The sequence below is a fragment of the Lotus japonicus genome, chromosome 1 (assembly GCF_012489685.1).
Source record: "Lotus japonicus ecotype B-129 chromosome 1, LjGifu_v1.2".
NCBI classification, from domain to species: Eukaryota; Viridiplantae; Streptophyta; class Magnoliopsida; order Fabales; family Fabaceae; genus Lotus; species Lotus japonicus.
The window spans coordinates 91,504,565-91,646,647 of record NC_080041.1 but is presented as its reverse complement, the minus strand read 5'-3'; the positions used below and the strand labels follow the sequence as shown (position 1 = coordinate 91,646,647).

Sequence of the window (142,083 nt, the reverse complement as noted above, 5' to 3'; positions counted from 1 at the left end):
AACACCATCTGCAACCCCCACCCCAACACCACCTTCTTATTCTTCTTCTAAAGACAGTGATTGTTTGTGAGAGAAAAAGGAAAAAGAGGAAGGAAATGGCGATGCCCTTCAAATCCTTGCGTCGCCGCCGCAAGTCAACTTCTGCCGCCCTCGCGCCGCCGTGTCACCGCTCCTCTCCTCAGCCGCGTCGCACACGCTCCAGGTGCAGATCCAGCCACACCAACGCCCCACAGCCGAGCCGCGTCGCACATGCTCCGCGTTTCCAGATCCGGGTTGCCAAACAACCCAGATCCGACCCGCGACCTAGGTGGGGGTTGAAGCCAATATGTTTGCAGATTTGGAGTGGTGCTTGAGGCGGAGGTGTGGTAGCTTTTGGAGTTTCGGTTGCAGGTTCAGGTTGCAGGTTGGGTTGGGTTGGGGATGGGGGTTTCGGTTGGGAGAAGGAGAAGGAGAAGGAGAAGATGATGTTGCTGTTTTGTTGTGTTTCTTCTTGTCTGTGTTGCAACTACTACTTATGTTCTGCTACCTCCATTTTTGTCTGTATTGCAAATACCAAACGTTGCAGGCAGTGGGGAAAATAAGAGGAAAAGAAAGAAGATATGTGCTACAGTGAGGAGGAGGAACAAAACCACCACCATTTCTGGGTTTCTTGGCCACCATCAGCACTTATGGGTTTCTTTTTCTTGTTCTGTTTATGTTTGGGGCGGTTATGGTGGGGATGAGGTTTTGTTTTCTGGATTTTGATTATTTCTGGACTTAGTTATGATGATGAAGACCCTGGGAAATTAGATTTGGTGTTTTTGGGATTTTATTGTTTATTGTTGGGGTTATAATTTTTTGAAGAAGATGATGAAGAAAATGAAGATGAGTAATTTATTTTGTTAATTGATTATATTTTTTAATTTAATTTATTTTTCTGATGTGTAATTTATTTTTTATTTTTTATTTATTTTTAAAATCCACGTAAGTATTATTATCCCAGTCAGCATGCCTATTCATCACTCGCCGGAGCTCCGGGCTCCGGCGAGGACCTGCTCCAGACATATTGCAAACGAGGGGACCCAGATTTACAAATTTTCCGGGGAGGGACTAATTTCATACGGCGAGACAAAGACAGGAACCTATTAGATGATTAACCCTTTTTAATTCTATAATTTTATAAAATGAACTAATTAATTTACAATACCAGTAGTAATTTGTAATCTACGCAATTATCTAAAGTGAACAAACTTTATTATTAACTTTGCCAACAGATAAGTAACAATAAACTGATTATTAACTTTAGTGTAGATTAAAAAACTTTATTATTAACTTTGTCACGATGACGTAGCACCCCCCACATGGTTCCTTATTTTCTCCTCCTGTGTGATTCTGATGCTCATCATCGTCATTGTGTGCTCCAACTTTTGGCGTCACCAACAACAACACCCCACGAGAGTCACACCTGGTCCACAACCCACACCGGCTGTCACCGCTGATGTTCTGTAGATATTCAGTTAGTGTTTGCTTATAAATATATAAGCAAACATACACACACACACACATATGTATATATAGCTTTTGTAACAGTGTATATAAGAAGAGAAAAGAGAAAAAATTCGATGATATGTAGTGTGATAAGAAATACAAAGAGAAATAGTTTTGTGGCTTTCTTCCCATTAGCTATTTACTTGCCAGAAACATCTTCTCTAATTTGTTGCCATTTCGAGCGTTAAGCAATCAACCGAACCAATGGTGAACGGTTTGGATCGGTTCGGTTCATCGGTTTCACAACTTTTTTTGTCAATGTCAATTCCACAACTTTAAATATATAACAATCATATATGATTCACAACTTTACAATGCATAAAAATGGCAACTTTTTTTTTTAAAAACGAAAAATGGCAAATTAATAACTCAATCATAGCTTAACCATAAATTCATAATCAATAATCAACAACATAAGTACTTAACAATGTAGAAATGATACTTAAGCGTTTAATATTGTATCATTACAAATTAATAATAGAAAACAAAAACATAATATGTCTAACAAATATAAACATGAAAAGTCTAACATAAACAACATTTCTTCAAAACATTTCTTTAATAAATACATATATACATATATATATATATATATATATAGTTTTTTTTAAATATTTATAGATAAATATGTATCGGTTTTTATATTTTTGAAAATGTGAATCGAACCAATTTTCATTGGTCTTTATCGGTTTGGATCGGTTTTGAACCAAATAACAAAAAAACCGATCTAGTTGCTTTGGTTTGGTTCGGTTCGTCGGTTTCGTCGGATTGATCCGATTCGATGAACACCCTTAGTTTCAGGATATGTCAATTAATTTTTTTCATGTTTTGAAAAAATAAGGTTTATTTTTTTATACATTTTCTACTGAGATGAAAACATGGATTTGTTTAAAAATATAACTTTTTCTTCTAATTTTTAACTTAATGAACCTTCAGTCACAATTGATTTTAAGAGAACATAAATTTGTGAATGTAAGGTTGTTTTCTTAATTGGTGTCCATTTACATTCGATTTTTTTTTTGTGAGAATGAAGAAGATAATTGTTGCATGATGACTTTGATTTAGACAATTTCAAATGTCTAATTGCGCATTTAATGACGATCGCTATAATTTTTTCACTCTTATGAGAAGAATTGTTAATCTTAAAATTCATATATGTAAACAATTTAAAATTAACAATAATTCAAATTCAAAATAATCAAATTAAGAAACAATGTTTACATGATTGTTTTAAATGTGATGTCATTTTTTTTTAATTTATATGTGGACTTTAATAAAACAATGTTTACACAACGTATGGAAAATAATTAGAACCGCAATTGAAATCAAATTTAATGTTAAAACTCCAAAAAAAAAATTAAAGATTAATATTAATAATGATTAATACATTCTATAAATCCAAACTAATTAATCATGTCCTATGAAATTTCATAACTCATATATTAACTAAATATTAATAAATACATTAAAAATAATTTTAGTTGAGTTGACAAATAGAGAATCAAGCTCATCCCCATAGAAGACACATAGACAATAAGAAAATCAAATCAATCAACCACACTATTTAATGTTAAAACTCCAACATTAATTTTAAAAATTAATATTAATAATGATAATATGTTCTTCAAATCCGAACTAATTAATCATGTCCTATGAAATTTCATAACTCATATTAACTAAATACTAATAAATACATTAAAATAATTATAGTTGAGTTGACAAATAGAGAATCAAACCGGTCCGTGTAGAAGATAAATAGACAACTAAGTAAAATGCACACCTTCACATTTAAAACAAAGGGTGTTGTTTTTACATCACAATTTTTAATTGTAGTACAAAATCAAAGATGAATGTCCACGATTTTAAAAAGCTTACCGAAAAAAGCACATGTGCTCCCTTTTCTTAAAACTATTGCAAAATCCTCTTGATCAGTAGCATAACAATTATCATCACCACCAAAATTTGAATATGGGCTGCTTAAACTTAGACATTCCATGATTATTCTCTTATATTTGTACTACATGGAAAATCAAGATCTTCAAGCTGAAGATATGCTAACTCACCTTTGCTCAAATCTATATGAGATCTACTAAATACTAATAGATCCCCTTGTTGAACCCAAATGGTTACCAATTTTCTTGCTATTATGGTCAACTGCTCTGAAGACTGAAGTCATCTGAACATTAATCTAGTCGAACACCATTCCACGTTCATTTTGCATTGGCGGTGAATCTCCACCAAGCCCAAGGCTATGCTTACTCCCTATAGAGTCACCAAAAAATCAGGCAAATCCTGGCATTATAACAACACACTGTCTTGGCCAACAACTTAACACCTTATCAAAAGTCTAGTTCCAAATTGAAATCTCCTTTAGATGCCTAACATCTTGCTTTTGCCACATAGATTCTGCTCAAACACCTTTCTACATGGTGTTGGTTATGCTGAAACTTCTCACTACTTGCCCTAATTGATTCAAGACCCATTGAAGACCAAAAGTTTATACATGATAGCTAGTTAAATATGGAATGACAAAGAAGTTACCTTATATTTATGTTCAGAAACAAAGGAGCGTTGTTGTCCTGGAAAGACAAACCAACACCACATAAGTGAATGAAGAGATAGAGTTAGATCAAAAGCATTATTCAAGGGGAGAGTAAGGGAGAAAACATAAAGTTGTTGATAAAAAAAATTACAGAAAAAAGAAGAAGAATAGGGGAATAAAAAAGAAGAAAGAAAGAGCGGAATAGATTCTCTGAAGCAACCGTCATCAATAAGACATTAAAAAATACCATTAAAAAATGTATGAATTACCTTACATTAAAAATATGATAAGATATCTTGTTACATTCTAAAAGATGAAGAAGGGACTCAAAAATTCAGAACAGAGAGAAAATAAAGACATAATAATTACCTGAGTACCCCTTTTAATCCGTATGCTACATAGCCCATCCATGTTAGTAAAATCATTGAGAATTTCTAGTAGATGCAGTGTTTCACGATATATTAATATCAACCCCTGACTTCTAGTAGATGCAGTGGCACATAAATTTTAAACTCTATTTGTAAAATATAAAACATGAGTTCAAAGTGAGGGAAGAACAGAGACAAAATAATACGAAAATCAAACAAAGGAAAATCATCGAACCTGTGAAAAAGAAAAGGAACTTGTCCATTAAGTATGTGCTGCAAATTCAAAGGAAAATGAAGATAATAAAATCATGAAAATAACCTGCAGAGGGGGAAATCCAGAAGTTTACACCTCAATCCAGCAGGATTGCACTTTGATTCGAAGACGGCTGATTTAGAGCGATATGCATTTCCAGAAATTTGAGAACAAAAGGTTCAAAATCCAAACAGAATAAAAGCATATAATAATGGAAAAAAGAAAATTCGTAGAGAAGCACATACAAATCAATAAAGCAACAAACCTATGAAATCATATAACAAAACCGGAAAAAAAAAAGAATGGAGCAAATGGGTATTTATACCCATAGTTTAAGCTTTGAAGAAGATTGAAAGTTTAAAAAATGGAAGAATATTGAAGGTCTCTTCAAAGGTTCTTAGGACCCTATAAATGAATGCATCGATTTTTACAATAAAGTTTAGTTAATGCATTTGGGAATGCAAAAGGACAATGATATTGTTATGAAACAGATGACTGTGATTGAATCTAGGAGAATAATGTGTATTTTTACCAAAATAACCATAGTCAAATTTGCAATGTAGTGTAATAAATTATTAAATTACTATTTTACCCTCAAGGTTGCAAAAACTTCTCTTTTGTATAGATTATAGATAGATAGATAGATTATAGAATATAAATAGATAGATAGATAGACTTGATCCTATTGATTTTTTTTGAAAGATCCTATTGATTTGATGTTTATATTTTAAATTTATGAGTATTAAGTTTGTAATTATGAAAATCACATTAATAACTAATCCAATAGAAGCATCTTAATAGCTCTAAAAACTTTAACCCTTATAGTGAGTTTCATCTCACGATCTATTACTCTGTTTATGTTTGATTTTCAGTTTTAAAATCACATTTAGGCAGTGTTTGACCCAGCTTCTTTTTAACTTTTAAGTTACTTTTAAGCTCAAGTTAGGCCAAACATAATTTTTAAAAAGATCTTAAATAATAAGTAACTTATTTTTTTACAAAGAAATACAAAAAATTAACTTTTAAGGAAAAAGTTAAATGAGAGAACTTTTTTCTAATAAGCTGTTGAGAGTGCTGTTACAAATTGAAGAGGGGGAGCGTGAGTTTTGGATATTCCAGCATTTTGGAATCGTGGGAATCGATAATTGATTGTTAGCTTTAAATTGATGATTATTTGTTTGTGAGATTTTTAGATTGGGGCGCTGCCGTAGGCGAAGCTTTATCGTAGAGTTGCTTCTTTCTTTTTCTTTTTTCTTTGAAACATCTTACATGGTCCCCTTTTTTTTTGACGGAACATCCTACATGGTCCCTGATAAACAAAGTAGAAACCATTGACATGGATTTTTTTTATGGATTTGTAACCTGTACAATAATTTATTGGAGATTTTATATGGAACCCATATTTTTTACAAAATATTTTGGCCAAATATTTTATCTTGATGTGATTGTAATTTTTTTGTACAGGATTAAGTTGCATTTGAATTTTTATTTAACTTAGATTATATATATTTTTCAGTTTATAAGTTTAAAATAAAATTAATACTTTCAAAACTAGTTTTGCCAAACAATTTTAACTTAAAAGTAGCTTTTAAGTTATAAAAAATGAAAACTGACAAACAGCTTCAGCACTTTTTTTAAAGATCTTTTTTTGAGCTTAAACTTAAAAGTAACTTAAAAGCTGCAAAAAAGCTGGGCCAAACGCTATCTTAGTATTTCATAAATTGAGATCAAGATTTCTAATATATATTCATTCAACATAATGCAGTTATTGTGTTGAGTAAATGTACTGACATTTTCTCACCGAAATCTAAACAAAGGTTCAATTGATAAGGTCGGGACTCATAGACAACCATGACATATGATTACAAAGACCCTCATCATTATATAAATGTATTGTGACAATGTCTATTTTGTAAATGTAATTGTGTTAATATTGTTTCGGCAGACTATCCGATCGATCTTCCTAATCCATTACTCGATCGCTCAAAACCTTTTCCCAACGATGACTCTTGGGATCCTAGACAAATGTTAGTTATTAGTAATGTTAGTAAATTAGTCCTCCTCAAAGTTCGAACCCTAGACCCTTCACCCTTTATCCCACCCCACCCTTATGTCTCTAGCTCTTACCACTTGAGCTATCTGACTGTTATACATTACCTCCTAATCGCACCCACATCTGATTGTGTTAGTCTCACCCCTTTGTTGGCAAACAACATCCTCGTCGCTACATAAGCTCACATCGAAGCTAGTGATAGAGGGGGTTTGTGTAACCTCATTGCATCTCATCAAAGTGTTTCACACTAGCCTCAGGTATAGACGTGGGCCACACTGGATCCAAAAATTAGTTTAGAAGTCGTACTCGACATTCATTACTTCATCAGTATCTTCAATCCATGCGTTCATATAAAAGGAAATCCCTAAAAGGTAGGTTCATATTCACTTCAGCCATAACCTAAGATGCCTTCTTCCTCCCCAGCCTCCAACTTATGCAACATAGTATCTTCGTAGGGGCCCCTCTCGGACATAGAAGATGACGATACCATCCTCAAACCACCTAAAAGTTCATCATTCCACCTAAATCAACACTCTTGCAATAATTTGACCAAATTAGTCCGACAAAAACATAAAATAAAAGCTACCATAACTATATATCAAACAATAATCGAACAAACTTGCAATCATATATTACCGGTTAAGTGCGTATTTAGTTAATTAAAAGAAATAGATCTCAGACTTATATGTGTTTATTTAGTTTTCAGTTTGAAAGTGTTTTCACTCAACAGAGGTCCAAAACCTCTTTTACATTTGAGGCGTTGAAGTGTGTAATCTCAAATTCCAATACCCAAAATGAACTTCCAAACTGAAAACCAAACCCGCCTACATATGATCAAAGATCAAATTCCTTTTACTAACGTTTGATTGAAGCAAATGTGGTGCTAACTTTAGAACACCACATAGTGGTCCCTTAGTCAAATAAGTCAATATTGTTAGGTGAAACCCCATGGCTAATTATTTATTACTTGAATAACAAAAAAAAAAAAGGTAAAACGACACGAGTCATTCGACAACGTTGCCAAATTCTGCAGCATCTGCGTGGCAAAACGACACTGCGTTTGTTGCGGGAGTTGGGTTTGGCACCCCACCTATGGGGCTTGGCACCCCACTTTATCAAATACGGAATTTAAAGTTCCGTATTCTCCATATTGAATACGGAACTTAAAATTCCGTACTGTATTTAAGCATGCGTGTCACATTTTCAACCACTCATTATATACTAAAACAGATACGGAATTTTATTTTCCGTATTGATACGGAAATTTAAATTCCGTATCTGTTTTAGTGGGTGCAAAGCCTAAGGGGTGGGGCTCCAAACCCAACTCCCGTTTGTTGCGAAGCGTTTTCCACAGACACAACACAAACCAAAACCAGTGAAGTGAAGAGGGAAGAAGACGATGAGTTGAGTTGAGTTGAAGCAGAAGCAGAACCAAACATGATGATTTCTCAGTTCTTCGTGCTTTCTCAGAGAGGCGACAACATCGTCTTCCGCGACTGTAAGTTTAGCATCATTTTCCATAATCCATCAAATCCATTTTCACATTTCCAACTTCAATTCATTCAAATTCAAACCCTAACATCACTGATTGAATGCAGATCGCGGTGAAGTGCAAAAAGGAAGTGCTGAGACATTCTTCCGAAAAGTCAAGTTCTGGAAAGAGGATGCTGAAGGAGATGCTCCTCCTGTTTTTGTAGGTATTTCTATTTCAGTCATCATCATATACTGCATGCTAAATCTGGATAACTTTTTTGTATTTTTAATTTTCAGAATAATTTATATAAGATTCATGATATTTTTCATTGTTTTGATCTTGATTGTTTTTTTGTTTATGTGTGCTCTCCATGTTTTTATTAGAATGTAGATGGTGTGAACTACTTCCATGTGAAGGCTGCTGGGTTGTTATTTGTTGCTACAACTAGAGTCAATGTCTCCCCTTCTCTTGTTTTGGGGCTTTTGCAACGAATCGCGCGTGTTATCAAGGATTACCTTGGTGTTCTTAATGAGGATTCTTTTAGGAAGAACTTTGTGCTTGTGTATGAATTGCTGGATGAAATGATCGTAAGTATTTGCTATTCTTCCTAGCTTGGTTGAACTTATTTATAAATGAGAAAGTTTAACAATAACAACCAAAGTTCTTTTTCACTAGATGAGGTTGGCTTGGCTGCATAGATCAAATAGTGCTATAATGTCCTTTCATTAATCAAATTCAATGGTAGACCATTTCAATCTAAATCTTTGTAGTTTATATTTTATATAAATGCTCCATATTTTTAATCTAAACATGGTATGTGGGTTATGCTTTAAAATAAAGGGAAAGTTGAGCCTGATTTGGTTACTTGGTTTAAATATCTATTGATAGTTGTAAAAAACTGAATTCTGTTTATTTCCTTCGATACCATTTTATGACTTTTTCACTTTGTTGTATTTTCCCAGATTGCAGTATATTCTGTTTACATATCTAGTTGTAATAAAGTGGATTTGTTCCAGGATTTTGGTTATGTGCAAACAACATCTACTGAACTTTTGAAGTCATATGTTTTCAATGAGCCAATTATGATTGATGCTGCGCGGCTTCCTCCCATGGGTCCTGCTTCCATTTTTATGGTAACTATTTGTAGAGTGAAATGGTCAATTACTTTGTCAAGGCATATTTTCGTTGTCAAACATGGTTATATTTACTTGTTAAACTCATATTTGCAGCAAGGGACCAAACGAATGCCAGGTACAGCTATTACAAAATCTGTTTTTGCTAATGAATCTGGTGGTAAGAAGAGGGAAGAGATCTTTGTTGATGTAATTGAGAAAATAAGTGTTACATTCAACTCTAGTGTGAGTAGCTTGTTCTCTTTTTTTCTTATATGTTAACTTTGTGTTATCTGTTATGAATGATGTCTTTCTTCCCTTTATACTGCTGCTTAATTTTGAAGCATTTTTATATGAATTCGTTGTTGGAAACAGGGATTTATACTTACTAGTGAGATAGATGGCACCATTCAAATGAAGAGTTATCTTACTGGTAACCCAGAGATTCGACTTGCTCTCAATGAGGACCTGAGTATAGGAACAAGTGGTAGGTCAATCTATGTTATATTTTGTTCAATATGGGAACATTTGGTAGGTCAATTTAGGAACAAGTGGTAGGAGGAACAAGTTGAATTGTTAAAAAATATATGTATTGTTTTGTTACCATGTCCATTTTTCGGGTTGTTTGACATATATTTTCGGCTATCAAGCACTATGTAGTTTACTTCTTTGTTATAATTCTCTTGCTCTATCATATATGTAAGTTATTGGCATATTGATTTTTTTTATATTGTTTAGTGTCTGGAGGGGAATATTTTTAGTTGGGTTTAGTTGTTTAAGTGTTGATTAATTCATTGATGGATGGATAATTTTCTTGAAGAAACTTGTGTTATTGACTAGTTGATTTTTGTATCCCTATGGACCTCATCAGTTTTTTCTATATATTTACCTGATCTCATTCTATCATCTTTAACAGATTATAGAGGTTCAGGTGCCGTGATTTTAGATGATTGCAACTTCCATGAGTCTGTACACCTTGATAGTTTTGATGTTGACCGAACTTTATCATTGGTGAGTGCGTAGTACATTAGCTCAACTATGTAGAGTAAAAAAATAGTATGCTATACTCGAATCCCTTGACTAATTAATTATTCTGCCATTTTTTAACAGGTACCACCAGATGGGGAATTTCCTGTCATGAATTATCGTATGACTCAACCATTTAAGCCACCCTTTCGTATTAATGCATTGATTGAAGAAACAGGACCCCTCAAGGTGGTTTCGACTCCCCCCTTCAATTTTCTATGTCTTCTTGTTGCTTATTACGTTCTGACAATTTGTTATATTTTCGTAGGCTGAAGTGACCATTAAAATACGTGCTGAATTCAACTCAAGCATCAATGCTAATACAGTTCTTGTACAGATGCCACTACCAACATCTACGGCTCGGTACTTAAATTTTCTTCCTGATTATTGTACTTACGAATTTAGTCATAGTTGATAAAATTATAGAAATGATTTAGTGTATAACTGTCAATGCTGAGCTTGCTAACAAGCCAGTTGGTCTATTTGATAAATGGTAAGGATTTAAGCTCCTAGACCCCATATATAGGTGGGTCAAAAAACATAACCTTCATTAGTTCAACCCACCTTCAAAGATAGAAAGAAAATTTCATCATATTTTCCTTTTTTTTTTTAAATTAAAGTAATGGCAGATGACATATCTAATAATTTTGTATAGCATTAGCAATTATTATTTTAATAAATAAGGATTTTAGAAAATTTGGTTTAACCTCTGAATGAGCAGCAAAAGTTTGTTCCATTCTTGCAACCTGAACCACATCAAGCAGAAAGTAGATTTCAGTAATTGGACAAAATCGGAAAATCACTGGCTGACAAGTTTCCCTTCATGTTATGCTTGCTTTCTTGCCATCAGTGGAATGGATGGACATAAACTGCAAAAGAAGAGATTGTGAAAAAAATAAGATATTTAAACAAAACAGTAACAGCAGTCAATTTCACCATATTCTAACACATAAGCCTTTTCAAGCCTTTTTGCTTTTCCAGCACCCAGTATTCCCTCAACTCCGCGTTCAGGATAGAAATTTAATTCCTAATAATGAATTTCTTCAATCATAAACCAGAACTTGAAACATTCAACGTGCAAAATGGAAATAGAAAAGAAACAAGAGTGCTTTCTAGCATTTGTGCTGACTGCAGTATGCTGATCACTGCCTCACAAGTCACATGTGACTGGTTGTGTGGAAGAAAAAGAACTAAATAACGAAAGGAACTAGGAATGGTATGCATCAGAGGCTGATTTGTTCTTCTTGATACAAATGTAGTGTGCGGATTCTGGAACTAAATGTTCTGCCTTGTTTTAATTTTACATGTGTTTGTTTGGTTTGACAGACCAGGCCAAAAGGCCCATTCATTAAGCATTGTTAAAGTATCATCCTTCTTATATGCTTACTTGCTATCTTGTTGGTATATTAATTTTCAATTTTTCAGTGTTAATTTTGAGTTAGAACCTGGAGCAGTTGGTCACACAACTGATTTTAAGGAAACAAATAAAAGACTGGAATGGGGCATAAAAAAGGTAATATTGATCTTTTGTTTTTCCATCAACTATCAATATATTTTAAAACACCAATTTATTTTATGTTCATAAAGGATTCTTCTGTTAGGTATTTGAGGCCAGTATGAGTATTACTAATATGGATGAAAATAATGTCTGGTCGGTCATCTTACAGGTTGTTGGTGGTTCTGAACATACTTTACGAGCAAAACTGACACTTTCACATGAGTTTCATGGTACAATGCCGATAGTTCTGTTTTGGCTGAATGTCTAACGGTATTATTCTTTGAAATGAAATGTTGAATTAACGTGTTTGTAATAAACACAGGAAACATCATGAAAGAAGCAGGGCCTCTTAGCATGACTTTCACTATACCTATGTACAATGCTTCAAGGCTTCAGGTAAAGTACTGAGGATTTTTTTGAAGCTACATTTTCTTTTACATTTGTTAAATTAAGTTTATAGCCTGTTTTCACATTTTGTGTTTCTTAATTGTAAAATGTGCCAGATCTTACCTTTGTTTTCTTAAAGATTGAGTTAATGGTACTAAAATTGATAGTTTTTTCACATTATCAGTGGAGATTATAGATTCAACTTTCATCTCTGTGATTGCAAATTGTTTTTCTTTTGTACCATCTATTTTTACATAGTTCTAAGATGCAATTTGTTGGTGCAGGTGAAGTACTTGCAAATAGCAAAGAAGTCAAAAGCACATAATCCATACCGATGGGTTAGATATGTAACCCAAGCAAACTCGTATGTTGCTCGGTTGTAATTTCAACATCTGCAAGTGCAGATTCTGAAGTTACTTGTTTTCCTACTCATTAATTTTCATGTATGCTGAATTATTCCAGGATAACTACATGTAGTGTTTTTAGTCAGTTAAAATTGACTGTTTAACTTGCAACTTGTAATTAAATTTGGTTTTTGGTTGCACGCACTCAGGTGAAAAAAATTGGCATCCCTTGTGCCTCTAAAAAGGAAGATAATGATAAATTCACATGGCACTGTAGGAAAAGAGATTTCAATTTCTTACCCTTGGCCTCCAATTTGCCACACCATAAGATGAACTGAACTCTTTTTTCCATTAGAAAATCACATGAGCACAGATCAATCAATCTTTGTATCAGGTTTTAGGCCGAATAAATCACCGTCTCTGATCACGGGTTCTAGAGTCCAAAATATGATTTAAGAAGATATTGTTTCCATTAGTTAATTATTATTTTTAATTAACACAATCCCAATACTTAATTTGACATTATATATTAATCCATAATCTTGATGAATTAAAGCCACGACGCGAGACCTTTCATTTATCTATTTTTCTTTTTCTTTTGTGTGTGCATAGGTTACCTTTTCATAAGAAAACTACCATGCAGTTTAATTAACTACAACGAGACAACCCTCTCCTCACCACTCACCTTCATATTTACATATTCATCTGCTTTTATGTGGAGGATTTCAAATTCCTTTCATAGAGCTTGAAGATAGGCAATAATTGACTCGTGTTGTACCTAGATATTTTTCCTTTTGCTTCCTTGTTCAGAATTATCTCAAGAACTGAACGATCCTTGTTCAAATTCCTTTTATTGTTTGCTTGCATAGTTTTGGGGGGATTATACGCAAAATGTCACGTACAAAGTTTTTCTTTGGGGGTCAAATTACAAGTGCGTACTTTTTATATCAGCATAATTCTTAGATCACACAAAATTAAAGTTTAGATGCTGCAGAGTGCAGAGCCTGTTTAGGAGTTTTTCACATTTTTCTACTTGGCAAAATTTGTCATATCATCAACTTGATGGGAATGGCGGTTTTCTAACAATATATACAATTGCACTTCTTGACTTTATACCAAAAGTTCTCAGAAGGCGTAAATGTGAAAAATTACAGCAAAATTTTGAGCCTAAAATAGAACTTTGGCCCAGAAATGAATATAATGAGGAAAGAAAAAGTAAGAGTAAAGTACACTCACCCTTCTCAAGGTTTGTTAGAATTACACTCCACCCCATTCTTGTCTAAAATCTACACCCCACCCCATTTTATATAGATGCAAATTTAGTGACGAAAAATATTCTTCATTAATAATTAGTTATTATTTAAATTGTTAATCAATAATTTCAAAAAATATTTTCAATATAATCCAACAAATTTAAAAATGAAAACATCACAGTCCTCCTCATTCTCTCAATCGCGGTCTTCCTCCATAAATTCACAATGCAAATTCTGCAATAGCACACCCGACCGGTTTACAAACCATATCTCGAACATAGGGAAACATGCTTGTGTTTTCATATTTGGTAATAATTCAATTTTAATCAAAATAATCTATTTATACCTCAAATTTTGAAAATTGGATTGTATACCCAAAAAGCAAGACAAATGGGTGAAGAAAATAGAGAAACAAAATTAAGAAATATGAAGTGGATCGGAGGTTATTAGAACCCAACGATGCGGTGGAGCACCGCTTTTAACAAAATCCAACGACATCTTAAACCAACAGAGCGTTCGCTCGCAACTTAAAGGGGGTGAAGTTCACAAGAAGTAGTTGAACAGGTAGCTTTGGGAATGTGCGATTCACGTTCTGTGGTTCAGGTCGCAACAAAACTTTGATGCATGGTGGTGCCATGGGGTTTCACATTCTGGGACAGTGACCGTCGTGTTAAAGGGAGCAAAGGCTTGGTGGTGACCGTTTGTGGTGAGAAATATGATTTGGAGACAGATGGGACGTGGACTTAACAGACAGAGTGGATTGTTTTTTTAAATTTAATTCAGTAAAATTATTTTCATAAATTAATGTATGATAGTGTATATGCATTAAACTTATTTAAATTTTAACTAATTAGTAATTATTTTTTATTAGTGACGAATTTGTTTTCGTCACTAAATTTTGCCTTTATAAAAAATGGAGTGGAGTATAGATTTAAAAAAAGAATGGGGTGGAGTGTCATTCTTACAAACCTTGAGGGGGGTGAGTGTATTTTACTCAAAAAGTAATTACAGTCTCTCAAATTAATAACCAAAGTCATTATCCTCAAATTCCTCTTCGTCACTACTTACAGACTCAAGTTCTTGAGTATCATCATCATCCTCATCACCTTCTCCCACAATGTCTAATAAGCCTGTTTCTCCGTCAAAGTCTACATCGTCTGAAATGAAATCTGCATCTTCATCATCTATGTCACTTGCACTATCATCGTCATCGTCATCATCATTGCTCATGTCATCACCATCACTGTCGCTTTCTCTGCCAAAACCAGGGCCTAAAAGAGGATCTCCATCATCATCATCTTCTTCACTTTCAGCATCATCAGGATCAGAATCATCATCAGTTGGCCTCCGACGACCGATTTCATATACTCTGGCTGATGCATACATCTCATCTTGATCATCCATGGTTATCAGCCCAACAAATGAATCTGTTGGCTCAGTTGCAAAATCAAGAACACAGCGATCAACAGGGGCAGTAGCAATGTCCGAATAATTAATTGCATCCACTGTGCGGAAAGCTGCAAAAAGTGGGTGCTTGACACGGCGTGTGTCGAATGCCGACATCACAACCTCAAGATTTCTCCTTAAGATCGCATACATTACATCAACCCGTGCATTGAATGTTATTGTTGTTTTATCTAATGAAGGAACAATGCGTAGAAGTCTGAACTTGCGCAGATCCCAAACTTCAGAGTTTATAATAACCTGGTTTAAAAACAAATTTTTTTGCAAACAAAAACGAAGGTCAGAAATACCACCTTGTAGACAGAAGAGATATGTACAATTTATAACTCAATAATATGCTCGTTATAATGATGTCGTGGAGCTCAACTCAGCAATCCTAGAATTTGGGGCATAAATCACAAAATCCTTCTTCCAGAATTTCCAAGTCAGCCACTTCATGGATGAACAATAAATTTTAAACTTTGTTTAATCCACTTCGATGGAGGCTCATTAGCATTTATAATGTATTTTATATGCAGTACTAGTATCTATCACTTTCTCATTTGCAGCCAATTAAAGGTAATCTCCCCACAACTCTAAAAGTCTATTGTTTACAGATGCAAGATTCCACATACCTCATTGCCAGCAGGCTCAGAGACCCGGCGATCCCATAACACGCCATTCCAAAGCAGCATTGAATCGGAAGGGCTGAAGTGGATTAAGGAATAATCATGATGATGTCCCAACAGCATCAATCTGCAGACTGCTTTTACGAACAACACTTGAACAAACAGGAGAGCGAAGTCCTTGATCCCCAACATTAAGTTGCTTTCCAGATGATGAAAACATTGGTATATCCTTCAAATCAGATAACTTACGTTTTGATGGCAAGATAATTGGAGTCTTATACTGAGATCCAGCATCAATGTTATGTTTCACCGAAGATTCAGATGGAGTCCCTATTATACTAGTTTCTGAAGACTCTTTCCCAGTACTTGACCATTTTCTGACTGATGGCTGCTGAGAGTCATCAGGTTGGTGTTTTGAATGTGAACCAAAAGATGATGAGAAAGTCACTGATCTTCTCTTTGAAGAGATAGCATCACTTTTCAAGCTGGAATCCTCATCCTTCGCTTTAAACTTTAATTTGCTAGTGAGAAATCCAGAAGGAGTACGAGTGAGAAATCCAGAAGGAGTACGACCAGAGGGCCACTGAATTGGTGTTGAAGAAGCTTCCTGTGCGAGGGGTTGTTGTGCAAGAGAAGATGGGGCAATCAATGATGGCAAACGAGTCAACTGAGCCTGTTTAAGCAGTGCAGAAGCAATTTGTTCAAATCCAGATGCCTGTAGGTATTCATGAATCAGGAGCAAGAGTTCCCTGAATAAGAAAAACAACACACAAAATGCCATCAGCAATCAGGAGGTGTGCCTCTGTGAAGACAGGGTAGTAATTTTTTTTTCAAGAAGACTGGATACCTTGGATGGTATGTAATAGGAGTAGCAGCAGCTATAGCTTCTCCTTCTATGCGCCTCAACGTAGGAATAGCTGCATCTGTAGCAGCTAATGTACTTGCACCCCCTAAATTAGTCACAATCTACAAATACAATCTCAGCATAAGTATCAACAACAGACTTCATAAAGCACAGATATTATGTGTATTTTAGTTTTAACAAGAATACTGGATTATCAGACATTAAACATGATTGATATTTAACATGATTGGCACCTAAAAATCTTGATTTTCAGAAAGTAACTTACTTATGGCTTGAGAAAAAGTTTCATGTTTCTATTTTTTGTTTCACTTTAAATTAAAAATATGTAAAACATTATTTTCAATTCATTTCCTATTATCAAAATTTTGTAAAGGAAAAAATTGAGAACTTAATCATAAAAAGTTGGTTTTAGCTATATATCTTCTGGGAAAAAAAGGTCTAAAGTCTAAACAATTTTTGCATAATAAAATTACCTTTTAAAGCCTAAACAAACAGGCTCTAGAGTGAACTAAATTACTATACAATACATATTGATAATACGTTAACCAAACTTACAACACAATGCAATCGAAACGAAAACAAGAAAATATAAAAAGCACCTCATGAGTCATGATATGATATTATTCTAGCTAACTTATAGCCAGATACAAAATTGTGCATGGTAATTGGCAACCAAAACCATTAGTCACGTTCAATTCCATCCAAGGTTTTGTTCCATGTCCTAATATAGTAGCAAATAGCATTAAGCCTTATTTTACAGCCTTCTTTTTAACATGAGAAGTGAAGACTTGGACAAGTATTCTACTCTTTACCAGATCATTTAAGGCACAAATCCAAAATTTTAAAAACTGAGATTCTAATTAGTAGCACGGTTGGATTTATTAGACATTAGACTCATCTGTAAGAAACTGATATTCACAGCCCTACAATTTCGTTGCCAGCAGTCAAGACACAGTGGAATATAAAGTATGTATCTAAGCAACTGCACCATAAAGAGAAGAGAAAAATATTGAAATCAGAGTAAATTAAATAAATGCACATGACAAATAGTGAAGCGAACAGCACAATTCAAGGACAAGTTTACTCAAACAAAAACATGATATGCTGGATTATAAAATTCAGCTTCACTAAATAGTGGAGATGCATACCCCAATTAGCTCAATTGCAGCCTGGGAAAGTTCAGCTTGCCACCTACCCTGCTCGGTTCCAAGTGTCGAGCTACCTGAATCTTGAATCAGTTCTGACAGCTTTTTCCCAACCTAGAACACACACAACATCAAGAAATTAAATTTCAAAAATAGTTTACTATCTGTACTTGAAATTTTCAGTATGACTGGGATTGACGAAGTGATGATTTCACACCTGAAGCTTAGTCAATATGTGGGCAATAGTATCATCTCTGGCTAAGCCAAGCAAGACTCGACACGCTAGAGCGCGAAGGCAGTCCAGAGAAGCAAGAGATGAATCTATATGTGGTTGGAGGAGGTGCAGAAGAACCATTATACCTTCATTAGAGCGGACAGCCTCTCTTGCTTGATGATATCCTTGTTCTAGTGGCGCAGCAAGGCCAGCAGAATCCGCTCCCGCACCCAGAGATATTCTTCGATCACCAACCAAACCTGAGCTTGCAGCAGGAACAGGCGTTTGTGGAGTATTATTAACAGATTGTGCACTAAGTACTACAGCACTGCCAGCACTGGAGTCCCCATTCCTCTCCCTAGGATCAATCTGGCTGGTGACATGAACAACTCGATCAATTGTATTACGTTCAGCATTTCTATCTCTAGTCTCTGAGGGTGGACCATTTGAGGTTTGGGAAGACACAAACAGCTGACCTTGCGTAACTCCAGATGGTCTATTGCTGATTGAAGGAGGCGGGCAAACAAGGTAGACTAAAACATTTAACGCCAGTTGAATTATCTGAAATGAAGAAGTATTTGGTAATAAAAGTAAGGGAACATATATTGGCATAATCAGTATGTAAAAATCTAGGTCCTTTACTCCCAGTGGAAATTAGGGCAATGATCACTGCAATTGATACCACAAGACACTTACCTCAGGGTCCACGCGATTACGAATATTTGCTGCATCCAAAATTACAGCTATCCCAGCACGGTTATTGCTTAGTGTTGTATTTACAATCATCTTACGACTGCTAGGTACCAATGTAACAATGTGCAGAATACCCAATGCATACTGATGCAAATCATCCACAGGTGGGGCCTACAAACAACAAAGTGAGTGAAATAAATAAATTCGAAGATACAGGGGATGCACAAACTAGATATTTCATACCTGACACAATTCCAACATAGTAGTATGTCCATTATATGACACAAACTTCTCAACTGCTGGCCAACGTGTTTTCACAAATGCAGGGCCTAGCTTCCGATCTTTCTGTAATTGTTGGAATACTGCATTGATTGCCTCGTTACTAATGTCGAGTGGTTTGTACACTGCCCTTATACTTGGAACATTTGTAGCAGCACTACGATTGCTTTTGTTGGGACGAATGGAATCCAATAATAAGAGGAGATGTGCTCTGAAATATTGCCGCAAAGCGTCACAAGTGTAGGCTACCTGCTCCTCAGATGATGCCAGCGCTTCTGCAGATGCAGCATTATTTAGAAGGCCCAGCAATTTCTGTAAGCCATCCTGAGAATCAAAAGCATCAATAACTGCTCTGAAAACAAATGCAGCAGCAAAGAAGTGTGTGGCATTCTTCCGGGCTTGATCTTGATTGCACTCGAGGAGTTGGAGAGTCAACTCAACCACATGATAAACAACATCAGATGGAAGCGCACAAACCTTTTCCATTAACCCCTGAAATAATCATCTAGATTCAGAAAAAATGTAATGACATTGTACAAATATTAATAAAAAGGAAGGTGTAGACAGAGGTTGGTAGAAACACTATTCTTCATATCACACCATACTTTTGACTATTAAATAACATGAATACCTGAAGAGAACCAATAGTAAATAGACAAGAAGAAAGGCCAACAAAAGTTTGAGTCATTCTAGGGACAGCTAGCAACTTTTCATTCCCCCACATTTCACATATAACTCAGCAAATTTCCTATGTACTGCCAAAGCACAGATTAGCTTCATGATATCAGGCAACAGTAAAGCAACTTTGGATGCTTCCTCATTCTTAGAATTCTGCTGCAGAAGTGCAAGGCACACATCAACCGGATTCTCATGCAACACAGGGCCAAGAATTTCTACATATTTCTGATAGGAACCTTATCTCTAGTAAGAGCAAGGATTACTCTAAGGTTTACAAGCGTAGGGGTAAAGTGGGGATAAACATTAGTCCCACTACCTTAGGAGAGTAGGGTAACTAATTGTGAGCTGGCAGATTCCCTTTGCAGAGAATCAGGCCAGGTGGTGTGTATAAACACCAAAGGAAGAGAGAGAGAGAGGGTAGGCTAGAATTGGATTAATCTTGGACTAGGAGAGAATTGAAGCACTCTCGAATTTGCTTCTGCTATCACTGTTATTTCCTTTCTTTCTGTACTGTTTCTACACTGATTCTTGGTGATTTCACCAGAATCCTAGTAAATAATACAAGTTTCCTTCTGTTCATTCTTCATCTTTCTCTGAATACCTATCATTGGTATCAGAGCTCCCGATCCAAAGGGAGCTTTGTATGACCTTCACCCGCGCACAAATGGAGAACCGTATGGAGAGCGTTGAGAAGAACGTCTCTGAGATGATGACTGTTGTCGACGAGCTCCGACAGCTGATGCTCCAACAGACGCGACACCGGAGCAGGGGCAGATCTAGAACGCCCCGTCGCCGTCACCGCTCGGGAAGTCAGCACTCGTCGAACTCCGGCGATGACTCTCGTAGCTCCCGATCTGTTTCGCTGCGACACGAGGATGCTTCCCCGAGGAGGCATATTCGCACTGGAAGGAAGATCGATCTCCCTGTGTTCAATGGGGATGATGCTTACGGGTGGATTGTTCGGGTCGAGCGATTCTTCCGACTCAACGAAGTCGACGATACTGAGAAAGTGCGACTCCTGGTGGTAGCCATGGAGGAACGTGCTCTGAACTGGTTCCAATGGTGGGAAGAACAGACCCCGGAACGCACTTGGGAAGCATTCAAGGAGGCTCTGGTTCGAAGGTTCCAACCCGGGTTAGTGCAGAACCCGTTTGGACCATTATTGAGCATCAAACAATCCGGAAGCGTGATGGAGTACCGTGAACGATTCGAGATGGTCGCAGCACCGCTGCGTCACACTGACCGAGATATCATCAAGGGAATCTTCCTTAATGGCCTCAAGGAAGAAATCAGGGCCGAGCTGAAGTTGTACAGATCTGGAAAACTGGAGGAGATCATGGACCGCGCGCTGTTATTGGAAGAGAAAAATCTGGCTATGCGCAACAGCAAGGGCGGAGATGAGGACAAGCGAGGATGGAAGGAAAAAGGAGTATCCTCGAGCAAAGCACATCAGACTTGGATAGATGGAAACAAGTGGAAGAGCCAAATTGCAGGATCTACAACTGCAGAGAAAGCAAGTGCAGATAAAAGCTCTACTGAAGCTAAAACAGGGGAGAATAAGGGACAAGAGAAGAAGTGGACGGGGGGCCAGAGGTTGTCTCAATCCGAGCTCCAGGATCGTAGCAGGAAGGGCCTATGCTTCAAGTGTGGAGAAAAATGGAACAGGGAGCATGTATGCAAAATGAAGCACTACCAATTCGTGTTGATGGAGACGGTAGATGAAGAGGAAGAAGAAGAAGATGGACAATTCTTTGAAGCAGAATCTGAACTTGCTGTAGAACACAAAACCTTACTCTTATCCCTCAAGAGCAAGGAAGGCATCATCACCAGTAGATCCTTCAAGCTACGAGGTCAACTGGGTCAGAGGGAAAAAGCAAGGTCAATCCTCATACTCATAGACTGTGGTGCCACAAGTAATTTCATATCACAGGGACTGGTCAAAGAGATGATGTTACCCATCACCGAGACTGTGACCTATGAAGTGGAGATTGGTAATGGAGATAAGATTCAGAATCAGGGGGTTTGCAAGGACCTACAATTGCTAGTGCAAGGGTTGAGTTTGACCCAACAATTCTATGTCCTGGAATTGGGTGGAACAGATTTAGTATTGGGCATGGAATGGTTATCCAGTCTAGGGGATATAAAGGCAAATTTCAGAGAATTAACCTTGCAATGGCAGGTTGAAGGACAGAAAATGATGCTAAGAGGGGACCCCTCTTTAAGCTGTACTCAAACTTCACTGAAGGCTTTATGCAAAGCCTTGCAAAACAAGGGAGAAGGGTTCTATGTGACATGTGAAAATCCACTAATGGATACAGAAGATGAGCAGGGAATCTCAGATGACATGGCTGCCATTCTAGCAGAATTCCCAGAGGTTTTTCAGGGGTCTCAAGGACTGCCACCAAGAAGGGATTGTGACCATGCTATAACCTTAAAAGAAGGGGCTACCATCCCTAATATCAGGCCTTACAGATGCCCTTATTATCAAAAGAATGAGATAGAGAAATTGGTAAAAGACATGCTGAATTCTGGAGTCATCAGAACTAGCAATAGTCCCTATAGCAGCCCTGTAATTTTGGTGAAGAAAAAGGATGGGGGCTGGAGGTTCTGTGTAGATTATAGGGCTCTGAACAAAATGACAATCCCAAACAAATTCCCAATCCCTGTTATTGAGGAGCTACTTGATGAGTTGGGAACAGCTCAAGTATTCTCCAAGCTGGACCTTAAGTCTGGATATCACCAAGTAAGGATGCAAGACCAAGACATTCCTAAAACTGCATTCAGGACACACGAGGGCCATTATGAGTATGTGGTCCCTTCGGGCTAACCAATGCACCATCCACCTTCCAAGCTTTAATGAATCAGGTGCTCAAGCCATACTTAAGGAGGTTTGCCCTTGTCTTCTTCGATGACATTCTCATCTATAGCCAAGATAAAGAAGCACATAAAGAGCATTTGAGACAAGTCTTGCAACTGCTCAAGGAAAACCAGCTAGTAGTAAATCAGAAGAAATGCTCCTTTGGGAAGAAACAATTAGGATATCTAGGCCACATAATTTCTGGTCAAGGAGTAGCTGCAGATCCAAGCAAAATCAAAGACATGATTGATTGGCCCACACCTAAGGATTTGAAAAGTCTTAGGGGATTTCTTGGACTGACAGGTTATTACAGAAAATTTGTCAGGGGATACAGCAAGATAGCACTACCTCTTACTCAACTCTTGAAAAAGGATAACTTCAAGTGGGACCAAGCAGCCACTGAAGCATTTGAGAAGCTGAAGGTGGCCATGACTACCTTACCTGTACTGGCAGCTCCAAATTTTGACAAACAATTTGTGATAGAGGCTGATGCATCAGGCAAGGGCATTGGGGCTGTACTGATGCAAGAAGGAAGGCCAGTAGCTTACATGAGTAAGGTTCTCTCTGATAGGAATCAGAACAAGTCTGTATATGAAAGGGAACTAATGGCCATTGTGATAGCTGTACAGAAGTGGAGACCCTATCTATTAGGTAGGAGCTTTGTGATACACACAGACCAAAAGAGCCTCAAATACTTGACTGAACAGAGGATAATGGGTGAGGATCAACAGAAGTGGATCACCAAGTTGATGGGATACAATTTCACAATTAAATATAAACCTGGGATAGAGAACAAGGTTGCTGATGCTCTATCCAGGAAATTTAACTTTTCTGCTCTATCTACTGCACAGTGCCAAGAGTGGGAAGGGTTAGAGGAAGAATTACTCCAAGATGCCAAGTACAGCACTATTATCCAAACTCTACTCACTAATCCAGAGTCACGAGGAGACTTTGAGTATAGAAAGGGACTCTTATACTTTAAGGGCAGAATGGTGATTCCCAAAACATCCTCAAGGATACCTAAGATATTAGAAGAATTTCACAATTCTGCAGTGGGAGGGCATGCTGGCAATTTCAGAACCATGAAGAGAATTTCTTCTCTATTTTACTGGGAAAATATGAGGTCAGAAATTCAGCATTATGTCCAGAGTTGTGAGGTATGCCAGAGGAACAAGTACCAAGCTCTAAGTCCTGCAGGCCTACTTCAACCCTTGCCTATTCCTTCACAAATCTGGGCAGATATTAGCATGGATTTTATAGGTGGCCTACCTAGGTCCATGGGAAAGGATACCATACTAGTGGTGGTTGACAGACTCACCAAGTTTGCCCACTTCATAGCCCTGTCACACCCTTATTCTGCCAAAACTGTGGCAGAAAGTTTCACTCAAGAGGTGGTCAGGTTACACGGCTTTCCTAAAACTATTGTGTCAGATAGGGATAGTGTGTTCCTAAGCTCATTCTGGTCAGAACTCTTCAAGCTAGCAGGAACCAAATTAAAATATAGCACAGCCTACCATCCACAAACAGATGGTCAGACTGAAGTGGTCAACAGGTGTGTGGAAACTTATTTGAGGTGTCTCACAGGGAGTAAACCGAAGCTGTGGTCTAAGTGGTTAGGATGGGCTGAGTATTGGTACAATACCAATTACCACTCTTCACTCAAATCTACTCCTTACAAGGCTCTTTATGGCCAGGACCCTCCTGCTATAGTTAGAGGTGATGTGACCTCCACAGCAGTAGCAGAGGTTACCAGATTAACTGCTGAAAGGAACAACATGCTAAAGGAGCTGAAAGCAAACTTGGCACAAGCTCAGAATCTAATGAAGCAACAAGCCAATAAGCATAGAAGGAATGTCCAGTTTGAATTAGGGGATCAAGTCTATCTGAAGATACAGCCCTACAAACTCCAGACCCTAGCTAAAAGAACCAATCAAAAACTCAGTCCTAGGTATTATGGCCCATTTGAAGTGGTTGGCAAGATCAGCCCTGTGGCCTACAAATTGCAGCTACCAGAAGGGTGTTTGATTCATCCAGTCTTCCACATATCTCTATTGAAGAAATCCTTGGCTCCTACAGTTCAGGTGCAACCTTTACCCCATTGTTTATCTGAAGAGTGGGAGCTACAAGTCGAGCCAGCAGCTGTTCTGGACTCCAGACTTAACCCCTTTGGGGAAACTGAACTCTTAGTCAGTTGGAAGAACCTCCCTGATTTTGAGAATTCCTGGGAGTCACTGCAGCAGTTCCAGAACCAGTTCCCAACATTCCACCTTGAGGACAAGGTGTTTTTCCCAGGGGGGAGTGATGATAGGAACCTTATCTCTAGTAAGAGCAAGGATTACTCTAAGGTTTACAAGCGTAGGGGTAAAGTGGGGATAAACATTAGTCCCACTACCTTAGGAGAGTAGGGTAACTAATTGTGAGCTGGCAGATTCCCTTTGCAGAGAATCAGGCCAGGTGGTGTGTATAAACACCAAAGGAAGAGAGAGAGAGAGGGTAGGCTAGAATTGGATTAATCTTGGACTAGGAGAGAATTGAAGCACTCTCGAATTTGCTTCTGCTATCACTGTTATTTCCTTTCTTTCTGTACTGTTTCTACACTGATTCTTGGTGATTTCACCAGAATCCTAGTAAATAATACAAGTTTCCTTCTGTTCATTCTTCATCTTTCTCTGAATACCTATCAATTTCCCAAGTAACCCAAGGCACTGAATGCAATATTTTTCCCTCAATTTTGCAAGTGATTGAATGTCTGGGATGAAGTAATCTTCAACATCCTCACTAGATTCTGTTTCTCGGCCACTTCCATTCTCTGCCTCACTATTGATGCTGACAGAGTTCCTGTCACCAACCCAAGAAAAGCATTAGTACCAGGGCTAAAGGAACTACAATGCAAGTGTCCATGTAAGACTCAAGCCTCAGACGAAGCTCGTAATGACATACCTAGAAACTTCCACTGCAGATGAAGCATCAATAACAGTTGATGCAGCTCTCGAAGCAGCCAAAACAGCTGCTTCTTCATCATTAGTGGTTTATATTCCTGAATTTACACATGAGATAGCTTACTTTAGCATATCAGTACTGAGTATAAAATATGAAGTAATGATACACACATTGACAAAGTATAACTAGTGGTCTTGGAACATAAATGAAAGAGCCCCCCCCCCCCCCTCCCCAGCATACCTCTGAAGCTGCAGTTTTAACTAGGTCAGCAGCAGCATCAGAAGCTGCTTTGACAGCTCCTTCAGGTGCATTGGCTGATCTGGCTTCAGCTTCAGCAGCTTGGACTGCTTTCCATACAAGATCAGAAATATCTTTGCTTCCAATATGGCATGCTTGGAAACACTCATCATTATCGTTTCTTTCGAAAACTGAATCCTCAGAAGTGTTCCTGGCAAGAGTCTTCTTAGAATCAGGAACCCTCCGAACATCAGCATTCCTTACTATGCTCCTATCTCTAACACTGTGCCCCTGTCCTAATCGACTACCAGAACCAGGAGGTGACAAAACTAGTTCACTTTCTACCGTCCCATCATTGACCGTTCCTTTCCCTCTGAATCTTCCCCATCCACGGTCTGCACGCCGCCTTGAAGATTCATCTCTAGCATCGTCTTCCTGTTCACCATATTTTATCCTTCCATCACATATATCTCTACAGTGCCATCTTTCTTCCCCATCAGAATCTACCTCGCAGATATCAGCCCCTTCATTGAGCCAATAAGGTGGTTCACCATCTATCCATGAAATTTCTTGACAAGTTTGTCCACTAATGCTTCTATCCTGACCCCTATCAAGTGTTAGGTCATCTAAAGACCTCTCATCAATCACCCTTGCATCATCATCCAAGTGACTCGATTCCAGGAGCTGCTGGCGAAACCTACTGCGACCATCATCTTTACCTCTTACTGAAATATCCCCAGATGAATGTCTACTTTTTGTTAAATGACTAGTATCTATCTGGCTGCCACTCGTCTCACCCAGCACACGTAAGCGAAGATAGCGCATAAGCTTAGCTGACAAGCCAGATGTCAAAACATCTCCCACTACTTGTACTTGACCTCCTCTGAGATTGTTCCGAAATTAATAAAAATAGAAATGAGAGCTAAAATTTAAATCAGAAAAACACAATTAAGCCAAAATTTGGATAAGAAGCCTAAAAAGCAGCCTATCGATTTAACAGCATAGCATACCCAGTCAAACACACAGCAAGGAGTGCAGTGGAATAGGTTTTCAGCATTTCAGAATCTGATGCCTCGTCTTATCTGATTTTGCTCTTCACCAGAAAATCTAAGATTGTCATCCATCAGCCAATTTATCATGCTTCCGACAGCGGCCGATTCTTCAAAAACATCAGGATACTGCCCATTTACACTTTGATCAGATTGATAGGACATAACATAGTGGATGGTGTAAAAAACAAACAAAAATCAATAAAAGCAAGTTGGTGTAGATGATGGAAATAAAATCTTACAATCAAAGTGAGGCAACAGTTAAGTCTGGCAGCTGCAGCTTTAACTGAAGTGGAGTATCTAGTTTCAGTGAGAAACTTTGAAGATATTAACTCAAAGAAATCATCATTTTCCTAAGCACAAGCAAGTTACCATGTCAACACCAATAAATTAGCTTATAAATTAGCTTAAGGAAAAGCTAAACCCTAAAAACAACAAGAATCATTAAAATACCTACCCTGATTAAAGCTGCAATGGTATGGCCAGCACGGGCATTGTAACCGGAGGAAGATTGAGCAGTCTCGTCCAGATACGGAGAATGGAGAATGGCGTGGAGAACGGTGGGTTTAGGGTTGAGAGGGTTGGTTGTCGATGAGTTTGTTAACCTTGTCGATCAACAATTCGTACTTAGAATCGTCGTCGTCTTCGCCGTCGTCACGTGGCGGTTGCGGTGGGGGTTGATCGTCCATGATCGTCGGAGAAAACGCAACAGCAGCGGCGAACCACCGTATAACAATATGGTTTGAATTTGAAAATCTATATCTTATTCTAATTTTAGAGACAGTGAGTGAGAAAAGGTACGCGCGCTAATGGACCAGAATATCCGACCCGCTTGCTTAACCCTAACGGTCGGTTTCACGAAAATGAAAAAGCCCAATAACATGAGAACCCTCACAGCAGATCATGTATTTGGAGCTTTGCTTTGGAACCGCCGTCATTCCCCTTACCGCCCCGTTCCTGAGGCTGGCTAGGATTTGGAGACCCGAAGACTTAGGTCTGGCTGACCCACTTTCTTATGGGCTTAGTGTTATGGGCCTAATTTCTTTGGGTGTGTCTTGCAAGTAGTTTGATTTTAATCTCCCTTAGTTCTAACTCTGTTTAGATGTTCTAATGAGTCGTGACCTTAAGTGTTATTGAACTGTCTTGTAAGTTGGTTTGGGTTACGACCTAATTTTCTTTCATTCGATGTATGAAGAATCTGTTGTAAGTGTTGTTAGGCAACTCGTTGAATGAATCATGAATCATTGACAAAAAAAAAGTCTACACATATTTGCTCTAAAAAAATATTTATAAAAATTTATTTATGCTCTTTTATTCTTGTGATTACATTTTTTCCACACTATTTGGAGGACTGTGGACTTAGCTCTAGTGTCTTTTTAAAGGTTTTTGTGCCTTTTGTAAAGAGAGAATGTAATAAAAAGTATGTTGACTTCATGTCTAGAGTGACTTATTCTCATTCTCACAATGTCTGCATTTTTTTTAAAGTGGGTTTCATTCAATCAAGAAGAAGCCTCAAAGGCAAGTACACCATGTTGGATTTGAGAGGAAACCTCTAAAGGAGCCTCTTCAATCCAAACCATATATCCCAAACGGAAAGCTAATTTCGCCAAAGCGTCTGCAACAGAGTTGTCAGTTCTATGAACAAACTTAAATTCAAAAATATCAAAATTACAAAGTAATAAACGACAGTCACCAACAACTGTCTCTAAATGAGAAAACCCCCGTTCTCGATGACCCCAATAGTTATAGAGCACCAAGTAGTCTATCTCAAGCCAAATGCGTCGGAACCCCAACTCCTTGGCTAGACCCAAAGCCCATCGCATGGCTAAAGCTTCTGCTAGAACCGAAGAAAGAATAGGATCCATTGTTGATGTTGCAGAAGCTAAAATCTCCCCATCCTTATTCCTAGCGACAAACCCGAAACCAGCTTCATGTGAGCTCAACAGAGAAGCGTCGAAGTTTAACTTGAAGATGCCAGTTGGCGGTCTGCTCCAAGAGGAAGGTTGCTCCCGCTGGGGCCGGGTTGGAGGTTGCTGCACAGCCAAACGTTGGACGAAGCCATAGAGCCCGATGCAAGACCAGCTCCAAAGATGAAAGTTTCCCCGAGAAAAGAAGTTCATTGCGGGTCTGCCATATTGCATAGAGGACAGTAAAACAAACCCCAATAGCCTCTGTGTCAGCTGCAGCAAGGAAACCTGTAAAGAAATTCTGTACAGTGACATCCTCATCAAAACGAAGTCCCAACGGAGACACAAACCAGATGGGTCGAACTTGCGGACACCAAAAGAGTGCATGATGGGCAGTTTCCTCCTCCTCCAAGCACCGTGGGCATAAGGGATCAGTCACCACTCCTCGCCTGAAGAGAGTCGAGCGGAACGGAAGGAGATCCAAACACGCGAGCCAAGCGGTTTCACAACACCTAGGAGCAGCTACCGCTTTCCACAGCTTATTCCACAACGTTGGCGGTAACGATAGGGCAGTCGAGCTTGACGTATCTCCAGCTAAGAGCTGATTCCTAATGAAATGATAACCTGTTTTCGTTGAATAACACCCATCCATGGTGTCTAGCCAGAAGAAACAATCATCCCTGCTATTCATAGGCACTGAAAAAGCCAACATCGCAGCAGCGGTGGGAGGCCAACACAAATGTCACGGTCCCACCCTCGACCACCCAACAACAGGAGATCAGAAACATGTACAATTCCCATCCCAGCAGCTAAATCCTCTCTATAAACTAAGGGCCCTGAATTCGGAACCCACCGATCCTTCCAAGTCTTGATAGTTTTTCCATCACCCACCCGCCACAACCCACCTTGTTCAAAAATCCAAGCTGACCCCAACAAGCTTGACCAGGTGTAACTTGGTCTGTAGCCTCTTTTCGCACCAACAAGTCCCTGCCTGGGAAAGTAAGTAGCCTTGTATTAGCAAGCATGGAATTTGGCTTGGTCATAATGCACCACCCATTTTTCCCAACTAACGATGTATTGAAAGCCTTGAAGTCCCTAAATCCCAACCCTCCACAAGCTTTAGGGCGACACGAAGAGCTCCACTTTTGCCAATGTATACTGCGCTTGTCAACATTGCCTCCCCAATAGAACCGGTTTATCATGGCCTCCATTTGAGAACATAAACCATCCGGTATCTAAAGCACAATGTCTGCATTGAAGAGAGTCCCATTGGGCTTGAGGATTTATTGATTTGAGATCTTTGTAATCCTTTCCTTTCTTTCATTAATGATATTATTACCTAACGTGAAAAAATAGCACTACTTTATTTTAGACTAATATATTTATTTGTTGGAGTTTTGATAGATATATATATATTTTTTGAAAGTGAGTTTTGATAGATTAATTAAGCTAGGAGTTGTAAAATAAGAAAACTAGTGATTAGTGAATGAATAAAAAAGTCTTACAAAAAAGTGATACACATTAAATTCACAATGCATTTTTTTTACTTTTCCAATGCACCAAAAAAAAATTCACAATGCATTTTTTTTTGTTTTAAAATTTTCTAAACTGAGTAAGTTAAAAAAAAAAAATTATTATCAAGTGCAGCTTTTTAATAAGAGTCAATTTTCATATAGTTTATTTAAATTAAAAAAATTATTAAATTGAATAAAAAGATGATACATTATATAAGACAATGAGAGCATATCAATAGGATTAATCCTACTCTTCTATATCTTCACTTGGGCTATCTCAACCATTTTTCTTATGTTTATCACAGAGTAGACATACATTTCATTCAATCCGTTCAAAGTGAAGAGTGTAGCTTCTCCATCATTTGACTAGTGCTTCAGAGGTTAACTAAGAATTAATACCTTTCTTGGTCTCCACTACGTCATTGCCTTTGCCTTTTGACTCTACCATGGTGTCATTTCCCCAAACGAACTTTCACTTTAACAAAGTTATCAATGTTTTTGAAAATGCTCTCATCCTTGGCCATATGATTGCTGTAACCGCTATCTAAGTACCAGTTTCAATTCATCTATTTTCTCTGGTTGAGTATTGGGTGAAATAGAGAAGATACTCATGGTCAACTTTCCTCTTTGTTATTGCAAATTATTTTTATCTTAAATAGTTGTAAGATATGAATTTTTTGTTTTTATCTCAAATTGTTTTTTCTGGTGTAGTGAGAGGTGAAACACTTGCAAATAGCAAAAAAGTCATAAGCACATAATCCATACTAATGGGTTAGATATGTAACCCAAGCAAACTCGTATGTTGCTCGGTTGTAATTCCACATCTGCAAGTGCAGATTCTCAATTAAGTTACTTGTTTCTCATGTATGCTGAATTATTGCAGGATAATTACATGTAGTGATTTTAGTAAGTTGAAGTTGACTGTTTAATTTGCAATTAAATTTGGTGTTTGGCAGCACTAAGGTGAAAAAAGATGGCAGGCTTTCTCCCTCTTAAAATGAAGATAAATTGATAAATTCATTTGAGACTAGAGGGAAAGAGATTTCAATTCCTTCCAATTTGCCACACCATGAGATGAATTGAACTCTCTTTTCCATTAGAAAATCACACGATCACTGATCAACCAATTTTGTAGCATGATTTTAGTCCAAATAAATCACTCTGATCATTGGTTTTAGAGTCCAAAATATCAACTAAGAAGATATTGTTTCCACCAAAATTCATATATACGAAAACTACCATGCAGTTTAATTAACTAGCTACAACCAGCCCCATGGCCCATGCCTTCCTGTAGTAGAAAAATGGAAAGTTTCCAGCAGCTTTTATCCGCGCAATTACATATTTTAATTGTAAACATCATGCTGCCCTGTATTTTATTTTTGTTTTTACTTAATCGCTGAAAAGGTACCAATTGAAGATTAAAATACCTTCATGCACATGTTAATACAATATTGAACTCACTATATTATTGTACCTTCTGGTGACTTGGGAAAAGGCTTCAAGCTCGGGATATGTGATGAAGGAGGTATATACATGGAGCAAGAATGTTTTTTTTGGTACTTGGGGGATAGATTAATTCAAAATTTGTGAGGAAAAATAGTTGTTCTTATTCTCTTTAGAATATAAGTCATAATATTGTATCATAAATAAAGACACCTATAATTGTTGGTGATTTTAGTATCATCAATGGATTTTAGTAGTAATGTGATTTATTGTAGGCCGATGCGATTATTCGTTAAGCTCGGAAACGAGTTGGGTAGTGCGGAGTGCACGCTTGTTGAGCCAACGCATAATTGACCGCGATTAGATTGCGGGATTCCAAGGGGCGAAGCCCCTGGCTGGGGTCCCGCTGAAACAAACTCCTTTATAAGGAGTCATTGGCCTCAGTTTTTACATACAGAAAACAAAAACCGAGATTTCTCTCTACATTCCTAGTCTGTTCTCATGTGCCTGAAGCAGATTGCTCTTGAAGAATTATCCCAACAAGGATTTCGTGAACCCAGGCAAGAATAGGGTCGAAATACTTTGTTCGGAAAGTGTACGAACACGATTCTTTCAAGTTTTCCAGGATTATCATACCCAATCTCTAACAAACGAACAAAGTATTCTGATAATCATGGTTGGAGGAAGCACTGGAGGAAGCACCGTCAAGGAGATGACTACTAATTTCAGAAAATTGGACAAGTTTCAAGGACAAGACTTCAGGCGTTGGCAGAAGAAGATGCATTTCATGTTGACAGCGTTGAAGGTGGTGTATGTCCTGTCTACACCAATTCCAGAACTTCTGGAGGATGACACGGTTGAGAATATAAGGCGCATATCAAAGTGGGAGAACGACGACTACATATGCAGATGACACATTCTTAACGGTATGTCTGATCCCTTATTTGATGTTTATCAAAACGTGGAATCTGCAAAGGAATTGTGGGATTGTCTCGAATTCAAGTACATGGCAGAGGACTCATCTAGTAAAAAGTTTCTTGTAACCGATTTCAACAGTTACAAGATGGTTGAATCAAGGTCTGTCATGGAACAATTCAATGAACTCCTCCGAATCCTTGGACAATTCACACAACACGGATTGAAGATGGATGAAACAATATCTGTCTCAAGTATCATAGACAAGTTGCCTCCTTCGTGGAAGGATTTCAAACACAATTTGAAGCATGGAAAAGACGACTTGTCTTTGATTCAACTTGGAAGTCACTTGCACATAGAAGAATCTCTAAGGGCGCAGGAATGTGACAAGGGAAAAGGAAAAGAAGTTGCTGGACCCTCGGTTAATATGATCGAAGAGGGTGATAAGAACGATAACAATAGAAACAAAGGAAAGAAGCGTGCTTTCAAGAAGAACAAAGGCAGTTTCGGTTCTAACAAGAAACCGAAACTAGAATGTTGGAAGTGTGGAAAAACAGGCCACTTCAAGAGGGATTGTCGTTCAGGCAAAAAGCACGACAACACGAATGCAAGTGGTTCGGGAAAAGGGTCTAAGGACCAATCCCAAAATCAAGGTCAGAAATCAATTTGTGATTTGAATAGTCTTATTAAACATTCGGTTTCACTAATTTCTGAAGCATTTTATGTGCAGGATGATGCTATCGCGTGGTGGATTGATTCTGGCGCCACAACACATGTTTGCAAGGATCATTTCTGGTTCAAGACTTTTGTTCCAGTGGAAGATGGATCTGTCCCCTACATGGGAGATCATCACTTTAATCCTGTTGAAGGCAAAGGAAGCGTGGTGTTAGAATTCAGTTCTGGAAAGATTATTACTTTGTTTAATGTTTTATATGTTCCTAAACTACGTAAGAACTTAATTTCTGGTCCTGTATTGAATAAGCTTGGATACAAGCAAGTGTATGAATCCGATAAATATGTTTTATCGAAGTCTGGTGTGTTTGTAGGATTTGGATATTATAATAATGGTATGTTCATGATGAATTTGAATGGAGTTCCTAATGATTCTGGTTCTGTATTTATGTCCAATTCGAATGTTATTAAATCATCTTTATGGCATGCTCGTCTAGGACATGTACATTATAAAAGAATGCTTGAAATGTCTAAAGATGATTTAATTCCTGTTTTTGATGGAAATGTAGAAAAGTGTAAAACTTGCATGTTAACAAAGATCACTAGGCAACCTTTTAAAAGTATAACAAGGAAATCTGTCATACTTGAATTGATACATAGTGATTTATGTGATTTGCATGCTACTCCATCATTAGGGCATAAAAAGTATCTTGTCACTTTCATAGATGATGCATCCAGATTCTGCTATGTTTATTTGTTGCATGCTAAGGACGAAGCCTTAGATAAATTCAGAATCTATAAAACTGAAGTTGAATTGCAACAGAATGTGTTGATTAAAACATTACGTATGGATAGAGGTGGTGAATATTATGATCTTGTATTTTTCCAATCCGTAGGAATCATTCATGAGACTACGACACCTTATACACCTCAACAAAATGGTGTGGCTGAAAGGAAAAATAGAGTTCTTAAAGAAATGGTGAATGCCATGTTATCTTACTCTGGTTTGAGTGAAGGGTTTTGGGGAGAAGCCATGTTAACGGCTTGTTATTTGTTAAAAAGGGTTCCTAATAAAAGGAACAAGACTACCCCATATGAACTTTGGCATAAGAAACGACCCAATTTAACATTTCTACGTGTTTGGGGTTGCAGGGCCGTGGTTAGACTCCCGGACCCTAAAAAGAAAACTTTAGCTTACATCTTTGTTGGATATGCTGAGCATTCCAAGGCTTATAGGTTTTATGTTATAGAACCTAATGACTCGATTTCTATTAACACGATTATAGAATCGAGAGATGCCATATTTGATGAGAATTGTTTCTCTTCTATACCTAGACCAAAGCACTTTATACCAAATTCGGATGAATATCTAAAGGATGATCATTCGAATGATGTACCAAGTGAGACATTCGAACCTCGTAAAAGCAAAAGAGCTAGAAAACCTAAATCTTATGGGTCTGATTTTCAATTATATCTAGTTGAAGGATCAAAGGATCAGATTGATAATCAATATTATTATTGCTATAGTATAGAAGAGGATCCAAGAACGTATGATGAAGCTGTGAAATCTCGAGATTCTGCTTTTTGGAAAGAAGCAATTGATGAAGAGATTGGTTCTATCATGGAAAATAATACTTGGGTATTATCTGATTTACCACCAGGTTGCAAACCATTGGGTTGCAAATGGATCTTCAAAAGGAAGATGAAAGTCGATGGTACAATTGATAAGTTTAAAGCTAGATTGGTTATCCAAGGCTTTAGACAAAAGGAAGGAATTGATTACTTTGATACCTATGCTCCAGTTGCTCGTATCACCACTATTAGATTGTTGATTGCTTTAGCGGCTATTCACAATCTAGTGATTCATCAAATGAATGTCAAAACTGAAGTGTATATGAAGCAACCTGAAGGATTTGTAATGCCTGGTAATGAGCATAAGGTGTGTAAGCTAGTTAAGTCGTTGTATGGGCTGAAACAAGCTCCGAAGCAGTGGCATCAAAAGTTTGATGAGGTTGTTTTGTCTAGTGGTTTCATTCTGAACCAAGCTGACAAATGTGTATATAACAAATTTGATACATCTGGTAAATGAGTTATCATTTGTCTATATGTTGATGACATGTTGATCTTTGGCACCGACCAAAATCAAGTTGATAAGACGAAGAATTTTTTGTCATCAAAGTTCTCCATGAAGGATATGGGAGAAGCGGACGTTATTCTTGGTATTAAGATTAAACGGGAAAATAAGGGGATTGTAATTACGCAATCTCATTACATTGAGAAAATACTCAAGAAGTTTAATCATGAAAGTTGTTATCCGGTTAGTACTCTCATGGATCCAAGTGAAAAACTTATGCCAAATACAGGTAAACCTGTGGATCAGCTCGAATATTCAAGAGCTATAGGCTCTTTGATGTATGCTATGATTAGCACTAGACCGGATATTGCTTATGCGGTTGGAAAGTTGAGCAGATTTACTAGTAATCCTAGTAGACATCATTGGCATGCGATAACTAGGGTATTCAAGTACTTGAAGGGTACTATGAATTATGGATTATCATATGTGGGATTTCCTTCGGTGTTAGAGGGTTATTCGGATGCTAGTTGGATAAATAATGTTGAAGATTCATCCTCTACAAGTGGATGGGTGTTTTTGCTTGGGGGAGGTGCATCTCATGGGCTTCCAAAAAGCAAACATGTATAACTAGTTCTACAATGGAATCTGAATTTGTAGCATTATCTGCTGCTGGTAAAGAAGCGGAATGGCTAAGAAACTTGGTATATGAGATTCCAATATGGCCTAAACCGATATCACCAATTTCTATCCGTTGTGATAGTGCTGCTACATTGGCTAAAGCTTATAGTCAAATATACAATGGAAAGTCTAGACACTTGGGTGTTAAACATAGTATGATTAGGGATTTAATCATGAATGGGGTGATATCCATTGAGTTTGTTCGGTCGCAACAAAACTTAGCTGATCACTTGATGAAGGGGTTAACTAGAGACTTAGTGAAGAAGTCGGTAATTGGGATGGGATTAAAGTCCATCTAAATCTACTAGCTATGGTATACCCAATTCCCTTCTAATACAACGTTAGAAGCAGAATTCAATGTGGAAAGATCATAGTTAGAGATTGGAGCATTTGTATTTATCTTCCCAAGGTATGTGCTCAGACCTGCAAGTGATGGCTAGGTTGAAGTATATCTTCTTAATGGTTCTTTGAAAAATTGCAAATGCAGGTGCAAGATTAAAAGGATCACCTATGTGAGCATGAAGTTTTGCCGCTTTAAGAAGCTTGGACTTGGCTTCCTATATGCTTATTAATGGATAAGGACACATGGCTTGTAAAGTGTCAAGTATGAATAGTAGAGTGTTATAGAAACATATGTGTACAATATCTTCAGATATTCAAATGGGTTGACGGGTTCAAACATTATGACACCCCGATTCTCGAGTATTTGAAATGTGTATTTGTACTAAGATGAAAATTCAATCGCAAGACATTTTATTTTATGCATTTGTTTGATTGTTATATCTGTGTGTTATACACTTGTATATATTTTATATATATACTGAGTAGATCAAGGATTACACTAAAATGGGGGGGGATTTGTTGGTGATTTTAGTATCATCAATGGATTTTAGTAGTAGTGTGATTTATTGTAGGCCGATGCGATTATGCGCTAAGCTCGGAAACGAGTTAGGGTAGTGCGGAGTGCACGCTTGTTGAGCCAACGCATAATTGACCGCGATTAGATTGCGGGGTTCCAAGGGGCGGAGCCCTTGGCTGGGGTCCCGCTGAAACAAACTCCTTTATAAGGAGTCATTGGCCTCAGTTTTTACATACAGAAAACAAAAACCGAGATTTCTCTCTACATTCCTAGTCTGTTCTCATTTGCCTGAAGCAGATTGCTCTTGAAGAATTATCCCAACAAGGATTTCGTGAACCCAGGCAAGAATAGGGTCGAAATACTTTGTTCGGAAAGTGTACGAACACGATTCTTTCAAATTTTCCAGGATTATCATACCCAATCTCTAACAATAATTATATTAGAGGGGCAGACACGGCAGAGGGGTAAAGGGAGAAAAGTACTGAAAACAAAGCTTAGCTGCCCATGCTGATCACATATTCTCCTCCATCATCTTTTCGTCTGATGTGAACTATATATATTGTGGGCTTAACTAATTTTTTTATATATGTTTATATCACTCCCTTTGCTCAATGAAGACCACTTATTTAATTAGAGTATGTGTGTGTTAATTAGTTTGGGAAAAAAGTTTTGAAAACAAAAGTTTACATGGTTTCTGAAGTCCAAAGGGATATCTTCATGATAGTAATTGGTTATTGATGCTTATAAAAAAAATGGTTATTGATATGCTTAATTTAAAAAAAAAAATGGTCATTCATACGATCAAGGATGAAAATACAAGTCAAACGTCCTGACAAGAGTCAGCATGATAATGCTTTAGGCCTGACTCATTTTACACTCAAGCCTATAATATGTTATGAGACCTATGGAAATGACCATCATGTCCTATAGGTTAATGCATATATATATATATATGGTAAAAAATTAGAGTGAAGTTAAAATCATAGGAAACAACTCTAAAAGTTAAAGAAAATTACATCTGCTTATCATAATTTTAATTTATTGTGATTTTTCATATTGTGAATCTAAATATACTCTTAAGAATTGTGGGGAGCACCCAAACCAATCTATATCTATATCTATATCTATATCTATCTATATATATTAGAAAAGAACAACTTCTAGCATGACGTGTCGCTCTCACAAGCCAAGTTAGTGACGTGTCGCTCCGAGATTAATTCTCACTTAATTATTTACACGTCAGCTTTTCCACCTATTAATTATCATTTAATAATTTATACATCAGCTTTTCCACCTTGGCCCTATTTGCCACATTAAATTTTAGATTTGATTAGGATTTAGGTTGTTTATTTCTTGATTTAATCTTAATTTATTTTTAGAGCATTAATTAATTTTTATGGTATTTTTATTGAATTTTAGGATTTTTAATTAATTCAGAATTTTATGAGTTTTTATTGTGATTTGCTAGATTTTGATAGTTTTTATCTATATTTATTTAGTACCTTTTTAAATTTTAGATTTGATTAGGATTTAGGTTGTTTGTTTTTATGTATCTTTGTTAGATAGTTTCTGTTAAAAAAATCATCCTAAAAAATATTGTTTTTTATATAGAGTATCAATATCAATCTATATTAGAAAATAAAAAGGGTTAGAAGAGCAAAAAAACCTTCATACGTTCTCTATCTCCAAAATTCTCACACAATTTTCTCTATTTCTCCCTTCGCGTTAATTCTCATTAAAAAAATTCCACGTGTCATTCTCATAAAAAAATTATTTTTAAATTTTAGATTTGATTAGGATTTAGATTGTTTATTTCTTGATTTAATCTTAATTTATTTCTTATTTTTTTAGAGCATTAATTAATTTTTATGGTATTTTTATTGAATTTTCGGATTTTTAATTAATTCAGGATTTTATGAGTTTTTATTGTGATTTGCTAGATTTTGATAGTTTTTATCTATATTTATTTAGTACCTTAAATGAAGATTTTTTTCTAGAAGATTTTGTCACGTGTCACTCTCATATCATTCCAATTCCCTCTATATAAAAAAATATATCTATCAGTAAATATTTTGTTTTTTCTTAACTTTGACATACATATTTTTTTTAAAAAAAATTATATCCATTGTTTTAACACATAATTCATAAGTACCAAAAAAAAACACATAATTCATAACTTTTTTATGATTAATTTTAATAAAAATAATCAACTTTTTAATAAAATTATGCACTTTTTGAAATCACGCATATTGATACGTAGATTCTATATTAAATAATTCTTTTTGAATTATTAAATCATTAGTAATTAATAAAGAGAAAATTATAAAATATGAGAAATTTATATTTGAAAATTATAAAAATGACTCAAATATAATAAACCTTTAGAATATCATTTATATTTGATGGACTAAATAAAAGTTTCATGGAATATAGGTTAAGCTACAGTAAATGAAATCTATATTTACTACTTAACTTATTTTCTAATGTATTATAACAATAAAAAAATTAACAATATTTGATAAAAAAATAGTAACCACGAAATAATTCACCATTGATGTGCGTGAACATCAATATAATAAAAAGAAGTTTTGAATCATCATCAATATATTTCAAAAAAATTTAATAAGGAACTAATCATCAATATAATAAAAAGGGTTTTCGAATCATCATCAATATTATTATTTTTTAAACTTTTAACATATCTACTTGAGATCTTGGATGTAGATAACATGAAATTTATGTATGCAGCTATTTTGATTAAATAATAAACCTTTTTAAAAATCACAAAATTGAAAATAAATAATTTTAAAGATTAAAATTGAAACACTTATTCAAAAATGACAAAATCAAAAATAAATTATTTCAAATATTAAAAATAAAACACATATTCAGAAATCACAAAATAGAAAAATATGATACATAAAAATATCACATATTCGAAAATATTAAAAATAATTGGAGTTTTTTTATTTTTTATTCCTTTGGGTATTTTCCGCAATGATCTCATTATACTAAAATAATATTTTTTTAGATATAGATAATAGATGAACATGATTTTGTATCAAAATAAACTTCTCATCTCTTTAATTATAGTAATTTAAGATAAAATATTTTAAATTGACAATGAGTTTTTAATGTTTTTTATTATGATGCTATAAATTGTGTACATATAATTTAATTATAGTAATTTAAGATAATTTTTTTATAGATTGACCACGATATCAATTTTTTTTATAAGAGTGCTATAAATTGTGTCAAGCACTGAAGTGTGCAATATACAGTGTGAGGAAGAAAAAAAAAGGGTCATACCAAAGGTTTGTTCCTTATATACCTTCATCTTTACAATTGAGATTTTTTTTTCTTCTTTTTTTCTAATGCACAATGTTCTATATATTTTTTTCTTCATCAATCTTCTTCAAAAATGTCTTTGGTTCAAAGGTTTGTTATTTCTGATCTTATACCACATGCAACGGTACAGTTATAGTTGTTTTCTTTCTTATATTCACTGTCAATGTTTTTTTTTCTTTTGCAATTATATAATAAGACTATTTGAAAATTTCTATTGTATATCCAGATTCACTTTTTTTTGGGAGAAACATGTGAATTTTAATTTCCATCAATTAAAATTAGCTTTTGCAGGAAAATAAGGATGAATGCCGCATGATAAGGAAATTTTAACCAATGATAGGTATTCGTTTGCATAACATTCATACAAATTAGCATTTTCCATAATTTTCACCGATGTGAAATCCATGCCGCTACTGGAAAGAACCAAGTGCCAAGGGCAGAGGAAAAAATAGCTTGCATTTTAAACCAAACGCCCAACAATTTGAAGAAAAAAATGGTAAATAAATGACCTCAATCATGCATGATTGTTCAAATTGAAAAATAGTTTACTTTAATTAAATGTCTAATTCATAATTTTATATTCTCCCATTTATATTTTTAAAGTTTAAGTAAGATATAATATTTTACCTACAAATAATTTTGAATGATTAAATTTTTTTAATTTCATCTTTATATTAATATATTTAATGTTATTTATTACTATGAGATGAATCAATTTTAAATCTCCATAAAATTAGCAGTTGAGTTTTTTAACTATAAATGACAAATATTTCCTACAAAAAAATTGATCACATTTAATAGGTTATGATATTTAAATATAAATAAAATATTCCCAAATATTAAAAAGCAAAATGTAACGTGAATGTTGTTTTTTTAAATATATGTAAAAACATGTATTTCAAAGTTTAGAAAAAAAAATTAAATGCAGATTTAATAGTGTTTTAAAAAATACGTATTTCAAAGTTAAGAAAAAAAAATTTAATGCAGATTTAATAGTGTTTTAAAAAATATGTAATAAAAATATTTATTTCAAAGTCAAGAAAAACAAAATTTGTATATATATTTTTGGGATGATATGGGGGTGTCAGGTGGCAAAACATTCTAGAAAAAAAATCTTCATGCAGATTTAATATTGAAAAACAAAGGATTAATTAATTTTTATGGCATTTTATTGAATTTTTGAATTTTTATTTAATTCAGGATTTTATTAGTTTTTATTGTGATTTGCTAGATTTTGGTAGTTTTTATCTATCTTTAATTAGTACATTTTTAAATTTTATATTTGATTAGAGATTTAGGTTGTTTATTTCTTGATTTTATCTTGGGTCTTTTATTTTATTTTTGATGTATTTTTAGAGTATCAATTGATTTTTATGGTATTTTTATTGAATTTTCGGATTTTTATTTAATTCATAATTTTATGAGTTTGTATTGTGATTTGCTAGATTTTGACAGTTTTTATCTATCTTTAATTAGTACATTTTTTAATTTTAGATTTGATTAGTATTTAAGTTGTTTATTTCTTGATTTTTTCTTAATTTATCTTATTTTTATTTAATGTTAATTCTAGGAAAAGGGAGATGATCTGATGCTAAGGGTCCACAAAACTATCATGGACACGCAGAGATTTGATGGTTGCTAGGTGAACTTGGCAGAATTTCTCATTAGTTGCGGACTGCGGTTGATTCTATATTGTTTCCATTTATCATACATTAAATTCTTATTTAAAATTATTGTTGCGAAATGCGAGTATTTTTTTTACGGGAATAAATATCATAATAAATGCCATTCAGATTTTTTTTGAGAATAAACAAGTTATATATTAATAATAAAGCATGAGTGGTTAAAACCACCCAAAGCACCGTACAAGCAGCAAAAGCCCATCACTAGCAAATACAAAGAAAACAAAGACAATACAACTAGAAAAGAAGAGAAAGATAACACAACTACTAGAACTGGGAAACGAAAAGAACATTAATAGCATTCATATTTAAGCGAGTTTTTTTTTGGGTTAATAATATACTACTACTTTGCACTATTTAATTAGACAGTAATCTTTTTTTACTCATCTTTCAAAAAAATCTTTTTTAACTCCCTAAAAACTGATTTCTATAATATATTGGTTCAATAATTAATTAATATATTTGTAGATTTGGTAAAGGGATTACACACGCACACATAACAGAACCCTATTTTAAAATAATACTATAACCCAATTATTTTTAATGGAATAATTAACTCAACATTTTTAAAAAATCCTGACATTTTTTTTAACGTCCTAACATTTCTTAAAAAGCATCTCATGCAGTAGCACTTCAACGGGATCAAAGAAGTAGGTGAAATGTGAATTTTTAGATGGTATGATGTCATATCCAATTAATACTTATGGAATATATTTGATGATTCACTAATGAAGTGTCGAATATTAATTAGTGAGTTTTAGAGCTTGGAGTCATCCAATACTATTAGAGGGAAGAGGTGGAAGAAGAAGAATAGTTAAAAGTTGAACCGTTCAGATTAGGTAAAGAAAAGTTAAGAGTAATTATATTTATATCTGTATATAACTATAATAATTTGATAGTAAGAATAGTATGAGGAATAAAAAATATTAATACATATATACTATAAATCTATTAGTGCTAACATATTTGAGTTACGAGATCTCACGGGAAGGAACATTTTACTTGAAAAATGAAAATTTGTACGAGTGAAAAAAAAAACATTTTTATATAACTTAAGTGTACTTTTAATAATGTAAACAATAATTATATATTTATGTATTGTTACATATCTAAAACACAAAAGCAATATCTTTTATGTAACACGGGTATACATCTTCGCAAACAAAATTCAGTTATAACTCATATATGCAAAACTTTGCAAAACACTAGAATTGAGTGTCTGAATTTATGCTATTTAAATATCGGCTTAATACATCAGAAGGCCCTTGAAATTGTAAAGGGAATCAGTTCCAGGACCTGTAAAATTTTCGCATCAAATTGGGTCCATAAGAAATTTTTTTTAATTTAATTAAGGCCAAATCTCAATTTTGTCCTAGTCATCAGTGACATCTGGCTTTTATAATTTTTTTAACTAAAAAATATTAAAATAATAATTTTTAATTCCAAGTCAACAAAATAATCAGAAAAAAAATTTAAAAAACTTAATAAAAATCTAATCTAATATTCCTAAACTAAACAACCTAATAATCTAATAAACCTAATTTAAAAATCTAATCTTCAACACCATCATCTTCATCCTTCTCATCTTCAACACCCAACACCTTCATCTTCTAAACCCAGCAACATCCACCCCACCTGCAACCTCAACATCCACCTCCAATACCATCCCCAAACCTCAACCTCAACCTCCAACCCCCACCCCCAAACGGCCAAACCAAAACTCCACCCAACCCCCAACTCCACCTGCAACCGAAACCCCATCCCCACCCCCAGCACCACATGACACACAACCTCTCCTGGCTACCAATCCACTCACGAGCCACCGCCGGCGCTGCCATTATCGTCTTCTCCGGCGAGTTCCAACCCTGTGATGATGATTTGAGACCAGATTCTTTGAAAATGGGGAAGAATAAGGAGCAGCAACAGTGTGTGCGAGAACAAGGGCAGAAAACACTCAGATTCCACACACCCATCTCTCTCTTTTTCTTTCTTTCTTTCTCTAGCTTCTTCTCCTTCTTCATTCCCCACCGGCGGCCACCACCCATACCCTCTCCTCCATAACTTCCCCTCCGCCGCCGTCGCCGCCTCTTCTTCTTCACCATGGCTTCCTGGTCAAAACCCCTAAATCCCCCCACCACACCTTCTCCTCCATCACCTCCCACAGTCAAAACCTCTCCATCGCCCCTCCTCTTCTTCACCAAGGCCACCTTGCTTGAAATCCCTAAAGCACCATCATCCACCTTCGCTTCTCTCCTTCACTATCGTTGTGTTCTTTCTAATATTCAGATTTAGGGCTCAATTTGGGGCTGAATAGGTTAATTAGGTTTTTAGATTAAATTAGGGATTATTAGTGATTAGTTTAGGTTTTGCATTAAGTTTTTATTAAGTCTTTGTTTTTAATTTATGACTTGGAATTAAAAAAATTAAGTATTAGAATTTTTCAATTTAAAAAAAATCAAAATGCCACGTGGAATTGCTGAGTAGGCTAAAATTGAAGCCACTTCAGCATCAGACACACTTTGGCCTTAATTGAATTAAAAAAAAAATTCTAGGGACCCAATTTGATGCAAAAATTTTCTAGGCCCTGGATTTGATTCCCTTTACAATTACAGGGGCCTTCTGATGTATTAAGCCTTAAATATCTACATCTTTATTATGATTATTCTTACCTTTTTAGTATCTTAAATTTTTTATAATTTAAAATATCGATCGATTTATCAAATACAATAGACAAATTCCCCGTGCAACGCGCGGGTAAAAAACACTAGTTATAAGGATTCTGACTGCTAATTGCGCAGCCGGAAAGCAAAAGCAAAAGCCAAGGTCCGTTTAGAATAAGGCTTGCAATTGTTTTCACCATTTTTTCGTGCCACTTTATAGTCCAAAGTCTTCTTGACAAATTATTTCTTGTCATACGCCAAAAAAGGTCAAGGGCTTAACACAATTGGTTGAGACAATATAATTTGTAATGGATGATCTCATCATCCAACATTAAGTGGATGTCTAGTTTTGATTATTTTTAACATTTTTTCAAAAGTTTTCTTGTATTTCTTCAAGGCATCAATAAGAAAAAGGCCGTTTGATCACACCATAGTTTCACAAACCATTGACTCTAATATTATTAGTTATGGAGATAGAGGGACGACATCTCTTTATATTGTAAGTCCATTTGACATTGTAGTCATCCAACATATCTCGTTAATATGGTGAAGCAAATGGTGATGCAAGTGTTGATAGTTTGCGCTACGGGGGAGTATAATAATGTGGTGATAACTAGCACTTGACAGAAAAAAATGTTGAGAATTCAAATGTGAAATGAAAATTTTAAGTAAATATGTAGTGTCTAAACCTCTCGGTCTCATTAGTGCATACTCTTATACTTTTCTTCATCTCTTTTTTCTTTTATCAACATATTAAACTTCCATTATAATCGTTCGATCATCTTGATCATTATGTTTTATGTAGACAGGAACATTATAAAGTTAATTAAATCGAGTGGTGTTGGGGGAATTCAGCAAGAACCACGTAACACCATAACCTTGGACATGTGTGCGGTGTAAAGAAAGAAAGAAAGAGAGAGATGAAGCTAGTAAGCGTGGGTGCTATGATTTCAAATAGCAGAACTTTGTTCAAAGCCTTGGGATCTAAGGGATAATTTTTAATCATGGCATAGGGAGAATGTAAACACCTTCCTGTAATTGCAGAGAGGATAATTTTGTTGAAAGAGTAGTGATCAAAAAGTGGGTGAAGAGATATATAAAAGGACAAAATTATCAATTTATTTAATTTATGCACTCAAAGCTGCAGGACGGAAAAAGGGGACGAAAAAAGTGAGGAAAGTGAAGTTGGCTTGAAATTAAATAATTAAAAGTCAGAAAGAGAAGGGTATGGGCATGGAAATGAAATACTCATCATATCTCTCTCTTTCTTCCTTCCTTTTCAAGGATACTTTGAAAGAAAGAGTAAAGAGAAAAACTGAGAAAAGTGATGGGAAAAGAAAAGCAGCTAGCAAGGTCACCTGGAACTGTGTTCCTTTGAATAGTACTGGCAGATTCCCTTCCTTCCGTTCACCAAAGCAAAGCTTGCTCTAGCTATTTATAATTTTAATCACTAAGTACTTGATCATCTTGGGATTTTCAATCTTATTCCTTTCCCTTTCCCTTTAAGACCATATAGTAAATTCATATTTCATTATGGAATCTACCAACAACAATCTCCAATATCATCATCCTCAACACCCTCTTGAAGCTTCTTCTTTATCACCCCCATCCTCCTATGCTCATGTTGGCGGAACCAACCATTCTTGGACGCCAAATATCACTTTGTAAGTCCCTTCTAAAACTAATTTCATGTATCTTCTTAGACTTTAATTTCTTAAGCATCATGTATATGTGTATCTAGCTGATTTTATATACTTCACTGTCCATTTTCTTAGCCTTGATTCTCATGTTAATTATCATAAATGCATTGTACTATCTTTTCTGTGTTTGGAACATGCACATGTACTATTTGTACTAGACTAGCTAGGGCTTAAATTAAGTGGACTCCTATATGGTATCTTTAAATTCTAATTGTGATTTACATATATAGGAATGCAGGTAGTAACTTCAATCAAAACTTTCAAGAAGCTGATCCCACTTCAAGAGAATCTATGATCCAAGATTTAGGTTATCATTACCAGTGGGCAAGTAAGGAAGAGATCTCAATTTTCCCCCCCAAATTCAGTGAAATACTAAACACTCCTTCCACTGCACAGATGAAGAGTGAGCAGAGAGATATGAATGAGAAAAAGCTTTTGCACAGTGCTCAAAGTTATTATCCCAATTTGAGCGGTACAACAAGTAGAGGGAACTTTAGCCAGATTTACCCAAGTATAAGTATATCACCCACTTATTCCACTTCAGTTTCAAGCTCTTTCGGTATGAGCACGCAGTCCTTAGATCTATTAACACCAACAGGATCATTCAGTGCGGGTTTGAGCCAGCATTCACAGGATGACCATGATCTTGGTGCATTCAGTGATCACAACCTTTCTTTTAGTCTTCATCATATGCAGCACCCTAATCACAGGTCCTCGTGTAGTAACACTACTAATATTGTGAGTATTTATTCCTTCTTTAATTTATCTTTTAATTTTCATTTCTCAATTAAGGGCATGTTAATTTGGTTTTAGGATTTGCCCAGAATTCAAGACAGAACGTTTATTTAGAATCTAAGACTTGTAAGTTGTAACTTCTAACCAGAGTAGTAGTGAGTCTACAACATGGAAAAAATGAAACATGCAAATTATAGTTGAGTTATAGATCTAAGGACTGCGTGCTCATACCGAATGAAACATGGAAAAAATGAAACATGCAAATGAAACATGAACAGCCTCAAATATAAGTTGACTTGCCAAAGGATCTGGAAAAAATAAAAATAAGAAAGCAGTTACCCTTTACTGTAATTTTTTTTTTATTAACTTGTAAGAAAGAAGAATCAGCCTTCTCTTTGTTGCCACATTAGGGATGCTTTTTACATGGAACACATATATATCTTTAATCAGAATTTATCATCTTTTTCCTTTTCTTTTGGCTTCTTTTTTTCATTGACCAGCTAGCGGGCCATGCCACTTCAATTATTATTGGACTAATCTTTACTCATTTTATATAATTAGCAGCAGCCTTCTTCACACTTCACCAATGGCGGAGCAGAAGCTAAGAGACCCGGCACTTTGATGGAGTCCATGGTTTGTGAATCTCAAACAGCGTCGAAGAAATCACGATTGGATTCATCACGCCCTCCATGCCCGCCACCTTTGAAGGTTAGGAAAGAAAAATTAGGAGATAGGATTGCAGCTCTTCAGCAGTTGGTTGCTCCTTTTGGCAAGGTAACCAGATGAGATGACAATACTTTCACACACTTATGGACATGGTTGTTTAATTTGTGGAACTTAAATTAATTAATATTGTGAATTAATTAATTTTTGCAGACGGACACAGCATCTGTACTCATGGAAGCTATTGGATACATCAAATTCCTTCAAGGCCAAGTCGAGGTATATATATTTATATAACTTGTATAAGTTTCCACCATGTGACAATGTCATTAATCATTTCTTCATTGATTCTAACTTAAGTCTTCATTCATGGTACAGACACTGAGTGTTCCATACATGAAGAAGCCATCACAGAACCACACTAACAGAACCATGCAAGGGGTAAGTATATAAGGATTCTATTACTATTAGCTAGAGAAATGCTACCAAACATGCACACATTCACAATTTCTCGTTTAACACTAGATGATCGTGCGCACACGCTCACTCTTGTTTAACATGGCTTTAATTAGGACTGAAGAATATGTAATATATGTTGTCCAACAAGTTAAAGTTTTTGGATCCGTCATGTATGAAGCAATAACATATATAATAGTGCACAATGCATATTGAGCTAGCATGGGTTTGTCATTGAAACTGATACTTCTTATTCATATTGACAGGGTACAGCCACAGACGAAGCAGATGGGGAAACAACGCAAGATCTTAGAAGCCGAGGCCTCTGTCTCGTGCCATTGTCGTGCATGTCGTACATAGCAGGCGATTGCATCATCAGTGAGGTGTGGCAACAACCAAACTTTGGTAGAGCGACTTAGTACTGATCAACCTTTTCCAATCAAATGAAAGTTAAGCTGAACATGATCTCGGAGAAAAGAAGGAGAGAATTCCGAGACCATGTTAGGAGCTAAAAACATGTCCCTTGTTATTTTAATTATTAGTTTAATGGACCAAACTTGGTCTTCTATCACAAGACCCAAGGATAGCCAAGTTTGATCCATTAAATTAAAACATATTGTACCATTAACTTTTACTTTCTTTTTTTGGCAGCCATTTTATTTCAGGTTACCTAACATGATTTTAAGTGTCTGGCTATGTCTAACTTGGAAAAAAAACATGTTAATAAGTTAAAAATGACTCATCTACAAATTAATTTAAGCACATAAGTATTATATTTCAAATAACTTACTGAATTAGTCGGTAAAAACATGGTTTGTGGATGAATAGATTTTTAACACGATCCACCATAAAACAATAATTTAAATTTAATTCTAGATTCATAGGTTAGAACAATCAAGTAAATGATAAATTATGGATAAAACAAAATAGATATCATTGTTAGAGTTGAGTCAGCATTAATAGTGATGAGTCATCAAGATTAGTGATGTGTCATTAGGTTGGTTATAACTAACTGAGATTAGTTATAACTAATGAGTGTTATTGTAAGATGTATAAATAGATTGTGTATTGTTGAATGAGAATCAGAAGTGCAATTTCACAATTCTAAGCTTGAGTCTTTTCTCTGATTTCAACATTTGGTATCAGAGCTCCGAAAGGGGCCTGAACCAAGAAAGTGTGAGAGATTGTTCTTGATAGGAGAAAGAGTGAAAAAGAGAGTGAAGACAGAGCAAGCGTGAGAAAGACGAGTGAATTGGTGAAGGTTGATTCTCATGGCGGAGAACGCGAGCGGTTTCGCTCCGCCGACGGTGCCGAAGTTTGATGGCTACTATGACCACTAGGCCATGTTGATGGAGAACCTACTGCGATCGAAGGAGTTATGGAGCTTGGTCGAGACGGGGATTCCAGCGCTTCTTGTAAACGCAACAGAGGCGCAGAAAAAGGAGAATGATGCGATCAAGCTCAAAGATCTGAAGGCCAAGAACTACTTGTTCCAATCGATTGAACGAAGTATCATGGAGACGATTCTATGCAAGGATACATCGAAGGATATCTGGGAATCGATGCGATCCAAATTCCAGGGATCGAGCAAGGTAAAGCGAGCTCATCTTCAAACTTTGAGACGTGAATTTGAAGTGTTGGTAATGAAGGAGGGTGAATCTGTGAATGATTACTTTGCAAGAACTCTGGTTATTGCAAACAAGATGAAGATTCAAGGCGAGGAGGTGAAAGAAACCATGATCGTTGAGAAGATTCTGAGATCGATGTTTGAGAAATTCAATTATGTTGTTTGTTCCATTGAGGAATCAAACAATGTAACTGAACTCACTGTAGATGCACTTCAGAGCAGTCTTCTTGTTCACGAGCAAAGGATGAAGGGATACAAAGAGGAGGAACAAGCTCTCAAGATCACCAATTCCAACAAGAATGGAGGAAGGGGCAGAGGTCGATCTGGGAGAGGAGGCTATGGGCGAGGAAGAGGAAGAAATGTGAACAAGGAAAGCATTGAATGTTACAAGTGTCATAAAATGGGGCATTTTCAGTATGAATGTCCTTCTTGGGATGATAGTGCAAACTATGCTGAGCTGCAGGAAGATGATGAGGAACTTCTCCTTATGGCTCATTCAGAAATCAAGGATGAAGGCATAGAAAAGAAGGTATGGTACTTAGACTTTGGCTGTAGTAACCATATGTGTGGAGTGAAAGATTGGTTTCACATGATAGATGATGATTTTACTACCTTTGTTAGACTTGGGGATGATTCCAAGATGATTGTTAAAGGGAAGGGTAGTATTAAATTGAAAATTGGAGGGCTTACACAAGTAATTTCTGAAGTATATTTTATACCAAAATTGAAAAATAATCTACTGAGTATAGGCCAGCTACAAGAGAAAGGCTTGAATATCATGTTTTTAGAAGGTTGGTGCAGAGTTTTTCATCCTCAGAAGGGTCTTATCATGCAAACTAGAAAGTCTTCAAATAGGATGTATGGTATTCTAGCAACTGTCATGACTTCCAAATGCTACAAAATTACTAAAGAAGATGTCACAAGCCTCTGGCATAGGAGATATGGTCATCTTGGATGGAGGGGATTGAAATTGCTTTCTCAACAATCCATGGTCAGAGGGCTTCCTGTTCTAAGGGAATCTGATAGCATTTGTAGTGATTGCTCTAAAGGAAAGCAACATAGGGATTCATTTCCTCAGCGGACTACTTGGAGAGCATCAAAGAGATTCGAACTTATTCATGCTGATTTGTGTGGACCCATTAAGCCAGAATCTAATAGTAACAAAAGGTATTTCATTACCTTCATTGATGATTTCTGTAGAAAAACATGGGTGTACTTCTTGGTTGAGAAAACTTCTGCATTGGAAGTTTTTAAGAAGTTTAAAATGGCTGTTGAAAAGGAGAGTGGAGAAATGATTTGTGGTTTGAGGACTGATAGGGGAGGTGAATTCACCTCCAAAGATTTTGAAAAGTTCTGCAGTGATCATGGCATCAAAAGGCAACTTACTGCTCCATATACTCCACAACAAAATGGGGTGGCTGAGAGGAAGAATAGAACAATCATGAACACTGTGAGAAGCATGCTATCAGAAAAAGATGTCCCCAAGGAGTTTTGGCCAGAAGCAGTCAAATGGGCTGTCTATGTACAGAATAGGAGTCCCACACATGCAGTAAATGATGTTACACCTGAAGAGGGGTGGAGTGGAGTTAAACCTGTTGTTCATTACTTCAGGGTGTTTGGATGCTTAGCTTATGTGCACATTCCAAAAAATCAGAGAACGAAGCTTGATCATAGAAGCAATACATGTATTCTTCTTGGGACAAGTGAAAGTCTAAAGCAGTGTTATTAAACTCGGCTCGGACCGGCCGGTTGGACCGGTCCGACCGGGACCCGGACAGGTGAGCGGTTCGAGTCAGAGATTGGATCAGCCATGCATTCAACCCGGTGAGAATCGGTATGAATCGGAACAAACCGGCCGGTTTCGTGAAAAACCGGTGACTTGAACCGACCGAGTTTTGTCATTTCAAAAAAATAGAGATGAGGTTTGCTTATCTAAAAAAGAATCAGAGATGAGGTTCTGAACATGCAATGGGATGGATTAATAGAAGAATGGAGAAGAGATGCAGAAGATTGAAACAACCCAAGGTTCCAGTATTCCAGCCGTGTGGTATCTCATATACCATTGGTCTCACAACATAAGATCTGGACATCTAGTTACAGCAGCAAGCAGGTACAAGAAAAATGAAAAGAAATGGTGAATAGAGGAGAAATTAGAAGGAGTGCGGCTGTAACTAAAGTGCCATATGAGGAGAACAAATATTAGGGTTTAAGTTATTTGGGCTTTACTTTGTAAAGCTTGAATTAAACTATTGATTTTAATAAGTATTTAGGCCTTATATGGGCGGCCCAATATGTTCATATAAGCTGCCCAATTTTGAAAAAAAAAAAGCTGCCCAATACAAAAGGAATTATAACTTGTCGCAGGTGGAAAAAAACAAGAGTATTTTGTGCCCACTTGATTCGAACGTGACATGTCATTAAAAAAGATTTATGCCAACCATCATGACAATGGATATAATTTGTTCAAGGATTCATTATATATTATTTATTATATGTATTTCCGGTTTAAGGGGTTGAACCAGTGACCCAACGGTTGAACCATTGACTCATTGACCCAGCACCTTGACCGAGTCGATCACCGGTCCGAGTTTAATAACACTGGTCTAAAGCATATAGACTTTTTGATCCAGCTACAAAGAAGATTATCATTAGTAGGGATGTTGTCTTTGATGAATCTGGGAAGTGGGACTGGAATAAGGGAAAGGAGAGTGAAGCTGAGTTAGTGGATCATGGAGATAGTAGTGTGGAACACAATGATGTCCCACCTTCTACTCATCAGCAGCAGCAGTCAGTTGTATCAACTAGTTCATCATCTCAACAACCTTCTGAACTAGTAGAGTCTTCTCCTGTACAAACTCCATCACCTCATCTTGAGGAATCAGATGCAGTGATGAGTAGAAGAATGAAGAGAAATGTTCAACAACCTGAATGGATGAGGGAGTATGTGAGTGGTACTGATTTGGATGATGATGATTATAACCTTTCAGTTCTCTCAATTTCAACTGATCCTGTAACTTTTCAAGAAGCAGTGAAGAGTGACAAATGGAGAAAAGCAATGGTCATTGAGATTGAAGCAATTGAGAAGAACCACACATGGAATCTGGTCAGACTTCCTACAGGGGCCAAAAGCATTGGAGTTAAGTGGGTATATAAGACCAAGTACAATGAGAAGGAAGACATAGAGAAGTACAAAGCTAGATTGGTTGCCAAGGGGTATGCTCAAAAGGAGGGAATTGATTTCACAGAGGTGTTTGCACCTGTGGCTCGGTGGGATACTATCAGAACCATTTTAGCTATTGCTACTATTAGAGGTTGGATGGTTTATCAGCTTGATGTGAAGAGTGCTTTCTTACATGGTGAGTTAGAAGAAACAGTTTATGTTGAGCAGCCTCAGGGGTATTTGAAGAAAGGTGATGAAGATAAGGTGTATAAGCTTAGCAAAGCTTTGTATGGACTCAGACAAGCTCCAAGAGCCTGGTACAGTAAGATTGAATCTTACTTTCACAAGGAAAAGTTCTTGAAATGTCCCTCTGAACATACTTTGTTTGTCAAAAGTGACAGTAATGGACTTTTTATAGTTAGCTTGTATGTGGATGATCTGATCTTCACTGGAAACAGTGATCAGATGTTTGAAGATTTCAAGACTTCCATAAAGAATGAGTTTGATATGAGTGATCTTGGTAAGATGAGTTATTTTCTTGGTGTAGAGGTAACTCAGAGTGCAGAGGGCATTTTCATTAGTCAAGGAAAATATGCAAGGGAAGTGTTAGACAGGTTTGGGATGAGCAGCTGTAATCAAGTTAACAATCCTATAGTTCCAGGGAGCAAATTGTCTAAGCAAGGTGGAGGAATTGAAGTTGATACCACTGAGTTTAAGCAAATGGTTGGTAGTCTCATGTTCCTTACTGCCACCAGACCTGATCTTATGTATTCTGTGTGTTTGGTGAGCAGATATATGGATAGGCCTATAGAACAACATCTTCTGGCAGTAAAGAGAATCATGAGATATCTAAAAGGAACTGAGGATTTTGGGATAATGTACAGCAGGAAATGAGGGAGAGAACTAGTGGCTTTCACTGATAGTGATTATGCTGATGATATTGATGACAGAAAGAGTACCTCTGGATATGTCTTTCTACTTGGTTCTGGATCTATTGCTTGGGCATCTAAGAAACAAGCAGTGGTAAGTCTCTCTACCATTGAGGCTGAATTCATCTCTGCAGCTATGTGTGCTTGTCAGTGCATTTGGCTGAACATAATTCTAGACTCACTATGCTTCTCTCAAAGCAAGAGTTCTGTAATTTTCTGTGATAATAGTTCAGCAGTTAAATTGTCCAAGAATCCAGTTATGCATGGTCGTAGCAAACATATTGATGTTAGGTACCATTTTCTAAGAGATTTGGTAAAAGATGGAAGAATAGAGCTGGTTCACTGTGGCACAGCTGAGCAGGTTGCTGATATACTGACAAAGCCTCTGAAGGCTGATACTTTTGTCAAGCTTAGGAAGGAACTTGGAGTTTGCAGGATGCTTAAGTAGATGTGTTGAACTGAGTTGTAATACTGTTTTACATAAGTGTAAACTGACTTGTTTGTGTTTGTTACCAAGTTCAGTTTAAGGGAGGGTGTTAGAGCTGAGTCAGCATTAATAGTGATGAGTCATCATGATTAGTGATGTGTCATTAGGTTGGTTATAACTAACTGAGATTAGTTATAACTAATGAGTGTTATTGTAAGATGTATAAATAGATTGTGTATTGTTAAATGAGAATCAAAAGTGCAATTTCACAATTCTAAGCTTGAGTCTTTTCTCTTATTTCAACTATCATCCCTAAATTCAAAGTGTGTAATTGCACCTAGAAAGGGTTGCTCATCCCTTGAGGTGAATGACGTTGTCTACGTTTTTTCCAATGAAATAAGTTTTACTTTCCAAATGGTATGTCAAACATTTTTCTTACTATGTTGATTTACCCATCTTTCAAGAAAAAAGAAAAAAAGATTTACCCATGAAACTCACATTTTCTGAATTTAGAACTTAAAAATTAAATGTGGAAAGCACATAAGGAAAGCACCTTATCCACATCGTGGGACAGGTGTTTGTGCACGTGGCATTTCTCCGGGAGTATTGATCTACTCTGCTTCTGCTGCCGGCAATGTTGGTCAATCATTCATTCATACCACGCCATATTTGTCAGACTGGCCGAGGCTTGTTATACCAAAAGACGTACATGTCCTTTCATGTCTCATTAGCTTTGTCATCATCATCATAGTAGTTAAGTAAATTTAGGGCATAATTGTATTTTAATTAGTTTTTTTTTGTGGAAATCTAGAAAACAAAAATACCAGGTGAAAGATAATAATTCCTTAATTAAAAGGGGAAGAAAATCACCCTAGTGCTAATTTTAAATCCAATGACTTGGCTTATATCAGAAAAAATGAGAAAATATTGCAGTGTGGTTTTAGCTTTTTATAATGGTTACAATTAAGATTTATTATAATTTTTATTGAATTTAATTTATATGAATTGACATTTAAAAATAAAATTTATATGAATTGACTGTGTAAATAGTTTTACACACGTATCTAATCTCATTTCTCCATTTTCATATTAAATATTTTTATATTCAAATTCCAATTTAACTTTAACTCTAACTTTTTTACATGATAAATCGATGAATTTTAATTAGATGAGAGTGTAATTTTTTTACATTATCAATGCATATTAATTAAACTCATTTTTATTTTACTTAAATATTTTATTAGTTGAGTTCGAATAATAACCCATTAATGATACATCAAATTATTTTTTTAAATATATTAATATAATTTATTTTTATTCTCGACTAATTGACAAAAGTTTAAAAATAAAAGATGCAATAGCCTTTTTATTAACTAATATTTGTCGATGTATTTTAATGTGATTGATAGGGCGTTTTCGAACTTGATGCTCACGCATGTTTAAAGCTTTTGCTTTGACATTCCTCCCCGATCGCTTGTGCTACTTTGAAGTTTGACACGTTAGGAACTCGGTTTGCATGAAGAATCTAAGGTTGAGTGACCAAGTACTTGTCAATTAACATTATTGATATGACATATGATATCCACAGAGCTTTCTCCCTTGGTGGTGTTGTGAGCCAAAGTCAGCCAAGGTCAGTCCTCTTCTCTTCTTGTGTTGTCAACTACCACACGAACTCTATTAAGCCTATTCTTTGGTGAGTCGTGTGCCTTCTCATTGATCATCATTGTTACGCTTCGCTCATATAAGACATCATTGATCTTATGGAGCTAGCATCCTTGGAGGGTGCTGCTTAATCACATGTTGAGAGAAGATAACACTTGTGTTGATTCTCTGGCCAAGTATAGTACTTGTTAAAGAGATTCATTTATTTCTATTTCAACTGGGATTGATCTTCTTGTTACTTGCAAATACTATTCAAACCTTGTTTATGAGGCATTAGCCGGGGTGTTCCCGTTTTTCTTTTGTTTGTCCTTTTCATTTGTTTTTTCTTTTCTTTTTCTCCTGTACCAAATAGAGAAATAGTTAAGTTTAAGAATCAATTATATATGAGATTTTTTTTAAGAAAATAAAAGTTTGGTGTGGTGTTAATCTAGAGGAATTAAAAGCAGGGAGGGTAGAAGGGTGATTTCACTTAATTATCTGAATACGATGCATGCGGTGGATGAATGGTTACTCAAAAGATATTTACGATCCTGCCAAATTAGAATCTCTTATCCTCTCCTTTTAATTCCCCTTCATTCTCTTACTCCAGATCTCAATTTCCCACTCTCAATTCTCATTTCTACATGATTCTCTGAATTGATTCTACCCTAACAAGCATCAATCAAAACTCTCTGAATCGATTCTTCCTTTTCCTACATAATCTTCTCAAATCCGTGAGAAACAAGCAAATTACCGTGATCCCTGAGGTGACTGATTCTGAATTAATCGATTTCTCTGTGACCCAGAATCATAAATCCATGTAACTCACCGATTTGGGATTTTGTGTAGGTTTTTTCTGAAATGGGTTCTCTGAAAGGACCAGTTGTTTGCCTTGCTAAAGTAGCAGGGTCTTGCAGTGTTTCTATGCCTATGATTGGATCAATGAACTCTAGAACTGAATTTTGGGGACTCACTGGTGGTGGTAGCAAAGGTAAAGCCAGTGGTGCCCTTTCTTCTCATGTGAACATGAGAAGGTGCATGACTGTGCATTGCAGCTTCAACTCTTCCTCAAATGGGAGTGGAAGTATGGCAGAAAATTTTAATCAGAATGATGAAGATTATGTTAACTCCAGTATTGTTGAAGCTGGTATGATTAATATTGTTTAGTTTAGCTACAATAAGTTATGTAGTTATATTTGTTAGTTTATTGATTGATGATGAAGCCTGACTTGGTGATCAGTGTGATCTATGTTACTATATACTGATAGACTGTGCTGTGATGTTGTTGTGTAGTTGAGGTGAAGAGTGGAGCAGATGGTTTTCTGATCAAGATGAGGGATGGTAGACATGTGAGATGCATCCACAACAACCCTCAAGGAGGGCTGCTTCCTGATTATGCACCCCATCCTGCTATTGTGTTGAAGATGGAGGATGGGACTGGTCTACTTCTACCCATCATTGTTTGTATGTCTTTTACTCCCTATGTGTATTTGGATATAAGTTAAGTATGAAAGTTAATCACTTTTGATCATTTTTTATGTGTAAGTGAGTGGTAACATCGATTTGTATTGGTGGTACCAAGGGATATTTAAACATAGCATAAAATTTACTTCTTACATACTGTTATGGTAATATTACATGTTTCCCACCCTGAATTTGTGGTTTGTCTTTATTTGCAGTGGAGATGCCAAGTGTCTTATTAATGGCAGCAGTACGCAATGTTCAAATAGTATGTCTTCTCAGATTTATTACTAGTCAAATTTGGATCCAGAATGGTTATGCTTTTCTGTGACTTACCTTCATGGATACTAACTATTTTGGCTTATAAAAAAAAGGATTCTAACTATTTAGTTGCTGTATCAGGCAAGACCTACTTTATATCAAGTAGTGAAGGAGATGATTGACAAGATGGGTTACCAAGTATGGTTCTGTTTTTATCTGTGTGCTGTTTCACTCTCCTTAACTTGATTGTAGTGTGATATTTCATTCATGCTGTCCTAATGATATTAATAATCAAATGGGATAATTTTCTGCTTATGCAGGTCAGAGCTGTTAGAGTTACTAAGAGAGTTCATGAGGCATATTTTGCTCAGATATATCTTTCTAAGGTATTTTACTCACTTTGACACTTTTCCTTTCTGCCCCATCAAAAAAAATTCCCGAAGGGTTGTGTTAATGTGTGTGTGACTTATGCTTGGTATAGGTTGGAAATGAGGAAGAATGTGTGAGCTTTGACCTTCGACCTTCAGATGCTATCAACATTGCTGTTAGATGCAAGGTAATCTATGTAAATTCAATCATATGAATACATTATATCACTTACAGCATAGTACCTTTTCTTATGGCTTTGCTTAGTCCTTGTTGATTGTGCCTTAGTTCATGTTAGAAAACTTCTGGGAGAAAAGACATTTACTTTTGGGACAAGCTTAAATTGTTGAGCCAAGTTTTATATGCTTTTGGATTCACTGTTGGATAGTTTTGTGAAATGTTGCCTATTAGGACCAAATTCCAAATATTATAAGTTTGATAACTTAAATGAAACTTGTTTACCATAGTTTTAACTGGTACCCCATTGTTGTAGGTGCCAATACAAGTCAACAAGTATTTGGCATACAGTGATGGAATGAGAGTAATTGAGTCAGGCAAACTTTCAACACAGTCTCCTGGTTCAGACGGCCCATTATTCACTGAACTGGACCGGTAGGTTTTTTATGATTCATTTTAAGCCCATATGACTTATCTGTGGTATGAATAATTTCTGTTCTGGGCATTTTTTTAGATATTAAACTGTTGGAATCAGTCTCATTACGAGCTCTTTTTCCATCTTGAAGTACTAGTTTACTAACGGAAAGTGACTTAATGCAGACCAAGCAATAAGCCTTGTACTGAAACCAAGGAGTTCAATCTTTTGGAGAACATGATGAAAGCTGTTGGAGAAGAACGCTATCAAGATGCTGGTAATTATTTTCTTTCTTATTATTTCTTTAATTTATTTGTTTATTAGGTTTTCAATTTTCTTTCTTTCTTTGTATGATACATGATGCATAACAGAAGTTTTATTGATGTCATGTACATGTATGATGACTGAGCCTGCTAATTATATTCATTTTGATTGTAGTCCACAGCAATGTTTTGATGCTTTGACCCTTACCAGTTGGAGCAGTCAACTTAAACTGTTCCAATTTCATCACCTTTATAAACTTTATTTGGTATTATTACTTGAAATAAGAAGCCTGTAATGTATAAAGCAACGGAATTTTTGTAGTAGTCTATCAGCAGATGTGCTACTATAAGCTTAATTTTTATTCTTATTTTTCTATCGTTTTGAAGCTTAACATGTTTTAAAAGTCCATTTCAGTTGAGTGATTTTTCCTTGGTTTGGTACATGCATTAAATTGGGTTTGGGATGTAAGTTGTGCAAGATTACATTTCTTATGAACTAACTATATAAGATTGTACATTTGTACCTCTCGTTTCTTATGCAACTTCAGCTCTTTGGAGGGACAAACTTAATCAACTTAGGGCTGGAAAGAAGGCGAATAACAGGTATTAAGCTTATTTCACAGACAAATTGACAATGTCTGATGCTCTGTAATAAGAAACTTGTACTTGAGTCATCTCCACCAACTCAACCTAGTTCTGATATCTTTGTTCTGTTCTTGACAGCTTTATATTAAGTTGACAACTTTTGTTCTATTGCAGATCCTGGACACTATGAAATTGTATATACCATCCGACATTAGAATATCAGTGGGAATTGGTAGAGAAGATTGCTGTCAAATCATTCCCTTCTTCCGCTTGTGTATACGCTTAATATGTTTGTGAATATTTGTGTATATATCTAAACATTAACAGAAATGCATCATGTATTTTGCTTTTCCACTACTTGTTTCAATCCTCCCGAGCTGTAAATATGTAATTATGTATCCTATTCCATCCATTGGATGCAGCTTCTTGCTGATGGTTGTGTTGTATTGCAGGGTTTGGAAAAAAAATTGGGATGATTGAATAAAATGCTGTTTATATAAATTGTTGAATTTCCTGGATTTTCTGCGTCCGCTTCATTATTATTATTAGGCTTAATACATCAGAAGACCCTTGAAATTGTAAAGGGAATCAATTCCAGGACCTGTAAAATTTTCGCATCAAATTGGGTCCCTAAGATTTTTTTTTTAATTCAATTAAGGTCAAATGCTGCCGGACCTTAATTTTGTCCTAGTCATCAATTACATGTGGCTTTTATATATTTTTTTAATTAAAAAATAAAAAAAAAAAATTTTAATTCCAACTCAATTATTTAATCAGAAAAAAAATTTAAAAACTTAATAAAAACCTAATATAATAATCCCTTAACTAAACAATATAATAAACTAATCTAATAATATAATTTAATTATAACAAATCCCTAATTAAACCCTTTCATCCTCAAATTGAACCCAAACTCAAACGGCGAGCAGATCTGATTTAAAAATATCTCGCTTTCATTCCCCATATTTTGTCTGTGTGATTCGTTTCCCTGCGTTGCGGCTACATCGGCGGTCATGTGGAAGTGTGGGTGGTCGGTGGTTTTTATGGGCGCGGGATATCCTCCATGCCCAGAAGTTGTTGCATCTCTGATATCCTCCATCTCCCATTTTCCTTTCTTTCTGTTTCCCCTTTGTTTCATTTTCACCTGGCTGAGAAATAGGTTTATGGGTTTGAATGGTGGAAGGGGCTTTTGGGTTCTGTTCTCGGTGAGTGGTTTGACGGGTTTTTGGTTGAAAGGGTTTCTGGGGGTTTGAAAGGTTTCTAGGTGCTGTTTTGGGTGAGATAGAGAAAGAAAAAGATGACTAAGAAAGTGGAGTGAGATTGAGTGTGTTATGATAAATGGTCATGAGTATTTGAAGAAGTTGAAAAACATAAAGATGAAGAACATTCAGGGGGGTCATTAAGCATATATTGAATGAATAAGTGTAAAATATAAAATGGGTGATTGCAAATACAAAACCATCTCACCTCCCCAAGCAATCACCCCTGCATCTTTGGAATGTATGGGTTAGGGTGGGGGTTTGCTCAGCTGCTGTTGTGGGATGGGGTTTGCTGTGTGTTGCAGATGATGAGATGGTGCGATGGAGGTGTCAGGAGAGTATGGGTTACAAGGTTAGATTTTAAGTTTACAGTAAATTGGGGTTTGAAGATAATGATGAATAAAATATTTTCAGAAACATTATAAAAAATATATTAGATCAGGTTTTTATTAAGATTAGGAAGTATTAGTGATTAGTTTAGGTTTTGTATTAAGATTATATTAAGTTTTTATTTTTAATTTATGATTTGGAAATAAAAAATGAAATTTTGAAATTTTTCAATTAAGAAAAAATTAAAATGCCACGTGGAAAAGGTGAGTAGGCTAAAATTGAAGCCACATCACCGTCTGGCACCCTTTGTCCTTAATTGAATTAAAAAAAATTTAGGGACCCAATTTGATGCGAAAATTTTACCGGCCCTGGAACTGATTTCATTTACAATTTCAGGGTCCTTCTGATGTATTAAGCCTTATTATTATTAATTTTTTTGGGAGACTTGTATGTAGAGAACTTTTTATTGTATAGTAATTACAATGATGACTTTGAACAACTCTACAGATTGCTTATTTGCTTGAGGAAGGAAACTTAGTAGAGTGATTATTTGGTCCTTAAACTACTTCACATGTAAAAACATTTTGTTAAAAGGGGTAATGACCTGTGAGTAGTGACAGATGAATTAAGTGGATCAAGGAGATGTCAGTAAAAGCAATACCGTAAAGGGTCTTATAACTCATCATCCATATAACTCATTAGAGTTGCTCATTTAAATTATATTTAAAAAATATCATTCTTTATAATTTCTCGTTAATGCCATATCATTTAAATCACTTTACTAGCTTTTTACTTTAACTCAACAACTCTAAAACATTTCTCAAGTGGACCTCACAATCTACCTTACTTTTTATATTTTATTATTTATCTCCACTTTATTATTATATTTAACACACTAAAGAAAGTGAGATCCACATTAGCAACTCTCAACCAAAGTTGCTACAATAAGCAATCGGTAATATGACATAGCAAAGTAGAGTTGTAGAGTTGCTCTAAAATGGGAAGGTGAGTTGCTCCTAGAGTTTTTTTTCTTTCTATAAGCAACTGTCGATGCTCGTAGTATTGGCATTGAATGACCAATCAGTTTTTAGGTCAAGACTATTTGGACAATCCCCAATTACTATCCACACCATCCCCTTATTTTTTAATCCCAAAAACACCCCCAACGTATAAAACATTAAAAGCAGTGGAAAAAAAAACTCTTCCAGCCCCATTTCTTCTTCCTTCTTCCTCTTCCACTCTCACCTTCCCCATATCCCTATTTCATCTTCTAAATCAGCACATCACACACCTTAGAGGTATTTGAAGCTTCAAATCAGTGTAAACGTCAGTGGGTGAGATCAAGAGAAGAACAAAAGGTCAAAAAGGTGTGATTTTGGAATTTTTACTGTTTTTCGTGAAAATCTGGGTTCTGGTTCGTACCGCAATTTAACTGCAGTAGGTTACTGAATTTAAATTGCGGTAGTTTACTCAATTTTAATTGCAGATCAAACAATCAGAAACATAGCACTACCACAATTAAAATGACGGAAAGGATAAAGCTACTGCAATTTTAATTGCGGATCCAACAGAGGAATAGAGGAACATAGCAGATGGGTTTTGAATTTAACATAAGGTTTTAGAAATCGATTTCCCTTATGTTCTGTCCAAGGCTCACGAACACAACCCGATTTTGCGATTAAAAAACCCAAAGGATATCAAGGAACAAAAAAACAGAGGAACATAATACTACGCAATTTAAATTGCGGATTGAAACAGATCGGGAAACCAAGCGATTTTGTCAAGTTGATGTTTGACTTCTCCTTCTTCCTCTTCTTCCTCTTTCTTGTTCTTTTGCTTCTTCTTCCTGCTTCCTTCTCCAACTTCTTCAAGATCCTTCTTCCTCCTTCCTTCCTTCTCCAACACAGATTGGGGTGGTGGCTAGGGTTTTTTTTATTTGGGAAAGTTGAGAGAGAAAGGGCCGAGAGAAAGAGAGAAACTGTGAGAGAGGGAGATGATGTGGGGAGAAGTTTTTTTTTCTGTTTAATTGATTCAGTTTTTTTTAAGTCTGGGGTAAAATTGTATTTTTGCTCAAAAAGGGATGGTGTGGATAGTAAATGGGGATGGTCCAAGTAGTTTTGGCCCAGTTTTTATTCACAATCCTAACTAAGTCCAAGGAGAGAAAGAAGGAAAAAGAATAGAAAAGAAAAAAAAAAAGTGAAAGAGAAGAGAAAAGAAAAGAAAGATAAGATATGTGATGTGAAAGTACATGGAAATGAAAAGGAAAAAACAGTGCTAATAATTGAAAATCCTAAATGTTATTGTTCTGAAAAAAAACTCAAGGATACAATTATGGAGGAGGTAAGGGTTGTAATATTGGTTGGCCGATCGGGTCAGATCCGTCATTTGTGTGTCAAAATGCTAATTGAGTTGAACTGACTCATTTTTGGCATTTGAATTTAAAGTCTTAATCCAACCCAAATTTTGGAGGATCGACGAGTTGACTCACTTAGAGAATATAGTGAAATAATAAAAAAATAATGCAATGAGTAATTTTAAAAAATCTTTCACTTTTAACAAGTTGTTAATGTAGAAATGTAGAAATTAAAATCATTATGATATTATACTTATTATTTTTTTCTCGTTGAGGTTTATGAGCCAGAGAAGAAAGTTTCACCAATCACATAATATGAAATATGTTATGAATATTTGGATGCCCATCAGAGTTAGGAGTAGGGGTGGGAATAGGCTGGGCCTAGGTAGGCTTTGCTTAAATAGGCCTAGCCTATTTAAAAATCTTAAGGCCTGAGCCTGGCCTATGGCCTATCAAAGGCTTTTTTTCGAGCCTGGCCTGAGCCTTCCGAAAGCCTGGCTTGGCCTGGTAGCCTGTTTAAAGGCCCGTTTCACAACAACAGTTTTACGTTTGTTAACAAATTTATCTGTAAAAAGCTATCAAACTTATAAGCTAACGGGTTAAATTATACTAAAATAATCTTTCAACGATCAGACTTATAATATTATTAGCTAATAAGTAGTGAAGAAACTAAACGAGATTATGTTGGTTTCTTAGAGTTGGAGAGCCAATTTAAAATCACACTTCATTTTTAAAAAGACTTATAACTTTGACTCGTTATATAAGTCAATTTGCTTAAATATATAAAAATCTCAATAAGTATATAATATCAAGATATTATAATAAATTTCTAATATATAGACATCATCAAGGGTAAAATATATTTATACTTATCATATTTACAATTTACCAAAAAAATACTAATCATATTTACTTAAATAGGCTAGTCTGTAAGGCTTACAAGGCTTGTTGAATGGCCTGAGCCTGACCTTTTTAACTAAATAGGCTTTTCAAAAAGCCTAAGCCTTGCCTATTTACCATTTTGGTCTGGCCTGGCCTGGGCCTGTGGTAGGCTAGGCCATAGGCCCCTACGAACGGCCTGGCCTATTCCCACCCCTAGTTAGGAGTCCATGAGCCAGGCCCACATGTATACTTGTTCAACACTCTAAACCTAATAGTATAAATACAAGGGAGTCTGCACCTAGCAGAGCATCCTCATCACACTATTTCTCTATCTCTTGTTCCTTTATTCTCCTCTCTTATTTACTTGCTTACTCTTTATTCATAACACGTTATCAGCACGATAGTTTCTCCATAAAATTCTCAATTCCTAAGTGAAATAGTAAGTATCACTTCGAGAGTAAGTACCACATCCATGTGGAAGATTATAATTTTATAATTTTTTTTTCTTCTTCTTTCTTCTTCTTCTTCGAATCATTTATCTATGAGTCAAAAGTACTATAGTAATAAGCATGAATCCTGAAGATTCATAGCCTTACAGTCCAGAAGTACTGTAATTGAATTAATTGAATTATTATGCATGAATCAGGAAGATTTATAGCCTTACAGTCCAGAAGCACTGTAATTGAATTATTTTGCATGAATCAGGAAGATTCATAGTCTTACAGTCCAGAAGCACTTTAATAATAAAGAATAATGAAGATTCATAGCCTACAATCCAGAAGCATTGTAGTTGAAATATTTTGAATGAATCTTCACTACGTGTCTAGAAGTACCGTAGTAATAAATATGAATCCTGAATATTCATAGTCTTATAGTCCAGAAGCACTGTAATTAAATTATTTTGAAAGAATCATGAAGATTCATAGCATTACAGTCCAGAAGCACTGTAATCAAGAATCATGAAGATTCATGGCCTACGTGTCTAGAAGCACATATTTTCAAAATATGAATCCTGAAGATTCATAACCTACGAGTCCGGAAGTACCGTAGTTGATTTTTAAAATATGAATCCGGAAGATTCATAGACTATGAGTACAAAAGTACCATTATAAATTTTTTTTTATGAATCATGATTCATAACCTACGAGTCGAGAAGTACCGTAGTGCAATTTTTTTTAAAATTTGAATCCTGAAGATTCATATCCTACGAGTCCATAAGAGTTGTATTGAGATATATTCTCTTTGAGCTATGAGTTCAAGAGTACCATAGCATGAATACACAAAAAAAAAAAGTTCATGAAGAACTAGAAACTAATATGGATACTTGAATGTAAGAGAGAAATTGCTCTGCATCTCTTTACATATCATCTTCATTCCTTCCTTGATGTGTATGGAGTATTATTGAATCTTGTCACTAAAGTGGAAGAGATAAAGAAAGGTCATGAGATACATCAAGAAGAGATCAAGAAAAGAATCATAAAATATACTATATTTAAATATTTTAAATTGAATTGATCTCTTTAATTTTGTTACTTTTAAAACAGTTCTATGATGAAAAGATTTTAAATAAATAAATATATATATATATATATATATATATTGTGCTATCAATTTTGTCACATTTTTTTTCTTCTTCTTCTCAAAACTATCAATTATTAAAGTCGTTTCTTTTCCAGATTTTTTTTTGATATGTGGATATCTTTTTATTATACTCATTGATTCATAAAGGAATATATTCTCAATTTACGTTTATAATGAGTGCTTGATTTTAAAACTAGATACTACGGAAATTTTTTATATGATATCAATTGATTTTGAAGCTCTTAATAAAACTAGAATCGAAGGGTAATTGTAGAAACATTTGTATGTGGAGTGGATGTACTATTTTATTTAGTACATAAATCTTTATTAAATCTTAAAGAATTTTTTTAATGTGTAAATATTTATGAGATCATGAAGAGAGTATATTTAGGAATAATTCTATGAGTTTGTTATAAAATTATTTTCGTTATTTATGACAAACAAATTTATTTACATGTATTTGAACTTTCTTTTTGTATGATAAAAGAATATTTAAACAAACTTAGTTGTTTGAAATAAACAAAAGAAGACCTTATAGTCTTTTGTCAATACATTATAGTTCCTGAAGAACTATATCGTTATCATTGATCAAGTTGATTGAAAGATATGTATCTATCATGTAAGCTACAGAAGTAGCTATATTAAGGAAGGATTGAGATATTCCCTGAAGTGAATATCTCAACAAACATGACAAAAGTTGTGATCATTTATATCAACGCATGGTTAAATGTCCCTGAAGGACATCCAATGACATATATGGTATTGTTTCATGAAATGAAACTTTTGTGGTGGCTCTCTAGAAGAAGCCTATGAAATTTCAAAGCAATATTTTAAAATGGATCATTGACACTCTTGAATAGATCCATAGATCAATAATATTATATTTTTGCAAGAAACAACCCAAATGCGGTTGTAATCATAGAAGTGATATTTGAATCAATGGTTGATGTGACCATGATAATGACTCCTTATATCGGAAGTCTTCCTGACACAATGTGGTGGTCAGTCGACGTGTCCTATTGGCACGGTGATGAAGCAAATTGCAGTGCAATTGCTAATAGCTTGCTGAGGGGGAGCATAATAATGTGTTTATGACTCACACTTAGGGGGAGAATGTTGAGAATTAAAGTGTGAGTTACAGTCTCACATTGGCGCATGATCTCATGCTTTCTACTCCCCTTATCACCCCCTAAATTGATATCAAAGTATACAAATATAAAGAGCATATATAAACATTGTTGCTAGATATTGCTTGGATCGGTAGTAATCCAGAGATGTCAAACCTATTGAGTTTTTTCATGCGATGGATATGCGTTATAGGAAATTATGAGATGCAATACTCATCTTGTGACACAACTGTCATGTACACAAATTCCTTATTAATTTGAAAGTCTTGAAGGACTTTATTTACATCTAATTGATGTAACGATAAACTATGGGTTGAAAATATCAAAATCCTTAAAGGATTTAAAACGTCAGGAAATTTTACTTCAAACATTGAAGTATTATTTTGAATGAGAAAGTTCTATATATGGAACAAAGTGAATGTGATTGGCATGACCGGTTAGACCATCCCGAGTCTTATGATGCGAAAGTATATGAATTCATATGAGCACTCATCGAAGAACCTGAAGATTCTTCAATATAATGAATTCTTATATCTTGTTCTCATGACCAATTAATAATTGGTAAAATATATGGGTTTGAATCCCGCATACTCTTGAGTATATTAGATGCGATACATGTGCACATATTCACTCTTTTTATGAGTCATTTAAGTATTTCATAAATTTATCGATGCATCGACTAAATGACCAAATATATGTCATCAACTCTCAATATTGATAGAGTGAAAATTCCAACCTTGATCAAGTTGGTAAATGACATGATTTTGAATATCTAGTTGCACATGTTCGTATTCAAATGATCTAGCTGATTTGTTTAATTAAACGCCTCATATTTATGGCTAGATAATTACATATGAGAACAAATAGCCTTATTTATGGACATGTGATTTTGCAATTAGCAGCATTGACACGCATCAAGCCAACAATTCATTAGAATTCTCCCCATTGTAATTGGTTCATGGTCAGGAACCTAATATCTCTCAACTAAGAATTCTCAATGTGCGTTATATATTTTCAATTGCTCCACCACAACGCACTAAGGTGATACCACAAGGAAAGCTGAGATTATGTAATCAATTTGAGCCATTACCGATAGATATTTCATATCTTACTTGTTGTTTCTCAGCATTAGGGGGAGATGAAATTAAGCAGCTCTGAAAATTTGTAAAGAATGCATATGTATACTCGCACTATGAACCAGAAGTTCAAAAGATGCATTCTCTGACCTAAAAGGAATTATTAAATTCCTTATATGCTGCAAATACCCTTCTCTAACTTGATATCCTAGTTGGAAAATTTGTCATTATTATTAGGTTAAGGCATGCCTAAAACTTGGTTCAAAAATATATATCCTAGAGAAGGATGATGGTCTTGTTGAGGAGGCAAACTATCTTGAAAAGTGTAGAGACTACAAAATGTTTATTCCTCCTGAAGAGGTTCAGGTACCTGTAATTATTTATTTAAGAGATCTCATATGATTATGTCTCTACAAGTTAACACAAGGAACCAAGAATATGAAGAATTGTCGACATGGTGAAGTAGCGCTCAATATTAAAAATATGTGCGAGAATCTTGAACCCGAAAATGAATGGGTGTGATTGGCCATAAATAGAAAGAAGCAATTCATTTGCTGAATTTAAGGGTCTTTGGACCTCATATCTATACCCTAAAGGTATAAAGACGATAAGGCTTAAAGAGTCTTTGTAGTAAAGTGAAATAATGTTGTCATATTTAAGTCAAACAAGTGACAATCGTGGTGGATACTTGGAGTTACAACTTATTGGTATGACTCACTTGAGATTGATATCTCTATAAAACTCCTTGAAGATTGTAAGATGCATAAAGCACACAATTCATGTTCTCAACAATGAACAAATTACTAGATTGAGGTAATCTAGATGATTATTTTCTTAAGGACGGTCACAAAAATGACCCAACAAACTCATGCATATTTATGATGAGATATGAGATTGTTTATGTCATAATTAATGTTTATGACAATGATTTATTGAGACTCTAGAAGAGCTCACAAAAGCTGTAGATTTGCTAAAGAAAGAATTTGAGATAAAAGAGTTGAGAATGAAACTTTTGTCTAGCCTTATCAATTGAGTATCTAAAGGATGAGGTATTTATTTACCAAAGGACTTATATTGCAAAGGTACTAAAATGATTCTATATGGACAAATCATGTCCACTGTGTACTCTATTGATTTTAAGGTCATTAAATGTAAATAAAGATCCTTTTAGACCTTGAGAAAAGAATGAAGAATTACTTGATCCTGTAGTACTATATCTTAGTGCTATCAAAGCATTATTGTATCTTGCTAGTCATACTCGACTTGATATATCATTTGCTATTAACTTATTAGCAAGATATAGTTCTTCACCTACACAAAGACATTGGAATGGAAAACAAGTGTTTCGTTATCTTAAAGGCACATTAGATATGAGTTTATTTTTTCCCTTTATGTCCAAGCTTAATCTAATTGGTTATGCAGATGCTGGATATTTGTCTAAATATCTCAAACAGGTTACTTGTTTACATGTGGAGGAACAACCGTTTCATGGAGATCTGTGAAAGAAACTATGATAGCCACCTCAGCTAACCTTGCAGGAATATTAGCATTACATGAGGCAAGACGAGGATACGTTTGGCTGAGATTCGTGATTCAATGCGTACTTGATATTGGTGATTTGTCCTCTTGAAAGATGCCGCCAACAACTATATATGAAGATAATACTACATGCACTACTCAATCAAAAGAAGGATACATCATGGGAGATGGACAAAGCAAATATCACCGGAGCTTTTCTTCACTCATGATCTACAAAATAATGGTGACATAGACATCCAACAAATTCGCTCAAGTGATAATTTGACAGACTTATTTACGAAGACTCTTCCAACTACAACATATGAAAAGCTTGTGCAGAATGTGGGAGTTCGTCGGCCTAAAGATTTCAATTAAAATGTATTGTACTCTTTTTTCCTTAACCATGTTTTTTCCCATTGGGTTTTTCATGGTAAGGTTTTTAATGAGGCAATGTACAAAGACGAACTATAGAATGATGTACTCTTTTTCCTTCACTAGGTTTTTTATCCCACACTGGGTTTTCCTAGTAAGGTTTTAATGAGACACATTTTTAAGGGATGGTCATCCAAGGGGGAGTGTTATGAATATTTGGATGCCCATCAGAGTTAGGAGTCCATGAGCCAGGCCCACATGTATACTTGTTCAACACTCTAAACCTAATAGTATAAATACAAGGGAGTCTGCACCTAGCAGAGTATCCTCATCACACTATTTCTCTATCTCTTGTTCCTCTATTCTCCTCTCTTATTTACTTGCTTACTCTTTATTCATAACAAAATAAATATTTTACATGACTTATTATTAAAAACTGTAAAAGCTGTAACTTGTAACCTCAATACCAGAAAAGAAAAATCTGAAGAAGTTGAAGAGGAAGGTAAAAAGAATAGAAAAGAAAAAAAAAGTGAAAGAGGAGAAAAGAAAAGAAAGATAAGATAGGTGATGTGAAAGTACATGGAAATGAGAAGGAAAAAACAGTGCTAATAATTGAAAATCCTAAATGTTATTGTTCTGAAAAAAAACTCAAGGATACAATTATGGAGGAGGTAAGGGTTGTAATATTGGTTGGCCGATCGGGTCAGATCCGTCATTTGTGTGCCAAAATGCTAATTGAGTTGAACTGACTCATTTTTGGCATTTGAATTTAAAGTCTTAATCCAACCCAAATTTTGGAGGATCGACGAGTTGACTCACTTAGAGAATATAATGAAATAATAAAAAAATAATGCAATGAGTAATTTTAAAAAATCTTTCACTTTTAACAAGTTGTTAATGTAGAAATGTAGAAATTAGAATCATTATGATATTATACTTTTTTTTTTTTTTCTCTTTGAGGTTTATGAGGCAGAGAAGAAAGTTTCACCAATCACAAAATATGAAATAAATATTTTACATGCCTTATTATTAAAAACTGTAAAAGCTGTAACTTGTAACCTCAATACCAGAAAAGAAAAATCTGAAGAAGTTGAAGAGGAAGGTAAATTCCCGCCAAGTCGGCAAGGCACAACGTCAACTATAGTGCACATGGTGGGGCCACCTCTCCACAAGGTGGCGTAACAAGGACCTCTTGGACATTGAAGTTTCATCTCTGCACTTATTTTGTCATCTGTCGACACCCTCTGTGTCTACTAAATGTACAAACACTATGAAAACGATTGATCAAATTCAAAATCAATCAACTCATTCATGCCCAGCTATAAAGGTTCAATGTTTGATTAAATTTATCACTACTACCCGTGATTCCTGTTTCACTACCAGGACTCTTCATATACCATGTCAGGGCACATTTGTGAGTAACAATATTAATTTTTTTTTTATTAATAATTTAATATTGTTATTTGAATGTTTTCTTCATTAACTTCTGAGTTATAGATTTGCATAAGTTTCATTTTCTTTTTATTAAGGTTTAATTTGTAGGATCTGAGTCTTGATTTTTTCAAAAAATGACTTGTTTTTTGTCTTTCAATTGAATTAATCCTTGTTTGTTCATGCATTGTTCTTAAACTTTATTTTAGGCTTTGAAGAAGCATTATCAGGCAATGAAGAAAGAAGAGAGAATTCAGAGGATGATGGGTGGAAGAGAATTGGCAGTCTAAAGAAGAAGGCATTAAGTGCTTCCAGCAAATTAAGGCACTCTTTTAAGAAGAAAGGAAGCAGAAAAAATGCTAGTCTTAGCACTTCCCACTCCATTGAGGACATTCGAGATGTTAAGGAGGTTCAAGCTGTGGAAGCATTTCGGCAAGCACTTATGTCGGATAACTTGCTGCCTCCAATGCATGATGATTATCATATGTTATTGAGGTTACAAACCCTAATTACTAGCTACATTGATTTAAGTATATCCATGGAAGGTGGAAATTACATGCTGTCTCTTCGCATATTCATTATGATTTATGAGTGATGCAATAGTGCAATTTAATTTGAGATGAATGCTGTGAAAGTGTGATGGAAGAGAGAGGGTGGGTGGGGGGGGGGGGAATCATGATAGTGAAAGTAAAAGATTACCTTCCAATTGCATTTTTTGTGCAAAAGATAAGAATTGCTTTACAAATATCATTTAGTATTTCTCATTCATCATTGGCATGCTTCTAACAGCTGAGACCTTCAGAAGAAAATGGTTTGTTCATCTTATTGCATTGTTCAAAACTAAATTAAACAAATTCATTGTAGGTTCTTGAAAGCAAGAAAGTTTGATATTGAGAAAGCAAAGCAGATGTGGGCTAACATGATCAAATGGAGGAAAGACTATGGTACAGATGCAATTTTAGTGGTGAGAAATCAGATTCAATAATTTACTGAGCATTTTATTTTGTGTCCTTAAGTAAATCATGTTTGATTAAGTAGTCTGAAAACTGAATTCATCAAGTAGTCAGAACATTGGATTTTTTCAAATGTGGTCTTCATACTATACTATGTTTTCCACCCTATAGGATTTTGAATTCAAGGAATTGTATGAAGTCCTGAAGTACTACCCTCATGGTTATCATGGTGTAGATAAAGAAGGAAGACCTATTTATATGGAGAGACTAGGAAAAGTTGATCCCGATAAGCTTATGCAAGTAACTACCATGGAAAGGTATGTGAGATACCATGTGCAGGGATTGGAGAAAGCACTTGCTGTCAAGTTTCCAGTTTGTTCTATAGTTGCTAAGAGACACATTGATTCAAGCACAACCATTTTGGACGTTAAGGGCGTGGTACGTTGTGTGTCTAAATGGCCACAAAAAACTTTTCCAGACACCATTAATTTAACTTGAAATTAGTTATGACTAGAGTTCATATTCCTAGTATGCCTTTTGCTTTCTAGGGTTTCAAAAACCTTACCAGGTCTGCACGGGAACTCATCACTCAACTACAGAAGATTGATAATGATTACTATCCTGAAGTATGTAGGCTTTGTGTTCACTTTCTTGGTGGCTTCTGAATTTTCATATTGTTCGTGCAGTGCTTATAATCTGTAAATTATACCATGCAGACACTCTATCAATTGTTCATAGTCAATGCTGGTGCTGGTTTTAAGCTTCTCTGGAACACGGTGAAAACATTTCTCGATCCCAAAACTACTTCAAAGATTCATGTATGTGTTAATTGTTTGAGTCCTTGTTTTTGTAAAGTTTTATAGGAATCTATTTAAGTAATTACTCTTACTACTTTTGGAGATAAATCTATAGATATATGATGAGCTGATACTTGAATGCTTAATTAGGTTCTAGGATACAAGTTCCAGAGTAAATTACTTGAGTCTATCGATGTTAGGTAACTCTACACCTAATTCTGTTAATGTAGTTATTTTCATTGAACATATATATTGTTATTTGAAGATTCTTACAAACTATAAGTTCTCAGTGAGCTGCCAAAATTCCTAGGCGGTAGTTGCACTTGTGTAGATCAGGGTGGTTGTATGAGGTCTGATAAAGGGCCATGGCAAGACCGAAACTTATTAAAGGTTTGCTACTTATAGCATGTTTGGATCAGCTTATTTTTCTCCAGAATCAATTCTGGCACCCAGAAGTTAGTCACAGAAGCTTCTCCCCATAATTGATTTTGGTTTTAGAATCAATTAAAAAAGGATTTCTAAACATTCTCTTATCTTTTGATTCATATAGACCTTTTTATTCACTTAATTTTAAGTGGTTCTCTCTGCTTTTCTGTTCTGCTTTGCATCTTAGTATGACTTAACTAGAACAGTTGTGGGCGTGCAGATGGGTCTTGGTGGAGTACAGTGTTCTAAACTAATAGAATCAGTTTCTAACGACGAGGGGAGGGTGATTGAATGTGATGAGACATCTAATCCTATGGTAAAGTTTCCAACACCATCTTAAAGACAGCATTACAAGAGCACTTTCCGATTTTATAATAATTATCGTATTCACCTTTGGATTTCGGGTTTCTGGGGACAGATAAGAAGTAGCGGTACATCTACAGGTGAATTAGGATCTGAAGTTGAAGTTATCACCTTCCTGAAAGCAACTAGGGATGGTATAAACCCTGTATTGATTCCAGTCCATGAAGAAGTAAGTAACCATGATATTGATCTCGAGGCTGGAAAAAGAAATTGTTGCAATGAGTCAAGTTTAAATGCATTTATGTTTATCCAGGAAAGATTGGTTAGTAAGGCTAGCCATGGTGGTGCTTTCTCTTATGATGAGGATGTTCCTCCTATGGTTGACAAGATCGTTGATGTTGGATCGAAGGAGAAGCAAGAAACACCTCAAAACTCATTTGTCTCCAGAGGTTAGTAGTATATGCACAACTATTGGTTCTGATATGTCATTATTATTAGCTGAAGATGCATACTCTTGTTATTTAAGCCTTTAGGGCTAGAGGTAGATAAATTTTCTTTTTATCTTTATCTCCCTTTTTTTCCTATGTGACATGCAAATGTAAAGGAATTGAAAAGCTTAACTTTACAGTTATGCTTTAAATGTATAGTGCTTTATAATTTTTTTTCTCTCCACAGATTTGAATTCATTGAGTCTAAACTTACCATTCCAATGAAAAAGTAGCATGAATTCAAAGACCTGCATATGAAAATGAAATTCTCTTCATAGTGAAAAGATTTTAAACAAATTTTTGGCATCCACGATATTATATCTTTTATCGGTTGATATTAATTGCAGAAAAATTTCTATGTACTGAAAAATTTCTTAATGGTAAAGTAATCATGATTATATACAACAGGCTTCTTTTCGGCCCTTTATACTTTTGCTCGTTCAGTAGCATTTTATGCCACTAAGGGAATACTGGTCGCTGAATCTGATTCTGCCAAAAACATACCAATCTTGGCTGTTGATTCAACATCCAAGGGGGAACCTCGTCCTCTTTCGCCTCCTCGCGGATTGACAATGACAAACCTCTCCTCATCTACCTTAGAACGCCTTGGTGAGCTTGAAGAGAAAGTTGACATGCTAGAGTCAAAACTTAATGCCATGCCACATGCAAAAGAAGAGTTGCTGAATGCTGCTATTTATCGAGTGGACGCGTTGGAAGCAGAGCAGATAACTACTAAGAAGGTAATTGTATTTCATTTAGAAATCATATTAATTGCTTCAGACTTGAAAAAACAGAACCCCCCCCCCCCCCCTCCCTGCTGTTTTACCATGTCTCAAAGTTTTAAAGGAATTTTTTTATGTTCTTTGCTACTTGTTTCCATTAAATTGACTTGTCCAACAAATTACCTGACTCATGTTTCAAGTTTTGTGATTGTGATCACAATATGTAGAAGTAGAGTGACTAGCGATCCTTCATGTAGTTATGCATAATTTTCATTTTCTTTATGTCATTGTTAAGCACTATGTTAACTGTTGGTGTATATTATATTGTTTGTGGGTAGATTGCTCAATACTTTGTGGCGTTTATAATTTTATATATGAACTTGTTTCTTCCACTTCCTAAACAGGCTTTACACGAAGCTTTGATAAAACAAGAAGAACTTATGACATACAAAGACAATCAGGAAAAAAGCAAATTCAAGACAAGAAGAACATGGTGTTGAAGAGAGAGAGAGAGAGAAGAATCAGTTGACGAGTGCAATAATGTTAAGCTAAGTTTCCATAAAAAGAGGATATGATGCTTCTATACATATAATTGCATCAGGATGACTTCAATTAAGAATGTTGAATACAAAAAAGAGGCCATCTTATTTACTGGCCCCTGACTCACGCTCAAGTGAAGAAGGTGGAAATTAAGCATAAGTTCAGCTACAACAAATAAGTGCTTCATTTAATAATTTAACTGTCCTAAAGTTTAAACTGTAAAGAAAATCATATCCAGTTCTATAAAAATGTGCCATTTGTACTCGGGATGGACAGTATTATAGTAATTGGTATATAATTTTCACCAACAGCTAAATTTTTTTTCGGTCCTCAAATTTCCTATTGTTATACACAGATCTAAGCAGCCATGGTCTAAATATGAACAGAAATGCATCATGTATTTTGCTTTTCCACTACTTCTTTCAATCCTCCCCAACTGTTAATATGTATAATTCTGGTTCATCCATTGGACGCAGCTTGTTGCTGTTGGTTGTGTTGTATTGCAGGGTTTGGAAAAAAAAATTGGGATGATTGAATAAAATGCTGTTTACAGAAGTTGTTGAATTTCCTGTTTTTTTTTCCTGTGTCCGCTTCATTATTATTATTACTATTATTATTATTAATATTAATTTTTTTGGGAGACTTGCATGTAGGGAACTTTCTATTGCATAATGGCAATGATGACTGTATAACTTTGCTGAGTGCTTATTTGCTTTGGAAAGAAAAAACTTCATAGAGTGATTATTTGGTCCTTAATTATAACTACTATGCAAAAACTACCCTACCATGTTAGAGTGTTAGACCACTTCAAATGTAAAAGGACTTTGCTAAAGAGGGTACTGGCAGAGGAATCAAGTTCATAAAAGGGAGGTCACTAACAACATTACCTTAAAATTTATATGGCAGAATTGTGACTCTAACCAGAAAGCCTGAAAGTACTCGCATATTCATTTCAGATATTATAAAATCTACAGAAAGAATCTTATAGTGGAGTTAAGGTAGCTCTCCAATGGCGCTTAGGAATAAGTGGACGAAAGAACAACGTGCTTGGAGACGAAGAACATGTTGTTGTGTTCGGTGTCAACCTGCTATACTTAAGTTTACTCATCACAATTGTTCCTGTAGAAGGAAGAAAAATAGGCACACAAGCCAAAATGTACAAGGAGATCAAAGTCATCAAACTTTCCACACATAGGACAGTGTCCCACATCACTAACATACAAAGGGATATACGTGTATTTTCATTGATTTTGTCCTATGCTTAAATTCTATTGAATATTTTGGTCAGATGAATAATATATATTAACACCTAATGATGATTGATGACCACAAAGAAGAAGAAAAAATCTGAAGAAGTTGAAGATGGAGATAAACTCCCGCCAACTCGCCAAAGGCCCTACGTTAACTAATACATGGCGGGGCCACCAATCCACAAGGTGGCAACAGGGACCTCTTATTTATTATTGAGTCCAAAATCAAAAGTCATACATACACATAGATACATAATTTTAAAATGGGAGGTGAAGCATATTGTATAGAATAATATCAAGTTTACATTATTCTGCCTTCATCTTTGAGAAGAGTATATTGTTTTAATTATCATCAACAACATCAGAGTTTCATCTCTGCATTTATTTTGTCATCTAACTACACCCTGTGTCTGCTACATGTTCAATCAAACACTCTGAAAACGATTGAACCAATCAACCCATGCCCAACAATAAAGGTTCAAGTTTTATTAAATTTTCTTCTGCCCCTGCTTCTTGTTTCACTATTAGGAATTGGTCTGCCACTTGGGTCTTCGTTTACCATTCCAGACATGTCTGGGCACATTTGTGAGTAGCACCTTCTCCTTTCTCTTTCTGGGTTCTTTTACTTTTGCCATGTTTTCTTAATTGCTTTTTTCTTGGGCTTAATATTGTTATTTGAATGTTTTCTTCATTTCTTAGTAAAAGATTTACATCAAGTTTCATTTCTTTTCATTTTTAATTAAGGTTTAATTTAATAAGCTGAATAAGTTGTCCCCGTAGGATAACTCAAGTGGTAGGAGCTGGGGGCATATGGGTTGGGTAGGGGGAGGTCCAGGGATCGATTCCTGGCGGGTGCAATTTATCTTTCCGATGTACCAAAAAAAAAAGCTGAATAAGTTCATTTGAATTAATGTTCATTCCTGCATGGTCTTAAATCTATTGGTTAGGCTTTGAAGGATACTCAGGCAATGAAGAAAGAAGAGAGAATTCTGAGGATGATAGGCGGACGAGAATTGGCAGTCTAAAGAAGATGGCAATAAGTGCTTCCACCAAATTCAGGCACTCTCTTAAGAAGAAAAGAAGCAAAAAGAGTGCCAGCCGTACCAATTCCCTCTCCATTGAAGACGTTCGAGATGTTAAGGAGCTTCAAGCTGTGGAAGCTCTTCGACAAGCACTTATGTTGGATAACTTTCTGCCTCCAATGCATGATGACTATCACATGTTATTAAGGTTACAAACATTTGTTCATTGCTATCTCTTCGCATATTCATAATGAGCGTTGCTATAATGCTGTTAAATAAGAGATGAATGGTATGAAAGTGTGAGAATAAGGAGGAAAATCAAGATTGAGAAAGTAAAGTATTACTTTATAATTTAACTTTTTGTGCAAAATATGAGAATTACTTTTCATGCCATTAAGTATTTCTCATTCATTGTTGACATACTTCTTAGAGCTGAGACTGTCAGATAAAAATAAAGTGAGCAAATTCATTGCAGATTCTTGAAAGCAAGGAAGTTTGATATTGAGAAAGCAAAGCAAATGTGGGCCAACATGATCCAATGGAGGAAAGACTATGGTACAGATACAATTATAGAGGTCAGAAATCATATTCAATAATATTAACATTGAATCAAACATGTAGTCAGAACATTGATTTTTTTTTTTTTAATTTGGTGTTCATACAATATACTATGGTTTCCACTCTTTAGGATTTTGAATTCAAGGAGTTGTATGAAGTTTTGACGTACTATCCACATGGTAATCATGGTGTAGATAAAGAAGGAAGACCTATTTATATTGAGAGACTAGGGAAAGTTGATCCAAATAAGCTTATGCAAGTAACTACCATGGAAAGGTATGTGAGATACCATGTGCAGGGATTTGAGAAAGCATTTTCTGTCAAGTTTCCAGCTTGCTCTATAGCTGCTAAGAGACACATTGATTCAAGCACAACCATTTTGGATGTTCAAGGCGTGGTAAGTTGTGTGCCTAAGAGCCCATTTGGATACCAGACAAAGAGATGCACTAGATAAGCTCCACTAAGTGCTATTTGTCTGCATCCAAGAGGGTTCTAAATGTCCACAAAAACTTTCCTCGACACCATTTAACTTGAAATTAGTTATGACGAGAGTATATATTCTTAGTATGCCTCTTGGTTTCTAGGGTTTCAAAAACTTTACCAAGTCTGCACGGGAACTCATCACTCAGCTACAGAAGATTGATAATGATAACTATCCTGAAGTATGTAGGCTTTGTGTTCACTTTCTTGGTGGCTTCTGAATTTTCATATTGTTCGTGCAGTGCTTATAATCTGTAAATTATTCCATGCAGACACTCTATCAAATGTTCATAGTCAATGCTGGTCCTGGTTTTAAGCTTCTTTGGAACACGGTGAAAACATTTCTTGATCCCAAAACTACTTCAAAGATTCATGTATGTGTTGATTGTGAGAGTCATCGTTTATATTTTAATATTTTTATAGGATTCCATTGAAGTAATTACTTACTATTTTTGGAGGTAATCTATAGATATATGATAAGCTGATATTTCAATTCTACATTAGGTTCTTGGAAACAAGTTCCAGAGTAAATTACTTGAGACTATCGATGCTAGGTAACTCTACATCTAATTCTGTTAATGGAGTTATTTTCATTCAACATATATTGTTATTTGAAAATTCTTACAAACTAAAAGTTCTCAGTGAGCTGCCAGAATTCCTAGGCGGTAGTTGCACTTGTAGAGATCAGGGAGGTTGTATGAGGTCTGATAAAGGGCCATGGCAAGACCTAAACATTTTGAAGGTTTGGATCAGTTTGTTTTTCCCAGAATCAACTTTTTCCCCATAATTGATTTTGGTTTTAGAATCAATTACAGAAGGATTTCCAAAAATGCTTTATTATGTGATTAATATAGTATAGGCTCTTTTATTTGCTCAATTTTAACTGGTTCTCTCTGTTTTCTGTTCTGCTTTGCATATTACTATGACTTAAATAGAACAGTTGTGGGCATGCAGATGGTTATTGGTGGAGTACAGTGTTCTAAACAAATGGAATCAGTTTCTAAAGATGAGGGGAGGGTCATTGAATGTGATAAGCCATCTAATCCAATGGTACAGTTTCCAAAACCATCTTAAACACAGCATTTTGAAAGAGCTTCCAGATTTTTCAATTAAATATCATATCTTCCTTTGGATTTTGCGTTTCTGGGGAACAGATAAGAAGTAGTGGCACATCTACAGGAGAATCAGGATCTGAAGTTGAAGATATCACCTGTCCCAAAGCAAGTGGGGATAGTATAAACCCTGTATCGACTCCCCTCCATGAAGAAGTAAGTGACCATTATATTGATTTTGAGCTTGAAAGAAAGAATGTTGCAATGAATCAAGTATAACTGCATTTATGTTTTTCCAGGAAAGATTGGTTGGTAAGGCTAATCACGGTGGTGATTTCTCTGAGTATGATGAGGATGTTCCTCCTATGGTTGACAAGATCGTTGATGTTGGATCGAAGGAGAAGCAAGAAACACCTCAAAATTCATTTGGCTCCAGAGGTTAGTAGTTTATCCACAACTATTGGTTCTGATATGTCATTATTATAAGCTGAAAATGGATATATAGTATTGTTATTTAAGCCTTTAGGGCTGGAGGTAAATAAATTTTCTTTTTATCTTTCTCTTACTTTTTTTTCTAAGTGACATGGAAATGTAAAGGAATTGAAAAGCTTAACTTCACAGTTAGGCTTTAAAGTAATAGTGCTTTATAAGTTTTTTTTTTTCTCTCCACAGATTTGAATTCATTGAGTCTAAACTTACCATTCCAAAGGAAAAGTAGCATGAATACAAAGGCCAGCATGTGAAAATAAAATTCTCTTCATAGTAAAAAGACAGAGAAAATTTTAAACTAGTCTGAATAATTTGAACAGGTTAGGATATTAGGGACTCAGAAATTTTTGCATCCAACGAAATTATATCTGTTATGGGTTGATATTCATTGCAGAAAATTTTCTATGTACTGAAAAATCTCCTTATGGTAAAGTAACTACTATTCTATACAACAGGCTTCTTTTCGGCCCTTTTTACTTTTGCCCGTTCAGTAGCATTTTATGCCACTAAGGGAATACTGGTCTCTGAATCTGATTCGGCCCAAAACATACCAATCATGGCTGTTGATTCAATATCCAAGGGGGAATCTCGTCCTCCTTCACCGGCTCCTGGATTGACAAACACAAACCTCCCCTCATCTACCTCAGAACGCCTCGGTGAGCTTGAAGAGAAAGTTGGCATGCTACAGACAAGACTCAATGTCATGCCACATGAGAAACAGGAGTTGCTGAATGCTGCTATTTATCGCGTGGATGCGTTGGAAGCGGAGCTGATTTCTACAAAGAAGGTAACTGTATTTTATTTGAAATCACATCAATTGCTTCAGAGTTCAGACTAGAAAAATCAGCACTCCCTGCTGTTTTACAATGTCTCTAAATTTTAAGGGTAAATTTATGCTCTCTGCTATTGTTTTCCATTAAATTGAACTGTCCAACAAATTGCCTTGGTCAGGGTTCAAGTTTTGTGATACTGATCACAACATCTATAGAAGTAGTTACCAGTGAGCCTTCATGTAGTTATATCCTTTGGCATGTTGTTTTCCAACTTGTACATGCATATTCTTCGTTTTCTCTGTCATTATTAAATGTTAAGCACTATTTTAGCTTTTGGTGTATGTTATTATTTGTGGGTAGATTGTTCAATACTTTGTGGTGTTTATATATAAACTTGTGCATTCCACTTCCTAATCAGGTTTTACACGAAGCTTTGATAAGACAAGAAGAGCTTATGGCATACATAGACAGTCATGAAAAAAGCAAATTCAAGGCAAGTGAAGGATTAATGCATCATGTTTATTTATCTTACAAGAAAAAGGTCATATGCTAGTTACCAACCATCCTGCTGGGAACTCTCAAAACTTAAAAGTGTGTTTGATTTGTTTGTAAACCAGATGAAGGCTTGCTGGTGAAGAGATACTGATATTGTGCATGGAGTTCTCAGAGGGTATCAAATTCCATCTCTCTCTAGAGAGAGAAAGGAGAATCAGTTGACATGTGTAGTAATGTACAGTAAACATAGGTCTTGTGTCTCCATTTGCAAGTATGTGATGATGGTAATAACATACTTGAGAAGTGAACCAGGGACTTCTTCATTTGAACACCAAGTTTTTCTTGTGTTTGGGTATTAGAATATTCTAAATAACACCCACACTTATATGACAATTGAAACCGATTTCATATTTGTATTTTCCTAATTGGAGAATGTTTTATCCTCCTACAACCATCAACTATCACTATAATATTATGTTTTTTTTTAAATTCATATTTATTCACGTGAGTATAGTATAATGATAGCAAGTATTTCCAAGATAGCTATACACTAAAACACAATATCATATCATAAATCATGTGTAATAATAAATTATTTCAACTTAAATGCTTATTAACTGTTTGACTACTTTTTTCTCTTCCTCTACTTTTAGTTATTAGATTACCCTTTAATGCACTCTTTTTTTTGGTCAATGTGAGATTAGGGTTTTGTTGTTGCAACAATGAGAAACCTCAGTGGGTGCAACAATGAGAAATCCTCATTAAAATATCTCGCCTAAAACATCTAAGAACATGTACATTTTTTGCTTGAAAGAGATTGATAATGATACACATGGTACACCGATTAGAGTGAATTAATTAATTACATAATGGAACAGCGACTATGATCACCTTCAAAAATAATACATTATACACATGGAGTATGAGGAATAGCATTTTTTACTCATCCTTCATACTTTCTGTGGAATTCCCTCAACCGATTTTCTTAATTTTCTAACCTTGATGATCCTCACTATCATTTTCTCGCCAATCACTGCGTCACTGTGATTTTGGACCCATTGAGGGCAATGGAAGGAAAAGTTGTTCTGAATTTCATCACCTCTTGCTTGCATCTGGAAAAGAGCAGTTTTACTGATACCAGCAGAGCCTTCTGCAATACACAGGTGCGTCAGATATATTAGTACTTCCCAACCCAAAGCAAAGAATCAAAATAAAAGGATCAAAGTAGCCATAATCTAAATGAAACAAAACTGCAACCTGCACAAGACCATTAGAATCAAAGGATGAGGAGATGCACTTATAAATTCAATGTATTGTCTAGTATCTATATATATGGGCTCAAACATTGCTATGGATCAAATGAAACCAGGCTGCAAAAGACCACACAGATATCAGCATTTAAGAAATAATAATTGAGAGAGAACTTACCAGTAGTAATAACATAGAAAAGCGTCCACAAACCAGGAAACAACAAGAGAAGAAATAGAAATATGTTTAGGACACATAATTACAAGAAATTGGAAATTTGACGCCCCATCTTACAGAAAATTGAATGTAGAGCCATAGGGGACAAGTTAAATGATGCATAATACAAGTTCCCAACTAAAGACTTGCATACAAGAACATTCTGAAGGATAGAAGAGTGTTGATCAAATATTTTATACTTACAGATGCAATCTTCTTCCAGTGTCATCTATAATAGAGTCTATTAAATCTCAGTATGCATTTTAAGATGCTACTCATGCTAGCAAGTTTGTGATCTTCGGTGGTCCATTTTGATCATTTCCCTGTAGCAGCTCACTATTTTCTTGTCCAATTCATAATATTCTTCCATTTTACTCATTCGCTTCAAATCCAGGTCGATAAAATATACCTAGTACATATCAAATTGTAGTTAAACTATATAAATAATAACAAGCATTACAGCTGTTATTTTGTTTAATAAATAAAGAGATTAGAAGCATTAAGCGAGAATAGAAATAAACTACTTTCATATTCATGCCTAAATGAAGCAGTATATAAAGAGATTGGAATATCCATGAAACCATGAGAAATAAAAAAACTTGATAAAAGAAGATTTTATATAACTTTTTTACTAAACAAAATTCTGAATGGCCTTTGACAGTAGCTTTTTCTGAGCTTATGAGAATCGTTATTTTCGGGTAAGTCTACCAGCAGAAGCTGAAAGGAATGAATTGTGTGATGCACTGTCTACCTTAGAAAAAAAAAAACAAATAATAAAGAAGTGTAAAGGTCAATGCCTACCTTGAAATCAAATGTTTGATTGGTTGACTCAAGATATACATTATTATTGCTTATAGATCCAGTATCCCCCTCTTTCCTTGGTCTAAAACACATAATCAAACTGCAGTCTTTTGCAGTTGTTGCTATCAGGTAGTCCCGAACAATTCTCAAGCTTTCATCCAATGAAGCAGAATGCAAAGAGATATATCTTTCCGCTTGCTCTTCACTCAATTCTTTACAGACCATGCACCGTTGACAAGTAATGTCATAATATGCATGAATGGCTCCTTCAATATCAACAGTATCAACCTTCTGAACCTCTAGGAGCCTATCAAGGACTCCAGATTTTTGCACAGCTTCAGTAACAAGAGTGAGCAAGTTCTCTGTACAAAGACCATCATCAGCTTGAACGACAGACTTAAGTGCATCTTCAAATGCTTTTGCAATATAAATATTTGTATCTTCTGCACCACCTCCTAGTCCGCCAAATATGAGAGAGCCATTTATAAATACACGGAAATTATTTTGAGGTGTAGTAAAGAGATCCTTGATAGCTTTATGAATTTTTTCCTTGGATCCAGAGAACAGATCAAGTGGATTGTATTCACTTAGCAGCATTGTCTGCAAGCATAATGGAAAATTCTATATCTTAAATTCAAAGGTAAAAAATGATGCTATATATTGAAGAGAGAAACTGTAATAATGTCGCTCAACAGAAAAGAAAAGAAAAAATGATTAATTCTTAGACTATAAGATATGACAACAGAAAGAAGTATGCATGATACGGCAACTGGACCACCATCAAAAGTCAAAGTTTGTGGATGGGGTACCTCTCCTTGATGCAATTTCAGGGCTTGGTGCATTGCAAAGCGAGTTATCCTCTTTTTTATTTCAGTTTCTTCAGATATGAATCTTGAAAGAGGAAGAAATCCGCATTTGGGCTACTTGTTCAAAAATAATAATTTAAATGTTACAACGAAGCAAAAGAGATAGTAAGGACTATGGAGCAGTAAGTATGACAATCGATGTTAAAGTGTAAAGTACATTACTGTCTAATGGGAGAAAAAAGAAACATGTGCTAGTAAAGAGTAACTATGTATGTACATTATGGGGAGTATACCTTTATCTCAACAGATATGCAGGGGCTTGAGTCCAGATCACCTGAAATGATGCAGTGAGTTTGCAACAGAACTTTCAAATGTTTCGCAGATATTTATTAGAGTTAGATATATGTTTGGTAGATTAATATTAGAAGGGACAGCATCCAAAGGAAAAAAAAAAGGGGTTTATAAGATTTTTTTATTGGAGTCAGATTAAGAAGTTTAATAGACTACTCAAATTATCAATAGCAAGTAGAGTTCCACACTGAAGTCCCTTTTCCTTGCTTTTATGATTTTTATCCCTGTTTGCATATCTTGAAACTACGCAACTACCTTTGATGCATGATTAGATTCTGACCCAACAGAGATAAAATAATCCGATAAAGCATTGTAGTTTGTAGGTAAGGTTAAATACCAAGCTCTCACAATCCTAGAGTTCTCAGCAAGGTACTCTAATCGGTTACTTGAAAGAAACATAAGGACCTAGCAACAGCATATTCCACAATTTACGTGAACAAGGGGGGAACCACTTATTATTTGCAGTTAGAACCGAAGAAGAAACCCACTTTTAAAGTCAAATATGTAAGTATAGTTTTCAGGAATCAGTATTTAAAGCCTGATCCTCGACCAGATTAAAAGCAAGTCCACAGAAAGACATCTGAATAATACCGTGAGTGAAGAGCGAATGGTCTGACATGAGAAGCACCGAATCACAATGCTTGTCAACCTGAGCACTATCAACTCTCCAAGCAGGACGCTGATAAATAATATTCTTCTCAACAGATTCAAGAAATTCCCTCGACACCAGGACATGCATCTAACAAAGCATCAAAAAGGACATAATGGGCAAGAGTCAGAGATCATAATCACTTCATTAACATTCTAACCAGGTTTGTGCATGAATGATCGATCAATTCAATAGCTATTAAGAGCATGTTTGTAAACAAAACTTTGGTTAAAATCAATTCTAAGCAGTTGAAATGATGTTTGGGTGCACCAGTAAAGTAGAATCAATTCTACTTGCCAGTTGCCACAACAAATAGTTGTTTCTACGTTAAGTATAATCAATTATGAGATTTTACAACTGAATTTCAAAACATAACTACACAAAACCCATTTTTTTCTCCAAACATAAATCACATCATTGTAACTCACGTGTACCATATGCAACTTTAGTAGAATCAATTTTGTCTAGACTCAAGTCTGCTAGCAACGATCCAAACACACTAAAATCCCATAAATACATATTAATCAATGCTGAAAAGGAAATGATAAACCATCATCATGGATAGAAACACACATACCCCAGCATCAACATAGTTGGAACCAAGCAGTGGCTCCATAACGTGGCGAACAAAGAGCAAGCCAGCAGCTTCATTGTCTGGAGAAGAAATGAGTTCATCCACATCTCTCCAGAGAAGGCGTTCGTGTGCAGTCAAAGCAGAGGGGCTCCTCTTGTTCACAGCATGTGCGCCATTCCTCGGAGCCTTACGAATTCGCATCACTTTCCCAATCTGCAAAAACACCAACAATCAACAGAGAGAGGAATTGGATTGGAGGAGGAAGAAGAAGAGAACGCACGAATGCAGGGAATGATCCGGTGTAAGCGAGAACAAGATTAGCAGCTCCTTCGCCTCGGAAAACCCAGTGAGCTGCCTCCTTCTCCGTTAGAACCACCTCCTCCATCCAACAACGTTGTTTACCTGAGAATGAGAATGAGAATGGTGATCGTTCGTTGAAGCATTTCATCAAACAGTAACAATGCATGAATGATGAATCAGATGAAAAGAAGAAAAATAATACCAAAGACGACGACGACGAAGAAACCGTGGTGGCTGTTACAGTAAATCAGTAATCGCCGCCGAGATCCTTCATCTCACTACTTGACTCAGTAACTCTTTGTTGTTGTCGCAGTAACTCCATCCCAACTTGGAAACTAAATGGGCCTTTTTCTCCAACATTATGGACCATCAAACATGGCCCAAAATTTGTCAACCATGATTTTTTGGAGTGCTCTAGAAAAATATGAAATAATATAGAAAAACTATCAATTATAATCAAAATAATATATATTTGCAAAACTATTGAATTTAGAAAGCATGTTTGTGTGCACCTTTACTCCTACGTTGATGATTTAAACGCACATTTTTCAATGTCCAGACGCTCATTTTGTGGCGGTTAAAACTACTACCGTCATAAAGTGAAAAGTTTAAGAAAATGTATTTTGTGGAGGTGAAAAAAGACCACAAACCCATGGTGTTTTTATGTCATAGTACTATAGCATAGTTCATGAAACATTAGCGTTACCCCAATTGGGGATGTGTTGATCGAGCTAACTAAAATCTATGGCATGAATCAATAGTTAAGGCAAGCAGGCGGAGATTAGATTAATAATGATAGTAAAGCATATTACTCACTTAATTAAGGAGTGTGTGACGAAGGTTGTAGTTAGGAAATGAAATAAGGATGTTTATCTTTGTATCGAAGACTGAATTAGATTGTTTTGACCTAGCTCGATCTTCTAATCCACTACACAAATATTGTATAAAAGCAATTTGGGATACCAATTAATACTATTAACCATAATATATTCAAATATATGTTATATATATGTGTGTAGTAGTTAAACTTTTCATTACTTATATTATACTAGTCCTTTAACCCGTGCATCGCACGGGAGATTTTAATTTTTAATTATTGTACGAAATTTTTTAAATTTGTGTTATGTTTATTTAAAAATAGTTTATGAATAAAAAGGGAAAAAATAATTTTGAATATTAGAAAACACGAATTTGTAATTTTTTTTCCATGATGAATGTGTTTGCTTTTATTTTGTAGAAGAACAACTATTTTATTTATTCTTGGGTTTTGTGTTTAATGTTGCACTATCTAATTTAGTTTCTTATAGAGGAAAAAAATTCTTTTATTACCATGCATTGCACGGGGTATTATTTAAGTCTATTGAGTTAAAATTTAATAAAGTAATGTTATCTTTATTAGGTTTATAAAAACAAAGTTATGAATTAAAAATTAAAATTAATTTTAGATGTAAGTTAACTTAAATTTTGTAGTGCTTTTTTTGTGTGTCACATATGTTTGGATTTGTTTTGTAGTAATGTAATAATTATACTAATTTTTTGTTTTTTACGTTTATTTTAATGTTGAACTATTTAATTTGGTCTTTTATATAATAATTTTATTTTTTATATTAGTGAGATGAAATATTATATGAGTTTAATGGATGTGCACTGTTAGTGTAAAGAAGCTTTACATTGTTATCTGATTATTGTATGCCATGTGGGATAAATGATTATATTCTTCATTTATTTTTATTAAATTACAATTATAGTTTCTGATGTGACGGAAAACGATTGGATGTTTGCGTAAAAAAAATTACACCAACAGTGTATCTTCCCTTTTCTCATATTATATATGAGCTGATAAAAGACATTGAATAAGTAATGATTATACTAATATTTTTTTGCAAATAGAATAATTATTACTTTGAGAATGTAACTTGACATTTTGATTGACCCGTTGACTTTCCCGAAATATAAGAAAAAAATAGAATAAGACAATAATTAGTATAATCAAATGAATATATTTGGACTTTTTTTATTAATTAAATTTTTCCATTTATTAACTACATGGAGCAAGAAGGTTACAATTCTTTTGTTGTAACAAATTTTTTTTTGGCAGTAAAAGAATTATTAAATATATCAATTAACAAATTTTATGCAAAGAAAGTCATGGTAAAATTCTCACTAATATAATTTGATTCAACCGTTTAATAAAATCATAATCACAATATACATATTAATTTAATTTATATATTTTTGAAATCCAAAATAATTTACCATGTCCTATGGAATTTTGTAAATGATATTAACATTTTAAAGATTATTAATAATAATAATATTACTTATTATATTATATTATTATAATAAAATGATCATACATGTCCTATGGATCATACATGTCCTATTATATTATTTTTGGCTGGTTTGTCTTTTGATCCCGTTTTTAGGAGGGTGTATATCGTGTATATCTCCTCATTATTATATGAATTCTATTTTACTTTCGAAAAAAAAAAAAACTAGTGTGTAAATAATATTAACTAAACACCAATAAAATATCTAAGTGTAAGTGAAAGGGTTAGTAAAAGGTTTATTGTTGCATTCATATCAAATTTATTGTTAAAATTTCAAAATTAATTATGCTAACGAATAATATTAATGTTTATTTATGTATTGTATAAATTTGATAATAATTTTCTATGTCTTATGAAATTCCGTAACATATATTATAATTCCCAACAAAATTTATCATGTCTTTTGGAATTTCGTAACTAATATTTTATTTTTATTTGATGTGTAAATAATATTAACTAAACAGTTAACAAAAAACTAAGTGGAAGCGTACAGGTTAGTATAAATTTTATTGTCGCATTCATAGCATATTTTTTTTTTTGAGAACAAAATCAATTATTGATAAAAAGGTAAATCTTGAGAACAATCTTCTCAAGTAGATTGAGTACAAGCCAAGACAAAATAAAACAAACAGCCCAGTACCCTTGTGCTATTTTGATGTCTAAAATGTCACATGAGAGAGCCTCATTAAAACCACCATAGGAAAAACCCAGTGGGAAAAACCCTAGGGAGGAAAAAGAGTACTCAAACACAGACAAAACCCAACAATAGCCACTAGACAATAGCACGACTTTAACACACCTCAACCAAAGCAAAAAGAAGAGACTAGCAATTAAAATATACAAGATTTAAGTGTGAACCAAACACCAGTAATACAATCTACTAGACTCCAAAGAGTTCAAAGATCCTTCCCTTTCAAATTGGCTCATTATCTCTTGAAGAACTGTCTCCAATAGCAATTTTCTCACAGCCAGGAATCGCTTGTCTCCTTTCCGAGCCTATTATCTTTTGCTTCAGCGCCTACAATTTATGATGTAGGGATACCTCTGACCACCCAGCCACCGCTAAGGGGTTCCACCAAGCAAGCTAGCCACAGATTTAGAAAGTCCCTCTCCAACATCCAATAATTGCAAAACCAAATTGTCTATGCACCCATAGGTAATATCACAGGTCTATGATCTGAAAATCCCCAATTATTAATTGACTGATTCATGGCTTCATGCCCTCTGATATTTGAATGAGTCCTTCACTCTAAAGCCAATGGTCAATTCTGCCCGTAAACCACCAATCCTTGAGCTACAGTATGAAAATTCCCAATTGCCCGAGGAAGATCGATAAACCCAAGTCCCTCTACAAACCTTATCTTCTCCACGTTTTGTCTCTAGAATGAGGTAAATCTCTCCACATTCCTACACAGCCAAACATCTGACATTTCAAGAGAGCCAATTGCAAATCCGACCCATCACTGGCCTTGGCCCCATGGTCCATCTTCTTCTAGTTCTTCAGCCAAGCCCCTTATAGCTTCTTCGTCACTCCCTGGATAGCGCAAACCCACAGATTTCCCCAAAATCCATGCTTTAGTCGCCCTAGTGAAGTAACCCCCAGAACCCGCTCTCTCTGCCGTTGCTTGTATACTTGCGATATCAGAATCCACACCTCCTCCTCCCTCTGTGATTTCCCTTAGAATGGCAGAGCCAACCTCCGATCTTGGTTTTCGCCCTCTTTTACGACCTGTAGGTACTTTCCTGCTTCTCTCCTGAACTATGTCTTCCAGGGCCTTTAGTTTGTTCCGTCTTCCCACTCCTTTGGTGATGTATTGAATATGGGAATTTAGAAAAGCTTCATCTGACTCTATCGATGCTTCTAATTCCCCTTCACTTTCCACCAGATTAGCTTCTTGTAAACTCACTGGACTTGCCCCTAATACCGGTCCTTCTATTTCTAATGGGCTAAAGGGGATACGGCCCAAAATATCATCTTCAATCTCTACTAGTCTCATGTCTGTTTCTGGGTCTCGGGTTGCCAGCCTGGGTGGAGCTAATAAGAAACTATTGGCCCATGAAACCAGCGGGGTAGGTCCACACCACGCACTTGATAACAATCCCCCTAAAGGCCAGCTGTTTCCATACGCAAATATATTCCAAGCTTCAGTTGAGATTTCCACATTCCATAACTTCTCATTGTTGTGTCCACTGGACGTGTGGGATAATTCACAAATGTCTCTCCAGGTTGGCAGGGTACAAGTGCAATGAGCAGAGATTTTACAGACATGTTTAATGAAGACAACAGACAATTGTGGAATACATGTTTAATTAAGACAATATCATGATGAGAACTATGTGAATATTGTTTATTACTAAATCTTCCACACAATTATTTGAAGTAATGAAATGTAACCAACAGTCCTAGGAAAAAGTTTTATCCAATCAAAACTTAGGGGGGGGGGGGGGGGACCAAAACAGAATAGCAAAAGGAAGGAAGGTCTTACTTCCGCCCAGGTTGTGGATCCATTTTGAAATACCTGACAAACAAAGCATAAGGATGCTTAAAAGATAATAACTGAAAGATACAAGGGAACTAACTGTATAACCGATATAGATACAAACACACACAAACACACACATGTATATGACGTGTCTTTTCATCAGAAGTCACAGTGTACATCCCCAAATTTAACTAAGAATCTTTGCGAAGGCAACAACCAATTTTTAAGCTTTTCCTACCATACATTCAAGTCATATTGATAAAGTAAAACTCGTAAAACTGCATCAACATCAAATCCCCATTACCATTAAAATTAGTAATCCAGCGATGTTTTGCAAACTTTCTTAATTTGGAATAAAAGGCGAAATTAAGAAGGCAAATCACTAGCGATTAAAAAACAATTAGCAGACTACCTCTATGAACAAATATAGAATATCTGACATGACCAACAGCGATCTAAGAGGAATTGACTGAAAAGCCATGCAATGTAATCAGGCCATCACCCCAGGAAAATCTTAAAGGTCTACTATAAACCCAAAACCCAACTTGTAAGCTCTCTACCATATACCGAAGTCACATTGATGATGTACAACTGTATCAACATCAAATGTCCATTACCAATTTACCTTCCAATTTGGCATATAATACAAAATTAAGAAGGCGCACTGGGAGTTATGAAACAATCAGCAGTCCACCTCTACGAAGTACGAACACATGACACGGAAAATATGACATGACAAATACTGACTCAGGAAGGAGTAAAGAGCCAGGCAGCCAGGTAATTGCCCAGGTGTTAGAATATGAGAGCGGGGAAATTAGTGAGGGACTGTTATAGCAGTTGGTTAGCTAATAGGAGGGGATTAATAAGATATAAATAGGGGAAATAAAGAGGAAATTAATTCATTCGGCGAATTTGTTAGTTTTATGTGACAGCAAATCCTTCGTAAAGGGAGAAACTTTTGGAGGAGAGATTTCTCTCCTTTTCTATCCATTATTTTCATTTAAAAGTAATAGATTCTTCAATTCTAATTTGCAGGTTCCAAAATGGTCCGACCAGCCAGATCCAAAATAGCGGAGATGGAATATCATTTGGAGATGTTGGAGCGCTCGGTGGAGAAGTTGAGAAGGTTTCTTGGGAGTAGGGGACATAGATGTCAGAGATTAAGGTGAAGCTTGATCCCGGCCATCCCGCTATCCCTTTTTTGGGGCTGGCCGCTACGTTCTGAGATCTGGGATAGACAACATAGGTGCTATTAACAAAAAAAATTAAAATAAACTGGGGGCAATTGCCCCCTTAAGGCAATGCAAGGTCCCTCCTTAAGCAGGTAACTGGTTTAGGTTCTGGAGACAGAAGAAAGAAGACCACTGATCTCTTTAGGGACGGTTTCCCCGCTGTATTGCTTGGACGATTCAGAGGTCGAAGATTAGGGAGCATCTACAAGCATCGAACAAATTCACCTCCAAATAGGGTCAGTGTAAGAGTACATTCAAGATTTTGAGATATTGGTACGAACAGCTACACAACCTTGAGGACACGGTTGAATTTCAGGGGGTGGTATAGTTCTGATATGAGAATAGGGAAAATTAGTTAGGGGCTTTTATAGCAGTTAGTTAGTTAGTTAATAGGTAGGGAATAGTTAGATATAAGTAGGGGAAATAAGGAGGGAAAGATTCATTATGAGAATTTTTAGTTGTATGTCAAAGGAGAAATCCTATATGAAGGGGGAACCCTTGGAGGAGAGATTTCGATCCTTTTATGTTCATTCTTTTCATTCAATAATAATAGATTCTTTAATTCTGATTTTCCAGTTCCTAACACCGTGAAAATCTGAAAAACATAGATAAGGTTTATCATTGGCTGATGACCTATACTCACTGACCTGACAAATTGCAGCATCAATATTACGAAAATGATACCATACCCAGATGCAATTGCAAAAGGTTTGACTGAAACATAAGTGGTAAAACTAATTTACGTAAAATTCTCGAACTCAGGAGCAGCTAGACAACGTAATCGCTTCATTTGGTACATAAAGTAGTTTAGGGAAAGCTTAGGACTTGTTCTTAAGATGATTACAACAATCTACTTGATCATCCTCAATAACTTTTGCAACTTCTGATCATAATATATATTGAACACATCAATAAGATGGCAACCGCATAATTTTCCATAAACCTTAAAAAATAAGCCATATTGTCAAGGTTTCTATACAAGGAGAAATGTGAAATCTTGTCAAGGTTTCTATTGATAGAACAACCATTAAGCAAATAAATGTTAAATCATCCTTTTCATTGCTAGAGGTGTAGATTTCATGCCAGGATAGAAGTGAATAAAAGGAGTCTTACTCATGCTCCAAAGCTTGTGCTGCTGTTATACGCTTTCGAGGATCATATCTGCACATAAATACACAAACCATATTATCAAAAAACGAGAAAAGAGAAGCAGAAGCAGAGGAGGAAGAGACAGAGAGACTTCAATTAAACAGAAAGCCATGCATTACATTCACATATCCATAAATGCTAAATGAAATATTTAAAAGTTGAATGCCATGTCTGACAAAACTGAAATTAAGGTTTGGCTATCTAGAATGATTTAATCGGAATCTGAATTGTTGAGAAAAAAATGAGAAGCAAGAAATTGAGAGAAGAAAGAGATTGATACTAAAAAAGGGTGTTTTGAACTCTGATTTAATCTATTCACTGATTAGAAGACACTACTTGTATAGGGACTAGCATACAGGTAACTGAGTCAGTTATTAGTTACAACTAACTGATGGAAGATAATTCCCAGCAAGTCAGTTGTAAAACTAATCACTAAAAACTACAGATAGCAACAATTGGCAACTAACTCCACGTGTAAAACAACTTTATACTCTAACCAGAATAAAATAATAATTCCAATTGGCATATTTGGCATTAAAAGATTTTAAATTCTATCCCTAAATGGTATGCCAAATCAGGCAGGACAGCAAAAGAAAAATGTTCAATGGTAACATTTAGCTAGGTGGTGGATGTAGTAGTCGTGGTACCAGCAAGAGCAGTCGCAATAGGGGTGGCTGACCAGGGATGGCAATGGGTAAAGTCTACGTAGGATTTTAAAAATACATGTATTCGACTCTATCCCATGTGACACCGAACCCATTAGACGTATTTTAGTTAACTTGATGTGGTCCCAGTGATGTGTTTATGAGCAGGTACAAGGCAATTCAATTAATTATTGATGAATGCAGTGGGTGGAAGGTATGGCCATTCAAATCACTCCCGTAGTAACTACCAGACATAAGTTCCTAGTGATGGTAAAAAGTGGAAATCAGAATTTGTGGATTGCTCATAATAAAGTTCGTTGATATATTGTTTCAGCCAGGTGAGTCTTTCTTTCATTGAAGGTAAGAGGAATGAGTCCCCCCCCCCCACCCCAAAAAAAAGAAATAGAGATAATCATGTAGTGAAGGATATAATTCTCCAACTTATTCAGTGTTGCAGAATCCTTGAAATCATTCTCAGAATTGAGAAATTCCCAGAACTTCATGTCAAATATACTCTTTTGAGGCTTAGATGATGAATAATTTACAAGAAAAGCAGCAAACTTTATCAAGTGGGAAATTGCCAGGTGGACTAGCTCAGCAGATTAATCAGAGTAACTATGACTCTATGAGAACTAAAAAATAATTCAAACAATGTAGAAAGAGGTTGGGCTAGATTGAGTCTGGTGAACTCATGCACTGTAAGTCTGTAACTATAAACAAGAACAGGGACAGTGGATGATAACGATAAAATTAGAAATAACAACTAACAGAACCACAAACATATCCTTCACATATACAAGCTGGACAAGGAAACAAAATACTGAGACTTATTTAACCATACTATCATGATATTACAGAGGGAATATCACCATAAATTACGAGCATGTAAGAAGTTATAACTCCCTCCTGCGATCAATTTTGCATCTTTTTAACGAAAAGGAAATGCAGCGCCATTATGTGTAGAGGGAGCAAAAAATTCTCCAAAGCTTAGAAGGAACTACTTACTCAAGCATCTTTGACAAGAGGTCATATGCAGGACTTTTTGGAGATAAGTGTACAACACCATTGAGGCTAGCATTGTCACTGTTTGCAAACAGCAGAACAAAAGATCCATTAATTTCATGAATATTTAGAAAAACGGACAAAGAAATTTAGATCAATAGATGTAAATGGTATATCATTGAACTTGATTAATAACACATTAACACGACATCATGGAAATTGGAAATAGGCCTATCCTGAATATATTTGTAGAAACACATTAAATAGTATCTTACTATTTGTGCGCTTGTATATGTTGCGTATCTTGTTGCCAATGGGGAAGATTTGGTAAGGAAGGCCACTTTTCTAATGTGGGATGGCCTGGCACAGTAACAATGTCCATTGATGTAGGTCTGGAATAGCATAAAGAGAATGAACACTCCCCAGCAGGGAGAAAGAAAAACAGTAAGCATATAAATTACCTAAAACCTTGAATATCTTGTCAAGTTGATCGAGCTGCACAAGTGGAACAACATTATACAAAATGCAAAATGACAAGGTTATATTAATAGAGACTGCATTTATAACAATATTCAACTTCAGAATCAGAAGCTGAAAGTTATAGCATCAAGCACCTGAAAAGGATTAGGTGTGGCTTTGACTTCTGCACCTTGAAATAGTGGCTTCAAGGTCAACAACTCAGCAAAAATGCATCCCACAGCCCACATATCTAAGAGTTCATTTAAGGAAAAATAACTGTACTAATTCTAGAATAAGTTTATACCGACACATTTATTTAATATACAAAGTAGATAAGTCTACTCATTGAGTTACGTGTATCATGGTTCCCAACATCCACGTAGATGAATTCAAAATTTCAAATTCAGTTATACCATGTCAACCTTTCGTGTAGACACTAGATACTCTGACATCCCAGATTCATTGAAAGCCATAACTTATTCAGGCGACATCCTCGACCTCAAGTCAAGCTACGGATAGCAAAGGTTCCAAGAATTTTTAAAAAGATTAGTATATATGTATTAAAAGACTTGAGAGATATCCATGAGATATTAATAACTTCACACAATTATAATTCTGAAGTTAAATTTTACACTGGCAAGCTGGCACACAGGTGCAATCATTCGACTGGAAAATATTATTAAAAATATATATATATATATATATATATAAGAAAGTTATAACTTAAATTAAAGGATACCAACAGCACTGGTGTAATGTTTCGCTCCAAGAAGCAACTCAGGCGCACGATACCAAATGGTTACAACAACCTGCATGTTAGTATTTATTAGAATCATTCATGTGTCTCACCCAATAGTTTAGACTTCTTGAGACAGTTAGAGCTTTATCACAAAGTGATCTGGAGTTGAATCCCTGTTGCCCCCCTTATTCTAATAAGAAGTTGAATTTCAACACTGGGTAGATGAGCCTGTCCATGCAAGAGCCAATTGGGCATTTGGTGATGAGGCTTGCACCATGGCCCCCCAACAGATTAAGGCCAATGGGCTCTAACATGAGGGGGCACATTAAAAATATAGTATAAAATTATTTATGTGGTTTCAGTTTCACTCAACGGCTTATGTTTTTCGGATAGTTAGTTTGAGGAAGTGTCTTTATAAAATCAAGAATATAAACCAGCAAACATATGAAAACGTAAAATAAGTTACAAGTGCACAGATAACTCGATTTAAAGATGATAACGAGCAATGGATTATCAAGCAACCAGCTTGTGTGAATCAAAACATGTGAGGTTTCCAGCATATTAGACAGTTCATTAAGCTAAACTTGAAATGAAGAACAATATCTATCACTAAGCTTATATCAGAAAACTGAGATACAGAGATAGAACAAGACTTTACTGAACTACTATCAGTACTACATGCATACCCAGATTTTTGGTTTTCAAATATTAAGAATTCCATATCTACTATCTATGTAGAAAACATACATGAAGATTTTCCAAATACACAGATGATAGATATAATGCAGGTGGTTGACAATGGAAAATATTCTCATACCCCATTTTCAGATAATGGCTTCAAAGGGGCTTGATATATCCTCGCAAGTCCAAAGTCAGCAATTTTAATAACTCCATGTTCCTCCCCTTCACCCATAACCTTTTCATAAAAAGCTTGTTAAAGACAAATAAATCTGAATCCAGACGTCTACTTAAAGCGGTAATGGTTAAAGAACTAATCACATAGCGATAAAGTGGTCAAAACCATACCAATATATTTGATGGCTTTAAATCTCGATGTATAATCCAATTACTGCAGGAAAAATACAATATAGTATGTGAACATATAAAGAATGGAAATAAAAGGAACCATCTTCAACTTAACAAAAAAGACTTGCCTGTGCAGATAGTTTAGTCCATTGAGCAACTGCCATAGTAACGATTTAACCGTGTACTGGTTAATGGATTGGTTAACCTTGTCTCTATGATGTCTTATTATTTCCTGCCATTCAAGATTTCAATCTTTACACTCTAGCTAAATCATACATTTCCTTGCTACCTACATATGACTCTTCCCATAAAATTCACAATTACATAAATTCATTGCAAAGCCCATAAAATATGTCCTATACAAGATGCAATAGCAATTTCAAGTCCAGTGCCTAATGTTCCACAAAATTATGACTTACATAAAGGTCATGTTCGGCGTAATCGAAAGCTAGATACAGAGACATGTCAGTATGATTGATGTGAACATTCACAAGCTTCACAACATTCTCGTGTGTTATCTCCCTCAGTAACTGCACCATCAAACAAAATTCACACAAAATCAATCCAAAACATCAGAGAACAAGTGCATTAGCATCCAGTGATCATCAAATGAAAGAAAAAAAACACAAATTCTTTGAAATTACGAATTGAAAAAATCCAGTAATTTCAGCTTGCTCAGTTCCGAACTTCGCAACTTCCTCAGCTGCAATTAACCAAGAATTACCATGATTTCACGAATGGCGGTGGGAGAAACACCGTCGCCATCCTTGGATTGCTTGAATTTCTTGATGGCGATGGATTTTCCGCGATTGGTTTGAGACTTGATCCGAGCGAGGAAGACGAGACCGTAGGTTCCTTCTCCGATCTTCCCTATCAGATCATACTGCTGCAGCCACTCCGGCTTGTTGCTGCCGCTGCTACGGCTCCCGGAGGTGCCGTCTCCCATGGCTGCTGCTCCTCCTTTCTGCGTTCCGCTTAAGGCTCTGTTTGGATGTAAATTTAGGATTATTGCTCTTCCGTACGTACAAATTACAAAATGTAGAACTTTACTTTAATATTCTGAAACTGCAGTTCAGAATATTCACCTGTAACTGTATTGATTATGAAAAATTTTTTAAGGATTTTTTTGGTAAATTTTTTGAAGGATTATGTGTGGTAAAAATAACTAAAGATTTTTTTTTTCTTCACATTCTTTTTAAAAGGAAAGCTCATACAATAATATTTTGATTTAGGACAGTTTGTAATTGTTAAATTATGTGTTAGTTGGCACATGTTACCTCAGTTGGTAAAGTACTACTTTCCTTCAAAAAGTTGTGTATTTAATCCTACTGCTTATATGAGGATTGTGTTAGTATTTAAAATTCTGGAGGCAAGTCATGTTCCATAGTACTGATAGTAGTAACCAAAGGTGAATTAACTCAAACTTTTATTCATAAAAAAAATTAAATATGTCATTTTGTATACGATTGTTATAACTTGTTCTATGAAAGCTTAAACCTTTGTAAACATGAGTTTACTATTGGTTGAGATGATAATCAAGTGATTGATGATAACAATTAACAAATTAGTTTTCTAAAAATATTAATTTGATGGAATGTTGACATATGAGCTCACTTGCTTAACAAGAGTTCCAATGTTCCATGTGTTTAAGATTAAATTTACTTTCTAAAGTCAACTATTAAACCATTATTTGATGTGAATGTAAAAAATAATTAAACAATATTACATAGACACAAAATCTTCTCAAAATTTATTCTTGTTCTGACGACTAAGTCGGAGTACCCATAGACACGAGCTACAGATTATGCAATGATGAGTGTTAAACCTACATGCAACCTAACCTTGGGTTGCACGATAAAACAACGAATAGAGCGATCTAACAACACTCCTCAATCAGCATACCACATGGCCCCCACCCCGAGCAGCGCCCCAGCCTCGTAGCTCGTTACCTAAGAAATCGCAAACCCCCCACCTGTATAAAGATACAACTAAAGGATTTCCCGATAACAAATTAATCTCAGATCTTCTCGCTTATCACTCACATACTAACTTGGCTATTGGAGTGTTTTTTTGCGAGATTCCCCTCCTCAGGTCGATGCTAGACAGAAGAGTACAATTACCCCTATTTCAGCCATTGCATTCGTCGAAGCCCTTCTCATTATCATTTCAAATCGTTGTCTTTCCTACCGTCCCTTATTGGTGATTTGGTTAGATAGACCTGTCTAATCAATTCTGAAAGCAATATTGTATGAACTATAGCGTAATTGAAGCATCACATCAATATTATCAACTTTGACTTTTGGTTCTTTCAACCAATTCTAATTTTCTTCTATGGATAATATTGTTTATGATTTGTTTGGTTAGAAAAGAAAATGGAGAAGAAAGAGAAAAGAATAGAAATTGAGATGGTTTTGTAAGTTGTGGTAGGAAAAAAGGATTAAAAATGTGAACACTATGAGGTCGATAAAAGTATAGATTTGTTTACACAGTTGATTAATTGAATTTCGCTACATCATAAAATATATAGATTTGTTTTGATTAAAATCTATAACAAAAGTAATTATTTCTTCTACATGGTATGTTGTAATTGGTTATCAGTGTAAAATTATTTTACACTAACAGATTGAACTCACTCATGAAAGAATGCAGAAAAAAATATGAGAAAACATAAAAGGTCATAGTGATAAATGGCAAATGTGCTTATGTTTGACTGAAAACCACTATCTTAAAATAAAAATTTAATTTATGTAACTATTCTTGAAATAATGAGTCGATGTTGCATGAAATAATTGAACATTAGTGCACAGTATGTGTGCTTTTTTTTTTTAAGTGACTTTTATATGCAACACTTTATATTTAATTATGTAACCCTTATATAGTAAATTTTAAAATTAAAGGGTCTGATTTATGTACCACTAGAGCAACACTTTGTTAGTAGAAAATAAGTCTTTTTAAGACTAATATGAGTATGAAAGTTCAAAGAAAATGGAGATAAATGTATTTAAAAACTCTTCTAGACATGACTAACTCAAGTACAACACTCTTGAAGGCCAATTCTAAAATTTTAAATGCAGTACCAAATAGAGACAATAAAGCTTGTCTCTCTTTCGACTTAAATATTTTTGCAGACTGCAGGTTGATTTAAACAAAGTTTTTATATAATGATGGCTAAGAAGTATATAAGGAGCTAGAGTTGAATCTAAGTTGTTAAGTTGGTGTTGAAAATCTTTTCTTCCAAACCTTTTATTAAATGCCAAAGTGCAGGAGTTGTTATAAGTTGCTATCTTCATCATCTTTTTGGAAATAAGTCACAAGAAGTCCAAGTGTAGGTTTAGGAATCATTTATCTTTTGTTGAAAAGTTTTACTACATTAACTCAAATCCAAAATGTAAGTATGTTTATTAAAGCTTCTACGTGGAGCTTTTGTGTCTTTCCTTTTTTCTTTGTTGCCGTATAATCATTTTCAAAAGCATAAAATACTTACTTATCTTTTTGAGTGATGGCATATGCATTTTCAAATGCATTAAATTCTTACATTACAATGAAGAGCTGATATTAAACTTTTCGATGATTTAATTAGTTCTTAAAAATACACTTAGACATGGTTCGTGGTAGTCTGTAGAGATAGGAAGGCAGTAGGTTCTCAAATTAAGGTAAGAATGGAATATATATTGGAATTGTTGTCACGATATCCTTTATATTCCAAAATTAGACAATAAATTTGAAGTCATCATTCATTCATAGTTCATACACATCAATAGATATCTAAGAATTTGCTTCTACTCCTATTTTTATTCTTGTTTGAAAAAATTTACCCTTTAATCATATAATTCTATAGAATTCATATTTATTCTTCTCGTTTATAACCTCTTAACTGGAAGCTGATACTTGAGTTTGACTCAAATAAGTAGAAATTTCCCGTCTTTTTATAGATTATTCTGCTTAGAAATTTAGTTTTACATTAGGTTTTCATGTGGTTTTAGTATTCTATTTTCATTTATAGCAATTTACATTCATAGTTTAGGCTATTCTCTATGATCAAAAAGGAACTTAACTCAAATTTGGTGTACTATTCTTACATTGGCAGCGCAGCGGGGTTGGGAAATCCATCGCTACAATATGCCGCTGCGATCACCGTAATAAATGTTGGATTTAGCATTAAATTTTAGCATCACTCAACGTGACAACGTGTTAAAATTTAAATTTGTTTCACTTAATGTTAGGCCGCATTAGCTATAGTTTGGTCGATGATAAAATCACGGGACAATTTTAGTGTTGCCATGGCCAACACTAATTTGAAATATATCCAACCCCCATTTAATCGGCTCATGTTTTAGTGTCGGCATGGACATGACCAAAGTTCGATGAATAATATGCTTGTGTTATAGCATATGTCGGGCCAACGCTGAATTTGATGAATCTTAGCATGTCTTTGTCTTTATTACTTCTCATTGCTTGTCGCCATCTTTCCCTAACCCTCCCCCTTCACCCTCCTCAGCCCACCTCCGCCACCAATGTCGTCGTGATGCCCCGTCTTTGCCACCTTTGTTAACTTTGTGCCTAGCATTTGAAAACCTCACCTTGAGACTTCTCGTCGTTCCCTAACCCTAACCTTCCCTCTCACTCTAACCCTCACCCACCTCAACCTCTTACCCTCTTTGCTCCACCACTCATGACCTTATGACCAACCCTTGCGACGCCTCGCGAAGTTCCACACAACCACCACAACAAACCAACTAGAATCAACCAACCCTTCAATCAAAGCACATCCTCACCCATAACAATCCTTTGTTGGCGGCCGTCATGAGTCTCGTCACTGTTGACAGTGAAGTCTCCCTCAACCCTCTGTGAGTCCTCTTCGCAGATGATGCTCGACCTCTACCACTACAAAAAAAAAACACTCATTAGCATCATCAAAAAACAATGCTAGCAAGCCAAAGTCGAAGTTATAATCAATATCGCATCGATGTCAGGGTTGTTGCTAAATAGCTTGAAGCTTACATGTAACATTGACCACGTGGCCGACCCTATCGTCCATTCGTTAATGTCGGTCGCGGCAATGACAACGGAGGCTATGACGACACTAGAGGAGACGACAACGACAAAGGTCGTGGCAACAAAGACTGTGGTAGCGATGAGACAATGTTGAAAGTGTAAGTAGTGGCGGAGGCCGTGGCAAAGGCACTGGAGATGTGGGGGTTGAGGGATTATTTTTCAGAAAACAAATTAGGTTTTTTCTTTTAATAGCCACTGAAGCAAGAAAACTTGAGATGCAACAATGATGTAAGTTTTCTTTGGTAGCTGCAAAACAGTGTTGAGTTGACTGTTAACTTACTGGTGCTACTTTTATGCAATTCTACCGAACCTAGGTTTCGTTTTTCGGCCTCTGCTGGAACAAGAAAAGTAAAAAATGACAAGCTCATGTGAAGAAACGCTTAGGCATTGGACCACTATAAATGTGCAAACAACTCAGGTAGTAAATATTGCATTAACTTGGATCGTGCGTGCTGCGACAAAAACAATTAAATGAAGGAAAGGGTAGTGGTAACATTCAGAACATTGGTAGTCATCATACAGATTGGAGAGTCAGAAGCAGGAGGCCACTAAATGGGGCAACATTTTCAACCAGTAATTCACTGTACCGTGCACACCCCACCAGTGTGGATCCTCTCAATGGTAAGTGAACATGCCCCCCACTTTTCACTTTTTATGTTTTTCTATTTTTTAGGTCATACAATAAATTTTCCAACAACCTTGATTCTTACCACTTCTCTAATAGAGTAGTTGGTGTAATATTTCAACACTTTATTTTTTAAGGAAATTATTGAGGTTTAACTCACATAAACTCATTGGTCAGATTGATATATACTACCGCTCTTTGCATTAACAGGGACGTGATGAAACAGTCTCATGACTATCGGGTATGTTTGAATGCCTTAATTAAGACAAAAAAAGTATATTTTAGTCAATTCTCTTTCCTCTGGAATTAATAATGAAACCAGGATTGTTTGGAAATGCTTCTAAAGCTCAAATAAATTATTAGGTGAAGTTTCTCGAAATGCCTTTAAGTGACAAAATTGATTTTGAGGAAAAAGTAACCGATACAAACATTCAATTGATTTTGATTTTTAAATCAATTGTAGCAAATTCACTAGAGAGAATCCAATGGAACCTACTTGCCTAAAGACAATTTTTATGCAACCATGCAGTTAAGGCACATCGACGAGGATGAAAGTCGATTGATTCTAAATTTAGTGTGATATATATGTAAAACATGTTGTCAAAATCTCAGTCATTCAAATTTTATCTAATGGTCGAGATTCCTTAACTGCAGTGACTGTACACCGAAGGTGGACTGCGAAGAATCCATTTCCTACCCTCAAGCCCCAAGTAGAAAGACAACAAAATGATGAAATGAAAGAATATGTTTTGTAGATATAATAATATATTATGTTTTGTAGATATAATACTATTCTCACCAATCAAATATAAAAATTGCTTAAAATTAGCAAAACAAACACAAACCAATAAATTGTATTAGTGACATTCCATTATGTTTATCTGTCTTTTTAATGAACATTAAATAAGATTTTTAATTTGATTTTGACAGCATTAATTCATAGCAAAAACAAAAAAAGAACACCTATCATGTAAGCAAAACTCGACTTATATAGTAAGCTAGATAAGGATCACGGGGCTAAGATTAGTATTATTAGTTCCCTTTAACTCGGGTTGAAAATTTCATAGTTGTGTTTGTGTCTTTGTGTTTGTTTTGCAGAAAAGTTGCTGTGAAATTTTCATACCAATTTTCAAGGAGACAACACCAAACTTGCGTGTGTTTTTTTGTATTTTACTCTTTGAGTGTAACCAAATTCCACCCTGTTGTTGTTCATGCAAACCATGAAACTAATTGATTACTAGTTGTCTTACCAGATCCTATCCATCACCATGGACAGTTAAGAATTCATGATAAAAGCACATTGAATTGAATGACTACATATTGAATTACTACATAGTTTCCCCTTGCAATCTCCGCCAAATCTTCCTATAACAAGAAGATTCAATTCCACTATTCTGATATAACTTCTCTCTGTCTCTCTCTCCTTTTTCTTACTGTCCTACTTCCATACACCAACCTTTTCTTGGCTCATGGGTTTGTTGAAATGTAAGAGTGTGTTTTACACACCAGCTAAGGATGTTGATTTAAGCCCCTATAGCAGTGAATCCTACCTCCAAGCCAATGTCAAAGGTTAATTCACAATGCATTGCCTTTTTTTTCTTTCTCTGTTTTTTCTCTCTAGTCTCTATATATAGCTAATTGTTTCTTGATTTCCTGTTCTTTTGGTTTTTTTTTTCATACATGATTTGCTTTCTTGATTGTAATATTCACAATCCTCATAGTAGCATCACTCTGCATGAGGTTTACAGAAGGTTCTGAATGTTTCTACCATGTGTTTTAACAATGATGCATTTTCCAGTTTTGAGAAGTTGTTATGCATGTTTGAAAATCCTTGTACAAATGATTCTGGAGTCAAAATCAATTCTCTGGAGAAGTTTCTGTGAGTAGTTCTAGGTTCAGGATGTCATAATTGATTATGAGGAAAGAGAAGTTGATTCGAACATGCTAAATAGTTGCTTCCAGTGTCATTGATTTGTCAAGTTTTGAGAAAAATAATAGCTTGAGAGTTGTGAGTGAGTTTTTTTAGCTTAAAAGAGGATAGTCATGCATGCACACCAAATGATGATGATATTGTCAAACACAGCTCCTCGCATGACTGGAGTTTTGGTCAAGATTGTCACTCACTTGTTGGAGTGTCCAATACTTGGAACCTTGCTGTTGTACATATTGAAAGGAGGCAATCTTATTCACCAGGTATGCTTTTGTTCCATGTCTCCATAATCACTTGGATTCCACTTCATGTGGTTATTTTTTCAATAACAATTGAATTTCATCCTCTTTATCACTGTTAGTTGCAGTTGCAGGTTTTTCTCCAACTCTTAACATGTTCTTTTTGTGCAGCTTATTTCAAATGCAGAGTTAGCAGAGCCACCTCTCTTTGTTCCCTTACATCATTTTGAAGGTTCGAGAAATAGATTATGGAAATGAGCACTTTCTAATTGCAGAACTTTGCCTTAATAGATAGTGGATCATTGATTTCGGTTTATTCTTGCAGACATAAAAGAAAAAGAAGTCAAACGCTTAGATCCTTCTTCATCTCCACCTGAGAAAGTTCAATTTGCATTAGATTGCTTGCCTCTATCTCCAGCAGAAACACCTAATGGAACAGATCCTTTATTCCGTCGCTGGACGATAATGGATTATTCCAATGCTTACAGATCAGGGGAAATAACACCAAGCTTGGTATTTTATCTTTTAGTCTTCTTTTAATATGTTCTCATTCTGTCATCACTGTGTTCATTCATCAAAACTTAACATGCATGAAAAAAGAAGTTATAATTGATATTTGGTATCTCTGATTATTCCACAAGATCACGAGTACTTCATATTTCTAGTGGTAGTGAATTTTGATGTAAGTTTCATTAGCTTTCTTTGCATTTTCATTTACATAGGTTGCAGAACGATTTGTTGCTGCTGTTGATGAATCCAGAAAACCCCCACTCCAAATGGGATTCTTTATTCACTACACCGTTGAAGATATACTAAAACAAGCAACTGAATCAACTCTTCGATACCAACAAGGTACTTCATAGCAACTCGAGCAGGAATCCAAACTTCCAAAGTTAAGAGACCTTTTTTTAACCTTTATATGATGCCTGATACTGTTTTTGAAACTAACATACATGTTTACTTGTGCTAAGGTGCATTCCTTTCTCCTACCGCACTTTAAATCTGTTTTGGTTGCAGACCAAAGAGCACTAATTGGAGCTTATCCAGTGTTTTTTTCTTTTCTTTTCTAGTAGATAAGTTCTAATAAGTGTTCTTTAGTCCATATCCAAACGGGGTCTTTGTAACTTAAATGTGCTCATGGTACAAGTCTAACCTTGGAGGCGTAAAGAGTACTTTAACAATTGAAGTGATACAGGAATATTACAATGACACTATTTGGAGGCTATTAGTGATAACTGTTGCACTGAATGCCATTTTTGTTATACTTTCTCTTTATTTTTGGTCATATGTTGTGTGTGTGCTCAAACAAGATTAGACTTGATGCAATACTGTTTTTGCAGGGGAACCTATCTCGGTGCTAGACGGAGTTCCAGTTGCTATCAAGGATGAGATAGATTGTTTACCATATCCAACAACAGGTAGTGTAATGTGTTATTGTTTTCTCTAAGGTGTCATCTATTCAAGTGATTAAGCTGCTGATTTCACAATTCACTTAAGCATCTGAAAATGATGTCCTCAAGGAGGTACAAAGTGGCTGGATAAAGAAAGGCCTTGTAAAGGTGATGCTTGCTGCGTCAAGCGTCTAAGGTCATGCGGTGCTATACTTGTTGGGAAAACCAATATGCATGAGCTTGGATCTGGAACTAGTGGGATAAATCCACATTATGGGTAAGAGCACCATGTGTTACACTCATAATCACATCGAAGTTTTATCTTTGTTGTCTAAAATCTGAACTGAATATTAGGGAATTTACTCTAAACTAAGGTGTGACAAGAGCACTTCTGTTTATTTACTTGTAGGCCTTCCAGAAACCCATATGATAGCCATATGATTGCAGGAGGTTCTTCTAGTGGATCTGCTGCTGTGGTGTGTGCAGGACTCTGCCCGGTTACCCTTGGTGTTGACGGGGGAGGTATTTATTTGACCTACATTTGAACATGAAAGGCCAGAGAAATCTGCATTAATTTTTTGCTTTATAGCATTGCACATATATCTGTTTCAGCCATAAGTAATGTATATGAATTTACTAAGTAAACCTAGACCCTGTTTGGAAGAGCTTATTTGAGCTTATCTTAGAGTCGACGTTTATGCATGTATTTCAGAGAGCTTATGTGTATAGCCTATGATTTACCTATAAGCTGTTTTAAGCTTATTTTCAGAAGATGCTCATAATTGCTTATGAATAAGCGCTCAGACTTATAACCTATTTTGAGCTCATTTCAATTAACTTCTCAAAATAGCTTACGGATAAGCACTTATATGATAAATACTTATTAATAAGCGCTTGATTAAGTTGTTTACCCAAACACACCCCTATTTCAGTAGTAGCATCAGTTATTGGTGAATTACTATATATTTGCACATCTGTTCAGGATCTGTCAGGATGCCAGCTTCTCTTTGTGGTGTTATTGGTCTGAAACCGACTTTTGCGCGTATACCTCATGACGGGTGGGTATTTTTTTTTTTTATCATGTTTAATTTCTGGGAAGGTTTGTAATGATTTAGGAGAATGACCTTCTGCTACAGAGTTCTTCCCCTAAATTGGACAGTTGGGATGGTTGGAATACTAGCAGGCACTGTTGAGGATGCAATGATCATGTTAGTAGTCCTTTACTGTGATATTCTTTCTTCAAGGAAGTTTTAAGATTGGTTTTACAGCATCTGCTGTTCCACTGTTTGTAGTTATGCAGCAATCAGTGGCGAAATTCCATCCGATCAGCCTTCCGGTAAATTGGTAAGAACTAGTTTTTCTGATAATATTTATATAATCTTCCTGTGTTTCATATATCATATATGATTCTGATTAGATTTACACTTTCATGTTCATAGTCGGGTTCTGACATTTTAAAATCTTTGAACTTCTGAAATCATTGTAACACTCCAGACTAAGATAAATCTTCCACTGCTGAGCATGACAAAGTCTTTATCTCAGATCACGTTAGCAAAATATGGAAAGGTTAGATACTTATGACATTCTTTAACCATATATAGAAAGTTTGTTCCAATTCTAACATCGTTTATATTCTTTAACCACTGTCCATCAATTAGTGGTTCGATGATTGCAGCGATGATGTCAGAATATGCTGCTCCCAAGCTTTGCACAAGCTTCAGGATCGTTACAGTTGGAAGGTATTGCAAATCATAAAGCAATGACTAGATTATCATGTTTTCTACTTTTCCTACTTCAGCAGGCCTTTGGTGATTGAGTATTTGATGTGGACCTGAATGAAACATCCTTTTAAAAATAGCTTCCCAAAGCATTTCTTATACAATTACTGAACCCCATCATTGAGAAACAGAAGAGCCTATACTTGCTAACCTTCTAACTCTTTCTTTTCTAACATACAAGATTATAGATGTCACCATACCAGAGATAGAAGCGATGCGGCTGGCACATTACATAACAATCGGATCTGAGTGTTCCACTGCCCTTGATTCTTATAAGAAAAAGTATGTCACTTCATAAATATGAACTCTTTGCTTTCCTTCTCATTGCCCTCGAGATTGAGGAGTATGATTGCTGATATCACCAAATTACTACCAAAGGAATTTTGCAGAATTAGGATGGGATGTAAGGGTAGCACAATGCATCTATGGTGCTTTCAGCGGCATGGAGTATCTTAAAGCTCAGAAAATGAGGTAACCTATCACCTCATTTTATCAATTATAGACCTGCATAATTGCATTACTCCCTGTAGTCGATATTGTTTATGTATTCAAATCAATTCGTTATATATTTATTGATTCATGAATCAACTATCCCAAAAGCTTAAACTGTTGAAATGTGAACAGGAATCGCCAATTGCAAATTCACATGAAAATATTTGCCTATGCAGACGTCATTGTCTCACCAACAACAGGGTTTGTCCTGTTTTCTCAAACTTCACAGAATGGTTTTCATGAAATTAGTAGCAGTTTGCTAAAAGGTGACACATTTGTGATATTTGTAACAGTGTGACTGCATATCCAATTCAAGATGATGCCTTGGAGACTGGTGAACTTGACTATGTCAATGGAGGTACAGAAGAAATTCATTTGGTTAATGACATTGTAGTATTGAACTCTGCATTTTTATTTTGTTTCTGAAGTTGTTGGTATCATTTCAGCTGCGCTTGTTCGTTACTCCATAGCAGGAAACTTCCTAGGACTTCCTGCTGTCACCATTCCGGTATAATTATATTCAAATTTGTATGCCAAATGTGAATTTATATAAGACTTTAGATGCTAATTGTATGAAATCTACATGTGTTTTTCACACTTCACAGGTTGGGTATGATAAACTAGGTTTGCCTATTGGCCTTCAGTTTATTGGAAGGCCTTGGTCTGAAGCAACACTGATCCATTTGGCATATGCAATGCAGGTAAAATTCCTTTATTTAAGAATAGCTACTTCTTCAGTGTTGATCATTTTCTTTTACCAATTTCCTAATTTTAGCTTAATTGTACTTCTAGTCTCCTACTTACATGATTTTGATTTCCATACTTTCGATTGTGCTAGTTCGATTCCCAAATTTCTCCAATATTATAAGTAGAATTTTGCAAAGTTCTTAACAAGTTGTGGTATATTTGTGATATCAGGCTATCTGCATGCCAGAGTACAGAAGGCCAGAGATTTATTATGATTTATTAAGAAAATAAAAAGAAGAATAGTAGCAGTAGCATATTGTTTATAGCTAAAAGAAAGCATTGTAATTTGTCTGAGACATATTGGGATTTCTTTTATTTTGGGGGATTTCATCTAATATTATATTTGTTGCAAAACATGATGCCTTTGGTGGTAACATACGTTTTCTTCCCTTATGATTTCATTCCATTGGTTTCCACATTAGCCTTTATTACCCAAAATTACCTATGACGTAGTATAGAACAATTATCATATATAATCCACACTTAAATAATTTCATTACACAATTGATAACAGATATCACTTGCCATGGTACAACATAATACTCCTAGTTTTATCTTTATTTTTCCTCAGCATAACATTTCCTGCCTAATTACAATCCAAAGTTAAATCAACCAAACAAACTAACACAACAATTAGGAAAATCTTTCTGACAAAACCACAAATATGAATCATAGATTGTGCAAGCTTCTTCTCCTCATCCTTTCCTAGTCAACAATATGGTAACATTGACAAATTTAGTTTTCTCCTTAGACATCCTATCAGCCAAGATTTCTTGGTAGCGACTAAAAACCTTTTCAATGATAGCTTCACCAAAGTGATTAACCAGCAAAGGTTCAGCCACTGCCCTCATGCACTGAGCAACATTGTATCCACTATCACTCAGTGATTCATTCATTTCAGACTCAAATTCAAAAACATTGCATTCATCCATAGCGTTCCAATTCACTTCTGACACCTCCAAGCGATTAATGGCGAATGATCCTTCTTTAAGAACTTCCCATTTCACTTCTAATGGAGATGGAGTATATTGAGGGATGTTGAAAGTAGTCACTTGGTCTTCCTTTATAATCCCCTATAGCATATAAAATGTGATTCAGATTAATCTTGTCAATTTTTTTTCTATATTTAAAGGACATTCGTATCTAATATACTACGAGCTAGTGTGTTTAAAAATTTTCTTTTTTTGTATACTATTTACTTTGATTATAACAAAATGTTCTATCTTCAAACAAAATTGATAAGCACTCAAAATTAACTCAGAACTTTAATATTCAAATTGCCTAAAAGTATGTTTCATTTTCAAATTAAAAGTAGAATTTATATGAAAAATAATTAAGCATATCATAAGAATAATTCTAAATAAAAGAATATGAACTCAGAGCCTACATATTTTGATACTCTAAACTAATCAAATTTTAAAAATGTGAGAAAACAGTTTTGTATTGAGATTAATTTTGTGTAAAAAATATATGCATTCTCAACCAAACAGATTTAAAAGGTATCAGTCAACATCAATCAATATATATTAGAAAAGAATAACTTCCATCAAACCAATTTGATGAGGTGTTACTCCCAGATTACTTCTCATTTGAGCTTCTCTTCTGTTGACACGTGTCGCACCTTAATTACTAAATAAAATCTTGACATATTTTATTTCAAAATCAAATTAATCTTGACCTATTTTGATTAAAAATCAAATCATCCAAAATTTTTAAAAAATTCTACGTGTCATTCCATTAAATAGTTCTCTTCTGTTGTGTTATTTTATCTAGAAAACGAATTTTAAAAGATTTGTCATAATTATCTAAGATTTACCTAGATTACTCCTTACTAAATTTATTTCCAAAACAAATCTTGAAACCGTTTTCACTGTCTCTTTAAATTAGGAAAAGTCTCAAGCCTAATTTACTACATATTTACAGGAATCCCGTGATTTCCCCCTCTATTCTTTCTCATAATCAACAATATAAAAATAAAATATGTAGTGTTGAAATTATAATTCATTAAAATTTTAAAAGATTTTCCCTAATTATCTAAGACACTACATCAGTCATCTCCTCCTCTATATATCAATCTATATTAGAAAATAATTAAATAACTTCTCTTCTGTTGACACGTGTTCCCTAATTCCAAAACAAATCTTGAAACCGAATTTTAAAAGATTTACCCTAACTATCTAAGATTTAAACGAACACGCATAATCACATTCATGATTAATTGATGTATCAAATACAATAGACATATTCCCCGTGCGTTGCCCTAATTATCTAAGATTGAAACGAACACGCATAATCACATTCAAGATTCATTGATGAATCAAATACAATAGACATATTTTATGTGCAACGCACGGGAAAAAACACTATTTCTACATCAATTAATTAAATTGAACAAAAAAATTATTTGTTGCACGTCTTGAAAATTTGATTGCTAACAGTGTAAAAAAATATTTACATTGCCTGTGCGTGTACATTTTTCTCTTTTTATTTAATTTAATTTATTGATGTGAAACTTCTTTAAAATCTTACTTGTTGACAGTGTAATTTTTTTCCTAACTATTAGTGCATCACCACACTCTTTTAAACACATTCTAGCAAACTTCAACCTGATTGGGTTAATTTTTTAAAAGTCATCACATGTTTTAATAAGTGGTAAGAGCTAGGGTCATAAGGATTGAGTGAGATGAATTGTGAAGGGTCCGGGTTCGAACCCGGAGTAGAGATTAATTTACTAACATTTGTTTATAAAAAAATATGTTTTAATAAGTACATAAGTATCTTGACTATTTTATGAATAGATAAATCGGGGAATGTCTATGAAAATGTGTTTAAAAAAGTGTGTTTCTAGTACTCCTCAACTCATAATAAAATTATTTAAAATTTATTATGTGTTCTAGAATTTCAATTTATGGCTATACTACAAAAAAATACAACTTCCGAAATACAATAAATTTTTACTTTCAAAATGGAATGCAAAGTTTGATTGCAATGATTGTAGGAAGGAAATCAACGACCGAAGTAAATCCATATCCAATTAATTGGAATCTACCTGCATGACCATATCATTGAGAGCTTTAGCCATAAGTTCCCAAATGTAGCAACACTCCTTGCTACATGGATTGTCACTCTTTCTTCCCAAAAATGTTAGAACCATGCGACCCCCTTCAACTAGTTCCTCTGCACGACACTTGAGAAAAACAGAGAAATCTCTTTGAAACTGCTCGTAGTAAGCCTTTACAACATTTGAGGGGCTTGTTCTCGATATGTATATATTGTCTTTATTGTTCTCTGCTCCTTCAGGAACCTAATTAATAAAAAAACAATTATTTATTCTATTATTAATTGGGAATTTTGGGGATGTATGTTGTGAAAATGGTATGAACAAATTATGATGGCGCGCTAGATTTAATATTGAATGGTTAAGATAAAATAAGTCACCTGATATTTTTTAGTGAACATCTCACACATAATTAATTTTTAATCACGATATTCATGATTAGATCTAACAGTATTCACAAAAAAAATGTAATAGTCACGATTTATTCATATTACTCTTATATAATAGCATATTTTTTCATAAGATACATGCCCGAGAATTCCTCTATATAGATTAGACATACCTTAGATAGCCATTGGAGGCTGTAAGAAGAATGGACAAAATTTAGACTTTGATTAGGAAAAACTCTGCCATAGAAAGAACCAGGAACCCCATAGAAGTAGCATGGACCCATTATGTCCGATTCCATTTCATCACTTAGTTTCTCTTTGAAGCTGTCAAGGGACTTAAAGATGTTGTTGAAATCATTTCCAGGAAGGTCATTCAAAAACACCTTGTACTCTGGAGATTTACGGTTCAGCTCTCGGCAAAGCTTTTCCACAACCTTGATAATTTCTGAAACCACAAACAGAGTGTTTGGTCCTGAAGAACAACCCATGTCTGCAATTGCAAGGCTTCTTGGGAATGTGGTGCAATAAAGGCTGGTTATGGCTTCTTCTCTTATAGGCTTTGTTAAAGAAATCACCTTTTGCTGTATGACCAATGACATCAAATTAAGTCAGAATAATTACTTAATAAGTGCTATAAGTGTTATCATAATTGGTCCATGAAAGAATTAGTTTTTGATAAAATTCATTATGATAAATATGAGTTAAGAGTAAAATAATTTATTTTGAATGGCTTCCTCTAGTGTCAACCACATGTTTGGGTGGTGTATTAGTATATCGCTTGTAGCTTTTAAATACAAAATTTGTGACCATATGAGATATGGTTTGAAACTTAAGAAATAGTTATAAAATAATTATCAATTAGTTGTTAAATAATTATGAATATGTTATTCTCACAACTAATTCACAACTATTTATGGCGGTATTTGCATAAACCACCCGAACATGTGATGGACGCAAGAGAGCATCATCTTACAATTGACATGTACCCACAAAAGTTAGAATTTGTAATTTTATCCATAATTGATTTGGAGGTAGAATCAATTGTGAAAGTGGAAAATCAATTCTAACACTTGCAAATATTATGAAATCAAACATGCTCTAATACATGTTGATTTTACTTTAATAATTTGCTAACCACATTACCATCAAATAAGTGATTATGGGTAATATGGTTATAAACACAAAAACATTACTCCAATACCTGAACTAAAGAGTTGTTTGCATAGCTTGCTTCTCCAACTCCTCCATTCATGTGTAGAACCTGTGTAACTTCCATTCTCATTATTGTATTGTATTTGCTCCACTCTTTCTCTGGCTTTTTTGCTTCTATGCATTTAATCATAACCCATATATATAGATGTGACATATACCTAGTACTTGTGGACCAAAAAAAAAAATATTTATTAAAAAAGATATTCCATGTTCTCCTTTTTTTCATGCTTTCATCTAAAAAAACATTTTTCGCGGTTACGTGGAATTGAGTTTGGTGCCCCACCCCTTAGGCTTTGCACCCCACTTTATTAAATACGGAATTTAAAGTTCCGTATCAATACGGAAAATAAAATTCCGTATTTGTTTTAGTATATAATGAGTGGTTGAAAATGTGACACGCATGCTTAAATACAGTACGGAATTTTAAGTTCCGTATTCAATAGGGAGAATACGGAATTTTAAATTCCGTATTTGATAAAGTGGGGTGCCAAGCCCCATAGGTGGGGTGTCAAACCCAACTCCCGCCTTCCACCCAGATAAGAAAACGTTTAATATATCTTCTTTATTAAACTCCTGATTCCACGCCACTAAATTGGGCCTTTCAATGCACCTAATTGCACCCGTCGGTTCCCGAGTAGTTTCAAAAACTACGCTGCCATAATCATTGTGTATTGCAAGACCCAAAGCGTCACCGCAAGAATTCTCGGAACAACCCTCCGCCGGTGAACCGCCAAGCCTTGACGTAGAGTACATCCCTGAAGACTCCTCAACGATAGATGTCTCCGGCGTCATTGCCGCCAGTTGCCCTGACACTCCCACCTCCACAATTCCTCCCTTGATAACCTCATGCTCCAGATGATCAACTTCAATTAACACATCCATTTCTCTGCCATCAATAATAACTGGAATTTTATGATTATCCAGAATAGGCTCTGAAGCACTTATTAAAATTCTAGCACAATCATATTTAATGTAAAAATCCCAAACTTTAATATCTAAAGATTAATATAAATATATGTTTACATAATTTAGAAATTTGAAATAATTTACCATGTCCTATAGAGAGTTCGATAATTGATATCACCTTTTTCAAGATTAATACTAATATTAAATTTTTTTAATTAAAAATAATTTTCATGTCCTATAGAATTCCGCATATGATTTTATTTTTATTTTCCCTTTATCATTTATATATATATTTATCCTTTTGCTTTCAAAAAAAAAAATATTAACTAATACATTATATAAAAATAAATTATTAAGGAATTCCATACATTATATTAGTTTTTTTTAATTTTAGTATTAATATTAATTAACTTATTACATATGACTGAAATAATTTATGGTGTCTTAAGGAATTTCATAATTGATATTAAGTTTTTTTAGATTAATATTAATAATAAATAATATATATATAATAGAAAATTAAAATAATTCATCATGTCCTATGTAATTCTATTACTGTTATTAACCTAATACGTAACTAATATTAGCTATAAATTTGATGAAGCTGGAAAGATTAGTCCAACATTTATTTCGGCATTCATATCAGATTTAATGTTTAAACCCCTTCCTTTTGCACCCAAAAAGAAACCCTACCTTTAATTGTTAAAGATTAGTATTAATATTAATTAATTTATTATAAATATAGAATAATTTACCATGACTTATGGACTTCAATAATTAATATTAATTTTAATCTAGTGTTTAATTAATTTAACTAAACACTAAATAAAAAACCGTAGGTGATATTAACCAATGAAATATCATCTCATATTAACCATTTATTTTGGTGAGTAATTTTGGGATCCTTATAAATTTTAATGTTAAAACATCCACCTTTATTTTTCAATAAATATTAATTACTGTATTCTAGAAATCTAAAATAAATGATCATGTTTTAAGGAATTTCATAACTAATAATTTTTTATTTCTAAAGATTAAGAATTCTAAAGTGTTATTTGTCTTGTTACAAAAACAATTATTTTGAAACTATATGAAAAAAAATTAAGAATTCTGAAAATTCGTAATGTTACAATAGAAAAATACTAAATTTGTATTAGGGTGTATTTTTCTTGTTTTTTGACATCAAATTATTTTAACCACTTTATCCTTATAATAAATCACAAACTAATACCATTTAACCAACTAATTAACCACTTACAAAAAAAAAAGATATAATTTACCATTACCCTCTCAGAGTATGATAAAGTCTTCCTTTCAATTTATAAAAAAAATATCTCTCTTCAATAATAAAGTTGTATCTTTGTCAATTCACCATGAATAACCCAATTAAGATTGAATATAATTGATACATTGTAATGGTGGCTAGACAAATTAAGAATGCTCAAACTTTTTGATGCAATAACATGATGTTCATTGCATACCCTTGAATTAAGTATATCAAGCAACACTTGGAAACAACATATCAAGAAAGTTGAAGAAACAAAGAAAAGTCATTTGCGACACTATTGTTGTCCTGCTTCTCAGAATCAACATTTTCTTCTTCTTCCTCTTCCTCTTCCTCTTCCTTCTCCTCCCCCCTTTTTATCCTTTTCAATAGGAGTTGTACCACATAACTTATGTCTTTCCCTTTCCCACTCCTGTCAATAAATGCATTCAACAATAAATCAACTTGTGTATTGAATGGCCACAAATAGAGAAGAAAAATTGTTACACTTATAAGAGAGTTAGTGGAAAGTCAGTACTTGTAATTGTTGTAGTGGAAATGGTTAGTGGAAAATTTTTATTGGTATTGATATCAAATTTCATGTTTAAACTGTTAACTTTTAATATTTAGGATTAATGTCTTATATATATCCTAACTAACTAATCATGCCCTCTGAAATTCCTTAACTGATATTTATTACAAATATGTAACCGCTAAATTCTTCAATAACCACATATAAATAAAAATAGGGCATTGAAACTTATAAAGGAGCTCTTCCAAAATGAGGGCATTGAAACCTGTAAATGTATGAGTGGCAATTCTTGGCCTTAAAAAATTAAAATGAATATCTTTTTAATAGAAAGTAGAAGAGAGGTTTAGAAAATAATTATGAGAGAATCAATTGAGATAACAATATAAGAAGAGAATAAAATGAATTATAGTATTGGGGAACTTCTTGAGCCCGGGGATACTTCATAAGATGTTATTTTGAAATCATGCACCCATATGAGGAATAAAATAAAGAAGATAACAACCTAATGTGAAAAAAAAATTGAATTGAGAAATAAAGACTGTATCTTACTGGAGTGGAAGAGGAGAAATTAGAATAAAGAAGACAACAACCTAATGTGAAAAATAAATTGAAGAAAAATAAGTCTGAACTCTGAAGTCAAAACGCAGAAAGAAGGGAAAAAAGATAGGAAAGGTTCTTACCATAGTTGGAGAGAGCGATCTTGCCCTTCACCGTTTTCTTTCTTCTCGCTTGATTTTCTCGAGACGGGTCTGTTGGGAGACAAAACCCTTGCTTCCTCCCCACAATCAACAACGAAAAGTAAAATAAAATGGGGCTTACCTAAAGAGTCATTTTTAGGAGACAATGAAACAATAAAAAAGTACATAAAATGCAATAAACTTACATATTTTGAGGATAGTACATTGGAAGAATGAAAACAATAGAGGCAAAATCTGAAAGAAGAAAAAATTGAAACGAAATCAGGTACATGTAAAAAGAGAACAAAGACCACAATGTATTAGATTAGACGAAAAGACAATCATTTGGTTGATTTAGTTGATAATAAAACAATGAAAATAAAAAAGCACGAAACTTACATTAACTGAAGATTACCGTAAAGTAAGGGAATCAACATCATAAAATAGTGCATGAAACATAATTAGAGAAATGATAAAGGAGATGAATTTAACCGTTTAATGTTACAACTGAAAGGAAAGAAAAATTATTTTTAAAATGGAATAGAAGATAAGAAAAGGTCATAATAATGTTAATAATCCATAGCATAAGAACAAAACATGTATCAATGACAAAAGTACAGTAAAATGGGTAACTTCTACCGATTGAATTAGTGATAACACTATGTATATTACGAATAAACACTGAATCTTATCGCAATGGAAGATGAGGAATGAGAATAATGAATGGGAAAAAAGAAGATCGGTTGAGGAGAACATATCTTGAGAACGAAATGTGAAGAAGAAATGATTATGAAATCAAAATAAATAAATCAAAAGGGAGATAAAAGGGGAAAATGGGCTTTTACCGGATGAATGATGATGATGGAGAAGAACATTAACACCTAAGAATGAAAAATGATGAAGAAGAAGTGGCTGATGAAGAAGAAATTTTTCTAATCTGATGGAACCTTCTTGGGCAGAAATGGTGTTGTTGAGAATCCAGAGGGAGATATTTCTTGCATATTAATATAAGTTATGGATATCAAGATGGGAAAAACGAAAAGAATTTGAAAGGAAATGGAAAGACTCAAAACTTAATAAATTTATGGGAGAAAAATGAAGAGACTCTTGCTGATTTTTCTAACAACAATCAAGAGTTACAAAAGTAACAAAAAAACAACCAAGAATGTGAAAAGATTGCTCAAAGGGTTTCATAAGAAAATGATGCACGGCTAGGATTAGAAGAAATCAACGGTCAAGATTGATTTCATAATTAATTAGTCACAAATTTACATATATGCCCATGAAAAAATGTTCATTCATGTGCATTGATTTATTGAATTTTCATCTTACCCTCAAAGTTGCACAAACTCTCCCTTTATATATAGTATAGATAGATAGATAGATAGATAGATATGATATGATGCTCTTTAATCTTACTCCACATTATTCTAGCTTCACTCCTAACCCTATGGAGTTATCTTACCCAAATGATTACTCCAGAGAACATTCCCTTGGTTATGCATTGATGGAGAATTTTTTTTACTCCAAGTTGATGCCTAGCTTTTATATCGTTGAGCAACAAGTAATAATATTTTAATATTACAATTTACAATCCTCATTGACATCTATGCAAGTTTCTGGCAAAAATACTAATTAACCCTTCATAAAACATTAGCAAACTGAAGAGTCAAAGAGTAAAAAGTCATACACAAACCAAACAGGACCACTTGGAGTTGAACTCAGTTGTATAAACTATAAAGAACTAGTTCTACCTTGAACAACCCTAATCTCAGTTTCTAGGCACAGCTTGGCTGTCTGTCTCTGAACGAAGTTTTATTATCATGTCTGCATATAATTTCACTTTGATTTCTGCCTTAGCATGTTGTTTGCGTTTGCACTTTGATTTGGATTTTGGATGGCACACGTGAGTGTCGGTAATTGAATTTGTTCCTATAAACAAGATGGCTAGTTCACTACTTGCTCAAAAAATCAAACAAGCGCCCACCACCAACCAAATTGAACCGTGGGGTAACATCTCACATTAAGTCATGAGTACCACAAATAAAGCAGAGGCAAAGAAAAAAAAATCATACCCCAAAACATGAATTACACCGTTAACTTATATATAAATAAATGAAGTAGTGATGGTATCAATCTCCACCAAGAATAAAATAGTCTCAAAATTCTAAACTAGTAGTATTATTGCATCAGCTTCTTTTTCTTCGGAACCAATTCCAACACTCTCTACTCACAAAAATTTCTCCCTACAACTCAATTTTGGCTTAACTTCTGCTTAGTGCATGTCTGGTATAAAATCAAAATGAAATTTGAGTAAAAGATCATATAAGTAGCTTCAATTGATTATAAAGAAAGGTAAGTTGATACAAACATGATGTAAAGTGTCACACTCAATAATGGCATCACTCATGACAATGACTAGCCGAAGCTAACTAGATCGTTAATAAAGTATGAGAACCAGTGATTTGGCGGCAGGCTAGCTGATTATCAAGCATGATTAGTCAAGTAAACAAATATCTCTCTGTATTCTTGAGAAGTGCTTCAATTTCAAAGTGGAAGCCTCGAAGTTTCAAAACTTACTCTAGTGCATGTCGGCCATATCACAACTTTAGTGTTCCTTTAATGAGGTAATCAAACCGGGTAAGACCACTATTCTACCACAAAAAGCTCTCACTGCTTAAATTAGAACAACTCTGAGTCTGTTGATCTATGTGTTTAATGATTGATAACCAATATATTTTAGTGTGTATATATATTGCAGCATTGGCATTAATATTCTTCCACCAAAGAAAGTAAGGAACTAAAATGCTTTCCCAATTGGTAAAGGAGAATCCTCACGTTTGTTACTATGTTGGTCTCTTGTTGGTGTTTTTATTATTTTGTCAAAAAGCATGGAAGCTTTTGTGCAACAATTACAACTCCTCAGTTGGCATTCCTCCAGGAAGTGGAGGGTTACCCTTTGTAGGAGAGACACTGCAGTTCATGGCTGCAATCAACAGCAGCAAAGGAGTCTATGAATTTGTTAGAGTTCGTCGCCTCCGGTAACTTAAACAAAACCCATTTCTAAGCAAATCCTCTGTTTCCATAACTCTGTTTTTTCTTTATTGAATATTGATGAATGATGACCCTTGGTCCTTGGACCTTAGGCAGCTCATATCTCTGTTAATGAATCATAGAGAAATTGAAAGCAACAATCAACCCATAAGAATAAAACGTGAAAAACTCTAAAATAAAATTTAAAAAATAAGAGCATAAGAGAAAATGAAGAAACACATACATAAATTTAGGATAACATCCTCTCAATTGTAAAAAAAATTGACCATGTCAAACTTCCCCAACTTAAATCACTTTGATTTTTCTTTATTTCTTCAATTATTACAGAAATAAAACTCAAGAATCAATTTAAAAATGGAGAAGGTTGACATGGTCAAGTTTCTTTTTCTTTCTTAATGAAAAGATTGTGATCTATAAACTTCAGTGTGCATTTTCTAAGAAATGAATTGGGTATATATATAGTTTTGGACTCTTATACTTCACGAACTTAAGCAATATGGGACTTAATGACTAGTCACCACTTCATCTTCAAAACACAAGACACACTTCCCTTGTCCTTGACATAAACATAATTAAGTGACACAAATGATTGACATGCTGGTGCTTGATGAAAAGTAAATTCTAGTTAATAGCCAACAGTGAAGAAGAGGATTTTGGGTGTGTCAGGTATGGAAATTGCTTCAAGACCAAGCTGTTTGGCGAAACGCACGTTTTCATATCGAACACGGAGTCAGCAAAAGCGATTCTGAACAACGAGGGAGGGAAGTTCTCAAAGAGGTACATAAAATCAATAGCAGAGCTCGTTGGTCCTGATAGCTTGCTATGTGCTTCTCAGCAGTATCACAAACACATTCGAGGGTGTCTCTTCAGTTTGTTCTCAACTGATTCTTTGTCCTCTTTCGTGAAACTGTTTGATGAACTTGTTCTTGAAGCTATGAGTAGCTGGAAATGTGGATCCACTGTGATCATACAAGATGAAGCACTCAAGGTAACTAATAACAACCAAGAATAAAAATGAAGAAATACATAACAATGGTGCAATAAATAGTTGAAATCATTGTCATTTTAATTATATGATAACCATATGAGTTGATGATATTAATGTTCTTGAGATTGTATGTTTGAATTGCAGCTAGCTTGTAAGGCAATGTGCAAGATGTTAATAAGCATGGAGAGTGGCTCTGAGCTAGAGATGATGCAAAAGGAGGTTGGTCATGTGTGTGAAGCAATGCTTGCACTCCCCTTCAGGTTACCCTGGACCAGATTCTACAAAGGACTTCAGGTAATTACACAACTTTACTCATAATGCTTGAAGGTGTTATGGCAAATCTTGATTTTAATACATATACACATATTTTGGGAGAGCATAATATAAAAGCTGTGCACTAATTGATAGGTAGATAAAAGATTTTATGAAAGTTAGAAAAGAAGTCCCACATGGGTGGGTTCAAGTAAAACAATGGTTTTTAAAACTGAGTATGGAGACTCGTCTTACTTAGACCTATAGCATAATTTTGGGCCACCATGCAACCAGCCCAACAAGATTTATAAATTGGATAAAATGAGCATTTTCCTTTTGTAGATTGAAGTTTTTCCCTGATTAACATTTACAAGTGTTTTTCTTTCACTCAGTTAAATGTTGTTTTGAGATTTCATGTGATAATGCAGGCTCGGAAAAAAATTATGGACATGTTAGAGAAGAATATCAGTGAAAGAAGAAGTGGAATTTCAAGTAGCCATGTAGATTTTCTTCAACAGCTTTTAGCTGAAGATCATGATAATAAGTTAAATAAGGATGAAGTCCCAAGGCTAACAGATACTGAGATCAAAGATAATATCTTAACTATGATTATTGCAGGTAATATTTACTCTCAAACCCCCTAAATATGATGTACACTACTTTTACTATACGAAATGATTCATAGACATACAAATTTGTGTTCCGACACACTATTTAGTAGGGGTTTTCACTGCTGCAATTTTAGCGGCGGTAAAAAACAGCCGCTAAACGGTGTGTCGGAAATGTACCGCACAAATCTTAATTTTTATGTCTGTCTACAAGAACTCTACTATATCAACTCTCTGAAATTGCAGGACAGGACACTACAGCAACTGCAATGGCATGGATGATCAAATTTGTGGATGAGAATGAGGAGGTTCTGAATATGCTTATGGTTAGTGTACTTCTCTCGGTTTAGTCTTTATCTTGTTTTTTGCAACACTTTTTCTTAATGTTTAGCATGTTGAAATTTGTTGACTAAATAGAAGGAGCAAATACAAATTGAGAAAAAAGGTCCAAGAAGTACATATCTTACATTGGAGGCTCTTAATGAAATGCCATATGCTTCTAAGGTGTGTGTTACATCATATTCATTATGAGGAACCAACCTAATGAATATTGCAGATTGTTGTTTATCTTGATAGCATGCTTCTCTCAAAATAGTTCTCATATATGATACCAAATTAAAAAATACTCACAAGCAGGTCATAAAAGAAGCTTTGAGGATGGCATCAATAGTGCAATGGTTGCCTAGAGTATCACTCGAGGACTGTGAGATTAAAGGTTTCCAGCTATATATTATTTACATTTTACCATGTATGAAGTGAGACAATAAACTTTATAACATAATTACTTAATGGTTGCTTATATAGGACTTAAGATCAAGAAAGGGTGGAACATTAATATTGATGCTAGATCAATACATCATGATCCAACAACATACAATTATCCGGATGTGTTCAATCCCTTAAGATTCCATGTAAGTCTATCCAGGTGATCTACTATGTAACACTATAATTGGTTTTTGATATTTTAATAATCACAAATCACAAGATGAACTCTTCTAATAAATTACAGGCCGAGACAAAACAGAACAGCTTCCTTGCTTTTGGGGTGGGAGGAAGGATGTGTATGGGGAAGAACATGGCTAAAACCATGATGTTGGTGTTTCTCCACCGTCTCATCACTAATTACAAGTCGGTATTTCTATCATTGATCACTTAATTATGGTTAAAATTAATTGTTAATTTATGTGTTTGGGTGTGTGAGTTAATTTGCTAGAAGCTAATTTATGTGTTTGGGTGTGAGTTAATTTGCTAAAGTAATTAAACAAATGGTTGTGATGCATGTATGTAGGTGGAAGGTGATTGATTCAGATGCAAGTATTAAAAAATGGGCGATTTTTTCTAAACTTCAGAATGGATGTCCAATACGTTTGATATGTATGAAGGAGGACACAAGCAACAAGACTGTGATGGGATATTGATCTACATCTACAAGCAATTTAAACGAGCACTTCAAAGCTTTACCAACAACTTTTGGGTTGGGCATTTTTATTTCTTTATGATGTATTAAAAGGGGGCTAAAGCTCAGAAAACAGAAGACCTTACAAGCCCCTACTATATGAGCTAGGAGCATATGGTCTTTCTCAATTTCAAGTAACAAGTTACTAGCTAATTCACATGTCCTGTAATATTGTGACTACTATTATCTATTGTAAATGTTATTTTATTGTTGGGGAGGCTAGAAAAAACAAGAGACTAATGGATTATAGATTTAGGGAATTGAAAGACACCCCGTAACGTTTTGAAACAGTAAAGTCCAAGTACTTCAAGGAGGCTCATGCAACACATGAAGCCTAAAAGGAGCAAAATGAGGTTAGATGAATGGGGTTTTTTATATTAGGTTTCTCTAAAGTATGGAGGAGCCATGGCTCCCACCTGCCACCACCTAGGTTCGTCACTATAAATATGAATATAAAACTTAGATGAATGAGGTTTATTCTATTGTCACGAAAGCGCAAAGTTTTCTGGGTTCACTACGCTAAAGTATTGACGGATGAAGCTATCAGTAAAATAGCAACGAACGAAGTCGTCGATAATTTACCTACTACTTTTCAAAGCTATCAGTAATATTTATCGACGAGGTTAATACCCACGACTTTTTGGCCGTCTATTTTTCATCGTTAAACCTACATTACCAATGGCTTTTAGGATTTATTTTTCCATAATTAGCCTATTCTTGTGGTGTTGACAATCAAAGATTACCTTCATTTGAATGCATCACTTCTCAGAATTCTTTCCAAGCGAAGTTGTGAAATTCTCAATCATCGCAGCCATGACGATGCGCAACATTGATCACCAAGATGAGTTCAACTCAGTTTTCTCAAACATTAAATTTCCCTAAACCCACTTTTTAGTGATATTATCCCAACAATATTTATTTTCTTAAATTAACATTTTTATCAAACTATTCAAACATAAATCACATTAAAGGAAATTAACTTTTAACTAAACTCATTTTTTCAAACTTTAATACACAATGATATATGTGTGCATGGTTTTGAGTTGAACCCAACTGAAAGCCAATACAACTTGTTGCTATCACATTTAGTGTCTTGTAATACGAATAATCAAATTCCAATGTCTTAGAATGCGTTGGATGGTGTTTAATGTGGATGCCCCATAATAATGATTGTGCTCATTAACTTTTAGGGGTTTTTTGTTACAAGAAGATTTTTGAAAAGATACATGGATCCATCTAACCTACACAAGTTTTCTTGTGTAAAGTTGCACAAGGGTATGATGTCTCCTTACCGGATAATACCAAAAAAAAAATTGAAAATTAAAAAAAAAATTGAACTCATTTTTAAAATGTCCCTAATTTTTTTTTATTCATCAACAATCGAAGTGACTGTTACAAAATAGCAAAAACATCCATCACAAAAGATCGGCCCAAGTATCCGTGACAAATTAACGATGGAAGCATCTGTCACAAACTAACGATGAACGTTTCTTTTACAATCTATGCGACTCAAGCATTCGTCACAAGTTAGCGACGGATTGTAGCGACTTAAGTGTCCGTCATAATTTAGCGGCGAAAGGGTCCGTCACATTTTGCGACGGAAGTATAGCAACAGAAGCTTTCGTCACAAAATGGCGATGAAGTTATCTATCACAATATTGCGACGGACCCATTTTGTCACAATATAGCAATTTTGGGAGATTGCATTTTGCAGTCGTCGTGTTCTCCAATTCACTTGGTCCCCAAAGGATATCTCATGTGATAAGAGTTGAATGACATATGGGTTGAGAGGTAAAGGTTTAGGGATCAATCCCTGACGGGTGCAGATTAATTATATGCTTTATTTGGTTGAGGGCGAAGCTTGAAAGAATACCACTGTTTTTCATGGACTATGTCAACTCACCGCCAATATATATATATAGATAGTCTTTATAAACAGTAAAGCAACTCTCAACTTTTAAACTAACTTTTCAGTTGAATTATGTCTCTTAAATTCTAATAATAATTAAATGAACAAATGGATTATTGAAAAACATAAAGTATCAAGAGTTGGCAGCTGTTTATACTTTAGATAATGAACGATATGCGGACAAACATTATTTGCTTCATGTAAGCAAAATATTTTATGCAATTTGGTTATGTTTCTCAACATTCTAGCTATAGATTAGGATGTTGACCCTTATAGCTTCTTTACCTACTTAGAATAATCCAGCGGGTGAAGGTCTTCTCAAATCTCAAGTCTAAATCAATTCCTCGTAATGGTGTTCGCAAATAATGAAAATTGTAGGTGGTTGGTGGAGAAGAATCCTTTGTGTGTGTATGTGAAGCAGGAAATTAAACTCTGAAATTGGATGGAGTAGTTGCCTATAGTTTGGTACACAATTTTTCTTTTTCCTTTTCAATAGTCATTAGGCTAAGTGACTAATACTATAAAGACTGAAACAACATGCACTTACATAATTAAAGGAAAAGAAAACCCTCAAATAAACATGTTCACATAAAGTCTAGACAACAAGGTCGATCAATTAATATGAACCTCTACAACCAGAAATATTCATGTGTATTGATCTTCTTTCTCCTATGCTGATCGTCGATTAACTTTACTGAACGAAGAAATGTTTGGTAAATATCAGGTGACCGGCCTATTAATGTAAAATTTCTTTAATAATACAACATAATATCACTTGTCTTCAAAATTTAAAATCAAACACTTCGATGTGGAGCATGGTTGCTTATGAATCATCACATAAGCAAAAGAAATAAACAAGAGAAATATAAATTTTTTTAAAAAAAAGTCTCAATCAATAGTATTAATTTTTACACCCATTTTTACCATTCATCTCACTCCAATCATTTCAAAAATTAATTTTTGGCTGTCTAACACCAACAAAAAAAATTAATTTTTGGGTTGCGCCAAAAAATAATAATTTTCGGGAGCTTATAAATTTTTAAAATTAGTTTACTTTTTCTTTTTTGGTCAATAATGTTTGGAATTAAAACCCGAAGGATTGCCAAACGACACTTACAACATGTGAGACTAAATCTCAGGGAGTGCTATTAGCAATGTACAAAAACATAAGACCATGAAGATCAAACATGCACACTCTGCTGAATCAATCAGCATAAGTCATGAAGTATAAACCCTTAAGGTCATACAAAAGCTCTTAATCACCCTAAATTAACATAAAGCTAAAAGGCTTATGAGTAGAGAAAATAAATCTGTTTTTAACCAGTGCTCCCTGAGAAACAACACCATCGACTCTGCCGGGGTTGATGGTGTTTTTTTTTTTTATTCTTATGGTCTCTGTGCTCAATCCAACTTGGGGATCATTTTATAGCTTTGTTTTTTTTTAGGTGGGCCTTGAAGCCCAATTTTTAGTTGGTAGAAATATAACTTTTAGCAACTTCTTTCCTTTGCTAAAAAAAAACAACTTCTTTCCGACTCAAAGGAAACTAATTTTTTTTTTAAAAAAAAACCTTGCAAGCGCCGTTTCTCTCCTCCTAACCCTCTGCTAGGGTTTTTTTACAGATCTGTGCTTCCACTCCCCTTGGGGGCTTCTCCCCCTTGGGGAGTTCCCCTCCTCCACTAGGGAGGTCCTTTTCCTACTTTAGGTAGGTGTTTTCCCACAAAATGGTGGGCTCTTACCACATTAGGTGGTTTTATTACCCAAATAAGTGGGTTTTTTTGGTGTGTTTGTGTTCTCTCCTTTGCTTCCAGCCTTCACCTCCATCACTGTGACCTTCCTCTGCGTCGTACTCCTCCTCCAGATCCGGCCACCGTTACACAACACTCTCTCCCTCCAGATCCGAGCATCACTCCTCCACGGATTGGGCTTCAAGGCCCACCTAAAAAAACAAAGCTATAAAATGATCCCCAAGTTGGATTGAGCAGAGACCATAAGAATAAAAAAAGTGATATTGACCCAAAAAAAAAGAATAAAAAAATAGACAAGAGGGGACAAGTTGAATAACATTTCTGGTTTGTAATAAGCCAACGAAAAAGGGATGAAACAAAAAAAAATGCTTTTGATTAAGACCCTTTTCGGTTTAGTTTAACTTCACTTTTTCCACAAATAATAGGCTTAATCCTCAAATTAGTCCCTGTTTTTGTGTCGCCGTCTGATCTAAGTCCCTCATCGGAAAAATTTGTGGAAAAGGTCCTCATCAATGCAAAACGTCTGGAGCAGGTCCTTGCCGGAGCTCCAGGCTCCGGCGAGTGATGATTTGGCATGCTGACTAGGACGAATGAGCTGACATGGCTTAAAATAAAATTAAAATATTAATTACCCATATTAACCAAAATTAATCTAAATTAATTAACTAATCATAATTTAATTAACAAATCCAAATTCTCCCCAAATTAACCCCAATTCCCCCCAAATCCCACAAATTCATCTGTTTTTGTTCTTCTGATTCACACAAATTCTCCCCAAACAAACCCAAATGGCTCCATGTTCCTCTCTCCTTCTCTCTCGCTCATTCATCTGTTTTTGTTTTATTGATTTCTTCAGATGGAGAAGGTGAGAATGGAGGTAGATGAAAAATGCAAGAAGCAAGCGAAGAGGCTAATTAAAGCAGTTGAAATGGGCGTGATGAAGAAGCTGAAGGCGAAGGAAGATGAGATTGAGATGATTGGGAAATTGAACTGGGCTTTGGTGAAAGGGTGAAATAAGAACCCAAAAAACCCATAGATAAGAACCCCATAAAATCCTAAAGGGAAAAATCCCCAGATGCATCTTGCATCTTGTTCTGCAGCATCAAGAGGCTCATGAAAAAACCCAGATCTGACGAACGTGGATGGCGACAGAGCAGAGGTTCGAGAAAAACCCAGATCTAACCACCTTCACGTTCGTAGCCAGGACGAGGAGGAGTTTGTGTTCGGCCACCGTGGAGTGGAAACGAGGCGGTTTAATTCGACACGGTGATGATGAGAAGGAGAAATCATGTGGGATAAGAAGAGAAACGGAAATTTGAATTTGATTTTCCTTGACAAGTTTGTAGCAATTGTTCAGCCACCCTTCATTATCAATTCGACGGCGTGGTGAGTAATCACGTGGAATTAGAAGAAGGAGATTTTGAGTTTGATGTAATGGAAAAGGGGTTTTTGGGTTAGAATGATGAAGATGAACCTGTGGATGGAATTAGAGTTACTTTTGTTAATTGATTTTATTTTTGTTAATTAAATTAAATTTCTGATGTGTTATTTTTTATTTTATTTTTTTAAATCCACATAAGCATCATTAAACTAGTCAGCGTGCCAAATCATCACTCGCCGGAGCTCCGGGCTCCGGCGAGGACCTGCTCCAGACATTTTGCATTGATGAGGACCTTTTCCACAAATTTTTCCGGTGAGGGACTTAGATCAGACGGCGACACAAAGACAGGGACCAATTTGAGGATTAAACCCAAATAATATATATAATTCAAAAGCAATAAAGTTCTTGGTCTTATATATAATTGTGATGAATAATAACAAAGAAATGCAACAAGCTAAGTCAAGTGATCACAAGGTTCTACTTCATCAAAACTACATAAAAAGGAAAAAAGAATATGATAATTAGACAGAATTTCATAAACCAAGATAAGTCCATCCATTGTAATGTCTAGAGAAATTCATTCCTTTTAAAAGCAAAAGCGAGTTCACATATGAACCAAGTTTACACTTCTAATATTCATTTGCTGTAATGATAGGAAATGAATTATATTTATGAACAATTTGATCAGATACATATAATTATATTACAAGTTTTTTTTACCAATTAATATATATATACATTTAAAAATATATATATATATATAAATATATGAAGAATAAAGGTGTTTATTTATGGCTTATAGGATTGGCACGATGCAATTTTAGAAGCATATATAAAATATAAAATGTTGGATTCCCTGGGAACATAACATAAGAGAACATACACATGTTGGGTGGTAATGGACAAAAACATAAGTATATATTTTTTCTTTTGTTTTTGTTGTGTTGTGTACTTTGCTACCTTGCTAAGCGAGTGGATAAAGCGAGCTACTTTGTTATAAAGAATCTCAATAACCTAACGATGCATTATTTTGCTATCCAAACTCCAAACTCCAACCACCATCACATAAACTTCTTCTCGCTTACAAAAAATAAAAAAAATATACATAAACTTCTTCTTTTTGCAAGGTAATTGTGAATTATTGATTTTAATACTCTTTTAATTTTTTCGTTGATTTTGGCTCTCTAGAACTGCAAATTATTGATTTTGATCTCATCCATTCATTTTTGGAGCAATTTAAACCACCATTAACACATTTTGTGTGATTATTGTGCATTAGAGACAGTTTTTAAACTGTCACAAAATGTTCTACTGACAATTTAAACTGCCACAAATGTCACAAAAAAGAATGGAGAAACCGAAATCAATAATTCACTATTGTAAAGGGATTAAAATTAATAAAAAATTAAATGAAGACCAAAATCAACAATTCACTATTTTAAAAGGACAAAAAACATATTTAATCCAATATTAAAATAGTTGGGAGGAAAACATACAAAGTAAGACGGTGGAATCTCAACCCCTCCCACAATTAGTTAAAAGGTGAGAGTGAGGGACAAAAAAATCTTTAAAATCGCTTAATTTGCCGAGTGAAATACTGCAGAATAAGCATGATAGTTAAGGGTGGAAATAAGCTAGACTTCACTAGGCTTTACTTAAATAGACCGAGGCCTACTTAAAATATTCAAGAGGTATGAGTTGGTTGTATCCTATCAAACATTTTTTTAGGCCTGAGTCTGCTCTATTTGACAGTCTGGTCTGGCTTGATAACCTATTTAAAAGCTTGTTCATTATAATACATTAAGTATACTGAAAATTTTACAAGATGTCAACAAACTTATAAACTAATGAATTTAAATATAGGGTTAAAAACTATAACCGTCCCTGAACTTTGAGCGAGTTTTGAAAACCGTCCCTCGCCGGAAAATTATCTGAAAACCGTCCGCAGACTATTGAAAACTAAATTGACCCGTCCCTCCGGCCACCATCCCTCCGGCGAGGCCCTTATGTGGCACGCCACGTTATTTAATGAGATGACGTGTAATATATTTTTTTTAAATAATAAAATAATACTTTGATTATCAAAATTAACACAATTAACCCTAAATCCCAAATTAACCATAAATTCCTAATTAACCCTAAATCAACCCTTTATCTAACACTAATTTTACCTAAATCCCAAATCTATCTACACATAAAACCCCCAAATTTGAGTTAGGGTTCATCATGTTCCTCTTCATATTGTTCTACGAAATTTCCAGAAACAATAACAACATTTTCATCTCTTCTTCATTAACGTCTTCATCATCATCATCATCATCATCTTTTTCTTCCTCTTCTTCTTCTTCCCACCATCCCCATTTTCCACACTCTCCCTCACTCCAGCCCCAATCCCTTCTCTCCTCCAAAAATTAAAATCCATCAACCTAATATCACAAGACCTAGAAACAATCTTAACCCAAAACACCCCAAAACCCAGAAAACATGCTACACTTTCAATATCTCAACCCAAAAACCACTATCTTCTCTGCAGTGGAACAACCAAAAAATCACCGCCCAACCCCGACCTACACCGCAACCAACGCCCCTCATTCTCCATATCCCAACCATAACTACATCTTTACCCCGATAGCAACCCCAATCCCTAACCAAAAAATTTAACATAAATCAAAAAATCCCAAATTTCAGCAGAAGGGGAAGAAGAAAAAGTAAAACCAAAAGTCAGATCTGCACAAAAGGGGTAGAAGAAATGGCAAACCAAAAATCAGATCTGCAAACCCTAACCTCCTCCTTCCAGAAAAACCTGGGTAATATGAGAAGAAGAATAAGAAGATCTGGTCTAGAGTACCACAGCGCCGGGCCACTACCTCCAACCACCAACAAACCTCAAAAAACCTGAAAACCTCAACCCAGATCCGGTCTAGAGTGCCTCGTGTGGGTCATGAAAGAAAAACATGGGTAATATGAGAGAAGAGGAGAAGAAGACGAAGCAGTGAGCAGGCAGAGGAGAAGAAGATTAAGGAAAACGATGGTGGATCTCCTGATGATGGGTAATTGAAGAAGAAGAAGAGGAGAAGAAGATGAAGCAGTGAAAAAAAGATGAAATACAGTTTAAGATTAGATGTGATTTTTCTTCTCTGGTCATTATTCTATAATTGGGGTTGATATGGATGAGATTTGTTTCATTTTTAATCTTAAAAAAAAAAGACATTGAAAATGCTGATGAAGTTGGTTTTTTTTTTTAAATTGACGATGAAGATGGTTATTTGAAATTGATGATGCTGTTTATTATTAATTTAGGTTAATTTGGGGATTTAGGGTTAATTCAGATAATTATGATATATTTATTATTAAAAAAAGCCACGTCGGACTCTCATTACTTGAAGTGGACAGACACGTAAGCGCTGGCCGGACCCGAGGCTGCCGGAGGGACGGGTTCAATTTGTTTTTGAAAGTCTGAGGATGGTTCTCAGATAATTTTCCGGCGAGGGACGGTTTTCAAAACTCGTTAAAAGTTCAGGGACGATTATAGTTTTTAACCCTATAATAATATATGAATGCTAAGGACTGAGGAGTATGGATCTATGAATGTTTTTTCATCAATCAAGTAAAATTATATATAGTAAATAAATAGCATAAAAATTATGGCATAATTAAATGTGCTACCTAATTTATTCACATTTCCTTTTTTAAGTGACAAGTCATCACGGAGTGCTGAATCTCTGCTCATGATCTTGGCTCGTCTTTACAAATATCAATACTCCCTCCGTTCCTAAATAACTGATACTAATTTGGTTCTTTTTTCTGTTCCTATTTAACTGATACTTTTACAATTTCAAGAGAGCATTAATGCTACTTTATCAATTCTGTCCTTCATTTATTGTTGGTAGGAAAATTGAAAAGTTAGAATTGATAAGAGAGATAAAGGGTATAATAGGAAGTTAGATAGTAATTTTAGTAAAATAAGAATATTAATTGCTACTTCTTAATATTTGTACCACAACCTTAAAGTATCAGTTATATAGGAACGGAGGGAGTATCAATTAGCGACAAAATCCTTCCTATTTTACACTGATCCTAGTGTTAACATTAAAACTAGTGTTTTTTCCGTGCAAACACTTGATCCTAGTGTTAACATTAAAACTAGTGTTTTTTTCACGTGCGTTGCACGAGGAATATGTCTATTGTATTTGATATAACAATTAATCATGAATGTGATTATGCGTGTTTGTTTAAATCTTAAATAATTAGGGCAAATCTTTTAAAATTCGGTTTCAAGATCGGCTTTAGAATTAGGAAACACGTGTCAACAAAAGATAAGTTATCTAATTCTTTTCTAATATATAGAGGAGGAGATCACTGATGCAATATCTTAGATAATTAGGTAAAATCTTTAAATTTTAATGGATTATAATCTCAGCATTACATATTTTCTTTTATATTGTGGATCATTAGAAAGAATAAAAGGGGAAATCACAGGATTCATGTAGATATGTAGTAATTTAGGCTTGAGACTTTTCCTAATTTAAAGAGATAATAAAAACGGTTTCAAGATTTGTTTTGGAAATAAATTTAGTAAGGAGTAATCTAGGTAAATCTTAGATAATTAGGGAAAATCTTTTAAAATTCAGTTTCAAGATAAAATAACACAACATAAGAGAATCTATTAAAAAAACAACCTAAATCATAATCAAATCTAAAATTTAAAAATGTATTTTTGTATGAGAATTAACCTGATAATGACACGTGAATTTTTTTTTATGAGAATTAACGTGAGGATGACACGTCACTAAGAATTAACGTGAGAATGACACGTCACTAAATCAGCCTGATGGAAGTTCTTTTTTTCTAATATATATTGATTGATATTGATATTGATTGATGATATTGATAGGTTACTAATACCTCAATTGTGTAATCGAAAATCACATCTTTTATCCCACTATTGTTGCAATTACCAGTTAAAAAAAACACTTAAATAATTTCATTTTTTTTGGTTATTGGGAGGGACTAAGCCCGAAAATTAAACACGACACGACCTCGGGTAAACAACACCCGTGAAATCAAAAAAACAACAAGTCCCTACAACTAGAAGGTGGATCATCAAGAACATGAGTACCCAACTCGAGGGAGTGAGCCATATTAGCCAAACAATCTGCAACTTGATTCGCCTCACACAGTGTATGGAGACACTTGACTTCCCAATCCTTTAGCATCATATTCTTGATCTGCAGGACTAAGGAGGCGTAGGGATGGGACCTCGCAGCTGCCATTGATGAGGTTCACCGCCACAAGGGAGTCGCTTTCCACAATTAGTCTACGCAAACCACGGGTCCAAGTCAGATGGAGCATGGTAAAGATTCCCCATAGCTCGCTCCAAAGAACATTAGAGCGCCCCAAGTTCCTACTAAAACCAAACACCCATCTACCATCAGCGTCCCTACAAACACCCCCACAACCCGCTGCTCATGTATGCTGCTTAACAGAAGCATCAACATTGTATTTCACCCATGTTGGAGAGGGGGAGACCACCCGACGTCAACATCTTGGCGCGGTTGAATAGCAGAGGCCTGTTGCAAACGAGCCAACGTATCCTGATCGCAAGAAGCATACTCGATCTGGAACCTCAGCGCTGCTTCGACTATCCCGCAGAGATTAAAAGTTCCCCCATTGAAAACAACCTCCACACGAGCTTTCCAGATAGCACAAAGAAGAAAGGCAAAGTTCAGAGGTCTCGATGATCCCAAAACACGAAATTGGCTCTGAAGGGAATCATACACCCAGTCTCTCAACCCCGCCTGCATGAAACGCGCGAGATAACGCTGGTCGACCACTTGAAGCCACAAGGGTTTCACATACGAGCAGTCTCTGAACAGATGGAGAACAGTTTCATTCTCTGAGCTGCACAACGGGCACCGAGGATCACTTGTCATTTTAGACTGCCACCGTCTAAAATTCACCCAAAGACCATTGTTAGCCAAGCGCCACAAGAAGTGAGTGATTTTATACGGCCCTTTCCAACACCAAAGCTTCCTGCAGTCCAGATTCTGGTCCTGAATTGCTGGAGAATCAAAGGCCTCATAGGCAGTCTTGGAAGAAAAGTGTTAAGATTGAGATATCTACCACTCACAATTGTGTCTCATCTATTCGTCGTGATTACGCGCACTAAGCAGTAAATTGCACAATATACTGTGCCACTCAAATACATTACTTGAAACTCATCCATTATTTATTTTTTTTTTCAAAGAAGAAAAAAAGGACTTTCAAAAAAAAAAAGGAAACTCCTCCATCATATTTTTTTTTGAACTCAACTCCTCCATCGTATTTGAATTCAGTGCAATCAGAAAAATCTGAAATTTAGGGATTCAAAAAATATGAGGCAATCAATCAAAGAATATTCTATTCAAATAAACTTAAAATTTAAGACATCCTAATCTGGAACGAATAACTCAAAATTTTCTTATGATTCCGACACATAAATTAAAAAATTCATTCCAATTTTACGATCCAATTAGAAATGGTGTTAGAAATTAACCTCAGACAAATAAACAAAAACATGTACGTACTAAGAAACACCAACAAACATACTAATCCTAATCAATCCTTAATAACAGTGTCTATGTCTCTACACTATCCAAATTAAACAGCACAGACTGTACAGTTCAGTGTAAATTATCAACAGCAAGAAGATTCACCATCAACTAATCATACTGCATTTATGCTAATCTGCAATTAACATCTTCCAAATTGACATTTGTATTTGCTTCAATCCCATGGTAACTCACTAATCAAACAAAAGCATAAGACAATTGAAATAAGATTAGCAAGAAATTAAGCAGAAATTCCATTGATTAACCTTTCCAAACTGTAATCAATCACCAATTACTGTACAATAGTTTGTTAGATTTAGAAAGTGGAAGTTCAATCGAATTGAATACTCTGTTTTTCTTTCTCTGTTTCTATGATTCTATCTGTTCTTCCCACAGCATCTTCTTCTGCTTAGCGATGAATTCCTCAACAGTGCGATTGAATTCCTCTTTACTCAAATGCTCCACGTACCGCATTTGCGGCATCGTGTTCTTCTTCTTCTTCTTCTTCTTCAATTCCAACCCCGTGTTCGATCTATTCAACTCTCTCCGCGGCTGCGCCACCACCACGCGCCGCTCTGACTGAACTCTCCGGTAGCACTTCTTCTCCGATACCTCCTTCTGATCTGCTCCTCCGTTTGCGGCGGTCACGATCGTGCGACTGCTACTGCGACATGTCGTCGTCGTCGTCGTGGTCTCCGTAACCGCTGTGACAGTTTCCTCCAAAATCGGAGACAGCGGCTCCACGGTTGTTACGGAAAGACACGGCGGCGTCTTAGGTTGTTTCACTGGCGTGGAAACTGTTCCGTCAAAAATCAGAGACAGCGACTCTCCAGTTGTTCCAGAAGAAGTACACGGCGGTGTTGTCTCAGGTTGTTGTTTCTCCGGCATGAACTCTGTTAAACGGAGGAACTCGATTTGGCTGTGGATGGCGGCGGCGGGGTCGTGGGAAACGGCGGCGTTTTGGTTGGAGAGTGCGAAGAGGAAGAGTATGATGGCGTTGAGTAGAACAAACGCGAAGAACGGGTTGTGGAGGAGGAGCATGGAGAGGTGGTAGAGTTGCGAGACGGCGTGGACGGTGGTCGGGAACCAAGAGGAACGGGAAAAGAGGTAGAGAGTGGCGGAGATGTTGAAAATGTGATACATGGCTTCAAGGAACCGTTTGAATTGGAACCTTCTCATGGCATTGGCTTTTTCATTTTTCAAGTTTTGCAAGGTCATGGAAGCCATGGAATTGAAGGGTGAAGGTGAAGGTTGAAGGCAGCGAAAGAGACACTCACACTCACATTGGAGAATTTGATCAAACCTTGTTTTATATATATAGTTGATACAAAAAGGCACAAGAATATTATAGGTGGAATTTCCTTTTTTTTTCAATAACTTTTAGGGTAAGAAATTAAGAATCAATTAAATTGAGAATAAATATTTCATATCATATGTTGCCTCTTATAGCTCGAGGTATTAATTATATGATGTAATAAAATAAGTACAAAATTATTCCTTTTATAAACTCTTAATTATAGCTTTCATCATACGCCATTTAATTAGATGAGTAATTAGTTTAATTTTATTGCTTGTTATTAGTCTCAATTTATTAGACATTGCATTCTTTGTCTTAATGGTTGATTCATGCCCCGAATTACAGTTAAATCGGCCTACAAACCACTAATAAGAGTTGGTTAACGGTAGAAATACAAGCCTCGAAACACTTTGATAAAGGCAAAGTGTGACTAAAAAAGGGGTCATTTTCATGACACATGGCCTTTGCTATTTAAGAGTCATCATCCTGATGTAGGAACACTCCTCATTTGAAAAGTGGCAAATTTTAAATTTTTAAAATATTTAAATAATCAATATAGATAACTAATCACATGGGTAGGTGCCATGATGTATATGAACGGAATGAGTAGAGTGCTCAGTCCAGTACCGGTGGGAAGATTATAAGTTTTTTCCACTAAGGCTATCAGGAAACGAGGATCAATTTTCTAACACAGGTATCACTTAATTCAACAATAATCCTTGTAAGAGTTACTCTGTTTATTCTAAACAAATGCAGCTTTAAAGAAGAAAGTTGCAAGTTGCAACCAATTAAAACCAATTTGGGAGAATTATTGAAGTCACGAAAAGGAGAGTAAAAGAAAAAGCACTTATTCAACACGAATTATTAATGTGAAATTATCCAATTTGATTGGTTCGAATGGAAATTACATATGAACGGAATGGACGAGTCTAGCTCTGAAAGAAGAAAATGAGAAAGAAAGGTATCACAAAGTGTTCCCAACCAATCACTCACGGAGTGAAAGAAACATTGATGCATGAAACCCATGAAAACTTCATCTTCATTCATTCATTCATGAGATTAATTTGGGACAACAAAAAAGCATCCAATTCCCACATGCCACATCACTACTAGTCACTATCTTGTTGAAACATTATATGGTACTACGCTTTCCCCCTTAAAAGAAACAAAATTGTTTATTATTGAGTGACTAATCATATATGGACATATAAGGAGTGACGGATCCAAAAAGTTTCACTCGTGGGAGCAAAATATACATATAAGTTTGGAATATTAAAAGACAAAACATACTACTATTAAACATATAAATATATATATATATCATGATTATATTCCATATATAAATTTTCAAATTCTAGAAATACATCATATAATTTTGTCAGTTTTAAACACTTTAAAATATGTCTCTATTTCAATTTTTTAATTATTGAAGTTAAAAATTAACATAAAATTAATTGAATTTATGGTCATAACATACCATATTCCTCATAAAATATATCAACTACTAAAATAATTTAAATGCATTCATAGCGAAAAAAAAATATCAAAGAAATAAAAAGTTTCAACACAAATAAATGAATTAATTGAAGACTATTTTTAATGATTTTGGAAAAAGATGTGTGTGGATCCTCTGCTGCAGGTAGCCTCTAAATCTGTCTCCTGCAATATTTTGGGCTGTTGGATTAATCTAATGGTCAAGATATTTCAAACATTAAAAAACATATTTAATTAATTTGAAGTCACGCACGTGAGTTTTTGAGTGAGGGTTTGAAGCCCAGGAAGAGCGAGGACGTGATCACCATAGGCGCGAATACGGAAGCACGTCAATCTTAGAAACTGCACAGCAGCCGCCAGTAGCTTTAGAATCATTCCCCTCCGCCGAGCAAGGAGCCAAGCACCACCAAGCGAGCGCCGAGCATCATCACCCTTATGTTAACGGTGAACACAAATTTGCCTAGCACCACTTCCTCCTCGTCATCCATTATTTTCTGCGTTAGAATCATTCCCCTCCGCCGAGCAAGCAGCCAAGCACCACCAAGCGACCATACCAGCGCCGAGCATCATCACCCTTACGTTAACGATTATTTTCTGCGTTAGAATCATTCCCCTCCGCCGAGCAAGCAGCCAAGCACCACCAAGCGATCATACCAGCGCCAAGCATCATCACCCTTACGTTAACGGTTATTTTCTGCGTTAGAATCATTCCCCTTCGCCGAGCAAGCAGCCAAGCACCACCAAGCGACCATACCAGCGCCGAGCATCATCACCCTTACGTTAACGGTGAACCCAAATTTGCCTAGCACCACTTCCTCCTCGTCATCCATTATTTGCTGCGTGAATGTATGACTAATATATTCTTTGCTATGTTTTTGTTTCTCTAATGTATTTTTTGATTAGATAATTAAGGGATGCATACCAAATTTATTCTTTCTTGTGCCATTATTTATCATTCTTAATTTGATATAGGATGCAAGAAGATTGGAAGCCAAAAGTTGGTATGGTTTTTGACAATGTTGAGGAGGCTTGGAAGTTTTGGGTCGAATATGGGAGAAGAGTTGGGTTTGGAGTGAGAAAACAATATGTACACAACAACAAAGATAGTTATCCTACTTCTTGCAGGTTTGTTTGCTGCAAAGAAGGCTTGAGAAGGCCAGACAAACGAGATTATAAAACGACTCATCCAAGATCGGAGACTAGAACAAATTGTGAAGCACGGTTAGGGCTTAAAAGTATGTGTGAAAAATTAACCGTGCATGATTTTGTGGAGGAACATAATCATATTTTTCATCTACAAGAAACAACTCATATGTTGCCATGCAACCGGAAAGTTTCAGAAGTTCAGTGCTATCAAATTGATTTTGCAGATGATGCTTGTCTACAACAAAGAAAGTCATTTGAATTGATGAGCAAACAAGAGGGAGGTAGAACAAATTTGGGTTATACGCGCCTTGATCAGAAGAACTATCTTAGAAAAAGAAGGCAAAGGAGTTTGGTAGATGGGGAAGCCGGTTATATATTGCAGTATTTTCGAAGCAAATTGGTTGAAAATCCAACTTTCTACCATGCTTATCAGTTAGATGCTGAAGATCAAATCACCAATGTATTCTGGGTAGATGCAAGGATGCTTATTGATTATGAGTATTTTGGTGACGTCGTTTCTCTTGATTCCACATACTGCACAAACAACTCGCATAGACCACTAGCAGTGTTCTAAGGATTTAACCACCATCGGAAAGCAATCATCTTTGGGGCTGCATTGTTACATGATGAGACAACAGAGTCATACAAGTGGCTATTTGAGGCATTTCTAGAGGCACATAAGCAAAAAAAAACCTCAGACAGTTTTTACTGATCAAGACCAAGCAATGGGGAAAGCACTAGCTGAAGTTCTTCCTGAAACTTTCCATGGCCTATGTACATGGCACTTGATGCAAAATGGAATCAAACACTTAGGAAACTTGATGAAGGGTGAATCTCATTTTCTTAAGGACTTTAAAAAGTGCATGTATGGCTATGACGATGGAGAAAAATTTGAGGAAAGTTGGCGAACCCTACTTGTAAACTATGAAGTTCAAGAAAATCCTTGGTTGCAAAGATTGTACAGTATTAAGGAAAAATGAGCATCTTGTTACATGAAGAATGCTTTCACATTGGGGATGAGAAGCACCCAACTTAGTGAAAGTGTGAATGCGGATATCAAAAGTTTTATCAATGTGAACTTAGATATTATAAAGTTTTTTAAGTGTTTTGAGGATGTGGTAGAAGCAAAGAGATATAACGAATTGAGGTGTGAATATGAAGCTCGCCAAAAAATTCCAAGGCTCAAGAATTCGTATTCTTGTATTTTGCAACAAGTGTCCAACCTTTATACTCCGGCTATTTTTGATATATTTCAACATGAGTATGAGTTGTTTGAAGCATGTTCAGTGAAGAGTGCGAAGAGAAATTCATCATCAATAGATTATGTTATTGACATGGGGAAGGATTTAGGAGAGTGGCGAGTGTCCTATGATTTGGATAAGAAGTCAATTTCTTGCTCTTGTCGTAAGTTTGAGACACATGGGATATTATGTTGTCATTGTATAAGAGTATTTATTCTTATGGATGTGAAATTAGTGCCCGAGCAATATATCTTGAAGAGGTGGACAAAGTTTGCAAGAAATGGTATTTTTCCTAGTAATTGAAATTCTGGTTCTCACACAGGACAGATGTCGAACGCGATGTTGGGACAATCGGTTCGACAATTGCACAACAGTACATAAATTAAATCAACGAAAAAAACACAGGGAATTGTTAACCCAGTTCGGTGCAACATCACCTACATCTGGAGGATACCAATCCAGGAGTCAATTCACTATCAAATAATAGCTCTCAGGTCACATGAAAGTCCCTCCTATACCTAAGTACTCCCCCTTAGTATAGAGCCTCTTCAATGTCTACCACTATTACATAAGTGAATCTAGCTTAGCCCTTCTCATCTAAGCTATGAGAAAACTTCCCCTAACTCCTAATGATCACTGCCACAGTGACCGATCCCTTACAAGAGATTGAAAGATAGATCTCATGATCAAACAACAATTTGAAGAGATTACAACTCAACTAAACAAACCAACTCTAAGTCATATGATTATCAATGGAGGCAGTAGAGAGGTGTACAAAATAACAGAACAAGGACTCACAAAACAAAACCCTAAAAACCCAATCCTTGGGTGCCCAACGCACACTTTGCAACTAGGG

General features: G+C 35.2%; 12 protein-coding genes and 1 pseudogene across 19 annotated transcripts; 8 read left to right on the top strand and 5 right to left on the bottom strand.

Moving 5' to 3' along the window:
• The first annotated feature begins 8,044 nt into the window (after window positions 1–8,044).
• Window positions 8,045–12,784, top strand: LOC130727760 (AP-4 complex subunit mu-like). The gene is made up of 13 exons (XM_057579000.1): window positions 8,045–8,241; window positions 8,342–8,436; window positions 8,601–8,804; window positions 9,234–9,350; window positions 9,447–9,575; window positions 9,705–9,816; window positions 10,246–10,340; window positions 10,440–10,544; window positions 10,624–10,718; window positions 11,781–11,868; window positions 12,023–12,083; window positions 12,176–12,249; window positions 12,525–12,784. Exons 1-13 carry the CDS (start codon window positions 8,181–8,183, stop codon window positions 12,621–12,623), a joined length of 1,335 nt encoding a protein of 444 aa, XP_057434983.1. The 5' UTR covers window positions 8,045–8,180; the 3' UTR covers window positions 12,624–12,784.
• A 1,983-nt stretch (window positions 12,785–14,767) lies between these two features.
• LOC130727759 (DDB1- and CUL4-associated factor homolog 1-like) lies at window positions 14,768–27,479 on the bottom strand (the record flags this gene model as incomplete). The annotated part of the gene is given in 18 exon segments (XM_057578999.1): window positions 14,768–15,541; window positions 15,916–16,008; window positions 16,010–16,658; window positions 16,757–16,875; window positions 17,923–18,033; window positions 18,137–18,694; window positions 18,830–18,997; window positions 19,070–19,597; window positions 19,737–19,816; window positions 19,819–19,998; window positions 25,318–25,478; window positions 25,581–25,668; window positions 25,671–25,677; window positions 25,821–26,700; window positions 26,828–26,896; window positions 26,898–26,995; window positions 27,109–27,219; window positions 27,324–27,479. Coding segments are annotated over 18 exon segments (4,740 nt in total), but the record flags the coding sequence as incomplete, so codon positions are not given.
• Window positions 27,480–45,851: 18,372 nt separating this feature from the next.
• On the top strand, window positions 45,852–48,910 carry LOC130727758 (transcription factor bHLH110-like). 3 transcript variants are annotated; one of them, XM_057578997.1, is made up of 6 exons: window positions 45,852–46,282; window positions 46,549–47,056; window positions 47,618–47,827; window positions 47,930–47,995; window positions 48,095–48,157; window positions 48,439–48,910. In XM_057578997.1, the coding sequence occupies exons 1-6, from the start codon at window positions 46,152–46,154 to the stop codon at window positions 48,589–48,591; spliced, it is 1,131 nt and encodes a 376-aa protein (XP_057434980.1). In that variant the 5' UTR covers window positions 45,852–46,151; the 3' UTR covers window positions 48,592–48,910. The 3 variants fall into 3 exon arrangements, with proteins under 3 accessions (XP_057434980.1, XP_057434979.1, XP_057434981.1); XM_057578996.1 differs by having other exon boundaries at window positions 47,615–47,827; XM_057578998.1 differs by having other exon boundaries at window positions 46,162–46,282; window positions 46,557–47,056; window positions 47,615–47,827.
• Window positions 48,911–56,510: 7,600 nt separating this feature from the next.
• On the top strand, window positions 56,511–59,985 carry LOC130727757 (bifunctional nuclease 1-like). Its single transcript, XM_057578995.1, has 11 exons — window positions 56,511–56,723; window positions 56,806–57,103; window positions 57,250–57,420; window positions 57,636–57,685; window positions 57,820–57,876; window positions 57,999–58,064; window positions 58,160–58,234; window positions 58,538–58,656; window positions 58,822–58,913; window positions 59,448–59,502; window positions 59,659–59,985. The coding sequence occupies exons 2-11, from the start codon at window positions 56,818–56,820 to the stop codon at window positions 59,672–59,674; spliced, it is 987 nt and encodes a 328-aa protein (XP_057434978.1). The 5' UTR covers window positions 56,511–56,723; window positions 56,806–56,817; the 3' UTR covers window positions 59,675–59,985.
• Window positions 59,986–71,212: 11,227 nt separating this feature from the next.
• LOC130727752 (phosphatidylinositol/phosphatidylcholine transfer protein SFH8-like) lies at window positions 71,213–76,206 on the top strand. Of its 2 annotated transcripts, XM_057578988.1 has the most exons (13): window positions 71,213–71,396; window positions 71,623–71,908; window positions 72,278–72,377; window positions 72,538–72,804; window positions 72,915–72,992; window positions 73,083–73,184; window positions 73,314–73,363; window positions 73,454–73,553; window positions 73,810–73,905; window positions 74,008–74,121; window positions 74,206–74,341; window positions 74,789–75,120; window positions 75,507–76,206. In XM_057578988.1, the coding sequence occupies exons 1-13, from the start codon at window positions 71,381–71,383 to the stop codon at window positions 75,600–75,602; spliced, it is 1,773 nt and encodes a 590-aa protein (XP_057434971.1). In that variant the 5' UTR covers window positions 71,213–71,380; the 3' UTR covers window positions 75,603–76,206. The 2 variants fall into 2 exon arrangements, with proteins under 2 accessions (XP_057434971.1, XP_057434972.1); XM_057578989.1 differs by lacking the exons at window positions 73,314–73,363; window positions 73,454–73,553 and having other exon boundaries at window positions 71,214–71,396.
• A 145-nt stretch (window positions 76,207–76,351) lies between these two features.
• On the top strand, window positions 76,352–82,264 carry LOC130727755 (phosphatidylinositol/phosphatidylcholine transfer protein SFH8-like). The gene is made up of 14 exons (XM_057578990.1): window positions 76,352–77,477; window positions 77,840–78,122; window positions 78,390–78,489; window positions 78,603–78,869; window positions 79,057–79,134; window positions 79,225–79,326; window positions 79,457–79,506; window positions 79,595–79,694; window positions 79,907–80,002; window positions 80,107–80,220; window positions 80,304–80,442; window positions 80,949–81,280; window positions 81,685–81,759; window positions 81,884–82,264. Exons 1-14 carry the CDS (start codon window positions 77,462–77,464, stop codon window positions 81,899–81,901), a joined length of 1,770 nt encoding a protein of 589 aa, XP_057434973.1. The 5' UTR covers window positions 76,352–77,461; the 3' UTR covers window positions 81,902–82,264.
• A 237-nt stretch (window positions 82,265–82,501) lies between these two features.
• Window positions 82,502–87,053, bottom strand: LOC130727756 (inositol-pentakisphosphate 2-kinase-like). Of its 3 annotated transcripts, none has more exons than XM_057578994.1 (9): window positions 86,909–87,053; window positions 86,687–86,808; window positions 86,410–86,619; window positions 85,775–85,922; window positions 85,126–85,166; window positions 84,836–84,946; window positions 84,027–84,626; window positions 83,430–83,634; window positions 82,502–82,911 (listed from the first exon to the last, which is right to left on the bottom strand). In XM_057578994.1, the coding sequence occupies exons 2-8, from the start codon at window positions 86,789–86,791 to the stop codon at window positions 83,506–83,508; spliced, it is 1,344 nt and encodes a 447-aa protein (XP_057434977.1). In that variant the 5' UTR covers window positions 86,792–86,808; window positions 86,909–87,053; the 3' UTR covers window positions 82,502–82,911; window positions 83,430–83,505. The 3 variants fall into 3 exon arrangements, with proteins under 3 accessions (XP_057434977.1, XP_057434975.1, XP_057434974.1); XM_057578992.1 differs by lacking the exon at window positions 86,909–87,053 and adding an exon at window positions 83,019–83,131 and having other exon boundaries at window positions 86,687–86,889; XM_057578991.1 differs by lacking the exon at window positions 86,909–87,053 and having other exon boundaries at window positions 86,687–86,889.
• Window positions 87,054–91,341: 4,288 nt separating this feature from the next.
• LOC130727751 (cyclin-dependent kinase E-1-like) lies at window positions 91,342–98,848 on the bottom strand. 2 transcript variants are annotated; one of them, XM_057578987.1, is made up of 12 exons: window positions 98,495–98,848; window positions 98,190–98,300; window positions 97,899–98,002; window positions 97,771–97,813; window positions 97,562–97,660; window positions 96,745–96,814; window positions 96,161–96,255; window positions 96,008–96,041; window positions 95,822–95,906; window positions 95,550–95,627; window positions 93,865–93,912; window positions 91,342–91,555 (listed from the first exon to the last, which is right to left on the bottom strand). In XM_057578987.1, exons 1-12 carry the CDS (start codon window positions 98,714–98,716, stop codon window positions 91,519–91,521), a joined length of 1,026 nt encoding a protein of 341 aa, XP_057434970.1. In that variant the 5' UTR covers window positions 98,717–98,848; the 3' UTR covers window positions 91,342–91,518. The 2 variants fall into 2 exon arrangements, 1 of the variants encoding a protein (XP_057434970.1); XR_009015434.1 differs by lacking the exons at window positions 91,342–91,555; window positions 93,865–93,912 and having other exon boundaries at window positions 95,822–95,938.
• Window positions 98,849–104,527: 5,679 nt separating this feature from the next.
• LOC130727749 (fatty acid amide hydrolase-like) lies at window positions 104,528–110,453 on the top strand. Its single transcript, XM_057578985.1, has 20 exons — window positions 104,528–105,019; window positions 105,534–105,643; window positions 105,791–105,851; window positions 105,945–106,132; window positions 106,342–106,471; window positions 106,960–107,037; window positions 107,140–107,287; window positions 107,420–107,532; window positions 107,993–108,068; window positions 108,147–108,218; window positions 108,303–108,354; window positions 108,505–108,576; window positions 108,669–108,749; window positions 108,970–109,070; window positions 109,167–109,259; window positions 109,413–109,481; window positions 109,574–109,638; window positions 109,727–109,788; window positions 109,886–109,981; window positions 110,199–110,453. The coding sequence occupies exons 1-20, from the start codon at window positions 104,920–104,922 to the stop codon at window positions 110,256–110,258; spliced, it is 1,827 nt and encodes a 608-aa protein (XP_057434968.1). The 5' UTR covers window positions 104,528–104,919; the 3' UTR covers window positions 110,259–110,453.
• A 269-nt stretch (window positions 110,454–110,722) lies between these two features.
• LOC130727750 (S-adenosyl-L-methionine:benzoic acid/salicylic acid carboxyl methyltransferase 3-like) lies at window positions 110,723–114,750 on the bottom strand. Its single transcript, XM_057578986.1, has 4 exons — window positions 114,676–114,750; window positions 113,648–114,055; window positions 113,077–113,331; window positions 110,723–111,100 (listed from the first exon to the last, which is right to left on the bottom strand). The coding sequence occupies exons 1-4, from the start codon at window positions 114,748–114,750 to the stop codon at window positions 110,723–110,725; spliced, it is 1,116 nt and encodes a 371-aa protein (XP_057434969.1).
• A 2,217-nt stretch (window positions 114,751–116,967) lies between these two features.
• Window positions 116,968–119,179, bottom strand: LOC130727748 (uncharacterized). Its single transcript, XM_057578984.1, has 4 exons — window positions 118,911–119,179; window positions 118,272–118,320; window positions 118,069–118,207; window positions 116,968–117,289 (listed from the first exon to the last, which is right to left on the bottom strand). Exons 1-4 carry the CDS (start codon window positions 118,938–118,940, stop codon window positions 117,115–117,117), a joined length of 393 nt encoding a protein of 130 aa, XP_057434967.1. The 5' UTR covers window positions 118,941–119,179; the 3' UTR covers window positions 116,968–117,114.
• A 1,249-nt stretch (window positions 119,180–120,428) lies between these two features.
• Window positions 120,429–124,630, top strand: LOC130727747 (abscisic acid 8'-hydroxylase 4). Of its 2 annotated transcripts, none has more exons than XM_057578983.1 (11): window positions 120,429–120,692; window positions 120,827–121,106; window positions 121,786–122,107; window positions 122,252–122,401; window positions 122,788–122,977; window positions 123,214–123,293; window positions 123,385–123,471; window positions 123,604–123,682; window positions 123,772–123,878; window positions 123,977–124,095; window positions 124,256–124,630. In XM_057578983.1, exons 2-11 carry the CDS (start codon window positions 120,871–120,873, stop codon window positions 124,383–124,385), a joined length of 1,500 nt encoding a protein of 499 aa, XP_057434966.1. In that variant the 5' UTR covers window positions 120,429–120,692; window positions 120,827–120,870; the 3' UTR covers window positions 124,386–124,630. The 2 variants fall into 2 exon arrangements, with proteins under 2 accessions (XP_057434966.1, XP_057434965.1); XM_057578982.1 differs by having other exon boundaries at window positions 120,429–120,705.
• Window positions 124,631–139,813: 15,183 nt separating this feature from the next.
• LOC130711902 (protein FAR1-RELATED SEQUENCE 5-like) lies at window positions 139,814–140,698 on the top strand (annotated as a pseudogene).
• The last annotated feature ends 1,385 nt before the right edge of the window (window positions 140,699–142,083 follow it).

Excerpts from the sequence above, each read along its gene's own strand:
- LOC130727760 (XM_057579000.1), top strand. The coding sequence starts at position 8,181 with ATGATGATTTCTCAGTTCTTCGTGCTTTCTCAGAGAGGCGACAACATC. Across the intron at positions 9,817-10,245 it reads CCTGAGTATAGGAACAAGTG|ATTATAGAGGTTCAGGTGCC; the intron begins GTAGGTCAATCT and ends CATCTTTAACAG. Across the intron at positions 12,084-12,175 it reads ACTTTCACATGAGTTTCATG|GAAACATCATGAAAGAAGCA; the intron begins GTACAATGCCGA and ends TAATAAACACAG.
- LOC130727758 (XM_057578996.1), top strand. The coding sequence starts at position 46,152 with ATGGAATCTACCAACAACAATCTCCAATATCATCATCCTCAACACCCT. Across the intron at positions 46,283-46,548 it reads TGGACGCCAAATATCACTTT|GAATGCAGGTAGTAACTTCA; the intron begins GTAAGTCCCTTC and ends TTACATATATAG. Across the intron at positions 48,158-48,438 it reads CTAACAGAACCATGCAAGGG|GGTACAGCCACAGACGAAGC; the intron begins GTAAGTATATAA and ends TCATATTGACAG.
- LOC130727757 (XM_057578995.1), top strand. The coding sequence starts at position 56,818 with ATGGGTTCTCTGAAAGGACCAGTTGTTTGCCTTGCTAAAGTAGCAGGG. Across the intron at positions 58,065-58,159 it reads CTCAGATATATCTTTCTAAG|GTTGGAAATGAGGAAGAATG; the intron begins GTATTTTACTCA and ends TGCTTGGTATAG. Across the intron at positions 58,657-58,821 it reads TTATTCACTGAACTGGACCG|ACCAAGCAATAAGCCTTGTA; the intron begins GTAGGTTTTTTA and ends GACTTAATGCAG.
- LOC130727752 (XM_057578988.1), top strand. Across the intron at positions 73,554-73,809 it reads AAGACCGAAACTTATTAAAG|ATGGGTCTTGGTGGAGTACA; the intron begins GTTTGCTACTTA and ends GTGGGCGTGCAG. Across the intron at positions 73,906-74,007 it reads ATGAGACATCTAATCCTATG|ATAAGAAGTAGCGGTACATC; the intron begins GTAAAGTTTCCA and ends TTCTGGGGACAG.
- LOC130727755 (XM_057578990.1), top strand. Across the intron at positions 78,123-78,389 it reads GACTATCACATGTTATTAAG|ATTCTTGAAAGCAAGGAAGT; the intron begins GTTACAAACATT and ends AATTCATTGCAG. Across the intron at positions 79,507-79,594 it reads CTTGAGACTATCGATGCTAG|TGAGCTGCCAGAATTCCTAG; the intron begins GTAACTCTACAT and ends AAAAGTTCTCAG.
- LOC130727756 (XM_057578992.1), bottom strand. The coding sequence starts at position 86,872 with ATGCATTGTTACTGTTTGATGAAATGCTTCAACGAACGATCACCATTC. Across the intron at positions 86,620-86,686 it reads CCGGATCATTCCCTGCATTC|ATTGGGAAAGTGATGCGAAT; the intron begins GTGCGTTCTCTT and ends GTGTTTTTGCAG. Across the intron at positions 85,167-85,774 it reads CCATTCGCTCTTCACTCACG|GTGATCTGGACTCAAGCCCC; the intron begins GTATTATTCAGA and ends GCATCATTTCAG.
- LOC130727751 (XM_057578987.1), bottom strand. The coding sequence starts at position 98,716 with ATGGGAGACGGCACCTCCGGGAGCCGTAGCAGCGGCAGCAACAAGCCG. Across the intron at positions 95,907-96,007 it reads CAAGATATTCAAGGTTTTAG|GCCATCCCACATTAGAAAAG; the intron begins GTAATTTATATG and ends TTACTGTGCCAG. Across the intron at positions 95,628-95,821 it reads CATATACAAGCGCACAAATA|TGACAATGCTAGCCTCAATG; the intron begins GTAAGATACTAT and ends GTTTGCAAACAG.
- LOC130727749 (XM_057578985.1), top strand. The coding sequence starts at position 104,920 with ATGGGTTTGTTGAAATGTAAGAGTGTGTTTTACACACCAGCTAAGGAT. Across the intron at positions 105,020-105,533 it reads CCTCCAAGCCAATGTCAAAG|CTCCTCGCATGACTGGAGTT; the intron begins GTTAATTCACAA and ends TGTCAAACACAG. Across the intron at positions 109,639-109,726 it reads ACTTGACTATGTCAATGGAG|CTGCGCTTGTTCGTTACTCC; the intron begins GTACAGAAGAAA and ends GTATCATTTCAG.
- LOC130727750 (XM_057578986.1), bottom strand. The coding sequence starts at position 114,750 with ATGGAAGTTACACAGGTTCTACACATGAATGGAGGAGTTGGAGAAGCA. Across the intron at positions 114,056-114,675 it reads CAAACAACTCTTTAGTTCAG|CAAAAGGTGATTTCTTTAAC; the intron begins GTATTGGAGTAA and ends TTGGTCATACAG. Across the intron at positions 113,332-113,647 it reads GCCTCCAATGGCTATCTAAG|GTTCCTGAAGGAGCAGAGAA; the intron begins GTATGTCTAATC and ends TTTATTAATTAG.
- LOC130727748 (XM_057578984.1), bottom strand. The coding sequence starts at position 118,940 with ATGTTCTTCTCCATCATCATCATTCATCCG. Across the intron at positions 118,321-118,910 it reads CCATCATCATCATTCATCCG|ATTTTGCCTCTATTGTTTTC; the intron begins GTAAAAGCCCAT and ends TTCTTCTTTCAG. Across the intron at positions 117,290-118,068 it reads GATCGCTCTCTCCAACTATG|GAGTGGGAAAGGGAAAGACA; the intron begins GTAAGAACCTTT and ends ATTTATTGACAG.
- LOC130727747 (XM_057578983.1), top strand. The coding sequence starts at position 120,871 with ATGCTTTCCCAATTGGTAAAGGAGAATCCTCACGTTTGTTACTATGTT. Across the intron at positions 123,472-123,603 it reads AAATGCCATATGCTTCTAAG|GTCATAAAAGAAGCTTTGAG; the intron begins GTGTGTGTTACA and ends ACTCACAAGCAG. Across the intron at positions 123,683-123,771 it reads CGAGGACTGTGAGATTAAAG|GACTTAAGATCAAGAAAGGG; the intron begins GTTTCCAGCTAT and ends TTGCTTATATAG.